The sequence below is a fragment of the Atractosteus spatula genome, chromosome 5, assembly GCF_055471065.1.
Source record: "Atractosteus spatula isolate fAtrSpa1 chromosome 5, fAtrSpa1.hap1, whole genome shotgun sequence".
NCBI lineage: Eukaryota > Metazoa > Chordata > Actinopteri > Semionotiformes > Lepisosteidae > Atractosteus > Atractosteus spatula.
In genome coordinates this window covers 61583699-61720145 of record NC_142710.1, presented here as the reverse complement: position 1 = coordinate 61720145, position 136447 = coordinate 61583699, and the positions used below count along the sequence as shown (strand labels likewise).

General features: G+C 35.6%; 1 protein-coding gene across 3 annotated transcripts; it reads right to left on the bottom strand.

The window, feature by feature from the left end:
• Positions 1 to 21537: 21537 nt before the first annotated feature.
• Positions 21538 to 105329, bottom strand: atp2b2 (ATPase plasma membrane Ca2+ transporting 2). 3 transcript variants are annotated; one of them, XM_088916544.1, is made up of 22 exons: positions 104519 to 105326; positions 79961 to 80158; positions 72728 to 72985; positions 71254 to 71379; positions 68681 to 68806; positions 67659 to 67691; positions 66046 to 66138; positions 62289 to 62330; positions 60329 to 60493; positions 58268 to 58482; positions 57627 to 57869; positions 42083 to 42324; positions 41549 to 41783; positions 36614 to 36793; positions 36176 to 36263; positions 35221 to 35327; positions 33278 to 33469; positions 30641 to 30854; positions 30193 to 30404; positions 29936 to 30043; positions 29519 to 29701; positions 21546 to 24455 (listed from the first exon to the last, which is right to left on the bottom strand). In XM_088916544.1, exons 1-22 carry the CDS (start codon positions 104715 to 104717, stop codon positions 24144 to 24146), a joined length of 3771 nt encoding a protein of 1256 aa, XP_088772670.1. In that variant the 5' UTR covers positions 104718 to 105326; the 3' UTR covers positions 21546 to 24143. The 3 variants fall into 3 exon arrangements, with proteins under 3 accessions (XP_088772669.1, XP_088772668.1, XP_088772670.1); XM_088916543.1 differs by lacking the exons at positions 62289 to 62330; positions 66046 to 66138; positions 67659 to 67691 and adding exons at positions 26712 to 26761; positions 28305 to 28476 and having other exon boundaries at positions 21538 to 24455; XM_088916542.1 differs by lacking the exons at positions 62289 to 62330; positions 66046 to 66138; positions 67659 to 67691 and having other exon boundaries at positions 21538 to 24455; positions 104519 to 105329.
• Positions 105330 to 136447: the final 31118 nt, after the last annotated feature.

Here is a 136447-nt window from a genome sequence, read left to right as displayed (position 1 = left end):
ACACTGTAATTTAGGGTTTCGCACAAGTGATGGACAGATGGATATGACTGCTGGCACCTACAGTACAGTACTATACTGTAACTTGTAGTTACTGTTTTCTGAAGTACATAATGTTCTTTCTCAGCTCTGCTATTGCAACTGCATCATCTCCACAGATTATGATTTTATACAATAAGGAAACTTTATAACACTCTAGCAAAGTGTAATAGAAAACTCTGCCAGAAAATTAGCTGAAAAATGTATTTTAGATGGTCATCCTTGGCTTCTCCTTAGAGATGCAACTGAAGGGGAAGAACGAATTCTGTTTCTTTAAGCTGAAAAATTGCAGACTGTTTATATCACTGTTAATTGTCATGCACAGATGTTTAGCTCCTGCAAAGCATGTAAAATTGTCTTTGAAAGCAAAAAATGAAAACAAAGTTAGGCAACACACTCAGTGTGAATCCTTATAAAAGTAGTGCCCAGAGAATAAAATAATTGCCTGCTTTCTCTACACAACCTTCATAGAAGTGTCTCTAAAAGAAATAGATGGTCCATTAATTAGAATCTGGAATCTGACTAGATTAACTCAATTCATCACAGAAGGCCATATTTTTTAAATTTAATATTGATCAAGTGTTAACCCTAGCTTTGTTTTACAAAAAAAAGATAAGGCCAACAATTTTGTTAAACAACAGTGAAATCCCAGTTGGTTTCAAAGGTTTTAAAATACAATATGTAAGAGATTGACTCCCCTTGCTATAATATAAGGTCAGACCTATTTTAATCTCAACAAAATGATATTGTTCATGTTCTAATATAATAAAACGAAAACTATTAATGGAACTTGTGTGGCCTTTTGTGAACGGCAATACCCTGTACATTTAGAATCCACGGATTGTTAAAAACTTAAATATTGGATAGAATGGATGCATACTGTAATGTGACCAGCATCCAATTTCTCCTTTAGTGTTTCTAGTATAAGGGATATATAAATGAAGCAACCTGAAAAGAATAATGGTTCATGACAATGAAGCATTGTTCTTTTACATAAAAATTGTAAATACAAAAGCAATCACAGCAGGCTATAGCAGAGCACATTTTAGAAGGATGTAATTGAATACCAGCAGTGTACATGAGGATTTGTTTACAAGGATGCTCAACAGCAGTTATATCATTAGAGATAATTGTGGTTCCCACCATTAGTGAAGTTCACAGCTAGCAAAGTCATTAGAGAATTAATGAGAAACAAAGTAAATTGGAGCACCAGCCCATACGCAAATCAATCAAACTGTAAATTATGTAACATGATATTATTTTAAATATGGCAAAGGAAGTTAATTGATCTAAGATAGATGCTGCTTGCCATAGTTTTGTTACTGATTAGGTGCCAGTGACTGAGTTAATAAGTACCATTAACCTTTGACTGATTGATCTTTCCTCTGGGTACACACCATTTTAAAAATGTCAACTCTTTTCTGTATACTGTAGCTGTGGAACTGTGGCACAAATTCTAGCTATTAGAATTGTCTTGTATGCTTTCCAAAATCATAGCACTATGCCCAAAATACTTTTTTTCTGGCACAGTAACAGACCTGGATGTGTCATGTAGATGACAAAGAGGAACTTTGGAAATAAAACCAAATAAAATTTGGAAATAAAAATCCAACGTTGAAAATAAAACACCTGATGTAGTAATGTGTGTAGTTTTATTTGACATCTCACTACAAAAGGATCGTTACATCAGTTCATCTATCTCAATTTAATTTTAACATTTTCTTTGGTAGGCTCTATCAATGAAAGTGAATCAGCACTGTATTTATATCTGTCTACTGTTAAAATTATATGGTGTAATTAAAAACTGAATTAGTGGGTGCTAACAGGGGACATAGCATCAGGAAATACATTACAATCATAGAAAACAGGTTGAAAGCAATAAAAAACTGTCAGCAAGCTGTCATAAGTACTAGTAACCACTAGTACTTTTCAAATGTGCGTGAATATGACATGATGTTTCCCTGATTCTCCTGTCTGTTTCAGTGTGTACATTTCCTTATGGGAGCTTGCGATGCCTGTATCAACTCTGTCTCATTACACTGGAGGACCAAATAGAATTAAAAAAAAACATTGCTGCCAGAAGTATACTGGGGGAAAAACACAATTACACAATGTGTAATTGTAACATTTTGTCAATGTTGTATTGCTAAGAAAAATGTTTTTTTTTCTTCCAAAGTTTGGTTGACTGGTAAGTTAATTGTCATTCTCAAGAAATGAATAAAGTTACACCCAGAGATGCATAAGAACTCTGGACATGCTGAGGAATATTATGAAAGCAATTCAGGTTTATTGGGGTAAATACTAATTCTTCTCATATCGTATTGTAATTCACTGCTGGTGTAAAGACATAATTAATGAGTAAATACCAGCAATTTCGTATTCTTTCACTGTAATTACTTTCAGAACGAACACATAAATTACACATAATATTCTGATGTTTCCTCCTACAGCTACATTGGGATTGTTTTAACTGATTAAATACAAATAATGTAAATGTCATAGTTTCATTGTAATACCTGCTGGAGAAAATGCATAATTACATAGCTACGATGTGATATTTCCTGTTATATATATATACACTATATTGTAGCCTGCTATTTGGAAAAAATGTGAATTTCAACATACTGATGTATTGAGCTTTATCAATAAGACTAGGTAAGGGTGCAGTTTTACATGGGGGATATATTGGAGATAACTGTGTACAGTATGTACTTTATGTGTAAGATAAAGTCTTTTATCAGTTTATTAGTATTTTGTTTAAAATAATGCATGCTGTCATTCAATGTTAAGTAAATTCAGTAAACACTGTCACTTCTTATTCTGTCATTAAACGTATGCTGCTACTGTAATTACAACAAAACAACATGAAAAAGATTGACTCATTAAAATTATGGAATTGCTATACATGTACCATACATTAACACTTAAAGTGCATGTTCATTGAATCAATAATAACTTAAAGCCTTGCTCAAAAATAGTGCAAGGCAGGTCAAACACCTCTTTCAATAGAACGCTTTGAGGGAAAGTGGCTGATTGTTGGCAAAACAGCACAAGTAACAGAAAAAGATGTTCCTAAACAGATCACAGCAAAGTGGTGAATAAAAACAGAACTGTGTGCACAGGGGGACCAACAGCATTTCGACAGCACCCTGAGGCAGACTGACCCCTCACAAAACACCACACATCCACACACAGCACGGATTCACAAAACAGCCCTGGTGCCAGCATGCTGAAAAAGGTGAAAGACTAGATCATTGAGTGCCTGGCTGAACAACACTGAATTCAGTGCTTGCTTGAATTACTAATCCTCCGCTTACCAACGAGGCCATTAAGATCATCGGCCACAAAAGTACTAGCAATCCCATGAGAAAACAAAATTTGCCAAGAGCTAGGAGTCTCTTTTTTTCTTAATGAACAGAACACAGTACTAAAATGGGGAGGGGGCTCTTGATATAAGAATTTCTTTCTTTACAGTGCAAGACCTGGAGTTTACATCCTACTTTTTGACATAAGGTTTAAATACTGTGTTAACAAGTCTGTCTTCAGTCAGTTCTTAACATCATCTGTGCTTGATGTACAGGCATTTCTGGTTGGTCTTGTGTTATAATTAACGTTCATCCAAATTACATTAAAGTGTACATATCAAGAAGTAAAAGTGCATAGTTTTAGAAGTTTTTTGAAGCCCTAAACTAATGCATTGCCTTCTTTGATGTGCTTTTCTGTTTTGTGTTGATGTGATATTTTCCTGGTAAGGACACAGGACTGAGAAGTTCAAATTCTGAATGCATGGGACTTGTACTTTATTAGGATTTTGATGCAGAGGGGTCATACAGTATGCTAATCCAGGAGAGAGACATCTCAGGAGCAGTGCAATCCATCGTGGTCTGTAGCTGCACTACACTGCTCTCCGTACCAGGGGAGATAATCTTTTGTGATCTCTTGGCTTCAAGGTGTGCCCATCTATTCTGTGCATTATCTCTACTTAAAGGACCACCTTTTGTTTTGTGTGTGATGCCAGTTGTCTAAAGAATGGCACCAAGTCTATCGGCTATGAACCTGCATTATCATTCAAGTGGGCCAACATTAGCCAGAAATACATGTCTCATTGTTAATTAGTTCCGTTTTGCACCTTTCATGTTAAAAACCTCCACTCAGATATTGAATTGAGTGAATATAATACTCACTCAAGTATTGCTCTCTATCATTATGCTTAAATAATATTTATGTAGTATTTTCCTTGTTTCAGTCACCAAACCAGAAAGATATTTTTCATACTCATTCACTGTGGCTGGTTGATTATGGCATTAAAAATGATTGCAGTCTACATTCACCTGTTTGAAAACCTTAAGCTTCTCAGTTGCTGAGTTACAGGAAGACTTTTTTGGGTAGCGTAATTACTCATCGCATCTTCAGAAAATCAAGTCTTTCTGTTAATGTATGCACAAGTGAAAACCACAACTCCAGACAAATTATTCACATGTATTTAAGTAATGCTTTAATGTAAGCAGAATACATTTGGAATTCCAGCTGTGGATAATGCATGAGCCTTATCATACATTTTCCAAAAAATTAAAGAAGAATTACACCGATAACAAACAATAAACTTGATATTGTTCATGCATCCAAGATTAAATGTTCAATCAAAGGTATATGGACTGGATTAATTCCAATATATAATGCAAAATATTGTACTATTCATGCCCCCGATCAGTGCAAGGGAGTGAGTGTCCACATTGCCCGTGGTTTGGACATTTTGGCATTCTGACATTTGACATTCGGGTAATGAGGTAACACGTTACCCCTTCAGACCTGCCTTTTCCCCAAGAGCACTACAACATGACGCTATTGTATTTTCTGTACATGAAGAAGGAATTTCAAGTTAATATTCAAAAGGAAACTTTTCAGGTCTCAAAGTGAATCAACTGTTGTAGTGCTTTTGGTGGATTTGTTTACCTGCAGTTCTGCTGGTTAACCCCTTATATCAGAGGTCAATGGTAATCATAATGATTCTCTATAAACAAACCTTCGCTAAGAATAGAGTCCATGCTCCTGCCTGTACAGTACCTTACTGTAATATAAATTTAGCAACAGCTGATGCCCTGTCCACCCACTGATATTGTGCTATAATGACAGCTGGCTCTACCACCTTACATAATTTCTATTGCTATAGAAGACAACCGCATGCCAAAGTCATGAGCATTTTAATCACCTTCCATTTCTGAAATTACATGCAATGAACTAAATAGCCTGTCCTGCTTATTAGTGTAAGAGTGATCTTGGTTTTTTTTTACTTCATGGCGGCAGTATTTTTAACGGATTAAGTAGTGCTGAGAATATACTGTAGATCAAATCCTTACAGAAGTAGGATTTCATTGGGTTAGCTTTTTCTCGAAAATGAAATTAAATAACTGAATAAAAAACAGTGAAGAGAATTTCTATAATTCTGGGCAGATTGAGTAAATGTTAGTTGAAATGCCAGAAACAAAAATATTGCTTTTGTAGTAGAACTATTTTCCTAGTCCACTCCTAAGAGACAATAATATCTAACATATATATTTTTTTTTACTGAAGAAGAGTATATATTAACAAAAATTGCCAATTAGTTTTTTTTTTAATTAACATCATTTGATAAAGTGTAAAAATACACAGTACATTTTATTAGGCTGTTTTTGTGCCTTTAAAATGTTCTTTTTAACCGGTATGTTCTCAAAGACCAAGGTTATGGTGGAATGGGATTAAAGAACTGTGACAGCCTAGCTAAAAGCAGCATGACTGGAACAATTAAATCGACTCTTGTGATAAAGGATTTATTGGCAAAACGTTAAATCTTTCAGTCCTTCGCCTGTGTAATAATCAGATCTTAATTTTATTTTTGATTGAACGACATGCATGGGCAATCCCAGGTTTATGTCTGCTCTGTAATTTGCATTAACTTTTTTAGGGAAATTTATGCTAAGGTTAATGTATTATCAACAGCCATAATTACACATGAATGTTGGCTCACATGTAAAACAATTTTCAAATGTAAAGATAATTCTTGCAGTTCTTTCTTTTGTTGGAAAATAAACATGTTTGACCATGTACTGTAGAAACCATTACTTAAATGCAGATGAAAGAATACAGTATGTCAAGCTGACTGTATGTGGCTCCTGCTACTGTATATAATGCATACATTAAAAGGCTTGATTTACTGCTGTTTTTAATTACGCCACCATATGCCTAATGCAACTTAAAAAGGTCAATACTGATAGGCCACTGGGTTGCTGTAACAGGTGAAACCAAGTCTTCTTGATGATGTAGACTGTAGTCTAAGCAACCAGAAACCAAACACAATTATATTTCAGATTCAGTCTCTGAAACAAGGACATACAATGCTTGAGTGAATTGCAGGCTTGTAACTATTAATTGCATGTTGAAGAATGTGTTTGGCAGAGTTAATTTCATTTCTTTTAAAACAATTTTGAATTCAAATAACTCCACTATTATATTAATATTATAATCACTTGCATAGGATTACAAAAACATGTCTGTAATTATTTATAGCAGTTGTATACCAAAGGTTCCCAGAGTATTTTACTGTACATATAGAGTAGCAGTGTATCCACTTTAAAATACATCAATACATAAAAATAATATTTCTTCTTTGAAAAAAACCCATCATTTTTTTTGCTTTTTTTGCATGTGAAAAAATGTCTGTTCTATTTGCATTGAACCATCTTATGCAGAAACCTTTATAAAGTTCCTATACAACAAACAAAATAAATTTCAATTTCCAGTAGGTAGGAAAAACAAGCATGCTTTACTTAGATGAATCATAGTATTAACTATATGACAAACTATTCTAGGGAAACATTGGGCAACACTGGGCTTTGTAGGAATGCTGCAAAGTTATTTAAAAAGGAAATAGTGCCAGAGTAGTAGTAATTTTGCTTCATAATTATTCAAAACTTTATACGTGAAGAGAAAAACATTTTTGTCATGAAGGTCATGGAAAGTACAGGTACAGTATGTGCTATTTAAGGCTGTTATTCAAGATCTCAAGATTGATGGGAAGATCTATTTTGTTATTCAGGATAGATTCTGTTCTGATTGTACAGGGAATCTGTTATAAAGAATTTGAGGTTATAGATTCACCAATAAGTTTTCTCATTAAGCTTTTGAAATTAGCATACATACAGTCAAGTTCCCTTCAACTAGGGATTATTGACTAGCTAGGTCATGACTGTTACATGATTTGAGATCTACACTGTATGTGATTTTAACATGTGGAGAAAAGGTTATTGCAAACTAACAAGCAAACTATGTAGTTATTTGTAAATAGATGTACATCGAATGAAAGATTGCATGTATACAGTATGTACCCTGTATAGACTGTAAATTGTCTATAAATTTTAAACTGTCATAGTGTATAAGGTTTTATACAAAACACAGCATGTAATATTTACAACATGCCTCTAAAAGTTGGAAATACAACTGAAGGTCAGACAGAGATTACAGTGAACAAAATAAACCACTTGTAATGAATTATAAGAAGATTAAAAGGAAGACAAAGATTTGCTTTTGTTTGTAATTAAAGATTTAATGTTCTTAAAGTAAACTGCCTAAAAAATGTTGCACATTGGAAGGTATTAAAAATACTTGGCTGGTATAATCATAAAGAACTATGTGAAAAATGCTTAAATTGGACAAATTTAATCCTTGCAAGAACAGTGGTGTGTTCTACTTTAATGTAACATTCCTAGCATACTGTATACTACAACTTGATTATACTTCTTTAATATAATAGTTTACGTGTAATTGTTATACAAAGTGTACTTTACATAAAAAAACTAAACGTAATAGAAAAGTGATATTTCATAGTGAAATCTTTACAGTCTGGGAAGCAGTCTGTGAACATGCTCTGCAGTCCTTATGCCTACTGTATCTGTAATGGACATATCATTTGTCACTACACAGTTGCACATCACACTCTGTGTGGAAAGAACATTTTGTCAGTTCTTAACCCCTATAAGATAAGATAAGATCACTTTATTAGCCATATACAATTCCTTGCATTAGGAATTCATCTTTTTACATACCCCAGCTTGCTCCTCATGAGACACAGACACACAGACAGGGAGAGCTTGAGGTCAGAGCACAGGGTCTTGCTCAGGGGCCCAACAGAGTAGGATTCCTCTGCCAGCCATGGGATTTGAACCAGCAATCTTCCAGCCACAGGCGCAGATCCTTAGCCACAGTGCCACTGCTCTGCCATTATAAGATTTTGGTCCAGACATTGTTTTTTTCCCCATAAAAATTGCTGGATAAAATTTTAACTTTAATCAGGTTCACACTCCACTAAAAACACATTAAATGTTTCTCAGGGTCATCTAAAGCTATGGCGTCAGCTCTGTGTCACTGTCTATTTTGTCTCCCCTTTGTATCCTGCCATGTAATGTTATGTGTGCTTGATATTATTCTTCTCAGAATTTGTTATATTTTAATAGTGATATAAATGAGGCCAGCAGCCATATCACCCTGCAACACACACCTGACAGCCCACTGAAGCTCAGCAGCCATGAGCCTGGTCAGTACCTGGATAGGAGACCTCCTGGGAAAGCTAAGGTTGCTGCTGGAAGAGATGTTAGAGGGGCAAGAAGAGGGTGCTCACCCTGCAGTCAGTGTGGGTCCTAATGCCCCAGTATAGTAAAGGAGACACTATACTATAAAAAAGATGCCGTCCTTCAGATGAGACATAAAACCAAGGTCTTGACTCTCTGGGACGTTTCTCAAAAAGAGTAGGGGTATTACCCCGGTGTCCTGGCCTAAATTCCTATAGCCCTTTACCAATCATGGCCTCCTAATAATCCTCCATCTATGAATTACCTTAATCACTCTGTTGTCCTCCCCACTGATAGCTGATGTGTGGTGAGCGTTCTGGTGCACTATGGCTGCTGTCCATCATCCAGGTGGTGCTGCACATTGGTGGTGGTGGAAGTGAGTCCCCATTACCTGTAAAGCGCTTTGAGTGGAGAAAAGCACTATATTAGTGTAAGGAATTATTTTTTAAAATTTAATTATTATTATAAATTGTGTGAATTCCTAGATGGAGACAAATATCTAAAAATAAGTCCTCCTTCTTCTCCTTTTGAGGTACAGTTTTCAATTAATCCAAGACTACTCAGTTATAATTCCATTGGCAATTCATTTTATATTAACCTGACTGATCTAATAGGACACCTCAATGAGCACCTGTTAACATGCCTCTTATGAAATGTGATTAAAAATAATTCAAGTAAGATATTAATCAAAACCATGCATTAATTTTAGAATGCAATAATATATCTAAATTCTTAATCTTAATTGTTAAAAGTCATATAGTGTTAAGTATTTTTGCTTTTATTTTTGGAACATATCACAAAATACTCAAAGTTGTTCAAATCTTTTAAATATTTCTATGTGGATATTTTAACATATTTGATGATTTGTGTTTTGGTTTTAGACTTAAAATTCAGGATGACAGGTAATTTTAACACAGACCTTTTAACAGCGTTTTTTTTTAAATGAAATTTAAAAACATGACGTTTCAGGTTAAGCGGCATCAACATCTCTAAAAGTACACAAACTTAAACTAAAAATATAAGATAGGAAAAATTGTGCTTGAAGAAAATACTGTACATTGAAACCACCTCAGATTAGTAAACTAAATATTGTAACATTGTGCTTGAAAATTGTTCTCAATAAAGTAGAAGGAATCTGAAAATTAAGTCAATTACTCAGAACAGAATTACATATTGCAATTGCTGACCCCTGCTGGTTAGATAGACACACAGCAAAGTAATTGATTCACAGTCACATGCAGTGATGCACAGGTAAATACATAGATAAATGTACAGTATAAGGATGTGGATGTGTGGGGTATTTTAAAATAAATTATGCAATTCATTCATGATCACGTACCAGGTCATTTAAAAACACGAGTCCATTGAATACATTTTAAAAAACAATAAATCCAGTAATAATCCAACTTCCACAAATAGCTTAAAGTCTACCTGAGAGTCACAGTGCCATTTTATTGAACAGGTTTGAGGGCAAAGCCAATATAAAATATTATAACAACTATTCAAGGTCGGGATTTACACAATTGTCTCATACAGTACCTTGGAAAGTTGTTAATTCAGTAAATCAAGGAGAATGAGTATTGTTGATACCGCATGTAACCTTCGCACTATAGAAATTTCAGTAACACAGGTGACCACTGTTTTCAGTTGATACAATGCAGTTACTGTATTTTCATCTTTGCAAACAGACACACAGAGGTTTTTTAAATCAAACACAACCTCACACTGGTAACTCCAATCTGATTGCAAGCTCATTTATAAACTTGTAAAAGGCATATGCTTTGAATGAACATACACTAAAGCCATTAGAAAGAGAAAAACAATACGAAAGCAAATTAAACCAAACAAGAGAAACTTTTCCTTAAATGAAACGTATTTCTTTTTGGGGGGACAGACTCTTAGTTTCCCATGTCATTCCCACAACCGAGCTTCCCTAACAGGAACTATAGGTACGGTGATCTCATTAGAACAATTATTAAAGGTTGCATTTTCCAAACTAGCCTTCAAAGACCCCAGGGCAATGTAATTTTAAAATCAATCCCTTCAAAAAAGCACCAGTGTTGGCTGTTTCTAAAGGACTGTCAATTACCACTACCTCAGTTCAGCAAAGGAAAACCAGCATGATTCAAGTCAGCTCCAATAGAGGTCTATTCTTTGGGGAAATCAGACTGTGCATGGACTTGAATTTATTTAGCATTAATCTCCACTGGGCTGTGGGAGCCCTCTAAATATTCATTTGGTGTGCCAAACACATCCCTGCATGCAAATGGCAAATTCCAGAGATAGAGTGTGGCTTTTCCCTCAGAACGTTTTGTGTCACTTCTGAAATTTGTACCTGCCACAAGCATATTCATGGTTTCCATTCCTTTTTCTGCTGCCTGCACTTCAATGGTTGTGATACGCAGCATCCCTGTGCATTACAGATGTATATTTAATTTCAAAACGCAAGCAGTCCAACCTAAGAGGCAGAAAAGGGATATCAGTGATGACAGACACAGGCATGCAGTTGTTATTTGTAGCTGGCTAATTTTTTTCCGCCCAAACTGAAGAAATCCCCTGAACAGGGTTTTCAAAGAAGTCCTCTTGCTGAGAGGCTGAACTTTCCCACAGAAACAAAGTGCAAATTGTTTCATTCTACATTAATCTAGGTTTTAGCAGTCACTTTGCACGACACTGCCAGTCTGCCACACCACGCTTTTAGATATGATGCAAATTAAGCATTCCTCGCAGCTGTGGCTGACAACAGGAAGTCTTAAAGAGCTTTCAAAACAAAGGAAGAAAAATGGGTCTTATTTATTTATTCATTGAGCATGCTCAGTGCCACTGTGCATCATGGGAAGATCCACATCCATGGCAACTGTTGTAGAATATAAACCTTAAAATGCAAACAGTGTGTGTGTGGTTTAGCTAGGTTAAAAGCCCTTCTTTAAACAAAGATCCATGGCCAGTCAGCATACTGTATTGATACGATCTTGAATGATCTGACTGAGGCTATTGTTTCAGTAGAAATGTAGATATGGCTTGCTTTTATTTTCTTAACAGGAAGATCTGAATAATTGTAAATATGATTTATATGGAAGACCTACCCCCTTGAGATGTTTGTAATTCTTAATTCTTAGTTAATTTTGACATAATAATTGCTTTTGTATATTTTATTTATATAGAATGCGCCTTCTAATCATAAAAAAAACAATCTAGAGGTGCTTTCCAGTAGTGTTATGAATATTTTGAGCAAACATCTTCACAATCATGCAATGAATGTAATAATAATGAATAATTTCTTACACTTATATAGCGCTTTTCTGGACACTCCAGTCAAAGCGCTTTACAGGTAATGGGGACTCCCCTCCACCACCACCAATTTCTTTGTGAGTTGATCATCAGTTTTATTTGTCGTTCTGTGGATGTTACTGAGAGGTCATGTCATTATTCCTAAGAACTATTGGAATTGTCATATTTCTTCTTTTCTAAAGCCTTTACTTGCTTTAGTCATAGCAACTGTCTGGTCATGTTATGAAATCAAATGAATTGCATTGGCAGTTACCTTGATTCTGTCAAGAAGGTCTTGTTTTGATCTGCAGTTTCCATAAGCCGAAAACAGGAAAATCTTCAAATTGCCTATGCAGATCTTTGCATATATATTTTAACAGCATTTGCTCTTAATGTATGTTTTGGCTCTTTCTAAAATTTTACTGCAATGTTTTACATTATGTTCATTAAATAATGCACAGAAAGCATTGTGAGCATATGAGTGATTCCGTATGAAATAACTACTGACTTAAAATATATGTCTTAAATATATGTATATTTTCCGTTACATATATTTAGCATTTGGAGGATGTGAACTTCAAAGAAAAGGAGAAAAACAACCACATAGCTATAGTTAAAAATGCCTAGCACCAAAGATTTTGCAGTAAAAAAAAAACAAAAAAGCAAATCAATTTTATTACTATATAATATTAGTACTGTAACACAAAAGATAGAGAATTATTCACATTTATTTGCAGATACAGTACTTTACTAAGGTAAAGCAACAGTAATATAATAATTGTAGTTTTTTAAGGCAGTCTATTAAACCACTGCTGGACAACTTTTAGCCCAAGGGCTGCTTGGGGGCAAAAACTATCCCTTCCCAGAATAAGATAGGTTTTCCATTTTACATTTACTGGAGAAATGTTCATGAGTTTACCCACATTAAGGATGCTTAAAAGTTGGACATTTCTTGGCACATTTCTCAAGGCTGTTGAGACAGCTTGAGGATCACAGGTGTGGTTTTCAACACAATGTAAGTTGTTCGCCACCTCTTAATATTATATTTGTGTGATTATGCTGTATGAGATTAGTTCTAGACTAATTATTTCATTATAATAATAAATAATGAACATCAACATTCTATGGTACAGTAAGTAGAATTTCCATAGAATTTCCTCTTACTATAGGTCCATTTGAACATAATGCTATTCACAACCCAATGCAAGATTTTAGGTAATGAATATACGGTAAATCTCTCAGAAGAAGATAATGGGACTAATTGGTTTCACAAACTGTGGGCAAATTAATCATTTAATTAATTTAGTGGGAAATAAGCCAACAGGGAAAAGAAGGATTAATATTGTGCCATGTTAAAAAAAACACATCTTAGTGTGAACCTGTGAATGAGTGTGCTTTTCACTGGAATCATTTTACTTCATTTGAAACAAAAAGAGAAAATTGTTCTCTCTGCAAATAACGTAGTGTAATATGCCCCTACAGAGAAAGCCCTTATAATGTTGGAGCTAAAATTCTTAGGCCATCTTAAACAGGGTCACCCTTTTTATGTGCTTAGAATGAAAAAACAACTCATTTTAGAGTAAGCCACTGTTGAATCATGTACTGTACAGTGTGTAAAAAGTCTCACCATCTTAAATTATAAAATGGTTGAGTTTCTGTTACCTATTACTGTGAAAATAATATATTTCCTCCAGTAAATAAGCACAATACAAATTATCACTCACAACACATGTTTTTGTTGCTACAGAGCCAATAAACAAAAATCCTTCAATGTGTGGTATTCATTAGTCTGTTTTACCTGTCATTAAGAGCATTTTTAAGATTTTCTTTCCCAATCAACAGCTTTCATTATCTGCATAGTCAAAGCCATAAATACCATAATATACACAGCAGGCACCATAACACCTAATTATTGTCAGAAGATGATGTACCAAATCAAAGTGACAAGATGAAATTGAAATGGACGGTGACTTTCCTGCTGTTAATAGGCCATTAGTAAAATAAAAGCGTTTTGTAATGGTAAAGACTAAAGAAGCTTAACAGATACAAATACATCAGGTTAGTCATTTACATTTGGCACCCAGTTTCTGGTAATGCTTTGACTTTTTTATGTTACAAGCTACTGTAAGCAATCTCATTAAGAGCTCTTTTTAGCATTTTCAATAAGAAATACTGTAGTAGATGTCTATTCAGACACTTTACATCAAATCCTGAATTCATCTACACAGTACATCCTGTACTGAAAGAAGCTGTTCAAGAACCTGATTGCTTATATAGTATCAGTAGCAGCCCTGACTCCACTGAATATAAGCTCTAATAATACTGTAATGTACTGTATAACAAGTGCTGTATGTTACAGGGGTCTGAGAGCCATAAGGATTATGTGGAGGTGGAGATAAATAATTTAATATTCTGGGTAATGGAATCATAGAGAGGACTAGCACTTTAAATTCTCAAACAAAACCTTAAAAATGAAAACTTTTACAACAGTAAACTTATAATAATAATAATTAATAATAATTGCATACACTTATATAGCGCTTTTCTGGACACTCCACTCAAAGCGCTTTACAGGTAATGGGGACTCCCCTCCACCAACATTTTTCTTTCCCAAAACCAGCTCTACTGTACCTTATAAAACGTCACCTAAGAAAGAATTTACAATTCAGCATGTCACTAATTCCATTCACACACAACAGCAATCCTAAGCTAGAAATGACAACAATAAGTGAGAAGAATTACAATAAAAGAAGCCAAATACGTTTTTGACAAAACCTTGAAGTTGTTGAAATATAGGTTAAGAACGTACAGTACGTGAGTTCCATGTAGAAATACTAAGTTCAGCCCACGAAATATCCAGCAAACACCAACAGAAAATACTCATGTAACTAAAAAATATCTTGACTGCTGTTGAAGACAATGATTATACTTAACAAAATAGTTCTGAAACTTTCAGACAAACCCTACAAGTTGGCTGATTTGGTGATAAGCAAATTCAAGGTTTAGCTTTGAGGTTATTCCACTTAACGGAGAGTGTGACCGTGAATGCCATGAGAATAAGGATATCAGCAATGTGCCCACATTTCAGTTCAGTTCAGTTTATTGTCAGATGCAATAAGTGCAATGAAGTGCGTATTTGCATGGATACTCCAATACAAAGAATACAAAGACATTAAGGAAACACCAAAAACATAAAGACAGAACAGCAGCAGCAACAACAAGTTAAATAACACACATCTTAGAAAAAAAAGCACATCAATGTGAGCCAGTGGTAGGGGTACAGTTCTGTAATCTGACAGCTTGTGGGAAGAAACTGTCTCTGAACCTGGACATACTGTACGTGTCTTTATGCTCCTATAACGCTTACCAGAGGGAAGGGGGGAGACAAAGAAGAAACCAGGATGACTGGTATCCTTAGCGATACTCCCAGCCTTCCTGAGACAGCGAGTTGTAAAAATGTCTGAAACAGAGGGGAGCTGTACTCCAGTGATGGACTGGGCTGACCTGATCACCCCCTGTAACGCCTTCTGGTCAGACGATGAGCTGCTGCCAAACCACACTATAATACCACATGTGAGCACACTCTCAATAGCACACCTGTAAAATGTGGTAAGGACAGTTGAAAATAGACCAAATGTTTTCAACTGTCTGAGGAAGTAAAGGCACTGTTTTGCTTTCTTTGTACAGTAGGTCCAGTTACATGCTGCGACCACATTAAATCATTAGTGATGAAGGTACCCAGGAACTTGATATGAATAGGGGTGTGGTCCCCTCCCTGCTTTCTAAAATCAATGACCAGCTACCTGGTTTTGCTGACATTGGGGAGAGATTGGGTAAACAAGGAGAACATTAAGCTTCCTGAGCTGACTAGCCTGGAAGGAACTATTGTGTTAAATATGGAGATGTAATCAATGAATAGCATTCTGATGTACTGTATGTATCTTTGTCTTCCAAATCAGTCATTGCAGTGTGAAGAGCCAGGGAAATAGCGTTGTCAGCGGACCTGTTACGCGGGTATAAAAAATGGAGGGGTCTAAGCACTCAGGTACAGTACCATTGTGTCAATGTGTATAATGACCTGCCTTTCAAAGCATTTCATTATGGTGGATGTGAGCACTACCGGTCTGTAATCATTAAAACGGGTCGCAGTATTTTTCTTTGGCACTGGAATAATGGTAGTTTTCTTAAAACACACGGGAACAGAAGATTGTAAAAGTGAAAGATTAAAAATATCCGTAAAAACCGTGGCCAACTGGTCTGCACAGGATTTTACGAGCCGCCCAAGAACACCGTCCAGGCCATTTACCTGCCGTATGTTCACCCGTGTGAAAGTTGCCCTGACTTCAGCCTCCGTGACAGGCACTGCTGGATCATCAGCGGCCAGGAGCACCGGCGCCGGCGGTTCCGTGATTTCCCTCTCAAAGCGAGCGTAATAGGCGTTCAGCTCATCCGGGAGAGAGAAATCACTTTCAGTGGAAGTAACTGTGCTCATTTTGGCTTTATGGTTTGTTATTGTCTGAATACCCTGCCTCATTTGGCGCACATCGGCAGAGGCAGCTTGTATTTCTCTCTTGTTACAGTATTGCCTTTTTTACGTCCCTGATAGCTCTCCGCAGATCATACCTTGCCTTTTTATAAAGGTCCAGGTTGCCAGATTGTCTGGTAAGGAGCAACTAACCAAGGAGCTACTATAAGAGAGCGGAGGAAGAGTGCAAAGAAATGCATGTTGGGAACGCCTGCCTGTGTTTATATGTTGTGAGGAAATGTCAGATCACTCCCAAACATTCGTTTCTAGACATCCAACAGGTTCGACATCAGCGCTCAACCTTTCAATCTCTTTGCCCATACAGTATGCGTGCTTGAAAATAAAATAAATAAATGATGAGTAGCAGATTATCAGGTAACACTCTAGATTATAGATTGCAAATTCCATTTTTGATTTAACATAAAGCAAAATTTATTACAGTGTAACTAAATTCTAGTAATCAGTACATGTTTGTAGAACAATAGTCAACAATTAATGACACAAAGTGTAATTTGCAAACCTTTAACTAAGGTGTTACAAATTATAAAAGATGGCACCATATTCAATCCAGTGCTGCACAGGAAACCTGTGTCTTTCAAAAATGCCATTACAATCAAATAAAATGTCATAGATCACCTTAAAGGCAAAAACAACAACTGATTTTCAATGATCTCGGGAATAGGTCATAGACACATTGATGCAGATACAGTACCTTCAACATTTGTTCTCCAATAGAGAAAAGCAAGGGCAAAAAATACATAAAAATATTTGCTAATGAAAAATATACTTCATGTATATCATCTAACATCTGTTTTACATCTAAGATTACAAGATAAGTGCTACAATATATAAAAGTATTCTATTTTTACTGAAACCTCATTCATCAACTCTTTGCTCTGAATATTAATGTTTTAGAAGTACAGTCTTTTCGGGAAGGGTTTTATATCAGTGTAATATCAGAGAAGAAACAATTTACACTATGTGAATGTTTAGTGTCCTCATTTTAAGGCTGTTTGCTTCATTGAGAGTGCTCATCTTGTCCAGCAGTGTAGGTCAGTCGGCTGCAACTTAAACCACAGAGTCATGGTTCATTTACATTGTCAAATTTACACAAGAGCAGCAATTAATCAAGCTGTCATGAGGCTGGTCACTAAAAAGCAATAACTTAGCTGAAAAATCAGCTTGGCCTTTTGAAATGTCTTTCCCTTTTAAAAACTTAGGGGGCAATTGCAGCTGGGGGAATTAGTCAAATACTATATCTGTGTAAACCTGATCATGGTTCGTGCTGGCTCTTAGTAACTTCCATATGCCTTGTACAGCATCTTCTTTTACTGCACAACTTTTGGGTTTTCTGTTAGGGGAGGAAGTCTTCATCCAGTACAAAAAAAATCTAACATATATATTTTTACTTTCTCACATATGTGTAGGATTCTAGATATGTAAATGGTTTGACCTTGGCTTGTCATGTCCTAGGATCGTGTGGTTACAGGGAGGAAAAAAAACACAAATTGCACTTTAATTAGAAGGATTTAGGTTGAATCAAATTTCATTTTGAGGTTCAGTTGTTTGCTTAGGTTTAATCGGGTACTTAGGGTGACCTTTGTAGGATTCTAAACCCTCATTCTAGTATGCTTACATGCGAGTGATAGTAGCAATAGGAAATGCAACAATTAGGTTGTCCAGTTCTTTTTATTTGATGGGATGAATGACTTTAGTTAGAAATGTACAATGCACTTTGTACTGTTATATAGTCTCTACTTAGTATTATAGTTTTCTGAGGAACAGCATTATCCTAAAACCTCAGGCAAGGTTTTAAGCTAATGCTGTTCACAGCTTTACTCCACCAGCGCAGAATTGGAATTTATCAGGCAAGACAGACTGGTAATTTGTCACAGTTAGAACATCTAGCCCAAAGCGAAGAGCAAGCTAGAAGTTCAGGTGTGCTACTGACAAACCTGCTTCTCCTTAACCAATAATTACCACACATTGTCTACCACGCTGTAGACAATAGGGTATCATGGTGAAAAACAGCTGTTTAATACACAGTTTTGAAACTGGGAAGGAGGATTTGAATATTCACATTCGAATATTAGTATTATAATAAATATCAGAATTAGGATATTTATTATATTATTAGGAAATTATCAGAATATAAAATATCAGAATAAGCCTGTCAGAATTGCAGTGGATATCCAGTAGACGGCAAAGAGGCCACTTAAAAGCAAACAGCCAAAATAAGCTCTCATAGCTAATTCTATACTACTATAAATTATTCTAAAACTAAATATGAATATAGAAATAAGCAATTTTAATAATAATAATAATAAGCAGGTTACAAATAAAGGTAAAGGCAATTCCGTAGAATAAATACACCAGAAACAAGTACAGTGGAGACATTGATTTTTTTTTTTACGTTTAGCTCTCCAATACTGTACCTCGTTTTCCTGCCTTTATATCCGTAACTAAATGTTGCCCTCTAGCGAAGCATGTGGCCAAAGTCGAAACAATCAGTTTAAAATCAAAATGGCTCCATTTACTCTTTTACTTTTATGTTTTTGTAGCGAAAGTTAATACGTAAATCCATCTTTTGAAAATCTGGTGGATATACTGGGTTATAATACTTGGTTATATCAAATTTATTTGCTATTCAACAACGTTACTTGAACATAAATTATGTGTACTTTTTTTTATTTAGAATTTTTTTTAACTAAAATGCCTTACTTCACCTAGTACACCGGTATTTGTACACCATGCTTTCTTTGCTTAGTGTAGCCGATTTTAAAGTGTATTCCATAATCTTTCTTATTGGTATTGGAATGCACAGTTTCATTTTCTGCCTTTTAATTCTTGTCCATTTCTAACTGAAGTGTGTTTGTGACTTGACCAAATATTAATACAGTATAATGTAATCCTCACAGTTATTGTAAATACCTTCTAAACTGGGAATGTACAATAATTGCGTTAGGACGTTCTTGAAGAGATTATTTCTTGCGCGTATTTGTAAGTGGTTTGGTGCTGCACATTGTAAATAACAGTAAGCAAAAATTTAAAAAAGCATAAGAAAAACATGCCTGTTCGACAGTGCTGTAGACTCTTGGGGTCTCCTTCGCGTCACCTAAAATATTATTAACAGCATTAATTGTGAAATGGCCAATTTAATCAAATTGTCAAAGCTTGCATTCAACAGCTCAGTGGTACAGTGGGGTAAGATTGAAAAAAAACTTTGCTCTTAAACGTTTATGTTCCGATAAGCCCTGGCACTAATTTAGAGAAAGAATATACTGGTATGAGGCTTTATTTTAAAAAAGCATCAAAAACAAAAATATTGCAAATAATTTTTAAAAATCTGAAAAACATAAAATGTATATAACATGATTGCCACAATGTGGCAGTGTCTCACGTCATTAAATGTGCCATCACATTTCCAAAAGGTTCGACACAATGACAAAATTTCTGTGCTACATGTAAAAGGTACCATGCTCAGATAAACTGCATTAGTTTTATGGCAGTATTAATATTTCAATTGACTATTTACAAATTCCAGTTTTCATTACTTAAGGATTGTTTTTCAATAAATATTTTTTTAGGAAAGCAATATATTGTACTTAATTGTATTACACAATATTGTCTCCTTCCAGTCTTGTGAAATATGATTCAGAAATGGTAATTGATTCAATTTCCCCTATGGTTTAGTAATGAAAAATCATATATTTGCCATTAAAAGAAGACTACTATATCCTTGTAAATGTTATTTTTCTAAATGATATTGGATTTGAATTAAATGATGACTGAAGATCTCAATGAACTAAGACAGAAAGCTGTTTTGAAATTTCAGAAAGGTAAATGCAGTTTACTGGTATCAAAACAACACTGAGTACCTCTTATTTCTCTTGACTTGCTCCATATAATAACAGATTGATAAACACAGACTGAATAGATGAATGATTTTAGCATTAGACCTTGATGTTGATTTACTCCTCACCCAAACCCAGTTCATTTTCTCTTTAACATCTCTAAAAACCCAAAGGGCTAAAAACACTTGTGGAAACTGAATTTTTCGTAAGGTCTTTTTTTTAAAGTACCATTTTCACCTTTTAGTTTTCCATTAAACCCACATATTACCCCTGTTTCATACAGTACAGTGGGTAAACTGGTAAACTGTTTTCTGTGTACAAACTGTGAGAAACAATACGCTACTAATGCTGTCTTTAAAACTTACTTGATTATTACTCACATACAGTATAATATTTAGTTTCCTCAGCCTCAGAATTTCTGGATGCATATTCATTTCCTTCATTAGCAAAACGCTTTTCAAATAAAAACATACATCAAAGGGTAGTCACCTTGCTTTAAGTAGTACAATCTTTTGGAAAAGAAGCAAAACTTTGGTCATTTCTGTACTGGAGATTACTGATTGTATTTGTTCATAAGGGCCACAGTCTACTTCAAAGTAAATCTGATTACAAATTCAGTCTGTCTAAATTTCCCTGTGCCCATCTTCCTAAATCTGCGCATTCCCCTCTCTCCTACTAGACTACGGTACTTCTGTCCATGTCTTTCAATAAATCAAACTGTAACACAACAGGTCCTGTTACTCTGAATGTTTAGAACCAAGCGAAGTACCTTGCACATCTCTTTTGAAAGACACGCAACATGCAATATTATACAGTACTAAACTCTGTAAACATCCCTGCACCATCTCTAGTGACCCCACAGAGGTATTGTATAGTTTAAACTGATTCATCAAGTGCGGACAGAATCCCAGTCAGTTATCTCTTCAGTGTTTGATTGTTGCTTTCTGAAAGGCACTTTTCAACACTTGGGATCTACATTAGCTCAATTAATGCACCAGAACACTGTTGACTAAACTTTTCATCCCCTGTATCAAGTAGCATGAGATTTTCATGGAGCATGACAAGCTCCTTAAAAAGTAATTGTTACATCTGTAGTACAGGATGATATAAACAAAGAGGCACAGATTGCACTGTTGTTAGGAACTTAATGGTCATTATTCAGGATAATAAGCAGTGCCTCATCAATGGAAGCCTACTTTACATTAAAGCAAATGTCACACAAATGGCACACTGGTAGAGAAAGACCATCATATTTCATGCTGCTCTGGAAATTTATTTAATGCTCTGCTTTTTCTTTTGTTCCACTTGTGCTTCTGCCAGGAATTGTGTTATAGACAGTAAGCAACAAGAGTCACAGTTCATAACTTTCTTCAAACTATAAAATAATGTACATCACATTGGTTACTGACTTTTGAAACCACAAACATTCCAGCAACACACTCTAGGGACAGGGGATCAGGGGCAAAGAGAAGATAACAATCAGAAAGCATGACCTTTTTGCATAGTATTAAATGAACAGAGACACAGAGTTCTTTATTTACAATTATTGTCTAGATAAAAAAATCATAAAAACAAGATTGATGAACACATATCATTTACCCATAAATGGCTTGACTGCCAAATATACCACTGGCTTTTTTTCTTGTTCCACAAAATTCATGCTGCTAAGGACAGTATGTAGAAGCATTTTAAGTATTGCAGTGTTTTGTTTCAATAAATTCATCATATATTGTACCATTTGCAAACAACAGCATCAGAAATTTAAAGCAACAAAGTTAAAAACTTTGTTCCAGTTCAGAATACTTGACCTGTACTTGTAACTTAATAGCTAATCAGACATGGAAACAAATGTTGTGTCACATAAAGTGTACATTGTACAGTCCTTGCTTACAGAATCCTACACTTACTGTAGGTGCATCTCAGATGAAGTAAGTTAGTTTGCTATTTACAAAGAATGTATGATTTAATACCCTTAATTGTTTTAAACCCCAATTTTGATTAATGTACAAATGTGTTTTTTAGGAGTTGTCTGATTTTTTTCTTTGAAAATGTAAAAAAAAAACAATTTAACAAGAAGTTACAGAAAAGACCATTGTTATGATTGTTTGAACATATTTTAAATCATGGTCCCTTCAATAAAGTCGTTCACAAATGCCTGAGCCAACAGTCACCCTTTAGTAGGGAAAGAAACTGCTTAGATTTACAGAAAAACAAATGCAGGCCAACTAATTCAAATCCATATAGAAAATAGGATTTAACCTGTATTTTTCCAATATGAGGACTGCTTCGTGCTTCCATGTAAGCCCCAATATATAATAATAATAATAATACAAGGGCTGTTAACATCTTGATGCATTTATTAATCTATCCTCCATGATATCTCTTCAAACTGCCTTACCTTTAGAAAGCACAATAAATAGTTAACAACTACTGAATACTGTTGAGATGCTATAGTATATTTAGTGACTGCAGGAAGACAAGCTTGGTTAGAATCACACAAAAGCACATCTACCAGAAATATACACCACAGAAAGTTTCATTCAGATCCAGATAGTGCAGAAAATGATCATTTTAAAAAAGTCAAAATCAACAATCCATAGTGTTTTTTAAGTTGTTCAAAATGCCAACAGCCCTAAAGCTGTGATTTTGTGTCTTTTTAAGAAAAACCCTAAACTACTAAATGAAAAAGAAAAAAATAAAATCAACACAATATATCACAAAATTTCAACACAACCTTTGATTTTTCATACAGATAATGCCAAATATAACTTATTTTGCAATTGTTTCTAATATTATAAACCCATCACAACCTTTGATGGTCACAAGTAATTTAAAACATTTCCGTTAAACAAGCAGTTGTTTATATAGCAGACAGTTCATTAAAATCAGTCCAGAATGGCCCTCTCAGTTTGGAGACTGACCAAAAATGAATTTCAAGCATTTTAATAAAAAAGCAAAGAAAAAATGAACCTATATCTTAAGATTTGTATTTGGAAACAGAGGAAGCCTTTCAGTTTTGTTCCCCACAATCATGTAATACTAAAATGCCACATTAAATAATATATTCCAATATATTTTGGCTTCTTTTGTTATCTTCTAAAAATATCTACAATATTTAACAAAATAGCAGGCAAATTCAGTACACAGTTTGTAATAAAACACCTAGAGTCCAATATTACAGAAGTATTCAACAACTTGAGCTGCTCATACTACATCTGCAGAATGGTTTGTAACCTACAAATAAACAAGGAAGTATCTACAGGTTTTGTAAACAAATTACATTCTCTTTAGGACATAAATAAGTTAAAGTATTAAGAGCCATTTAAGCAGAAACAAGGCAACATGCCATTAAACAAAGAAGAAAATTGTATATATATGTTTAATAAATGCTATTATTTATAAGTTTCTTTTTTCCAATTGGTGCAAATCTACTGTGCAAGTTGAGCCCTGCAACTTTAATACACTTTTTTTAATTAAATAAATCTATACAATTAAGTCCATGCCACACAATCACTTCAAAAAGTCACAGACCAGTGAACTGGGTAAGCTGTCTTAAATTGAAAGTCCACAGCAGTCCCCACAGAAAAAAAATGAAATAAAAAGAAAATTAATTTAAAAAAGGGTAATGTACATTCATGCAGGAGCGATTTATTTTGTTAACTGTCATTATTGGAAGGGTGAGTGGGTGGGATTATGCTCTCTCTCATTACTCCAGAGGGAGCTCCTTATTTTCTGCACGCAGCAAAAACTAGCACGTTTTTAAGCCAGCAGTTCATTCGTATTTCACTGTTCTTGTTTGCTTCTGTTGTTGCATTTCTTGACATGTTTTTCTGTGTTTTTTTGCAAAGATATGTTCAGCTAAAGGGAAGTCTCCAGGCTGTGTAATGGGCTTCCTGGACTTGACGAGGTAGCTGATTTACTTGTGTCAGTGGTAAGGTTAATGCCACTATCGATTGCATTGTTGTTCTTATTGGGTGATGAGGGCTGACTGGAATTTTGCTTGAGCGCTGCATCTTCTTCTATGTCAGTATCATCAATAAGAGGGATGTGGGGCTGAGAGTCTTCTATCCTAAACTCTGGGTGAGTCATGAAGTTGTGAATGGAGGTTCGTGATTCAGGTTTCTCCAGCCCTTCGTAGAGAGAGCTACGGAACGCCTTCACGACGCGTATCTGCAAAAGACGAACGACAAATCGCTAGGTCACAATTCCAAAACTAATCCAAAACAGCCCTTCATTTAGTATTTACTAAGATAGAGACAGCACATCGTTAAGGTGGCGCAGATAGCTGAAGTCCACAGTCACGAGACTTTAGAAGCATACACAACTGACTCAGTTTCGTGCATTGTGGTAGTTCGGTAGGGACTGCAATAAAAACTGTCAGTAAAAAAAGCCACTGAAGAAATTACAGGCAGCACTGGTTATATATGCAAAGATCCAATGGCGTATACCTAGAGACAAGCCATGTTAATAAAAATGGCAACGCAAAAATCCATGCATGTTGAAAAAGTCTTGCAGTGAGTTAAGAGTAAGTAGGAAGAAAAGTTCAGATTTCAAGATGTTTTGCAGATATTTGGAAGACAAAAACAAAAAAAGACGTCCACAAAGACTACAAAATAGACACAAGAAGCACAGAAAAGAAATGTACTGGTTTGAGGAGGCAGCTATAATTAGCTTAATGCTGCTTAAAGGCATGACTGCAAAACAAAATGGAGGCAGCCTAGAAGCTTCAAAGCCAAACAGACAACATATTGAAGAACACATGCAGTACAAGACATGTTGATCCACAGTAACAATGAACATTGGCACACAGACAAGCTCTATGCTGAAGCCTGGAGTTGGTGAATAGATCTAGTTTCTTTTACAAGCTCAGCTCCATGCACATCTGAAGTAAACACTCAAGTATAGGCCCCGACAGGTTCTCTCTCTTTAAATTTTGCAATGTAACATGCCAAACCAAACAATAAAAACCTTTAAAACATTCCTTATACGCATTTAATGTTTTTAAAAATGTTTCCTAACAAAGTTATCCAAGAATAATTAATAGACTGTAGCTGTATAAATGTCCCTTTATAAAATGATATCAGGACAAATATAACCTACACTAAAACAAAATGTTTCAAAGGTTATATTTAAATAACTTGTCAAATAAGTTTCCTGAATGCCCTTTTACGAGCTAACATCCAGTGAACATTTCCATTGTCTAGAGTAGAGTATGCTCACATTCCTTTATTAAAATATTCAGAATCTTCTGATATTTTTATTTTAAGATCAACTTATTTTGTGAGGTCTGGTAACATTCTGTGTCTAGAGAAAACAGTCTTGCTTGTCTAAATCATTGTTCTCTAGAATAATGAGTATCGTAGTTGTCCTCTTACAGTACTTGTCAACCCATAAAGTAAACATCTGCATTTAACTTATCGACTTTAAGTACTGTCTTTTCATTCCTCGATAACTGTTTTCTAATACATTTTCAAATGACATATTAATATTTAACAATATCTAATAATATTTCATATTATATATTTTTATCTTGGTAACAATTTTAATAAGCACAAATCTTCTGTTTATAAGTTACTGTATATTTATCATTTGAACTGCTTTAAATACTGAAGCATTTTTTAAAAATACATGCTTTCAGGAATAAATCATTAAAGAAACAATGGTTGCCTTTTAAATGTGATTCACGCATGGCAAAATTGATAATACCATTTTGGTGACATGCAGATGTCAAACTTAATTCCTTACTTAAATTCAGAAATACGCTGTGAATGTTAGATTGGCAGATTTTAGAAGACATGGAACAGCTACAATAAACATCAAACATGATTTGACCTGACATTTCATTAGTTAAAAACGCATTTACTTGTTCAGAAGTTATAAGTCAGCAAGCAGCTATGAAAATTTATTTTCTGAAAAAAATAATGTGAAATAATTTTCAAAATGGATGAAAATGAATGTCAGGGCAGATCACATTAAATGGTACTGCCCAGCATTAAACCGGGAACAGTTGGCACTGCAGAAGTTACAGTACATGACTGACATGACTGACAAAGCACAAGACATAATGATTTACTTCAACTTTTGAGATTTTGGTTTACAAATACAGACAACAACAATATGAAAGTTTTGACAGGACTATGATGGACAGACTTCAGGAATCCTTAATTCCACAGGCACATCTTCTGTCTTCTCAGCAGCTAGAAAGCAAGCCTCTTGCTTTAGTCCTGTAAAGTGAGACTTGGCATAAAACAAGGAAAGATAATTGTACTCCTTAGCCCAAAAGAGGTGAAATATCAGAGTCTTGCAATACTAGAATGCTATATAAAGTGATACAGACTTGGTTTATTGGTGGCTTATACTTGAATGTTTACCCAGCCTGGTGAGTTTGTTGTCAGGGAAATTTATTCACACTGTAGGACTCACAACCTGAAATTCACTCCGCCTGGTGCACCCTTTGGCCAGGGTTCTTTAGCACTCTGAAGAAAACAAACATATTTGACATTCAGACAAAACAGAAAACTCTCTGGAGAGATGTGTGTGCTAAATAGTGGGTTCTTAAACTTGTCTAGGAAAAGACCAGAATTAATACGTCCCTCAGCCTTCTTCTGGTCTGTCTGTCTTGGGGAAAGGGGGGAGGGGTCTTTGGATAAGGTTCCCCTGTGAACTGTGGTACAAGTCTTTCACACATTCTAGAGGCTGGAGCACATAACATTATAAAGTCCTTGAGCAAGAGATGCAGATCCATACCTGCCTCTGCCCCAGAGCCCCAGACATATGGGAATGGTACTCATTACCCAGGTTTGGTCTTGACCAGTAGTTTAAGAACCCATGTGCTAAATTTAATACCAATAAGAAAAGAATTAAAGGGAAAGAATTTCCAAAGATGGGGGGAAAAAGAAAAAAGCTTCATTCAGAGATGCCACCCTCTAGACACTCTTAAACAATTTGAATTTCTGCTTATTATTAGGTACTGTCAAACATATGAATAAACACCTTTATTATACTCTAGTGTTGGCCCAGTGTTTTAAATAATACTAGCAATCCATCCATTTTCTAACTGCATTAATCATTGCAGGGTTAAGGAGGAGCCGGAGCCTATCCCAGCAAGCAATGTGTGCAAGGCAGGATGCATCCTGGACAGGATGCCAGTCCATCACAGACACACAAACACACTCACACCAGGGCTAATTCTCCCAGAAGCCAATTAACCTACCAGTATGTCTTTGGACTGTGGGAGGAAAATGGAGCACTCAGAGGAATCCCATGCAAACACTTGGAGAATGTACAAACTCCGCAAAGAAATAACTCCAGGAAATGAGCCCAGTGCTCCAAGCACTGCAAGGTAGCAATGCTAACCAATGTGCCACCGAGTGGCCCATATACTAGAAATATCATAATAGAATTATGGAGGATGAACCCAAGTCTTTATTATAGCCTCTCTGCTTCAAATTTCCTTTGAAAATACGGGAGGCAAATAAATGGATGCAGACCCCAAATGTAATTTTAATCAACAGTGAAATTATTGTATTTCTGGGGTCCTGTTGACATAGTATACAGACACTGTATGCAAAGGCACGTGATTATTTTTAATCTCTCATGTGCAGAAATTATTCAGGTAAAAGCACTTCTCATAAAAACGAAAGCCAAAATGAACTTAGGATTCTACTGTAGTTAGAATTTGGCAAATGTCTGAAAGCCAGCACAATTTTAACTTAAAGAGTTACAGTATGAAAAAAAGTCAATGTAATTGTCATAAAATACTTTTAAGGTAGAAAATATAGGATAGAAACACATTCAAATACCACTATGCCATCAGATCTTTCCTTTAATGTCAAAAAAGTCTTCCAAAGAATTTAAGGTTGTTCTTATGTTACCCCTGAGAGTCACTGAATTGCTTTGTGGCGGAATCAATGGTACAGTATTCACAGTATTAGCGGTAAAGGCAGTTTTGGTGATGCAATACTCCCGAGTCCAGGCTAGGTGGCATCACTGAGGTGCACACTAAGAATTCACACTCACGCCCAGCTGTAGCAGCAGAAGCACTGGCAGGAGAAGAAAGAGCATTGGACAACGATACGTGACTAGGGCTAGAAATATTGGTTACATCCTGGTGTTGGCTGGTGGTGGAGGACTGCCGCCTCAGAGCTCCCTGAAAGGAAGTACCACTCTTGAATGTATTCACTACTTCAATCTGCAATGGAGGAGAGAATGAGACAGTCTGCTTAGATTGAACATAAGAACACAAGAATATGTACAAATGAGAGGAGGCCATTCCTCTCACCTAGCCCGGTCGGCAAAAGGTGCAGGAAGACCACTCCAGGAAGAGGAATCTGATATGACTAAGGCTGTGTTATAATTTCTGTGTATATGCTATTATATATACAGTATATGGGTGTTATTCATTGTGAGACTAGTACTGCTCTATACTGCCTTAAACCAGTTGTAGAGATGTGAAATAATAATAATGAAAAATGGAATACCTACAATGAATAACAAAAGAAAGCAAAAAAAATCTATCACTTTTATTCATTAGTGAGTAATACTTTATGAATGGTACTGCTACTATTATGTAGTTCAAGAATGACTATGGAATAGGAAAGACTAGTTGTAAATTAATTAATAAATAATAAGTAAGATTTGCTCTCACTTAAAATCATTCTAAATTAAACTTTTACACTCTACTAGGAAGACTGGACTAATTCCCTTGCCATTAGTTGCCAAGGACAGTGTGGTGGATTTATATTAATGATGTGGCCCAGGGGTCCTCATCTGTTTTAGCAGGGAGCCGTTTTCAAAGGGAATACAGATGTGCAAGTGGAAATCTGGAATGAGTATGTGTGTTAGGATGGGGGTGGGGGTAGAGAAATGGGAGTGAACCTTATTTTCTTTAGAATGGACAGAAATGTAATGACAGTTTAAGAAAAAGGGAGATGTTAGTTCTCCACCTCTGAGATCGCACATGTGCCTTCAGAGTGAACATGATCAAAGTGGGTGATGTCAACATAAGCCCAGCAGAATCAATTCCTCCAAAACAATCAAAAACAAGCTTTTGAATATTTGAATGAAGGTACAGTAGTCTGCACTAATTTGTCAAGCTCTTCATACAGCAAGGATAATAATAATAATTCTAAATCTAATGGTATTAGGATCAAAGGCATTAAACATAAAAACTTACTGTATGCAAACCAGAAATGTACAGCGATTTGAAAGTATCATTTTGCATTTCTTCTTACCTGAGTCTGGATCCTGTTGAGTCCACGGAACCACAGGATCTGCCCACGTCTCAGTTCTCTCTCCGCATGGTCAATTTCCTCAGTATCTTCATTCATTTCTTCTTCTGGCATCTCATCCTTCTGGGTAAGCTGGCCGGCCTCTTTCAGGAACTTCAGCCTGCTTGTTGGAATTGTTGAAATGACCTGGGGAAGAAGTCAAAAAGTCACGTATTATGAAGAAATACTGTACCTTCAGAGAAGGTTAGACAAAGCATTTTCTTATCAAATTAATGGAAAACTCCTTCTTTATTTAGTTGGTAATATTCTTTTTAACTCTCAGGAGTCGAGTCAATATTCTCTGCTAAATAACAAATTAAATGGAATGAACTGTTACATGCACAACATCTATACAGTACATTTTAAACTTTTATAAATTACCTGTCCCCATATCAGTTCGCCCATTCCAAGAAATACACACCACATCCACTTGTCAATGTCTAGAGGGGAACAGCTGAAAGGCTTACCCCCAAACTGCACGATGATTATCTGCAACAACGTGGAAGAAAGTTTTCATCATTGGCTATCTCAGCATCTAAACCTATTTAAGGTATTTTAGTCTCAACAGAAAAGAAGACTTTCACCCCTACGTAAAAATAATCACTTTTTGGCTCCTGAACTAAACTATAGTCTGTTACCTGAATAGCAAATGTCCCCACTACAATAGAGCAGAAGATTGGGTTCCTGAAGATACCATCAAAGACATTTCTTTCTCCGTGGATTTTACGGGCATTTATCTCATTGAAGAGCTGCATCATAACAAAAGTATTGAAGATAATCGTGTAGTGCTCTGATGGAGGGGAGTGGAGGGGTGCGTTCCTTCCGCTGTCGATGTTAAAAAGTCTTTCACCTGAAGGAAAACATGACCAATTTATTTGTCACCCGATGAACTTAACCTTAACTGCACTTTATATACCCCCACTACCCCATATTATAAATGACCATTTATGTCAAGAGAATTCATCTGCAGTATTACCACATACACTTTTCAATGGCACACATACTGTATGATATCCTGTATGATATCCTTTCAAGAACAGTGGGAGGAAATAACAATATTTAATTTTCACAGCTAAGATCACTCACCTACAAACAGAAGAGTAAAAATGATGGTTAGCTGGTAAACACCATGACCAAGAATGTTTTTCATCATTGTGCGTGAAATTAGTGGTTTGTTTCTTCCATAGGGTTTCCTCATCAGAAGGGACTCTGTTGGTGGTTCTGTAGCCAGAGCCAAAGAGGCAAAGGTGTCCATGATCAGGTTGACCCACAGCATCTGAACAGCCTTCAGTGGGGAATCCTAGAGGAAAATAAAGAACAACACTACAATACAGATCATGTTAGTTGGTGTAAAGCACACTTGTTCTTTTGCAACGAAGGTGCATTATCTGTGTCACAAATTCATTTTTTATAAAATCATAATCCTGTATTCTGATCTGGAATATTAATAAATGAAATCATGTCTGGCATGAGGCAAAAGTAGAGCAATGTCCTGCAGCACAGTTGCATCCTTCTTCAATATTCCAAAAACTCAAGGCTCCCTGTTTTGTGGTACTGTAAGTGAATATACTGTAATTAGTATGACATTTCCGCAAGTCAGGGCTGTAATATGGAACTAAGACTCCAAACCAAAGTTGTACTACCTAAAACACTGTCTCAAGAGGAAAAAAATATACAGACAGTGGTCTTCAGGGTTTTTTTACAAGTGACAATCGTATTTCTCAGGCATCAGATGGTGAACTTAAATAAGCTGAATTTGTTTTCTCCGAGTCCAAAGTAAGATCAATAAAAAAAAAAAACTCCAGACGGTACTTGTAGAGCATGGTGTCTGGCCAGGGTGGTTAATAGACTGGTTAGGAAGCTAGTGAGGAGCTGAGCTCTTGACATTCAACCAGGTGATCAGACAGTCCCAGAAGGACAACATTGAAAAACACTGATTCACTTCAAATTTACTGACAAAGAAGGTTCAGCTACTGTACATGCTGTACCTACAGTATAGCAGGTAAACATTTGTTAAGAAGGAAGAAACATTTCCATTATTTCAAAATGTCAATGCCCGGGAGCTCAGTCTGACAACAGCACATTATGTAATTCATTCTGCTGGTCATTCATGTGTGGAAAACAATTTGAAACTGAGGCTTACACATTAAATACGCATTACCTTGGTATGTTGGCTAAAGTTAAATTTATATTCATTTTGATAAGCCATTTTCTGCTCACCAAAATCTCTGACAAACATCACTTAAAGACTGGAGAGGCATTGCTTCCTGAAGCTTGGTTATGGCCTATAATTTTAAAGGTAAAGGATGTTTATAGATGAATCAAGCTACTTTTCTTTATAATTGTAACTCTACTTTCTCTGTATAAGTCTGCATTCCATCCATTACAGATAGCAACTAAGGAGCACAAGAGCATTTACTACTGTACATCAGACTAATGTTATTGTGGCCCAATTCATATAGATGAGTAAATGCTCTGTTTTTAACAAAGGCTGTTATGTTTTTACTCAATGAATCCGTGAATGTAAGTAGAAAAAATATGGGAATGAGATTCCAGTTTTATTTCATCAGCCTAAAGGCCAAATTAGCTTTAATGGCTTATACAACTGAATTAAAAGGGATGCAAATTGAAAGTAATGGAAACTATATTGCCAAGTACAGAGCTTTGTTCTGACTAAATTTTTACAAGTTTTAGTGTCTTTTTAGGCTATTGGCTTAATGGCATGGATCTAGGACTAATTTGTGGTGCTATTTCTGTTTCAAGCAAACTGCAAGAGAACAGTTCCAATCTAGAGCATTAGAGTCCCTTGATCTAAACAGTATTATTACAGGCAGAAATCCTCTGGGAAATCCTTATATTAATGCTTACAGATTTAATGTCTTCCCTTGTAAATTTAGAAAGACTTTATGGCAGTGATCTAAATTTCCCCAGTGCCCTACATATATTTCAATCCAATGGATTTATTATAACTTATATTTATATACTTATTTATATTTACTATTATAAGATTATGTCCAATGTAAATTATGTAATATACATCTCTTCTGAGATATGATGAAACAAATTTGAAATGTAATTTTTTTTTCTGTGACTAAGAGCCTTGCTGCGTACAAATCTTCTCAATCATATATGTCTTACTTCTTGATATTCTAAATTACGTTGTTCTTTTGCTAATTGACAATTTCATTGTAAAAAGATGAAAAGCAGAAACTCAGGCTGCTTCCGAGACTCTTGTATAATCAGCATAACAGAGATGTTCATTTCAGACTTAAAAAGACATTTATTTTATGCTCATAGCTTTCATTTCCTTTGAAAAATAATACATTTTAAGTGCACATTTTTTAATCTTTCACTTAATTTTGAATCACACTTCAGTTCCAGTTCAAATACAGTACATCATGCATGATAGATACATTTGTGTTGACCACAATTAAAGTCCAGTTTTGAAATGGAAATTACATTGACTTCTGCCTATCACAGAAAAATTGAATCATTTTTTAACTGTGTGATTTCCCTTTTCAAGCAAAATAGCCTCAAAACAGCTTCATATGAAAGCAGATTTTAATATTTAAATAAGCAAGCATTAAATAAAGCACTCCATCGACTGTCATGATCAATGCTGCCACTTTCAAGGCTGAGAAAGATTTTCAAATTGAAAATAATTTGGGATTATAATTTTACTATAATTTAAAAAGTTCTGTGCACCCCATTCCCACTTCTTACTTGGGTTATACAAGCTCCAGTGAAAGCAACAATCACTGCCACCACGTTCACAGTCAGCTGGAACTGCAGGAACTTTGAGATGCTGTCATACACATTGCGGCCCCACATCACAGCTTTCACGATGCTTGAAAAGTTATCATCGGTCAAAATGATGTCCGAGGCTTCTTTGGCCACATCTGTACCAGCAATTCCCTGCAAGTTAAAAAGAGAGAAGATAAACCCCAGTACTGTCTATCGGCCAAGATACTGTACTGTATGTCTCAGTTTGCTTTAGAATATTTAAAAGCTGGCAAATTCACTGCCTCACTAGCTTGAGCCATGTCATAAGCCAGCTGTGAACAGCGATTCCCCAAGTGCAGGAAACAAATGGCTAATTAGGTTAGGATCAGATGGCCAGGGCTCTCTCAGCCTTCCGGCAAACAGTCACCGTCTGCAACTTGCTGGCCATATCCAGATAAGCATTGATGTCAGAGAGAGACACCCTGCTCCTCCAGCTGGTGAGAAGGCTCCTATTAGGTTGAGCTCACAGACTGTCAGTTAATGAGTGCTGGGCAGGTAAGTGTGTCGGAGGAGCCTGGCTACATGTTTCATAATCTCTCCATTGCCAATGAACAGGGTCTATAAACAATTGGCAACGTTAAACCGGATGGAACAAAACTAACTAGCTGTTCCAAATGTGTTATTATGTAGAATAAAATGCCTTATTCTCGTGGTACTGGTATAGTAGTACTGTACATGCAGTAGTATTTGCTGGCAAAACTGCAGCAAAGTGAAAAATGAGTGGGAAAGGCAGTTTCACTATCTGAGTTGCAAACCTAAAGAATATACTGAGCACTGTTATTTTTTACTGTAAGCAAGCTTGTATCTTCTTGTAATGCTTCAGTCACTGTTTTTGCCCCTGCGTGGCATTAGGTATTGTTATCATATTTATGTTTTTTCCAAAGAATAACCTCAGGCAAAATAGAAGTATGCTGGTATTTATCGTCAGAAAAGAGGGGAAGAAATGACAGCCAAAGGGCATTTCTGGGTTTCTTTGAGCTCCAGTACAGTAGTCACAACACTACAAAGCAAGACATCAAAAAAGCCAGTTGAATGCTGTAACTCCTTCATGTAGATATACTGTAAGCATACAGTATAACTCTATAGTGCCTCAGCAGACAACATACATTTTTAAAACTGTGTCACAACAGGATAATGATAAAGGATACATTAAAAAAAACCTAACCAGTTAATCAGATAACCCCTACAACAGAAAGAAGTTTTAAGAAATATGAGAAATAGGATTGTATTTCCATTGCTTATTGAGCTTACTGTACATTTTTAAGAGTGTACACTAGAGGGCACCCAGGCTCCAATATTCCTAATGTCATTAACAGGATTTCGTGGATAAAAACTAAACCTGAAAAGCGGATGATTCTGACGCACCCCGCAGACACAACATCAAGGGCTAGTGTGCTCTTTGCTACACCTGAGACACATATTCAATTTCTAGTCACCTGTAATGCAGCAGAAGCAGGTGGCTTCAGGAGCGTTCTAAAGGAGACAACCCTTTTGGTTTCTGATCATTTTTACAAATAGTAAATGTACAGGTACAAAGTTCCAGATTGTCATAAAGGACAACCACCAGCACAAGACATTAGACAACTAATGTCTATGGATGTGTTGATTTCAATCTTTCAAGTTTTGTGATACAGTGCTCAGTAGCGCTTTAAATAAAATACAGTATTAACAACAGACCAGCTCAGTGGCAATTAGATGCAAACGTTTTTACTGGAAATGTTATATGTGCTTACTGTTTACTGTGCACGTAAAGAGTAGAAGCCTGGTAGGAAATTGTGCACATAATCACCCAAACCATGCACATCTGATTCTGTCCCACACCTACTGTAGGAGAGGTAACATAGCTAAAACACAATGCAATTTTAGTAAGTTAATCTTCCTACCATAGCAAAGCCAACATCTGCTTTCTTTAAGGCAGGTCCATCGTTAGTCCCATCACCGGTTACAGCAACAACTTGCCTCTGGTCAACCTGTGTGCTGTCAATGATACCTGCCAAAACCAACAACACCATCAAAACATTTATCTATACAGTCTCTGGTAGCCCTCTATCCGTTCATGCATCTTTGTAATGTTTTTTTTTTAATTTTCATTATTTTAAAAAAGCACAATTTTTGTCTCTGTCCTGATTCTAACTTCTCAGACTTTAACATTTGACTTAACGCAATACTTTACAACCTAAATAATGATGGTATTGATGAATATTTGGTTTTAACTTAAGTGAAGTCAAGTGGACTCTAAGGCAGAATCTTATAACTGGGCAGATATTAAGAAAAACTGGCAATGAAAAGAAACCTCCCTATAAACCTTGCACAAAATCCTGCTGCAGAGTTTTGAAAAATCAACTGTTTCTTAGATCGGAAACATCAAAAACTATTTTAACCATAAGGAGTATTGAAGCAATCATAATTTCAGTTCATGCAGTACTTAAAATCCAAAAGTCTATTATCAAACTGGACTTAGAATCCATCCATCCATTTTCTAACCGTTTTATCCAATACAAGGTCACAGGAGAGCTGGAGCTTATCCCGGCAAGCAAGGGGTACAAGGCAGAGTACAACCCTGGACATGACACCAGTTGCTCACAGGGCACACTTAGACACAAAAACTTACATACTCAGGAGCATTTTTTCAAGAAACAAATTAAGCTACTGTATCAGTATAACTTTGGACTGATAGGAGAGGAAACCAGGAAAACCTAGAGGAAACCCATGCGTATGGGGAGAACATACTGTACAAACTCAGGCAGCATTACTAATGAGTGTGCCACTGTGCCGCCTGGGTTAAACCAAAAAGAATGTAATTATTCATCAAAACTCCTAAGAATGATCAGTTCGTACCTTTAACTAAGGTGTGTTTGTCAGTTGGGGAGGATCTTGCAAGCACTCGCAGTTTAGGCCAGATCTTATCAATTCGTTCTTGTTCAATCTAAGAGAATAGAAAATAAAAGTTCCAAATCATGTTTAAATTTATCTTCATTATTTCAAGTGAAGAGACAATCAAACTATAAGAAGGTTTAAGCAGGAGCATAAGAACGGTACTACTGTAAATGATGATGTGCAAACTGTATTCTCTGCAGCAACTGGTTAACAAAAAGCCGACAAACCAAAGTGAAAAATGCACAAATATTATTATTTTGTGATGTTATGGAATGTTACACTGGATTATTTAAAGATAAAAGTGAAAACGAATAATTAATGTAAGTCATTAAAATTGCATATACTGTACATGACACCAATAACAACTAGGCTGATGAACTTTTTCTACACGTTTCTTACCTCCCCCTTTTCATTTCGAATCCTTCTGTTGAACTCCTTCCCTTCTATGCATAAAAAGTCTTCCCCTGGATGAATAATTCCACATTTAATGGCAATGGCCCGGGCAGTGTTGATATTATCGCCAGTGACCATACGGACAGTGATGCCTGCCCGCTGACACTTTCTGATGGCTTCAGGGACCTATCATTAGAGATACATCAATCAAAAACATGATTAATTATCTTGGTCAAAAGGTCAGTATAGGCACACCTGCTCTTCAAACCTATATACTGCTAGGAGATCAAAAGAGCACAGCTTTAAATTGGAACACTACAGTGCAACGCATAAATTTCACACAGCAAATCTGAAGGATAGCCTTTTCATTTCTTGAATGCAACTGAAGTTCCTCAGTATAAAATTAGGGATTAAGAATCTCCTTACTCATGTTGTACTTTTGCCGCATGAATGAAATTATATTTTTGTTATTGGAAGTAAGATGATACAGTAAGATAATAACACAATATTATTACTGATAGGAATAAAATGTTTGAGTTACAAAGTTTAAATGATCAGAGCAGAAATACAACACAGTAACTGTAAATTCAGCAAGATCAAAACAATAATAGTATTTACCCATTACTGCCTTGGTTGTGATTGCTGTGGGGATAACAGACTTTTGCTAACATTAAATTTCATTAACTTTAAAAAATGGATCAACATTTTTTTCTAAATCCTTAAACAATGCCCTTAATTTAAAGAACACATCACCAGGATAATTAATTTTGACTTCGAAATTCTCATTGTTAAAAAGCATTTTTTTCAAGTCTGTTACCTACTGTAGCAATTATCTCGTAAAAAACATTTTGTAACTATGTTATACTAGCCATTTCTTATGATAGATTGTTTAGCGACTGTATATTTCTATGGATCTACAATCTACACTAAACCTGGGGTTGAAACCTTAGCCATTGTAAATTTTGACGAGCATAATGGAATGACTTACGATTTTGTTTTACTTCTGAGGCTATTGTTTTATTTTTACATTTATTTACAGTACATAATCAATAATTCATCACAGTAAATGGATTGTTTTCATACAGTAAGCACCGTGGAACATAAACCTATCGTGTATGATTACACCTGTAAAATAGGCTCCACACGCTCAGAACAGAAATTAAGAACCAGTGCTTTGAGAATCAATGATAGTATCTGCTAGGGCGCAGAGCAAAACATTTACTGAGTTCCATATATCACATAAAAAGTCTTTTAAGGTTTCTGTCAAGCTCCACTTAACTCATTTGAGAAACACAGTGGAAGAAGAGAGTTACATTAATAATGTAAACCAGCAGAGGTAGCAGTTAACTTTGTAACATTAGATATGTAGTTCACTCTGCCTAATGTAATACTATTTACGTGTCTTTTAAAGGTAAGAAACAATAGCTAAGCATTTTTTCAGTGTTCAAATAACAAGGGTATGTATACCTTTAGGACAGAAAAACAGCCATCTCTATTCAATATACAGAACAACTTACAGGAGGCTTAAAGTTCAAGCAAGATAATTTACGAAAAAATAGCTGTGCACTCTAACTGGAATTAAGTTTATTTCTTCGTATAATTGGTAGTATATACAGTACCCTTATTGTGACTTGTATTAATAATAAAGCACACTGATATCAACTTATATGAGTATTCAAGTAGTATATTCACCACTCCTTATTTTAAAAGTAAATAGGGTTCAATGCATTCCCCAATTAATAATCTATTACTTTCCAACAAATACTGAAGACTGTAGATATTAACTTGCTGAAAAAGAAAAAAATAGTGCAAATGCTCTTTACAGTAACTCTCAGGACATAATTTGCACCAAAGCTCTCCATCTGGACTGTCAATTTGTTCTGTCCAATTTTTAGGTTTTTTTGTAGATGAAAAATATTGCAAATACAAAATCTAAAAGGTTCTTCAAATTTCTTCTTGTACAGAGACATTGATGTGGATAACTCAGAAATGACAAAATTACGTCCTTCTTTCTCATCATTGTTACTACATGAATCTAGATGTAAACTAGACACCTGCAGCAGAGGTGTACCAAAGACAAATGAGGTTGGTTTGCATTGAGACTGCACTACTCTTTGACTGCGGCCAGCACTTGTGGGACTTTAGATACCTTGAAAAATTAGCTTGGCCCAGCTGGCTAGAGGATACTCAGTTAGCCCTTCCGAAATGACTCACTGGACGTGTTCTTACTGATCTTACTGCAGCACTATCAGTGGATGCTATGTATCCTGAAGTAGACACTAACATTTTGATTTTGGAAATCAAAAGATACATGTAAGCGGATATGCCCTAATTCTTTCCTCTTGATCCAGGCTCTTTTCTCTTTGGACCGTTTTACCTTAACTCTCATCCTAAAGAGCATCCTGGTATCACCGGCCTTCTCCAACTCTACCACAACCTCCCTACCTCCCTTCTCCTATGGTCTTCTCCCAATTTTTTCCAACTCTCAATGAAATACCTACATCTGTCCACTAAAGATCTTTGCCTTACTTACTGTTCACTTCACCACTCTGTTCCTCCTATCTTAAGTCCCTCATTTGTCCTCATACCCCGATTCTTTCTCTGGTCTCCTTCCACTGATAAATTAGTTGCTCCTTCTGTTCGCTCTCCTGTCACTTGTGCAGCACATTCTTCTTCCTTGCACCCCTGTAGTAAAACCAGATACCTAGAAGCAGCTGACACACAGTGTCTCGTCACCTCTTCCTGATCCACCTCTTCAGTCTGTGCCCTTGAGACTGTACAATTCATCTCTATGTTGGTTGTAACTGATGTATTCAGTATTGTTTCACTTGTTTTATTCTGTCAAATTCTTATTGTTTTGCACCACTCTTAGCACTTTCTGGACAAGATGAACTGCTTACTGTCTGACATGTCGACAAAGTAAAATTAATAGCAAACATCTGTTCAGTTGTCCTGGGTTAGTAAAAGGGTATGGTGATGTTCTGAGTTAAACAGAATTGTTGATTCCAATTATAAAGTTGGGAGGATAATACATATTTTTTAAAAATCCAAACAGCGATACAGAATTAACAATTGAAGGGCATGGACTGGATTCTGTTTCAAGTTAATATCGAAAGACACTTATTAAGTCTCTTTGGTTTTTCTGGCATTTTATTACTAAGCCATTTGAAGCAATTTATTAAAAGGGAGAACAAAAAAAATCTCAAAAGTCTCTGCTGCTTGTGTTTCCTTTATGGGGATTCACAAATGGAATCTGTGCAATTTATTTTTTCTTTTTCCTCAATTTTATTTTCTTACACAGAAATCATCTGCTTCTTGCAGGAGCCCTCAACATGCTGACAGTTATAATACTGCATAGCCCCCGAGACAAGGGGAAGGAGAAAGAAAGAAATGCAGAAAAAAGATAAAAGACAGTATCTGAATTATGCAGGAGAAGAGCTGGATTCTAATTCCTTTGTGGGCTCAGAGGTACTGCTAGCTAAGGACATGGTTTTAATGCGTCTTGTCTTTTTGTCTGAGACTGACTGAAGCCAAGAACAGCTGATCAGTATTAAGTCTCAGTTTCTTTAGTAATCTTTCTTACTGATTTAAATATATATATGGGGAAACCACAGAAGCTTATTTCAAAAGTTGCCAAGTGTTCTAGTACGCACCTACACACAAAGAGCCATGAAATAAAACCAGGCCTACCATATTTCTCTCAGATCGATTTGATGAATTATCCAAAAGTATTCCAAATGACTTGTACAGTATGCTCTGTTGTTGCATTTTAAAAATATTGTGTTGGCAATTCAAAAGACATCTAAGGGGATTCAAAAAATAATGTTTCTAATTCCATCTTTCAGATGAGATGTTGAACTGAGGTCCTGACTGTCAGTGATCATGAAAGATCCCCAGGCATTTCTCGAGAAGAGCAGGGAGTTATACCAGAGTCTGGGCCAAATTTCCCCTCTAGGCCCTTACTGTGGCCTCCAAATTGTCCCCGTGTATGATTGGCTTGCACTGGCCCTGCGATGAACTGGCACCCCATCCAGGGTATACCCTGCCTTGCGCTCGTTGCTTACCGGGTAACTCCAGCTTCCCCATGACCCTCACCAGGAAAAGTAGAAGTGAAAATGGACGGATGGATGGATGTTTTTAATTTAGGAAAATTAATTTACAGAATGGACAGATTAACTTAGTTCTAAATACTCTTTTTAACATCAATAATGTGCACCAGGGTTGTCAGAATCCAATCCGCCCACAAAAGGAAAGGTGTTTCAACTCATAATGAATTAATAATGAAGGCATAATGACCTCAATAAGTTTATTACTGTGTTAAGTGGATGATTTTAATAATTTAATCCTTCAGATGCTGCTGCTTTAGATAAACCTGTAGATACTGTAGACAACTTGCAGATACTGTACACTAGCCATCCCGAACACACGTTGGACCATATTATTGTATGGCATAAATGTTTTTGGTAAAGACCTCTAACATCAAAACTAACTGTATATGAGTTTATAACTTAAAGTACAATACATTTTTTTTTCCTCTGTATCTCTACTGTTATCCACAAAGACTAAAATATGATTAAAATACAAATCCAGGTTATAAAGAAGCATTAGATATGCTTCCCATGATACAGTATTGGTCTCCATCTAAAGTGACATTTTTCAGCAAATGGAATCCTATGTTTATTCTAGTCATACTTTTTTCAATGACAGAGCCTCAAGCTGCCTGTATTACATGGAATAAATAAATGAAAATCATTTCAAACATCAGCCTAACACATCCGAAACCTTTATACCCAAGTTCCCCAAAGACAGGAACAAATTACAGCGTCAGGCACATTTTCCATTCCGTCACAAAGTCAGAAAAAGATTGTAAATGGGAACAAAAGGTGGTCAAAACTGTGAAAAAATATATATTTTTCCTTCAGTTTAAGAACTCTCTCTCACCTCAGGCCTTACTGGATCTTCTATGCCAACAACACAAATTCCAGTCAGATCTGCCACAATCTCATTTTCATTATCCCACTCAGGTTCGGGGTTTCCCGGAAAGTCACGATAAGCAATGCAGATCGTTCTTAGTCCGTCGCAAGCCATGGGTTCAATCACCTTCTTGACCATTTCATCTCGATCCCGTGGCTTGAAGATACGTGGCTCTCCAGCTGCATTTAGGATGCGGGAGCACCTGCATTTGTCATACAGAGCAGACGTTTGTCATACAGTACACACATACTGTACACCTGCATCGTCGACATACTGTCTATGACTAAACGTTCTGGTTAGCTGAAATAAATTAACAATATTATCTGAAAGTAAAGGCAGAATCTTCTTGCTAAAAGAGGGTAGCCATCAAAAAGCGCCCCAACACAGTGAGATTTTGACATTTTTAGTAAGAGTTTGAATCATTGACCTCAAATCACAAGTTGTGAAAGCAATTGTGAGAATTTCTTCAGAATTAAACATATAGACTGGTGCAGCACTCACTTCTTAAGAACTATCTCAGAAGCTCCTTTGCTGTACATTCTGAAGCTCCCATCTGGAAGTTTAGTTACTGTGCTCATGGACTTCCTTACAGAGTTGAAGGTGTAGACCTTGTAAAGTTTCTCTTCAGGGATCTGATTGCGAATGGGTTGATAATCCCGCTTCAGGTCCAAAACAAACCCAAGTAACCCACATTCTGTCTTGTTTCCTACTTGCTTGGGAAGACCACCCTCTTTGTCAGGAGGCTGCAGACACACAAAAAGAAGTAAAAACTGCATCACATGCACACAGTATACATTTCCTTTATTGTGATCACCACAAGTGGGCTCGCTATTCAATCTATGATCGAACAGACATGTTGAAAAGGAGAGCATAATACCAAGGAAACTTTATCTTTGTTTGGATGGAAAATACCACATATACGGTAATATTGTAAAATACCCCCAAAATCCTGTACAAAATAAGGCATATTTCTAAAAAGTATTGTTAAAGAAATCATTAATGAAGACACTACCTTAAATCAGGTGAATTCATCAAGAGTTAAATTACACATTGTAATTTATGTTTCATGTGTACCTGCTAGTTAATGAGTGGACGTATCAGAATAAAGTTTTTCTAGCAAGTAGCTCTTTTTAAATATGTCTAATTTGTTACTGTATGTACTACTGCAGAGTTTTACTTGCTTTCTTGCTTGCAATATGGAATCTCAGAGCCATCAGCTTGTCACAAAGACAATGCAGTTTAAAGAACAATAAGACACCAAATTAGTATTCTGTCTCTACTGCTCAGCGACTGGCAGCTGTGCATTGTTATATGGTGTACTTAACAAAAGCATCTGCAGAGCTTTATGGTGGGATTCTTAGTCTATTGGACAAAAGTGTCATCCTCTAAAACCATAGCTGTTACAACAAAAAAATAAGAATCTCTATACATTGTATTGTACTGTATGATGAGAATCCAAAGGGCAAAATAAAAAGTAGAAAATGAAAAGGAAGAACAATCAAGATGTCTAAATTTCTCTCGAGTCTCCCACCCTAATTTTTACGTTATTCCAGCTCATGATTTCTTGACATATTAACTTTAAAATATATTTATTCATTTTCAAATATTTATACCATATGGAATTCCTTTACTAGCTTTATTCCTTTTATAGAAACGCAACTAACTTCTCACATATTTATACTCCTTATGAACTAATGTATTCCAAATATAGTGAGCATTAAACTAGTTTAAGAAACAGCAAAACAATGAAATGTTTATAATACTGTACTTATCACGACCACCAATTTACAAAAAGTTTTGTAAACAAATTTTCAAATATTTAAAATGCATTTCTGTACAGTGGCTAGTTCTAGTCCTTGAGTCCTCTGCATTTTCTAGAGACATACTGTATTTCTATTGAGAGCAAAAAATTAATGAAACAGTCGTTTTCTATAGGAAAATTAGCGCATAGAAGAGATTAGAATCCTAGAAAGCCTTCTGATTTCTTTGAAGAGAGGTGACTCGTCTTGTACAGTGCCAGTATAGTAAAAAATTCTCTTTGAAATTTTTTGTGGACTCTGTTAATAGTGATTAATTGACTAACCAATCAGGAATCAACATTTGCAGCATCACCACACTGATCGGTGGCGGTTGACCAGAAACAATATCTTCAGAACCAGAGGAATTTCTCATTTTGATCATATCTGCAAGCTCACCCATTTTAAATAGCGTATTGACTAAATGTCTGCATCCACCAAAATGACAACTAAAAAGTTACAAAGAACTTTAAGGGAACTTAACTTAAAAGCGACAGGACAATGCATCACAAGGTAATAAGTGGTTCACCCAGGTCTCAAATTCAGAATATTGCTTGCTTTTGTATTTAAAGGAGAAAATCTAATTCCATGAGTGAAAAAAGAACTCAGGGTTTCTTTAAACAATAGCAACAAGTATAAATTATTAAACTTTAATTAAACTATATCAGAAAAAAACCCTAATAGGTAAAGTTTTATGCTATATTTGTATGATTGAAATACATCTCACCCAATCTGAATTTCAGATGTACAGTAAGCTTGTGGCGCACCCAAACTAATATTTTGTGCATCATCTTCTGTAAGTTTTTTTGTTCGAAAGAGCTTTGATCTTTTTCACCTTTGTATTGCACATTGAATATTTGCTATATATAAACAGTCAGTTCTAATTCCTGTTACTATAGAAACACTAGGCAATCTGCAGTTCAGCGCTGAACTAAAGAAACTGGGACCTCCACCAAAAGAGAAATAAAGAAGACGCTGAACAAAAAGAACAGGGATGGAGAACATTTGCTCAAAGCCCCAACCTAACAGATGTAACAGCCACTGGCCACATATATGGTTTGTAGAGTATATACAGACTTCTGTTTGTCATGTAACTGTCACGCCCTCTGCAGCCAGAGGGCGCTCCTTCTCTGTCCTGTCCCTAGTTTCTGGTCTGCTGTCCTTCCTGTCTCTCTCTCTCCCTTGGGCTATATATTTCCGGGTCTTGCACTCTGTCCTCGCTCAGCATTGACGTTCGGATGTCCTGAGACCCGCCTAGCACCAGGGCGCCCCACGTCCGCTCCCTGAGGGCATAGGTTTCTATACGGCATTCCTGAACTCTTTGCACTAACGAGCCCGGGCCTTTTTCCCGTCTCGCCGCTACGCATATGGGTCTTTTTCCGCTCTCCTGCTCCCCACAGTTAGTCCCTTTGGACGTCCGTGACAGTAACTCACTGTTACACTGCACTGTTTGGCTGCTCATAGCACAATTAAGAACAGATGAATACAGGTAAATTGTAAATGAGGTCAAAAGCCCACTGCACAGTTGTAAAAGAAGCAAGCACATTTGAAAGGAAGTTGGAGCAGCCAAATTTACAGGGTTGTGTTCCAGACACCTACAGTATGACAATAGTTTAGAGTGAACAAGTGCCTACTAAGACACAAGTTAAGCTTTAACCTCTCCTTTCTCTTTAAATGCTTTATTTATTCTCCTTCATGAGAAAGTTAAAAATCTTACAGCTTTTTACCTGTACAATCAATACGGTAGCTATGGCTCCTGTGTTGCTGGTGTGAATGAAATGTGTTTATTCTGGAAGAAACAGTTTACTTTTATGTTCCTCAATGTACCTGTATTTGTACATGTCTTTTACAAAATTCTCCATATTAGAAATCGATCCAAATGTGTTAATGGACACAAATGCGTTAAGAGTTTTTTGTTACTGATCACGTTCATCCTTAAAAATAAGTTTTTTTTCCCAGAGTTTTCCCAAAGACAGAAATTGTTATGTAATAAAGAACAAGTAATAGGTTTATTCCCTGCTGAAAAGAGAAGAAAGAAAACACAATGCTTTGGCCGTGAGGCCTTCTTCAGGTGTGAGCTTGTTAATTAGACCTCTTTATTTTTCCAATGCTACAGCTTCAATAAATCTAATTTCTTCTCTACTTTTCTAAATTCGGTTTCTAATAAGTAATATCCCATGTCATAATACAGTTTACATTACAATAAACTCCTCATACAAGGACCAGTATAACCCTTAATTACATGTAAGAAGGCTGCCTTGGGCATACAGATAATATGGTAAATACATACCTATGCTATCGGACATACATGTCTTGTGGTATAATGTTCGACTTAGCAAATTAAACAAGCGTAAGGCTCATGTAGTTTTCAAGATCAGCAGGGAGTTAAAGGATGACCTTTGCAGCTGTTGTAAAGTATCCTGTGGCTTCTGATGTTTAGATTTATCCACTAGTATTTCAAACGGTTGACAAGAGAACATCTGTCTCGACTGCACAAAGACACAAGTGTAACAAAACAGAGAAAGCCCCAAAAATCTTAGAGGGTGTATCAATTTATTGAAGGGTACAATGACAGTCAAGGTCATTGAGACTAACCGTTCACTGCATCATTTGTAATCATACAGTAAGTGACCAGATCATAACAGGCAGTAGTGTGTTGTTCTAATTTTAGATTCTATAGAGAATTCTATATCTGTGTTATAGGATTCTGAAACTGTATTTTCTCCTACTACCTTCAGTTTTAAATTTGATGTTTATGTATTCAGTGCCATCAAACAATTTCCATAATAATAATGCATATACTATGTTTTTGGATAGTCAAAAACTAATCAAGACATTCATAAAGGATCATTTGCAGCGTTCAGCATCCCATCGTCTGATATTTGAAATGTATTACGCAATTTAAATGTAAAATAGAAATCAAAAGTGAACTTACTGCTATTTAAGGCTTATGTTAAGCTGCAGTTTTACAAACCTTGTCACAGAACATTCCGATGGCCTGAAACATGTGTCAGTAAGATACTTGCTCATAGAACAGAACATTCTACAAGAAGCGAGAAGCTCTTCATAAATATGTGACCAATGTGTTCACAGAGCGATTGTTTTTTTTTTTCAACAGCAGCAGACTAATTTAGAAACAATGCTCAATTCTGAAAATACTAAAACCACAGTACACTGCAGTGAGGAACAGTCCAATCCCAGCCACACAAGAAGGGGGCAATGCATCTCAAATCTAGACATTTACAGTGTGAGGAAAGTGGATGGTGCCTAATGCTATGTGATTTTCTTTTCCTCTCTCAAAAACGCCCACGCATGCCCACACATATACAGTATATTTAGCTTAAAATGCCTAAGGTCTCCAGAAGTGATATAAAAGAAGACAGTTCCCCAGCTTATATAAACAGTCGTTATAACACGTATGCAGCTGACACAAATTTGCCACAATACAACACCAGGCAAATCATGTGAAAAAAAATTAACCCTGGTAGGAGGTCAGTTGGTGGCGTCACTATTTTTCAGATTTATCAGCTTGAAAATTAACTGCTGAAGTTCAGTACATCTGAATTATTCATACATTACAGTTTCTTGAATACAATATTTTAGAAAAGTGATAAAATATGACACATTTACATTGGTTCCAACGTCAGAATGCTAAAATCTATGGTAACCTTTACCAGGGTAATTAAATCAAACACGTTTTTCTTCTCCGACTTCTCTTTGCTAACTTGTAAAGACATTCAAATGGAGCAGAATGATCTATAAGATCATTATCATTTCAAACCAAGTTACTTGCTTTTCTAGAGAAAACACATCAACCATAATTGCCTTTTTATTGAGCCTTTGATATGCAAGTTGTCACACAGAAAAAAAACAGATTCCAACCCTTCTACAGTGAAACATCCTGGGGTAGTCCAAATCACCATTGCACATCTTCTAGCAATTAATAATTGTATTTTTTTTTTACTTTTCAGGTATCTAATGAGCCCAAAGAATACAAACATCTGGATGCAAAAAAAAATAAAAAAGACTTTTCTTATGGTCTTTAAAAAAGACTTACTGGTTCTGAAATAAACACACGCATGGCTCCCTGAAGACTGCTTAATTAATCTAGAAATGCAGCATATGGATCTTCTCTCTTCCAAGAAAGCAGTGAACCACAGAAATTATAAAGAGCTTTTTTGTAAAATGTTGATCAGAATGTGTTTTTTTATTCAAAAGCTCTCTTTTTCTCCAGTTATTTAGGACTACTGTTGTACACTGGACATAGTGGGTATAAGAGAATCCTAATTAATTTTTACGGCAGCTTGTAACTTTATATTTTCACTCTTTGGCAATAATGGACATGGCTTTTGCTGTAAAAACAGCTTCATCTTCCCAGCCAGGAGAAGCTTTTGTAAATGAAGCCCTTCAAAATTAAGCCATACGTTTTCAGCTTTATAAATGCAACACAGTATTTTGGACTTTTTAGAGATCAAACTGATAATTGACTCTGCAATGGATGGGCGCGTAGAGATTCAATTCCGAAAACAGAACAGAAACTATCATCCTTAGAGGATGCTCAGTCATCTTTGAAGTCATTTTTTAAAAACTACTGCCAATATCAAGCAACGGTGCAGTCGAAGAACACCTGCCATCTCCCCAGTCTTCAAGCTCTACAGTGAGCATCAGCATATGGCAATGAGTGAGCTGACAACTGCATTTCCTTTTTCAGTGTGGCACCATTGCAATGAAATCTGTTTCTTCCATGCCTTCCCTACCTAGGGCTCTTCATTTTACATTCCGGGAACAACAGGCTCTTCCAACGCCCTGCTGTGTCCCCCAAAAGGTCATTTCCGCATTAACTCTTTCATTTTTTCAATAGAGTGAATGCTACTAAAAGTCACCCACTGTGAAAAGCTCTGAATTATTGACCACCGTACAATATATAAATGATAAAAGAGAAAATGACTTTCAAACAGAAAGACACCAAGGGCCCTTGTTCAGTCACTTCAGAGAGGTTTCACACCATGTGGAGGAAGGCAGCCTATTTTTACCTGAATGACACAATCTCCTTTTTTAACTATGGCATCAAACTAAAATGGATTTCCTGCAGCAGTGTGTGATAAGGGTCCTTTGGCTTCACTGTCTGACAGAAGAAAGTTTGGCCGTATGAATATTGCTTTTGCGTAGTGACTAAACCGCAAAGCCAACATCTGAGAGTACATCACACTTTCAAAGTACTCAAGAAAGAAATTGAACACCCCTAAAACAATAAAGAATTAAATGTATCAGACTGGATCCTTTATCACATTGTGCGACAGAAAAAAGATTTTGTTTGCGTTCGATTTTTTTTTCCCGTCTGATCTGTCCGGCTTGTTCAGTTGCTGTTGATTGCTCACCCCAGTGTTGACGCTTCTCTCTCTGCAGGTGATTCTTGTATCACCTGTGGCAAGTGCTGTGAAGTACTACTGTACATAATTGCAAGACCTTGTTTTTAATCTTATTATCAATCAATATAATAACTCCATATAAAACTTTATAAAACTGGTTTATTTTAGGAGTGGTACAAATGCATTGTCCATTTATCTTTTCAAGACATTTGCAATTAAGCTTAATTGACTAATTACTTTAACAGAAGAGGTGCAATTGACCACTTACCAAAATATCTTTAGATAGCATTCTCATAGTGTTGCCTCACATCTGGAATACTATATTGCATGTACTTGGAAACATTTTTTTGTTTTTTGGTATGGATTGTGATTCTAAGAAATGCTCATCAATTTAAGATTCCAATCTTACCAACCAGAATTACTGTAGAATGTTAGAATGAAGAAGCTTAAGAAGTGATGGGCTGGATGCTTAACCAGAAGAAAGGATAAACAGGCAGGACAAAGGAAGAAAAAAGGCAAGAAAAAAATCTGCAGGGAGGTTTCGTGGAAGAAACAAATTAAGAAATGAAGAAATTTGCAGTAGCAACATGGATAGTCAAAGTTAAGCTTCTTATGGTGAGCATCTATTCAGCTGTTCACTGAGAAGTGGTGATGATAAATTATAATATCTGCTTATAGAAAACACACATTACACAGGTGTTTTATACACAGGGTATAAGAATAAACTTAACACACACATGCTTTCAAAAACACTTCATATTGAAATGACTGTACAAAGCATATTTCTTATTGTGTCTTATTCAGGTACAGTGGCTTAAATTCTGCCTTGATAAAAAAAACAATGATACAGAAGAACACATTAAAAAATCTCCAGTAATAATCTGCAAATTCATTACTGAAGTTTCGCCTGTGCATGCTTTAATTGATGTTCTCTAAGGGATGTAGGGGCACTAACAAAAGCTACAGTATACAGTATAATTTCCTTTGATTAAATGAAAAATGAAAACAGTTTTTTGTCTGCTGCTGCTGCTGTTAGTCCATCAGTACTCATCTGGGTCAGAAAAAAAAAGAGTAGATGATTATCCAGAAATTTCCAAATTCTTTCTTAGGAGTGCTTAAAATTGGTCTTTTGTGCAGAGTGCACACAGTATGTGCTTCTGGCCATTGCTGTTCAAGTCACATTTCTTTTTCTTTACTACTGGTGTGCAAAGAGGCATGTATGATCCAGTAGACAGAAATACACTAAGCCTAAGGACTTACCAGTTATGTAAAGGGGGAAAAAACAACATTTTCACAGACAAAGTCTCAGCCTGAGTCTACAAGTCTGTATCATGTGTTTCTGAGCACAAGACCCTAAATAAGCCATAAAATCAGGCGACATTACCATGATTTTGGTGCAAGATTTGGTAACGTATTGAAGATATACTGTAGTTATTCTAATTAATGCAACTGATTCTGATTCCCTGCTCTGAATGCTAACAGTGTTTGGGCATTCCATTCTTTATCACTGTTGTCACAAATTACCAAGCCATAATTTCAGAGGCGAGAATCCGAAGCATTGCAACACTCATTTATGTCAAAATCAATAATAAAAAAAGAATATGTTTACCGTATGTCACTCATTACGCAACAACATACAATGAAATAACCATTAAAGACATTAAACCAATTCATTACTTCTTTTGCTAGCATTGAATCAAACCCTGCAAATTAGAAATCATATTGATTTGCTAATTGAATGCCTTTATTACAGAAAAAGGTAATTGCTGCAGGGTAAACAGTAACCAGCTGTCTAAGCAAACCACTACACACTTGGCAGTATGTGTCTTTTATTTTGGTTGGCAAGGTGACAATGAATTCTTCATGCAATTTTTTTTTCTTCTTAGCTTGGAGAATTCAGGGTCACTCTGCTAACTAATACAGTGTACTGTAAATAGAAAATCTGAAATAAATTACAATATTCAGATTATATTGTGGTAATTTACTCTGAAGTAAAAATTTACTTTAACATTAACGAATACCCTTGAAAAACAACTGTGGGGTACAGTATATTCTTCTAAAATTATGTGTACTATAAATATATTAAATAATTATTACAGCTTTCTGTTCAGTTCATTTCATTGTATTCCTAAAACTTACACAATATGTACAAAATGAGACATTTTTTGTAGAATACAATTTTAGTTTAGAGTCAAGTAAATAAAAAATCTATGTTAGGCAATCAAAACTACAGGTAGATCATTTTTTTAGGATTACATGAAAGATTATTTTTTAATACATTTTGGGAACTGAACACCAATGTATCCTAATGCAATAATTACATAGATATTGATTTTAATGGAAGATATAAATCTGAAGTTTATTCCATGTGCAAATACATGGAAGTCAAAAAAACAAAGTTTCAAATTCTTTCATAGGTTAAGCATTAAATACAGTATGTGCAATTGTTACAGGAGGCACCAATTGCATCCCTGTCTTCAGATAATTGTGGGTTCAAGTGTGCTGTCTTTTCTCTTTATCACTGATCAGCATAATGTAGTGGACAGACACTCAGCATTCCTCTGAAACTGTCTCAGAATGCCCATCAATGATTTAGACAGTGAGCATGACATCAGCATTTGAACTGCCCTCTTTGGCCTGTGACTCAAAGGTTTCAGAGACCAGATGACAGCAGGAACCTGAGATCAAAAGAATCCAATTCTGATCTTAGAAAACAAGTTAGATACCTGACAAGTATATACCTGACATTCAATAGAAACTATCCTTACCTGATTGGATGTTCTGATAGTGTCTTAAACATATTACGAATTTCAGCTATATCCACAAGAAATAATATTTTCTGTTTTCTATTTTATTTGAAAAAAGCATTATATTTTATATAAAATCATATTAACAAAACCCAGGTGAGAAAAATGAAGTGAGCTATTTTTATCCAAACTTAAACCACAATAGAACCAATATAATCTGTTCAAAACTGGAAAAAAATGTAAGCACTAAAAATATAAAACAGGTGAATATTGATTCAAAGGTTTTGTAAAAATCAGTGTACACTATGGCTAGTTTTTATAGATTTACTGCCATTAGGCTAACGTGGAGAAGATCCTGGTACAGTTTATGTTCTGAAAAATACAAAAAGATAAGCCCTTGCATCAGACTATTGTGATAGACAATATGTATTAAGAACATATACTCAAACAATGAAATTACGAAGCAGGCATCTATCTTGTTTATGGAAAAATGCAGAATAGTTTTTATAATTGGAAAGCATGTGCAAAGGTAAGCTTGAATATCGTAGACAATATGCAATAAAATGTGCTACAGCTGCTTGTGCTAATTTATCTGATTACACTTAAAAGTGTTAAGGAAAGAACAGTACAATTATATTAAAATTGTTGAGGAAGGACACTATTAATTCCATCAATAAAGATCTTTGGATCCTAGTATTTCCCTTGAAGTGTTGCTCAGGCCAGTGCAGACAGCCTATGTGTTACCAATAATTAAGTTACAAAATAGTATGTGAAATCAGCATGAAAAAAGAATAATACTTCATTTTAATCTAAAGATTGCTTGGAGTATAGTAGATCTGCATTTCGATACAATGTCCTCACAATGGAATCTTAACTAAAGATTACAGGAACAGTAAAAAATGAAAATATAAATGTAAAAAAATATATAAATCAAATTAAAAATACAGAATACAAACCATAATACATTTTCATCATATATTTAGACTATTATATTTATTTCTTGATATTTAGTTTTGTTCTCAAAGCATCATAGTAATTGCTTCAGTAACACATGAAGTTTGCTTGCAAGAAGCACAGAGTGAAAAAGACTATTCTAGTTTTTAATAAGTTATCAGTTAGACTCATTTAGTCCATACAAATGTTTTTTTCTATTTAAATGAAATTATCTCTAATGTCTACCTGCAAATACACATGCATCCACATGCCAAAACTTTAACTCTGCACCTAGAAAAGGTTTAGAGCATTGTTTTCTTTCAGAAAAACAATCATTTTAAGGCAGACAAAAAAGAGTAAAAGATGATTGTTTTCTGTCCGAAATATTTGGTTTAAAAGCTTCAAAATGAAGTCATAATTCCATTTCAATTTTCTTAGTTTTTTCTAGTTTCTTTTTTTTTTAGCTAATCAGGGAGCCATGATTACCAGATGAATAGCCAGTTGTAATTATGTAATGAGGTTGTGTGACATTCTCTGTCAGGACTGGGGAGCGACAGAAGCCGGAATGGTGTGGCTCAGTGAACACAAGCTCATGCTGACTTCAGCCCACATAAAAGAAAAGAAAATGAAAATGATATGGATATCAGAGCTATCCTCTGCCTTCCCAGGAGACAGATTATGACAACACAGGAAGCTGAGCATGAAGAGTGAGCTGAGGGCCTGCTTAGTCTTTTTTTTTTCAGGGAAACAGAATTTTCCTCAGTTCTTGGTATTAACAGATGGCTGGAGGATGGCTTGCTTCAAAACATAGAGGCAAAGTCTTGTAATACCCTTAATTCCGAATTTGAAAATGTAAAGTTCTCCTGCCAAGTACATTTTAACAGAAATGGGATACATTTTGTTGAATTAATTAACAGACTGCACTTTAGGAAATCTAAGGTATATCAAGGTTCCTACATTTAACTACAATATACCTGTATGTACTATACTGTACCTTGAAAAAATTGTTGGTTATTAAAATCTTTACCGACAGTGTCTGAAACATTCATGCATTATGTCATACAGTATGTTAGAAATCTGACACAATCTAGTGTAAATATTAATTATGACAATTAAATTGATTGTACTAACATACTGTAATGGAGTGTTCAGAGTGACAATAAGATCAAAATCCCCAGCCAAACTAGCTATATATATATTATATATACAGCATAATTAGCTATATTAATAAACATGTGGTTTTCCAATATTCTTGCAGGCTAGTGGAGAGTAACTTCCTGTTATCTGGTAGACTGATATTTTAATGGAATTCCTATAAACCAAACAAAAAAGTTTGAACTCTTCAATAACCAATGACAGGTTGATGCGCATTACATTATTATTTTTGGTGTCCCTTGCAAACTACACAGTTACTTTGGTTATTTTACGTTTCTTCATGCATTTCAACTTTAAGAAGCTTCACTGACTGTAATTAAGACCATGAGAGAAAAAAATGCAATTAAAATCATAGCATAAAACTAATCTTATCTTTTCTGCTATATTTTAAATGAAATAATTATACATTTGCCTAAAACATCAGGGGACTTGGGATGTATTCATTGTCCTCGCAATGAGTACTGTATATCCCCAGTCCCCTCATGTTTTACTTTTTGTTTTAGTTACTGTAAGGAAAACACTGCCTCAAAACAAGGATTTTCAAGGCTGATCTGCTATGATGCAATTTTATAAATAAGGAGATTAACATTGTAAATCCTTTCATTAAGCACACTTACATTTTTTTTCAAGGTCCAAGCTGGTTTTCTTTTTTGATTTCTGGTCTGTCTCCAGTAAAACTTCATACAGTATTTGCTCTAGCTAATATAAATAAGAATTTTTATATTTTTTACATTAGCTCATTAGTTTTATACTTTATGTACTCTACTATTGGTAGGCACAGTTTATTTACATTTTATCGCTTTAAGTCTTAAAAAGTGTGTATCTGTAGGGTAGGTTAGGACTCTCAAACTCAAACAGTGGCTTCATCACACTGACATGTCAGATAAACTCAAACCCTCACATATCAACCAATCAGGCAACCTAAGACCTCCATCAGAGAAAAGTTGCTAACTGAGCTCATAGGTTGATCTCTTGATACAGGTATTTTCCCCCGAGAGTCGCTCTGCATGCCTTAAATTTTATATACTTATTTCTTGCAGTCACAATATATAATGTTGTATCAAAATGAATAACTGAATGGCATACAATGCTAGTACTTTGTATGCCATGATCTGGTGTTGTTGCTCCACTTTACAGTTTGCTTGAGGTGCTTCCCATGAGGGACTTCTGCGTATTGTCCCAGAACTCAGAACTCCCCAGGCAGCAACTGCACTTTATGGAGAGTAAACTAAACTGTTTACCAGCGTTTATTTGTCTTTACTTCTTGAAACACTTTTGTATTAGAACCTCAATCCTACTTTTAGAAACATGACCCAGTAAAAAGCAACTATGATTTAAATCACAATTACTCACATAACCTTAATGCAAGTAACTTATCTCTGCATCAGGTGTGTAAAATAGTGAAGAAAGTCACCATATAGAGTGGGCAGAGTAAATGAAGCATCTGTCTTGAATCCGTACTAGTCTTAAGCAGCCATTTTCAAGGTCACAGGAACTGTTTCTTAGACCTTCAGGGCGGCTATTTTTTCCAGTGATCTAAATATGAGCATGATGAGCTTGGCAGTATAATTAATTGCAATAATTACACACAAGGTAACTGGGGAAAAGACCACCATTTAGGCAGAAGTCCATAATTAATGCCATCAAGGAATACTACCAAAAAAGGGGCTCTATTCAATTTTGTGGATTTTCTGCTGAGCTAATAATATTAACCTACTAAGTGTGGTTTCAGGATTACATTTGACTAGTTGTGAGGGATGATATATATTTCTTCTTCACATAATACATTGTCATGGATACTTATTGACTTTGAGTTTTACAATTAATTAATTTAACTAATTTATAGCAATTACACTAAAAACACCTTGCCTCTCATCCTTTGCCCTTTTTCATGTTCATTCCTTTATGTAATTCTTTTTTAAAAGTGACAAAATGTGAAAATCCAGAAAAAACATGAGTACATACAGTATTTTTGTGTCAAAGTAGACTGCAATATGACAAGCAGTTAGAAATGTTCTATTTTGATGGCAACTGTCGCTCAATCTGTAGTAAAATCCTGACAAGAGCCTCCCAATCAGTTCAGAGAAGAGCAATCAGGTATATTCTTGTGCTCAAGAAATGGCCCACACTGTCGGCATACAGTAAACTCAAGTGAATCATTTTAGTTTTGAACAGAGAATCCCGAATATGGGAATCATGTGGACGTGATCAAAGTATCCAAAATCATCAAGGGCATGTTCAAACATAACCCTGTGGAAGTCTTAAGAGCTAACAGTGAGAAACAAACTAAAGAACACAAAAGGAAAGCCATATTTAATATTACATATATATATTAAATTCATACTTCACAATAACACATAAAATGCATACCAAAGCTATTGCTGGATACTCTTTACTAAAGTAATACTTACCTACTGCACTCATTTCTAAATCCGCTATCCATGACAAAAATGTCTGAATGAGAAAAATAGTCAGCAGAATTCATACTGTACAGTACATACGTAAAACTGAATCAGCCGCAGAGAGTTCATTTAGTGTCAACAAGACAGATGGCATAATGAATCTCGAGACCCAGGGGAGAAGATTATCCTGACATTTACCAGTGATAGTTTTGATAGTGACACAGGTGGCGCACAAAACCGCCCAAAGAACTTGTCTGGAACCAGCTGGAACAGAAGTGGCCAGCAGATCACACAGCCCTAAAACCGGAAAATCCTTGGCCCAGCAGAAAGCCTGCAATGCCACACATCTCCACAAAGACACTACTGTACGTCGGTACAACATTTGCCCATGTTCTCCAAGGCCAGCTCTGTTTTTTCTATTGGACGTTTTAAGATTAAGACAGCTTCTTTAAGATTCCTAAACCAGTCGTATACAGTACAGCAGTTTAAGGGGTTTGCAAAATACACTAGTTAATGCATATTTCTCAGACGCGCTATAACCCTTCAAACTGTTATTGTGATTTGTGTGTTTTTCTCTGTAGAGATGTTTTCCTATGGACAAGGAAATGTTGTCTAAAGCCCCCACATAAACCACAAAAGCCTCGGTAACTCCAAAGGTCTCCCTTTGGGAAAAGTGAATTGTCAGAGCATCCTCTTATGAGTATTCAAGAGCATTAAAGAAAAGGAAGGCCTTGTCCAACTATATAGCACAAACATCAGTATCGGTATTTATAACGTGCCTATATTCTTTTAATGTACTTTACAAAAATAATTGAGCAATTTCTAACACAAATTTAACAGATTATTTTACTCTTTTGTGCTAACACTACATTTTACTACAGGCTGTAGCATCTAAGCACCTAACAGGCACATTCCAAAAACTGCCCTTGAACTATATCACATAGAAATATTTCTGCTTTGATGACTTTTGGGCAATCATGAGAAGACTTGCTTTTGTCGTTTTTGAAACAGATGGCAAAATGGGTGATTCCAATTACTGCTATATGGGACCTTCTCTTCCACAGAACAGGGTGGAATATAGGACACATCCCATGTTGACTATGTTTTAAGTGCATTTTGATTAACTTCTAAGACCTTTGGTTGCTTCTATTTTAAAGCATTATGCTTTAGGGGCTATGCTAATTTGGAATATATACATATTGACTTGATAATATGATTCTTTCATAGAGTAGTCTAATGCACAACTTCATTTATAATATATCAAGGGATACTAGTTAAAATTAGCTATTAAATTTTTTTCTCTCACTCATGCCTTTAGGTGTTTAAAATCACAATTCTTCATTGAGAGAAATAATTAAATACTCCTCAGTGGATCAATTAATATCAGGTTAATAGGTCACGTTTGAGGGTGTGTATTGAACCATTACAGTCTAGTAAAACTCTGAAGCGTTCCCAGGTCTTTTGAGAAAAATATGAAAATAAAATCGACATCAGTTTCCTTCAAAGCACTACTGCTGCTATGCTGTATTAGCAGAGTGGGTTGAACTAAATCAAGCAAACGACAGAATGAAATGATTTTTTTCTGAAACCTAGCATCATGGGCAACAGCAGCCGATAAAGAAAAAGAAACGTTTTCCACCTACCAGGATCTTAGTGGTGTAAGCACTGTTGATAGCAATGGCATTGACTAGAATATCCAATGTTTTAGCAGGTAGGGAATCAGGGTCTGGGATTTCTTTGTAGTGGACATCCCCGATGTAGGCCTGGACAACGGTCATCCTGTTCGTCGTGAGAGTCCCCGTCTTGTCAGAGCAGATTGCTGTCGCGTTACCCATCGTCTCACACGCGTCCAAGTGTCGCACCAAGTTGTTATCCTTCATCATTTTCTGTTAAAAAATTAAATTAATATTGCAGTACAGATGTAAAATTTTAGTGCTAGTGTTTAGTGTCTGACTGCATGTAGTATTTTCACATCCATTTGACATCACAAAGAGAAACTTTATCATATCATTTCTACACGAAGTTCTTGTTGGTAAAGTAAAAAGATGCATTGTGTTCATTTCCTACATCATTTTGAATCTGTTACTCTGTTTTGTTAAATAGTAAAGAAGAGCAAATCTTATTTTTAAAGAGATTCATAGATTGCTTGAAGTGATTAAACCACTCTTCTTTGATTTCTGTGGCACGGTAAAGGCAGCGATGGGTCTGTGGCATTTTTTATACAGGGTGAGCTGTTGACGTTTCCTTTAATTGTGTATACAACAGAAAACACAAGGCATAATACCTTCACAGAGTAGGCCAGTGAGATGGTGACAGCCAAAGGAAGACCTTCAGGGACAGCAACTACCAGGACTGTGACCCCAATGATGAAAAACTTGACAAAGTACTGGATGTACACTGGAGTACATTCAGGCAGCCACTGTCTCTTCTGCATTACAAAGTTCTCGATGGCAAAGTACAGCACTAGAATGATGACTGTGATAGCTGACATCACCAGACCTGAAATCCACCAAAACATTTTGTTAAATGACTATACTGTATAACAGTATAATACTGTAGTCTAATTCCCTTAGGTGTAGTTCACACAAACACAGGATAGTACCAGGGCTATAGATTCTTAATGTAATCTTTTAGGTGAACATTTTAAGACCACAGTTATTAAAATGCAGGAACATTCTTAGAAAGAGAGACTTTATAACAATCTACCTTAAGCTACTTTGAGTTCAGTATACTGTAGATTTACAGTGCCTTTTAATTTCTGTTTTCCAGTGTCTGGCTTTTCTGGCTCTGTCTAAAATACTGTTGCACATATGAGGTGGCTCTGAAAGATGTTCATGGAAGAAGGTCTTAGAGTCAACTATTCTGGAGAAGAACAAAAATCCTTTCTCTTATAAATGTGTAAGTATGGCCATTCTGCAATGGGTTGAGGAATTGGTCACTGTTATTTACTGTGACCTGATACAGTACCCATACCAGAAGCAAGTCAATAATAGATGCATGCAGATCCATTTTCACAGCTTATTTTCTAACCCTGGAGTTTTATGATAGATGGATTTTTTACAAGAAACATTATATCGATTAATGTCTTTCGTCACGTTTTTGTAGAATCAGTTAACTCTTGGTTACAGTCTGTTGCTGGAATGCTAAATGGAAATACTGTAAATGTATTGGTCTAAAAATAATGAAAAACAAAACAGAAAAGCAAAAAGAAGAAAAAAACAGCACAACAGAGAAAAAAAGGGATGGGGGAGTACAGTATATACAGTATGGTTTGATTTTCCACATTTTGCTTTTTTAAAATTTCCTTTTAATTGTATTGTCAGGCTTTTTTCAGTCTTCATGCATAATACATTGTCAAGATTAATTAATACAATTGAGGTGCTTTTCCCACGTTAGGATGGATTTATAAACGTTATCAATTAATCAGTATGACAACTTCTCATAAGGAGCCATTTACCAAAAGAAGAATTTCGTGCACATAGGTATTTCCCTTTCAGAGCTAGGTTTATTTAATTTGCTTGCTTGCTTATGTTTGTACTTCTCCATGGATGTTTCCCTTCATTCTGTTACACTATGTGTCTATATAGTAACCCAAATTTTCCAAATTTGTCCTAACCCTACCTAGGAGAGGAAAGAAGTACAGAAATAATTTAATAAGTCAACCAATTCCATTGACACACTTTCAAAAACTTACTAAAATATTAAATGTGTTTATTAAAATAGTCCAAAACATGTCTACAGTCAATATTTGTAGAGTGTCAAACAATTAATCATTTGTCATCATCTCATACAGAACTTAAAACACATCCAAACTCTAGCCTCCATGAAAAATTTGCGGTCATTACACTAGGTAAACCGCACATCCAAAATGATGAATGTGAATTGTTCAAAGAACATAATAAATGTCTCACTGATTTTTATGAAGCTTGAAAAATTCTGGGATCCATAAAAAGCCTGTTGTACAAACCTAGCTAATTAAAAAATGGTGTACCATCAAGAAGAAAGCTACTGTACCATTTTGTAAGAAACACTGGGGGTAGGCCATTCAAATTTGTATACTCTAGGGGACACATCTTTAACAATGTGTAGAAAACACCTCCAAATAGCAAGTTCTAAGTTCATCTCTCACAGTATAAATGTATTATGTAATGAGCCTGCAATATTAAGTCTGAACATCTCACATAACCAAATGGCACCCCTCCAGGAACTTTGTAAAAGCCTCACTGAAACCATTTTGTCTAACATAACCAAACCACATCCTTCAAACAACATTCAGAAATTTTGTTACAACATTTTATTTCTTTTGAGAACCCTGTGCTTTTGGAAGCAATTAATTAGAATTTACCTGCTTTCCCAATCTGTACTGCTAACTTAGTCAATTTGCCCTGAAGGACAGATTTCTCTTTCTTGGGCATGCTGGCTTTTTTCTTTTCCTTGTCATCAGCATCTCCACCTTCGGCACTCTTTAAAGGTTGCATTTCCATAGCTGCTGCGCCGTCCTGCTTCTTAGCTAAAACAAAATGCACAGCATTGAATGTACTATATGAATTTTGCTATAAAGGAAAGGGTGAGGAACAGGATCTGGATTATACAAAAGCTGGATTCCCAAAACCTAAGAAAAGATAGCATTATTGACATTTTTTGTTTGTTGTTGAACTCAGTTTGTAGTTAGCCTGCCACCCTTTGTGAATCCAGTGTTCCACATGTCCATAAACACATGTATGCAATCTTTGTGTGGACATTTTCTCACTTAAACTCCTTTTAAATAGCTTTTCATGGGGGCATTTGAACACAGGAGGTAAGCAAGTGTGCAGTCACTGCAACACATGCCGTTCAAACATCACTGGTCCCACAGCTCAAGTGCATTTTATCAAGCTTTAAATACTAAAGAATATTAAACGAGGTAGAGAATGTGTCTGAAACCCCTAAACTTTTCACTTTCAATGATATGATGTTTATTTTCGTACAGGAGACATATCAAAAAGAGTACAGTACCCAGCAGCCATATCACCTTGCAACTCACAACTGGCAACCCACTTAAACTTAGCAGGTGTGAGCCTGGTCAGTATCTGGAGGGGAGACCTCCTGGGAAAAACTAAGGTTGCTGCTGGAAGAGGTGTTAGTGAGGCCAGCAGGGGGTGCTCACCCTGCGGTCTATGTGGGTCCTAATGCCGCAGTATAGTAACGGGGACACTATACTGTAAAATGGTGCCGTCCTTTGGATGAGACGTAAAACCGAGGTCCTGACTCCCAGTGGTCATTAAAAATCCCAGGGCGTTTCTCGAAAGGAGTAGGGGTGTAACCCCGGCGTCCTGGCCAAATTTCCCATTGGTCCTTACCAATCATGGCCTCCCAATAATCCCCATCTATGAATTGGCTTCATTACTCTGATCTCCTCCCCACCGATAGCTGATGTGTGGTGAGTATTCTGGTGCGCTATGGCTGCCGTCGCATCATCCATGTGGGGCTGCACTTTGGTGGTGGTGCAGGGGAGTCCCCATTACCTGTAAAGCGCTTTGAGTGGAGTGTCCAGAAAAGCGCTATATAAGTGTAAGAAATTATTATTATCACATGGACGTATTGTAGAAGTATTGACACTTCAGTGAGGAAAACCTGAACCTGTGATGCACAGAAATTTCATTAACAACACTAATTACAGCAGTAACCTCAAGGTTTTCCACTCTCCTGTGTTGGAAAGACAATTTACATTCCAGAACTTAATGCATTGTAGGCCAAGCAAGAACATACAGTAACACAGATGAGTTTGCAAATAGGGTAAAAAGGAAGTTTGAAACTAAGTGTAAAATGCAGTGAAAAGAAAGAGATGCCACAAATGAACTTGTGTTTGTATATCTCACAACACCTCTGAAAACTTAAAGCCATATATTTATTTTTATAATGATACCATTTCCAATACAAGAACACAATACCAAGTTCAAAGAAATAAATTGAGACATTCACCAGTCACCTGTGGTGCACATAATATTACAATAATATTACCGGCAACTTTCTAAGATACCAGAAATATTCATCATTAATTAATTTGTTTCCAGATACTAAAACTGAAAACCACATGCACATAAATAGTTCATACTAACATCATAAAACACAAAATACTTATTTTGAATGAAAGAGTAAAAAATATCAGAAAAAAGCAATATTGCACATCTGGAAAATCACATGGAAAGCAATTGGAAGGTTACTTGAAACCACTGTAAACGAGGGCGGTCAAGATCAAGCAGTGGGCTCATGCTTTAACTGTGGAGAAAGCAAGTTAAAACAAACGGAAATAGAAAGCAGGTTACCTTTGCTCTGGTTGTTCTCCATATTTCCATCCTGTATTTTACCTATGATGAAGACATACAACATACAACAAAAAATAACAAAAGCAGACAATAAAACATTTATCACAAAGACATTACAGTGAAATTAAATAAAGAAGGAAGACACAGAAAATGAGTATTTATTTTACATCTCCATGACAGCAACATACACAAGATGCTCCATCATAAATGAGATTTATGCTAAGCTTTTGCTTGTCCTGCGGTTAATCACTAGATTTGTCCAGTGAGTCACTATTTCCACTCCTGTGCTAACAGAGTCCTGCATATTTAATGGATGACCAAGGAAAAAAATACTCCTAATGCGGTGTATATCAGCTTAGAAGTAACATGAATAGGAAAACTGCTGTGTTACTGGATATTGTGCTGTAAAATTAGATAAGTCGCTTGTTTCAAGCAAATTCACTTTTGTTCTATTATTAATGCTTGGTGTCTGGATTTAAATATTTTTCTGCAGTCATCATCTTTTAAAAACTCTGGGAACAGATGTTTTTTGGCAAAGAAAAATAAAAACTTGAAGAAAATTACTCTCTATAAAATACTAAACAGTTTTTGTGATACACAGCACACACAAATACAGTAATTACTGTATGTGTTTATGAATATGTATATACAAATGTTTTGAAACGGTTTGTAGAACAAAATATGAAGTAAAGGTAAGTCTACTAGTTCTATATTTATCACATGCTAGCAAAGACAACATGAAAAATGAATACTTTACATTCAACTGAAACCTAAGAAAAACCTCTGTGGTTTGGCACGATAAATAGTTTGGTGGCTTCCTTTACTGAAATAATAACCAACTCCATAGTATACTGTATGTATTTGGGTTTCAGCAACTATAACAACATTTTTTCCTAATTTGGCATCTGGAGTTATTAACCTAAAAGAATACTGAAAATCATTCAATATTTTTATACCAAAAGTGGTAAAGAAGATCTAATTGTTTTTTTAATATTTTAATGTTAGATGGAGTTTCCTATTTTTGTCTCTATTCTTTGGCTCAGATTTACAGTGTATTAAATGAGTGTATGAATGGTTTTAGATGCTACTGTAAAGTGTAGTAATTTATCCATCAAATGTGGATAAAGATTTTGACATATTTCATTTATTGTGTGAGTAGTATTGTATTAAATAAAATATACCCTCTAACCAGAAATAAATTTCAGTTTTTGAACACACAAATTTTTAAATAACAATCAATTACTCAATTACTGAATTGCAATGAATTACTCTGCATTTAGGATATGGCATGAGCCTTTCTGAAACACTTCCTTGTAACAGGTATTATGTAGACCTTATTTGGTGATGAAAGACTGGTTTCAGCAACAGACAGTACTCACGTCAACAATTAGATGAAATCCCAAATATTAATTATGCAAAGGAATTCATTAAGACCTAGTACAGGGCATTAAAACACAGTGTTCACATATTAAACACACACACATGAGTGGGAAGGCAACACAGGCACAACACAATACACAGCATGCATTACAGATGTGTGAAAAGGAAGAGCACATGCTTCAGCACAAAAGAAACAAGGAAAAACTAACAAACATGGGACATTTTTTAGAAGAAAAGCAAGGGGTCGTAAATGACAAACAGTCCTGACCATCCCCCTAAACATTTAGCACCTCTCCTTAATGTTATGTATTTTGTTTTTGCCTAATCCCTTGTATGGACTGCTGTGTTCACTGTACAAGTTGTAAAATCACAGCTAAGACCTTGTGCTTAGGAAATAACACTCATTTCCATTGCTACTTAGATTAAGAACTGATCCTGCTACAGAACCATGCTGTCATCCCAAGGAGACAAAGCTCAATTCCAGTCTGATTAGTTGTTTTAAGATAGAAATGCAAGATGTCACAAAGCAGAGGAACCAACTGCTAATGTAATCTTTTCTTATTACCTTACCAGTAATCATAATGTTTGATTGTACACCAGCTACTTGTTTCTTAACACAGTTCAATAGTAAATAATGATCAGTCTGTGTGTCTAAGAGTGTGTATTGCATTTAAAAAAGAGGAAGAAAGCAGAACTTAAACATCAATTTTCCTTACTACATTTTCACATCTTACTCTCAATGAAATAAAAAATGCTTGGATTTTAGAAATTTACATTCTTAAATATTGTATACAAAATAATTCTCTGCTTACTGTAGTTTTCAAATACTGTAAGTACAAGTAAGAGTTGCATATGCATATGCTATTTTACTAGCTTAAAGAATTAATTTCCCACATGATTCTGTGCAACATGTAAATTACGTTTATCAGTTATTAAAGTTTTAAATATCAAGTTTAAATTTAATTACACATTAATGTCTTTGTCTTTATTTGTGAATTTATCTTTGTACCTTATACTTCTTAAACACCCTGAAGAATTGACAGTCACACATCAAAGCTGAGCCTCACAACCTCCAGATTACCTGGAGTTACCCGCAATTCTAGTGGAGATTTAAGGATGATAATTCAGAGTCTGTAAGAAACATGCTGGAATTTAAAATTATTTGAAAATGGCAAAATGAACACAATTTGGACAAAAATAAATCCTGGGGGGAAATGATAATGGTTTTAAAATTGGGGGATATGTTATCCCTTTGAGATTATACTAATTAAAGGCTAATAAATTCAATTTAATGTATTTTGCATTCTCTCAGTTCCAGTAACAATTATATTAATCCCATTATAGCTTTTATTGAAAGTTCCCTGCGATAACATGTGGCAGTTCTGACTCTGTATACTGTAATCAAGCCTTTTCAAGGGGAAAAACTGGGAGATGGGGGTGTGAGTGAGAAAGGTAGGAAGAGAGAATGCATAGTATGCCAACATGCTAGTAACATGTTCTACTTGATAATAAAGTACACATGCTGAAGGAATTGCCACAATATTTAAAATTTGAAGTGTACAGTAAAGCAAAAGGATCCATTTGACTTCGGTTAACTACTTGAAAAAATGCTGGGTTTTGTAGATTAGTCAGATACAGTTCTACAGTAAGTGGTTTAGAGCTTTTCATACTATCAAACCACCATCCATATGCTAATACAATAGCTCCATTCTGGATAAATCTCTTAACTGTATCCAAACTGACTTGTGTTTAACATATTGTATATAGTGTTCTGTGTTTGTGGGCTCAGCTACAACACATTTGTCTGGTCCATCAGGCTGGCCATAATTAAAGTACAGTGAGCCAGATGAAAAAGTTTTAACTTGTTTCTACCACACAGAGCACCTTATTCACTAAAAACAACATAACAGAAAGGGAAGTATAACCCCTAGGGAAACAGAATCATAAAGGGAATAAGGGCTGCAACAACAATATAGGGTCCCTAAAGCAATTATAAAAAAGGCTACTCCCCTGGCTACAATGCACTCTAGAAGATTAATATTCTTTGAAGATCAGTTACAAAATGCAATCACAGACTGTGTGACCCAGAGTTTAATACCAACCCTGTATGCAATTATTCACCTGTAACATACTGGAAACCGGTGCTGTATTCCTAAACTCCTCATAGGATCCTTTTGTTAAATATTGCTTGTACTACTTATTGTGGCATTCCTATTTGGAATTATGCACTTCATTGTAATGGAAAATAAAGGATTGTTTTTACACGTTGGTGACATGCATTTAGCACAGCACTACAGTCAGCAGAAGAGAAGGCTCAAAACAGCTGGAGAAAAAGGATATCCATCAGACAGAAGCAGGTTCTGTGTTCTCCACATACCATTGACTAAGTTGGTATTACCAGAGGCATTTGCACCAGCGGCACCATCTGTAGCTATTGTTGAGATGGGGTGGGAAGAGGGATGGGAGCAATCTAGCAATAATAATGGATAAAAAAGGATAACAGTGAACAAAAATAACATGATTTAGAAAATTAATACCTTATTTACCGAGATTGGTACTGCACTTTTTTAAACTATATGGAACTAAGGTAACAAAATGTGTCAAGCATCACATTCACGGTACAACATACAGTAATACACATCACATATAGTATGGAATGACAAAAAACACACATGTTACTAAACAACCACCAACGACACAATACACAAGGACAGACCAATTTCACTTGCATACAGTATGTTATCTCTGGTTTTCCTGTTGCTAAGTAAACAGTTGTTTGATTTCTCTTCTTTTCTGGGAATAGGAATTCAAGAAGCACAAAGCATTTGCAGTTTTGTACATGCAAAACATTAATCTGTGTTGCACTTTTCATGGAATGCCAAAAAGTACTAGAAGAAAACAAGGAGAAATGACTAATCATTGATTTCAGATTAGGCAGCATGAATCAACACTCCATAGCACATACTTAAAGTGTGAATATTACCTTCAACACACATTGCTAGAGAACAAACACATCAACAATAACAATAACATTCTTCCAGAAAGATTTCAAGGAAAACACAAAGCATTCTACCACTATTTGTAATTCCTGATTATGTAATGCATTGTATGTGTTAAACATTTTCCATAATTTAGGAACTGTAAAACAGATTTCTTGTAGTTCATCTTGTCTCCACATGTGCACAGATCAACCATCATCATTTCCATCACTTCCAGAAGAGGCCAGTATCCCTACAAACTTTTGAGGTGATAGAGTAGAACCTACTCTAGGTAAGGTCTCCCTCACCTAGTGAGATTCATACAGATTCCTAACTTACAGTAGATTGCATGTGATGCAAGCTCATGAGTGTGACATTTTTATCTTTAGTATAAGGAAACATTACTTGCATTGTTTAATGAAACTGCAACTGGCCAAAAAGAGAAAAAGATGTGTTGTGGTAATGAGAATCTACTGTACAAATCAGTCTCATACATAAAAATGCAATGCAAACCCTGTATAACAGTGCAACTAGCCTTTGAACCATGGAAGGCCAGAAAAATCTTTCTATGAAGGAAATAATATATCTTAAATTAAATTTCCAATGAATTATTCTATAAGTTATTCAATAAGTATATATTGATATATATTTACTGGGAACACTAGCCTCTTAGATTATAGTAGTGTTTGATGGACAAGTACCATGCATAGAAATTGATTGAACAAAAGGATTAGATCAACCTCAGAATCAGCACAGTCAATGCAGAAACATGGATGAAATGTTTTATTTTTTTCACACTTAAAAAGATGTTTTTTGCACAGCTCTTCTTTTTAAGTCAAGAATCACCATGGCCTAATCCTGAATTGAACAGGAAGGGTGGGAAGGTGTTGGGGGTGTTGGTTTAGTGGGGTGCTGTGGGTTGGGGAAAAGCAGTTCAAGCCACCTGCAACTTTAGTGTTAGGTCTATAGCTGGGGTGGATGATACAGTACATGGAAATTGGAAATACTGTACCTGGTAGCTGCTCTCCATCTTCCACTCTCTCACCTGTGTTATAATTTTCAGAATGATAAGACAGTAAGGTTTGCACACGCAGATGTCATGTGAGATTTAACACGTTTTACCCAGAGTACCACATTTGGATAGATACTGTAGGTGGGAGTATAAATTGTATTTCTATATGTCAGGAATTAGAAATCTGACTATAAAAATGTCACTGATAAAATTCAATTTGCAAATTATACTTTTGGAGCAATAGTAATATTAAAATAGATGCTGGATATAAGCTACAGAAAAGTTTCACATCACAATGAGAAGCAGCTTAACAGTAAGATTGCAAATGTAATTATGCTGGTGGAACATTAGACGAGACTCCTGTTGGTTCAAAGAAACAATTATGAAACATACAAATGCCTTAAAACACTTCCATTTCAAGCACAACTTGGGCTGTGCTACCTTATGGATACAGAAGCTGTCTTTCATTTGTCCATAATCCCACAGAAAAAGAATGACAACTGCATTACTATCATAAAGATGCAATGATTGAAACCAATATTTGGTGCATTTAATTTAAAGTGGTTATATGTACGTCTTATAGACAGAAACATGTTGGATCACCTGACCAATATTGTAAAGTTCACAAGTTTCAGTTTCTGTGATATTCTTTTAAAATTGTGCCTTTTCAATTCTCATTTATTTCACTTCTAGTTGCTTTTTTTACTGCTATGCCTTTGCCTTTGCAAGCAAAAAAAAAATACCATACAGTACTACTGATATCAAACCTAGAAAGAACATTATACACTGTATTGTAAGTACTGATATACTGTTTAAATATTTGGTTTACATATTTTTCAGTATTTATTTCTATGGGTACCCCAGAAATGGTCCACAGTACACACAAAGGTAAAGTCTTTGCTATTATTCCACTTTTGTCTTAACTGACACATTTCTGATGTACTGTACAGTAGTCAGTGAAGGAAACCCCAAAGCCCCAGACGCTGGCTTTAAATTAAGATGACAATCTGTTGAGACTGTACCTTTCTTCTCCTTTTTCTCTTCCTCCTCACCACCAGCCCCAAGCAGGGTGAAGATGATCCCGGTCTGAGAATTAACTCCCACAGCAGTGACCAGCATTCTCCCTGATCCTTCCATGACATGGGTACCTGGGACAAATACCACATGTTTTGGGTCATTAGGAGCTGAAATAGCACACACTTCTATTTGCCATGCAGCTAAACTACTTTTCCAAAGCTCTAATCATGTGTTGTTTTAACCCTTCCAGATCTCCCCAACATAACAGTTATGTCCTGGCAGTGATGCGGCATCCATTTTGTGTTTCACTGTCAACCAGTCTCCCTTCGTCGGTTACCGGTGGAAATGAATCGTCTTTGGACTTGGAGCACCTGAAGTTGGATTACATCCACTTCCATTCCAGGTGTTTTTTAACATAAATACTCGGACCTGACAGAGGTCGGGGCTCTGTCATTGAGTTTCTTCTCTGAGCCCTCCAGGTATTGTTTTCTTTGTTTTCTCTGGCCTTGTTATTGTCTTCCAAGTGATGCCATTCTAGGATTCCTCACCTCATCTTAGGATTCCTGGCCTTGTCTACAGTGTCTTTTTCACCCCTGGCTACCGTGTGTTTCTCAGCTCTGACCCTAGCTCCTGTCCACAGCGTGTCTCTTGGATTCCATATGGCTTGTTACCTCAAAGTGTCGGCTCGGCTTAGGATTTGGACTTTAACTTGGATTTTGACCTTTGGAATCGCCCTTCGCTATAGATTGAGCTTTTCTGTGACTCCAGAGTGTGCTCTCCTCCCCGCTCAGCCCGGTTCACTTCAGTTCTGTGCAGTTCCATGCGGGATGCTTGTAGGTTCCCAAACACAGTTCTTGTCCAGCACTTGCACTAGGATCACGCTACTAGTCCCATCGCAATAGCACAACATTACAGATATAATATTGAACAGTACAATGATGGTGGATTGATGTTTTTTTCTGACTAATAATACAGTATCTCCACTGTGAGCAGAGAAGAAAAATATAAACTCATTATGGCATTTTTGTATAAACCAGTCTCGAGCATCATGAAATTAACATATGAACATTTCAATGTTCCAAATGAACTTAAACTTGTATATAACTTTTCTATTACTCATTTCCTATTTAATCCACTAGGAATGTCTGGGTGAAGTGAAAGGTAATTTAATTGGAAGGCAAAGTCTGCCATCCGAGACGTTTTTCAGCAACACTGTTAAACATTGAGCCTCTGTAGTTGGCAGACTGACTCTCGCTCTTCTTGACCTCCTTAGTTCTCCACTAGCTTCTTTGATTAAATCAGATGGTATAATATCCCATCTATCTCAAGTTAATTAATTCCTATGGCATTTCTGCCTTTATTTTGATAACATCTGCAGTACAAAGGTTCTTTCTAAATGTGATGATTTTCATCTTCTTTGCCCTTTTTTAAAGAAAAGCACTGTACAGCAAAACATACAAGATTTTTTACAACCTCAGGAATGATTTAAAACACCCAGCTAAGGTACAACATATATCAATATAATTCCAATGGCTTAAGTGTAAATAATGTCAATAATCATCACAATTTTAATATAAATTAAAGTTGGAATCACTATTTATTTTCCTATCTTCTATCGCTCGATTTCGAATGAGCAATTGTTTAAAGATTAGGCTCTCTTGTAGTGACTCCTGTACCCAATTGGGAAAGACAGGGACTTGTGGATATGCTCTTGATGAATGCTCAATTTTAGAGCTATGCATCACTCGACAACCTGCAAGTACCATACTTACAGGAGGCTCAGTGCTGATTGGAGGACTGTTGCATCTATCACTGACATCACTGCAAGCACTCAACAAGTTACGGGAGTGGCCATTTGCCAGCTGAGTGAAACTTGCTACTTTTCTAAACTGAGTGAGCTAAAATAATACCAGGACCATTCCAGCAATGCTGTGCTAATTTGGCCATGATGTTTGAGAATTCAGTTTTTGAACATGCAAAAGACTTTGAATATTTATTAGAATACTGTGTAAAACTATGAAGAACAATAGGTGAGTTACTAAAAGAATCTAACTGAAATCACTTACTTTTCTCAAAGATGCATCTATATATAATTAATGGATACACATATAATTTTCACTCACAAATTAAGTCTGAAGGGGGCTCAATCCAAATCACACAGCTAAGAAAACTCTTTTCATTAATATTCAATTCATAATTAAGAGCCCTTTTCATCATGACTCAGTGACTCAACAACCAACAGATTTCAAATTAATTCAAGACACAGGGTTACTCAATCGGGTTCTTTTCGCTAACACATAGCAACAACCATCTAGGGAGCAGCTGTGGACTGTTGCTGAAGATATTCATATTTGAATTTTCAAGAAGTTGATGCAATAATCATCAACAACATCTGAGAATTCAACAAATGCCCTAACCTATACACTATCATTGAAAGTTGTGGCTTGTGGTTTAACATATTCTGTTGGAACTTACTGAAGCACTTTTAGAAATATGAAAGGCCTCTCCTTAATCATCGAGGCTACCTAATAAATACTGTATACTGTGGTACATAATGAATCATGTGATACACACTAACCTGAAAGAAGCATGGGATCTTTGTCGGCTGATTTTCGTACATGGTCTGATTCTCCAGTTAAAGAACTTTCATCTATCTTCAGATCATTCCCCTGTATCAAAATTCCATCAGCTGGAAGCAGGTCACCTTAAACATAAACCAAAAAAGCAGCTGTCTTGCACTTGTAATACATTTGGCATCTATTTCAGCAGAACTGTAGTTAAAAGCTTTATAAATATTATTAATTATTATATCCTTCCATCCATTTTCTACCTGCTTCATCACATTCAGGGCTGTAGAGGAGCTGGAGCCTATCCCAGCATGCAAAAGGTGTAAGGCAAGATACACCCAAGGCAGGACACCAGTCTATAATGGCACAAACAGTCACGCATGCACTCACACCAGGTTCAATTTTCCCAGAAGTCAATTAATCTACAGTACCAGCATGCCTTTGGACTGTGGGAGGAAACCAGAGCACACTAACACAGGGAGCATATACAGACTCCACACACATAGCACCCCAGGATCAGAACTGAATCCAGGGACCCAGAACTGTGAAGCAGCAATGCTAACCACTGTGCCACCCTGATCACAAACATATTCTTCATAACCTCATTGGCTTATCATTGGTTGCTTTCAGTGTGCAGTTATTCCTAACACAAATGGTGTAAAATGGTCAACTGGTGACTAAAAAAACATCTGCTCCATTACTTATTCACACCTGAAACTTAGTCTAGACATTAAAGCATTTTTTCTGTTTCTTAAACAGGATCTTTAAAAACAAATCCAATATACTGTACCTAACCAAATAAAATTCATAAAACTATTATACAGCAAATAAAATGTCAATGTTAACATCTTCGCTGTCCCACAATTTTAAATTAATATTGAGATTTTCTATTGTTTCACAGTGTGAAATCTATAAAAAACAAAGTTCATGTCACTGCAGCACAAGGATCAAAAGCTGGATTGAGTTCCTGTTCATGAAACTGAATGTTCTGGGACATCCAGACCAAGCCAAATCCTTAACACCTGTTTCCATATGGATTATAGTGGGTAACATTGGAATGGTTATAAAAACCCAAACATCTATTTGGATAGTCAGCTGAATCTTTAATTTTGTGATGTGTATTTTTTACATATATTCTGACATATTGTAAAGCATAAGAAGGGCAGAGATCACAGGAAAGAATAGTTTTATTTTTTTTCAATTTTTCCTTTCAAGGAATCATAAGAGCCAAACAACCCAGACAATATAGACAGCTTGTAGATGTTGTACTACTATGATTCAGGGTTCTGCTTAACAGTAATACTATTTTACTCAGTTGTATTTAAAAGAAAGCATTACATGTATTAAAAGAAAATAGTCAAATTTGGGAAAGCCATCTTAGGACCAGAATATTAAAAAGTATTTTTGGCGTTCAAATGTGAGAAAACAGATTTTCAGTTTTGATCATTTTCGGTTTTTTTTTAGAAGAATTCAGAAAGTGCCTACCGTATTTGATCTGTGCAATGTCACCAACAACAATTTCCGCTACAGGAATCTGGACAACTTGTCCACCTCGAACAATAGTGAATTTTTGTTCCTGCTCAATGCGGCTTTGTAAACCTCTAAACTGCTTCTCCTTGCTCCAGTCATTAAAGGCAGTAACAAGTACAACACAGACAACAGAGAGTAAAATCGCAGCGCCTTCGATCCAGCCAGCTTCTGACTCTCCTTCGTCCTCGGCTCCAGCTGAAACTGCCCCACATGCTATAGAAAGACACAACATACAGCGTCAGAAATTGTCATGGAAAACCCTTTTATAAGCATCATTCACTAAGTGAGGATGAACTGGCAAATCTACACCAACCCAGTATCAGGCTGTTGTTGTTTCATTCATGAAGAGTTTATGTTGTGCCAGTCAACAAAAAGAAATGTATTTCTGTACCATTTTCAGTGGAGCCAGTCACTTTAGAGAGTGGAATGAAAGTAACTATCCACAAAATGTTTCTACTTTGCACATGCTTTAAAATGTATGGGAAAATTGAGAATTTTTTAACTCCCGGGACTTTTAACTTACAGATCTTGAAAGTTGTGCCATGTAAACAAATCTGTTGCTTGCCAATTTAAATGTTTCTAATTAAAAGAGAAGGTTCCTTTTGCCACAGTCATTCCATAATGAAATTGTCTGTATTCTCCTTAGTATTCCATTGGCATATACAGTACGATATGCCATTTCTTCACATCATGAAAAAGAAAGATGAATGATAAAGCGATAACTTCTTAATAAAATACTCTACTTCAATAATGAAATTCTCATTACAGCTTTCTGTTTCAAATTGCTGGCTAGACACTTTTCCAACCAAACAAACGATTTGGAAAGCAATGTGAAAACATGCAATTATTTGAAACAGGTAGGGGCACTCAGATATACAGTATATTAATTTATCTCTGACACTGTGTGTTTCTTTCAAATAGAACATTCACTTTTAGTTCCATGATGCTCATTTCTTCCACCCTGTTAACAAAAGTGTTTCACAAGCATATATTTATTAAATTAATTTAATAATCACAACTCAAATGAAGTGTAGTGATATGGTCAATTTTATTTTTTAAAAAGACGGGATTTCAGAATCAGGAGAGATATTCAATTGCAGCAACCAATTGCTTGAAAAAAAAGATTAAAAAAGGATATCATCACGAATGAGACTAAATTTCATCATAGTTAAAAAAGTATAGAGATTTTAAGTGTTGCCTCTCTTGAAAATAACTATAACAATACTATATCTGTGCTATAATGATACATTTATTAAATTAAGTTAAGCTTCATAAAACAATAAAAATAATTCATTTTTGGGGTTTAAAAGAATTATCTTTTAAGTTAAAAAATGCTGGTCTGAATTGAAATACATTTTGCCTCTACAGGTAACAATGTATGCTATGTCTACATCTTAGGATGCCTTAGTGAAATCTCAGTCGAGTCATTTTGTTCTATATTTAGAAGTCCGTGACTCTGTACTTGACCTACATTATTAATTTTTATCTCAGTGAATAAAAATGGTCTGATTGCATTTTAATGATTTCCTTGGCTCTTCAGTCACCTTTTTAATTTTACAATCACCTTCAATGATAATGTTGTGCCAGCCATAATGAAAAAATATTAAATGCATCATGATTTATCATGACAGTTGAGATAGGTTCTTATATTTTAATATAATTCTAGTACAATATTCATTATAACAGATAGCACTGGAATTTATTTATACACTTTGCCAAACCGTGTTCTAATAACCAAAACAATGGTTTAGCTTCTGATAAGCTTAAATAAATTTGTAACTAAATCATTTTCTTTTAGAAAGGAATACATTCAATCAGTTCATAGAAGAATCTATTTTGCCAATAACTAACACAGTTCTGCCGTCAGTATAGCTCCCCAAGGAAGTACTGTATTGTTTTAGAGAGCACTTACACTCTGGTTCCTTTAGAAACGTTTCCTGGAAACAAATGCACAGATGTATGATGCCACAATTACTCTCCTAACACTGCAGGGGTGGAAAACAACCCCAGTTAAATATAAATTCATTGATGAGTGAGCAATTTGAATTAATATTTGGTTATGGATGTTTCCCTGCTGCCTTGTTAGCTAAAACATAATAAACAATCATGGGGAACACATTTGGTTCTGCAGTCTGTGCTGTATTTATTCATATGAAAGTGTGCATTCGGTTTCTGAAATATTTTGACATGTTTTTAGCTTTAATTTCTGTTTTTCCTTTTAAAACTATTTATTCATTTTACCTGCTTTAAAATGAAATAATATCTGTATCTCAAATAAAGAAAGATATAGTTAGTGTGTCGTTGCAATCTGCAATATATAACAATCTGCATTGTTATATATATATATAGTTATTTTTTTATTATATCCCTTTATTTAATTTTTATTGATGTTTTGGGAAAAGAGACATGTCATTTAACTCAAAATGGTCATAAAACAAAGCTTTGATTGGATCCACATTAACAATGAAAGTAAAAAAGGATTTTTTTCTTAAATTCAGTGTCATGCTAACCAGAACTTTGATGTCAGATGATTCATTTAAAGTAAATTTGTTCCTGCTGTGGTTGTTTTATTTACAACCAGCCACCTTTTCGACACCCATCTCTCATCTCTGCAGAGAAATAGATGGAAGATGAGACCTGAAGCATTTTCTTTTACACATTTTACATAGCTCCATCAAATGAGTCATATTAGTCAAATAAAAACATTATTTTAAAAAAGAGAAGTATATTTAAAACATTAATGAACAAATTGGTCTATTACATATCTGTTTGCAATTTTGAATGCTGGATGAAATGTTTTTTGCTTGGTTGCTATCCATGGTGCTGAACTGTCAAAAGGAATAGTTAGATAATAGTGACATTTAACATCACTTAGAAACAATCCCAGAAGAATAGGGAAAAATATTTGCATGGCATTTGTTGTTCTTTGCTGTAAATACATCATGATCTTCTGCAAGGATGTTCAATAATTGAAGCTACAGAATACATTAATTTCCTTACATCAATGTGCTCAATTCAAAATTACACATAAAAGAAGAAGGATACTGTACACATTCTTGTTGATTGTTTAGTTTTGTTGTCACAAGAGAGGCACTTAATGGGCATTCCTCTGTTATATAAACAATTTAATCTGAAATAATACTTTAAAAAAACGTGAACTTTACATATTAGAATTAGAAGGTCTTTTAAAAATAAAAAAAGCGTGCAATAAAAACCTACTTTTAGATATGTATCAGAATTACATCCACTGGTGAGTTTGAGTATAAACATAAATCATTCCAAAAACAACCTTTTTGGTACTATAATTTTCTGCATTATATATCTTTATGTATCATTTTTCTGTTTTTGTAAAATATTATTATAGCCTATAGAATGTTTCTGTAGCGATGCTTTTTTTCCAATGTCCACTATGAAATAATATGTATTTTATAGTACTAGAAGTTTTAGAAACATCATACCATTTGAGGAAATGGAAGATATTTTTTCTCTGCATAGATCTAGAATTATCTTCAACATATTTGTCTGTTTTTTCCTAAATTTGCATCAGGAGAGTAGGGGTATACTGGGGGTCAGTGTGCCACGTTCACATACTGTATGAACAGTAAAACAAAGAAGATGCATTCAATTCATCTGCCTCATTTGGTTGCAGGTAGCTTTATGATTTGAAGATCTCATGGAAACACAGAATACTGGATACTGGTTTCATACTGTTGTGTACAGTAGCTTGTTCCAGATTCGTAGGACCCTCATGTCCCAAGTGTTAAACACAGTCTTAAATCTTCTTCTTGGTTTCAACTTCTGATCATTACTGATCCTGAAAAAGTATTTTGGGTTGACTTTGTCAGGAGATCTGAGTAACACTTAAAGACTGATTCAAGTCCCCTCACAGTCTCCTCTGTTCAAGACCGTTGGTCATGTTGTTGTTTAACATGTACTGTATGTACAGTATACGGCATTCCTTTAAGTGTGGGGATTTCGTTGGGTCTAATTTCAGAGCAGCCACACTCTTTTAATAATGTGGAAAAGAAAACTGTACAATAGTATTGTTATAGCTATTGGAAGAGGCAGTTGACAATGGTCATCATCTAGCTAGTGTCAACATTTGCACGTCTGTGAAACAAGTAGGAACTGAGATATTTATTGAGTTGTATGTGATGCGAAACACATAGATCAAAGGAATCATCTAGTTTAGCTTGGCAAGTTAAGTTCTGCGTAAATGATTAAGAATCATTAACAGTCGGGGAACAGAGGTAAAAAAAGACAGGTAGGCAGAGAGACTGAGAGAGGAGGCAGGAGAGGGGACAGACAGAAAGACACAAGGAGAGGGAAGAGACAGTCCCAGGCAAGAGGTCCAGATTCAAAGTTTGTTTGTACTTTGTTAAGAGAACTCGTCATTCTGTTGTTTTTTTAGGAATTTTCTGTATAAAGTTTAAAAACTGCCGCTCCTGGTTAGTTGATTCCTTTTTTAGAAGCGGGAGATAGGTTCACTAATCACATCATAGCATCCAGATTTATAGAGATATATTTAACTGTTTTCCTGGTTGGTCAGGATGTAGGTGTGTATGTTCCATTTTGTGTTGGTTAGTGTGTTATTGTCATTGTTAATAAACATTTGTTAAACCCCATGTGCTTTCACCAAAGCTGTGCCAGAGAACACAGAACCCAGGCACCTCTAGTTATACCAAATGATAGGGTATGTTCTTGGCATAATCTTTATGATTTGGGGATTATGATTATTTATTTTTAATTATTGATTATCCAGCTTGGCTTATTTCTGTCATTTTAATTTTAACCCCCCATTTGTAACAGTATGCAGTGTTACTAATGTATTGCAAAATTCAATCTTAACTTGAACAAATAGTAAAATGTTCCTTTTTATTTTTAAATAGGCCATTAAACTTATAATTCACAAATGTGTCATGATTTTATATTATACAGTACATTGTTCTATGAGAGGTGCTTAACATCCAGTCATATGTAATGATATAACATATCTGTTATAGATACCACTCCTACGGAGTCAGTGAAAAGTTTTTAAAAAATAGAATCTTCTACAAATGCAACAGGTGTTTTGAGCTTAGGTTTTACCATGTTATTTATTGCACTTACAAGTATGTTTTTTTATTTTAAATGAAAAATAACTTCTTATCCATTTAATATCTATTTTTGTAGCACCACAGGAAAACAGTAATAGAACACACAACCCTCTAGGAAAATGTTGCACAACACACAGTATCTTCCTGGCAAGTTACCAGCAGTCGGAGGAGTAATACAGTCCTCATTGACAACAGGTGCCTGATAAGTTCCTGGGGCAACTGCTGTAAACACTAGCTGACCTGAAGTCCAGAGTAAACACATCTCATTGAGTGCCACTCTCTGGGGAATCTGTTACAGTTTGCCAATTTGATAGTGTAGCTTGAATCCATCAATATCTGGACTAGACAGCTTAGTTTATGCTCCAGTAAAATGCCTCTACTGACCGAGTCCTGGTCCTGGAATGCTGATGCGACTACATCTCTTAACAATCTGAACCGGCTCATTATTAACGTAGTTTAACAGCTTCTTCCTGTTCTTCAGTAAAGTGTAACACTTTGGGAGTTGTCAGGTCAAACCCAACCAGGATCTTGGTTTAACCAGAGAAAAAACTCTGGTTAACTTCACCTAACAAAACCTACATTACAACCTTACATTGCAATATCCAGTGGGCTGTGAGCCAAATAAATTGTTGCATTCCAATTCAGGGTCCCTAGGATATATAAAACATCTGATCCAGTATATCGATTTTTTATTTAGCAGGCACATTAAGTGTGTCCGTGCAGCTCTTTATGTAAACTGAACCCAAGAGCCCGCACTCTGCTGCAAATTAAATAAATTCCACTTGTTGTTTTTCCTCCACATGCGTTAATATTACAGAGCATCTGTAATTTTTTCATTATGTCTTTTACTCACTTAATTGTTCCAAAAATTAAAAGATTAATAAGCATTTGCAGCATGCTATGTCATTGAATTTATAGTTGTTATAACGATGGATATAACTTACTCAGCATTTCCAGCACTCAGGCTTAATGGCTATCTCTTTATTGCATATTTTACAGCAGAAGGGTTTGATGTATGGTCTGGACCTAAAGGTTATTTATTTAATGACATCTCTGGTGCACAGTTCATTAACCCAAACTTCAGAAATGCCTTTTTTCAATGGATGTTGGTGTGATGCTTTAAATAGGTTTAAATGCATTGCCATTCTTATGAAAGACTCCTCAGGAAATAACACTTTGTATTTTCTAATACATACTGAGTACCGAAGGACCATAGGGAAATGGACATTCTGTGATGCATCCTCGAGTGCCATTGTGTCTCAGAATAAATATACATAAATAATGCTTCTACCATTAAATTTCTTACTAATATTGCAGTAAAGGTATATGACATGGTCGCCTTCTGGTAACAGGACTTTTTTTCTTCTAATGAATGAGTTGGATTAGCAACAATTTATACATTTTAATTAGAAGTCTTTTAAACAGTCATCACTTCTGGTTGCATGGGCATTATAATTGATTCTGCACTCTTCTCCACGATGAGTTCTTATTGCTTAGGCCCCCAGAGACAGTTCATTTTTCATTTGGTACACCTCTTCACATCTGTTAGCACATCATTCTTTCATTTCAACTCCCAGTTACGTCCGTATAGCCGTCTGAAACATTTGTGTCGTTACCTTCCTAACATTTTCTTGTACTCAGATTGCTTTTATTTCTAATATGCAGTATGAATGTTGCAAACAGTCACTTAAATAACATAAAGCATTTCAGAAAAATTCAATTGAATTCTTTAAGAATTAAAGAGAAGTGAACCTTACTGATATTGCAGCGTAAGTGCCTGTTCCTATTGAAAAATAGACTGCGAGATTAGAATACAGTTCAAATTGCTAGTGTATATTAAGAGCATGCAGCTGTTAAGAATAAAAAGAGATCCACAATTATCAACTGCAAAATGAATACAATGAGCTGGTGAAGGCTGCTGACTTTACATACTTTACATACAGTACACATATGGTGTTACTCACACCTGAGGCTCACTGAACATAATTTCAGTAGCATGTCAATCTAGGATTAAGACTGCAGAATGCAGTTCATCATTTAAAATAAAAACAAAAGAATACAACTTTACTTTAAAAACTGGAATGGTTCTTACCTTCACTCCCCTCCCCAGGAGGCTGATAAAATGAGAGTCCCAAGGAAATAATGGCTGCGATTTCTAAGATAATAAGAGTCACATCTTGTAGTGCTTCCCAGACTAACTGTAAGAAAGTTTTTGGCTTCTTTGGAGGTATAAAGTTTTGCCCATAGATTACTTTTCTTTTGTCTAGGTCTGTTTCAATTCCTGGCAAGCCTGTAAAGTGAGAACAAGACATTAAATGATATAGCACATAATACATTTTAATGTCAAGGTTTATGACACATTTAAATAGCTTTAAACAGTATTTTAAAACATTTTAACTTAGGACTAGTATAAATTATCCAGGCCTATGAGCAAACATTGACTAATGTTGTGCAGTAGAAAGTGAAAGAAAGAATCTGCAATCTGGTTTAAATTCTTAAAACTTCATCTGATATCAGATGAACAAAGAGAACAAACAATGTAAGATCTAGAAATAGGAGATTTCAAAACCAAAACTAAAACCTTTACTGCTCTGTGTATAAAGTATATACATAAATATTGTAAGTTTACAATATTAATTACTAGAAAAAATAATGATGAATGTTTTATTTAACCTGAGCTGGTTAAAAGCTTTATTTAAGTAAATAAAAATTCATACATTTTAAGAAATTAGGACACTATTACAGCTTCACCAATAAGTTGCATTTACATTCGACTATACAGTAGCTATTACAGGAAAAAGATGCACAGTATAACAGAGAACACCTCATAAAACAAATCAATTATGTACAAGACTACTCTCTAGAATATGAAACAAAATAATACAGGAGTGTTTGTGTTACATATAAACATAAATTCATAAATTAATGAAAGCCTTACGTACAGTATAAAATCAGCATTCTTCATACAGCATTACAAAACCCATTACTTTTTCACTCCAATGCATTATTCCTTGTGATAAAATATGCACTGAGAAGTATTTGAGGGATGTGTGATGGTGTCAATTATTCCAAAAACATTTCAGAGACAAAGGTCTTAATATTCTGTAACGTTCTGTATTTGTTAAACTTTGATATAAAAGAGGTACTGTAGTTGGCTTACAGGCGGTATTGGATTCTAGGTGTGTGCAATGGAGACAGGGACCTAACTGCAGAGATATGGGAAGGGCAACCCCTAGAGCCCTCCACAAAAGCATAAAGTGTGTAATGGGAACTCTATGTCCCCCCTCACATTCCAATATAGACAAATGAACTGAGAGAGGCCCTGCATACCATCCTGCACCAGGGCCCGTTCTCGCCTTACAGAGAAGTCAGAACCCAAAATAATTCTTGTATATTGTATTCTTACTTGTTATTTGGGCACCTCAAAATATATATTCCCCTGGTATTTTTGGAAGATTGCTTAAGCTGCGATCTCATTATCATTATTGAAAAACTCTCCAGTGTATCATCATAGAGACTTATTCTCATAGTGCCAAGGAAGAGTGAACAATACATTTTCTAAGGCAGATCTTGTGAAATTCAAAGTTAAAATCTATCAACAGTCAAAGTTACACATTAAGAAAGGACAACCAAAAGCACCTGTTGTCAGAATGCAATGGAAACCACAGCACATACTGTACTGCATGTACTGTAACTTTAAGAAATAGTGTTAGTTTTTTTTTTATTTCGGTGAGATGAATATCTCATCAGTTACCTACAGTAACCGTGTAAGTACAAGCATATAAACCTATCTTTCAGTGAGAGGAATCATTTCATTATGAATGCCCGCATATAAAAATGTAACAGGCTGCTTACATGATTAAGGCTTCCTGCCCTCCATAGTATTCAATTATACCTCAGACTCATTAGCAATTCTCTTATTTTCATGCACTGTATGTAAGGAAGTTTGAAATAAAAGACTCTGAAACTCTGCCCTACACTCCTCTGCACAAACTATATGCCATGCAAATTACTCTGACACTATAACAGGTCACATAAGCTTCAGGCATACTTAGCAGTATGCTATGGATGTACAGTAGCTCAGCTACTTCATTTTTCTGTTGATGTGTCATCATTTAACAGTAAATCTCTTTAAACAATAATAATATACTATGCTGGATTTTACTTTTCAAGTACATTTACGTGTAAAAACTCTGGATCTCATGTCAGAATGGAAGGAAAGGAAAAAATCAGATACAGATTTAATTTTAATATAATTTTTAGAAATAAGGAAGTCAATTTCCCTTTGCTCAATAAACACAATGAACCCCAAATGTTTCATGAACTACAATTACTTTCTAATAAACACTCACAAGAAAATATATCTTAGATAGCCTTTTGTCTGTGCACATATTGTAAAACTGGTTTCTCACTTTCATTACTGTTAAAGGTAATTTCACAAAATATTTAATACTGTATGTCACCTATTCCTAGTAATGATTATCTGATATTGTAAATATAATCCCAATCTAGTAAAACATGATTTTTCTCCAGAGGGATCTTTTAAGATAATGCAGCATTTTTCTGACATCTTGCCAAAGCCTTTGGTATACAATGAAACATATAGCGAACATAAATCCAAAGGTTCCTTTGGAAGAAGAGTTTAATGGTGTGTTTCATTGGACAAAATGAACATTATCACCAACCAGCCCACAGTAAGTGTCCAGCAAAAGCAATTCTCATTTGAGTGTCCTTAAAAATAGAGGGAGTACTGTAAATTGGGTTTTCAGATTGTGAAGGCATTCTATAATTGTTAAGAGATTAAACACAAAATGAGAATTAGTAGCTAGACGTACAACACAGGCCTCACGGTGGCTGGTACTTCCATCGTCGTTTTCATCGGCAGTTCTGAAAGTTCCCAATCCACACTACCTCTCTGTTGCTTTTACTAGTGTATGTTTTTTTAATGACTAAATTTTTTTACCAATTAATTTGGATATTAAATGCCTGCCTCCAGTAAAACATACATGGACACCAGGTTGGCCCTCATCCGCATTCAGATGTAAGACAAATATTAAAGTTTTCTTTGTGAAGTGGGGCAAGTCCATACAAAAATGTAAAGGTATTGTGTAACCACCAAGTTTGCAGCCAACAGATGGCACTTGCCTCACACACAAGCCCTTCCTATACAGGATGGGGATACAGCACTACTTTAATACTTAGGTAGTCCTTATACAAATTATATACAGCCTTAGAGCTATAATGTCCTTACTGTTACTGTATGTCACAATACAATCCATGTCAGTGAATTACTGCACTTCAATGAGGTAGTGCAGTACCTACCTACAGTGCTTAGCTTTCTTTCAATTAATATTGTGATGGGATGTTTCTTGTACTGTAGCTAGGATTTCTATTTAAAGGAAAATCCCACTAAAATAAGGAGACAAAAACACATAACATAAAATTTTGAATGCCAGGTAATGTCACTATTAAAAATGACTTGCTTTTCAATCGTAAAGAATCAAATGGACTGGTCTTACAATGAATGATGCATGTAATACTGTACAATATACTGCTCTCTCATCAACTAGGTTTTATTTTTGTAAGGTCCACATTTTGAAAGCAATGAGATTGCTAGCTTAAGGAAGATAAATGATCTCAGGTCATTATAGAGAAGACCCTTTGAGCATGATAAAATATATGGCGTTTTCATAAAACAAAAAACATTGGGTCTATGTCTTAAGCTTTCCAGTTCATTTAAAATAAAAATAATTTCTGAAACTTTCTGAAATTTCTGACATTTTTATTTATATACACTAAACCTACTGTATATCTATTTCCTCAGAGAACATTACAAAATACTAGATGGTAAAAGCCATTTTTGCTTTGTAAGATTTTGTTTGTTTGATAGAAATGCTTTTATGGATCCTTTAACAACATATATCACTAAAGCCATTCAACAGCCTTGGCTATTTTAAAATTCAGTATTTTGAGAAAGCAGCTACCCTGGTAACTGGCAGTTTTCACAGTCCATTAGCACTGATGCCAAAAAGATGAATGAAACCCAGACAAAAAACCAATAGCAAAAATGTGCACTCCTTAGAGAATATGCATTTCATTTTGGGAATGTACAGCTGGCATATTAAACAAGATTTATAATGTTCTTTGGGGTTCGACTGAGGTTATACATCTCTGGATATAAATGATAAGTACACTGCAAAATCTTTCCTCATGTCAACAATATTACTTTCCTGGCCTTCCACCAATCCATTGCACTGAAAAAGTTCTTGTTGCCTTATTATGTGAACAGCAACCCTATAATTGAATTCTAAGTTTGCTGGATAAATGTTTCCATTTCAGTGGGGAAATGTATCTACTGACAGACAAAAACCACATCTCAAGAGTGCTTTTTTAGTTTTCCTTTCTCTTCTTCCAGAATACCACTCAGACATGGCTTAGACTTAGCCTTTCAGGGCTGAGAAAAAAAATGAAAGGTGTATAGGTTTCAAGATATTTTTTGGCTTTCTCCAAAGAAAAGGACAACACCACGTGGTTTTCAAATTTGTCACTCAAGATTAAAAAAAGTGACCTGGGATACTGTACTGTACATCTGTATAAAATGAAGTTGAAAGAAACAGCACTAACAAACCAGGCCTGAATCTGGACTGAAAAGAAGTCTCAACATTAATCAAATGGGAAGGAACAGCCTACTTAAATCCCTTCAGGAGACAGAAAAGTTGTACTGTATGCAGTGATGGAGTTTTTCACACAGAACGTAGTTAACACTGACTAAAAAGAGAAATGCCTCCTGTTCTGTTTTTAAGTACTTAAAGAGGATAGCGGCAGGTCTCTGCAAATACTCCCAAGGTCTAAATACTCAAAATAACCCCTCAGGCAGCTGGCAATGAACTTTTAGACAGATGTTGCCAGGACTGGAATCCCATTGTTTGGACATTTGCTTTTACACTCTTCCTGCCTGAAAATACCCAAACTCTTGGAGCTGCAAGATAAATCCCTGAATAATCAGCTAGAATCCTTGCGGAAAAAAGGTCTCCACAGTATGCTGGGATAATCCCTTCAGTATACAATACAGCACATTGGAAAGAGCCCCAGTGCCTCAGTAACAAAATCCTGTATTCTATACCTCTGCAAGGGAACACAAATTGTTTCATTTTAACAATATATATATACAGGCAAATTCAGTCATATTAGTGGGATGGGTCATCCAATCCTAACAAGGACTAATCTTTGGCACCTGTCTACTAAATGCAAATAAATAATATATATTTCAATAACATAATAATTTGATTCTTAGAAAATGAATGCTTATCTTACTTTGACATGTGTCTGTTTTTTTTCTAATAAATTCACGGTTTCACTATGCCATTCCTAATTCTCATTCCTTTTACAGCACAATAGTGAAGTATGCAGCTAAAATGTTTAAATCTTTAAAAATGTTACTATTTTGTATAAGTAAATAATTGTTTAGAATATTAAAGATCTAGAGATTCATATATTTATATTATATATTATACATAGTTATATCATGTATTAAATATGTGATATATATATATTTCATTTGTTTTTTAAGACAAACTGATATGGAGCACTACAGTATGTACCTCACTGCCATATCCAACATAGGAAACCATACAGGGAGCAGAAAATATTAGAGCTGATAACTGTCAACTGCAGCTGGGTAAATAAGATTCCACATTTTATTTTGTTGGGTACCTGATAAATAGGATTGGATCCTCTTATTATTTTAGCTGCTAAACAATTACAGCTGTGTACCTATAGATCTCTAGATTACAGTAGAACTGGTCCACGGTAACAACCAGCATTCGCTTGTTTGTGACCCTCAGTATTGAATCACTATTAAAATATAAATAGAGATTATGGTAAAGCATGCAAGCATAAAAGGAATGTTAAATGGGGGGATTTAAAAGTACAGTATTTTAGCACACATTTTCAATGTTATTATTTAAAGAATATACTTTAATTCAGTTCTCGCTGTTAAGCGGAAATGTTCCTTTCATCTCATGCACTTTGCATTACTTTGACAACAAAAGAGATGCACTAATCCAATCTGCAGTCTGGCCGTATTTTTTTTTGTAACACTTTAAATGTAAATATCTCCAGCGCTATAAGATGAAGCAGTTTATAAGTAGCCACCTGAAGTTCCTCCACTAGGGATTGAAAACCATGTACAAAGGAAAGGGATTGAAAATGCGGCTGAGAACAAAAAAAGAACTACCAGAAGCTCCAGGTTCTGAATAGAACAGAAGACTAAATATAGTCTCATTTCATATTCCTTTTAATTTACGCATTGCAAGGAGGGAGTTCATTGATCTCTTCTGCATACCATCAGGTTACAAAGTCCACTGCTAACATCTCCCTCATCAAAGCCTAAGGGAATAATCACACCACATCTTTAGTGGAAGCAACCCCTTGGAGTACAGAGTATGCTTACCAACTAACTTGTAATAAGAAAACATCAGAGCATTAGAGGGTTGCTTGTCATGAAAGGCCTTTTGCATGCCTATTCAAATGTATTTTTCCCCAGTTAAAGCTGTATTACAGACTAATGAGCACCAAGACAATGCAATGGAGAATACAGCTTTGTTTTGGAACTTTTCAAATGAAGGCTCCTGGTTAATTCTTGTTTTTTTTTTAACCTTTACTACTGTTAGGATTACATCTTCCTCAGTCTTTATGTCTCCTAGGCTTTTCATACTATACCAATTTATGCACTTATCTGGGTCATATTTCTGAAGAAAACTAATTTAAAAACCATCAATGTTCTTTTAACAACCTTTATCTAACAACTAAACAGGTTGGATAGACCAAACAGCCTCCTCTCATTTGTATTACTGTATGTGCTCCCAGTTCTCTCAGCAGCACCTTGATAACTATACTAGTAGCTACAGAAGAGAACGTAATAATTGTGCTATTTTTTCTACCAAAAATGTTTTTCTAACTCATATTGCTAAGACATTTTATGACTACGATTTTTAAGTGCTGTACTGTTCAAGGCAGCATCCTTACATTGGTGTTACAATTGACTGTTCAGTTTAACAAGACAGAACAAAAAGAAAATATCGATATTATATTATTGATATGTACAGTATACTGTATATAGTAACTGTCAGGGTGACAGAGTGCCACATGCAACCCTGTATTAGATAAAGTGGGTAGAAAATGGATGGTTGTATGAAACTATCAAGAAACTAGAGATTGAGTAATTCACAACTAACCTTTAGAAGCCAACAGTGGAAAGAGGCAGTTTCAAATCGTTTGTAGTGTGAGTATTCTTAAGTATTGCTGACTAATTGTTCTCATTTCTGGGATATGAGATGGATTTAAGTTTTTTCCCTTTGAACTGCTGTTCCATACTTTCACACTAAATCAATGGAACTTCTGTTAGGACCTAAAATCCAGCATGCATCCAAATAAATAAATAAGCAAGAAGTAAAGATGTTCACAATCAAAGCCTTGGCATTCTCTGATGAAGTTATTCTTGTGGTTGCATTATTTTACCTCCTGAAGCATGTTTGTTGCTGAGGTCTGTCACTTCTCAGTTAGAACTGCCATTTTAAGAAAGAGTGCACAAAACTGCATAACTTTGTGCTACACAAAATCAATTTCATACAGAAAGCAAAATTAGAACAAAAAAAGAATCAAATAGCTTTCCATACATCTTTTACTTTGATTTAGAAAAAAACACTGGCATTTTTATTTCAGACAATTTCTGACAATCTAGTCACATCTTATTCAATAATTCAGCCAGCTATTAAATTTTGTTTTATACTGTATTTATATAAACTGGCTACTCTTGAATGGTAAGCAAATTTTCTTTCAAACTTCATCCCAGCTGAACTATATTAATACTCAAAAATAAATGCAGTAAAGAAATTCCAAGAGCATCTGTCACACATAGAGAGATATCATCAGGTTTAGCATCAGTTTTAAAAAATCTTGAACAGAATCATTGTGAAATTTTATTTTTAATTAAGTATGGGACTGATGCCAAGCCATGACAGATTTTGCTACATATGAAAGCCACATATTTTGGAAGGGGAAAATACTCTTCTTTTTAACTATATTCAGAATCAAGAGCAATATGATTGAAAAGAATCCTTAATCAGCTGTCGGGTTCCCAGGGATTAGAATGAGATGACATATAGGACATCCTGAAATATTTTTTGGACATAGTACTCTATGTCACAATGAAAAGAGCTGCTAAAAAAACTTCAAAGGATGTCTTAATAATGAGGAAGCAAACTAGGGATACTGACTTGCTGACAGATGTAACAACCTGTAAGAAGAGTATTGCAGTACTATTTTAACAAAAGCCCTTTAGAGCCTTTTATACTGTAGTAATAGAATAAACTACACATTACTACATTTTCCAACACAGCAAGATTAAATAAAAACCAAGTCATCGCTAACCTTCAACAGAGGTCAAAACAATTCTAGGAAACTGACAACCTCATAAAACATACCAGTGGGTTCCAGAGGAACCCAGAACAGAGTAACTTTCTGCAGTCACTCGGCAACACCCACGTGATAGTAATTACATTACTGTACATATCACTCCAAAAAAAAATGTCTCCTCACAAGGTAGATCTGACATACTGTTCTGACCTGACATGTATTTCTTTTAGCATCTCATTAAATTGCATACAAAAAGGATAGACAATTGACTGTCCAGAGTTTAACAAGACAGAACAAAAAGAAAATATGAATATCATGTAACTGTCAATAACTGATATTATTGATAATATCAATATTATGCAACTGTCATTTACAAAACATACTGTACAGTCATGATGTATTCTCTACATTATAAAAACAACACTTACTCTAAAAAATGTTATACACATTATAAGGTAAGATAAGATAAGATCACTTTATTAGCCATATACAATTTCTTGCATTAGGGATTCGTCTTTTTGCATACCCCAGCTTGCTTTCCATGAGACAGACGCACAGACAGGGAGAGAAGCTTGGGGTCAGAGCACAGGGTCAGCTACTGTATAGCGCCCCTGGAGCAGTTGAGGTTAAGGGCCTTGCTCAGGGGCCCAACGGAGTAGGATTCCTCTGCCGGCCGCAGGATTTGAACTGGCAACCTTCCAGCCACAGGCACAGATCCTTAGCCACAGTGCCACCACTCTGTGAAATACACCATTTGTATTTCACTGGAACAAAACAGTGGAGACTAACAATGACTGTTTTTATTTATTAGCAGTAAATTGTTTTTGACACTATAAGAGGGTACTGTAAGACCCCTTTCTGAGGATGACTCCCAACTTGGGAGTAGGAACTGTGAAGTGGTGAAACAGCCTATATCCAAGATCCTGTGTAAGATACAGAAAATCTGAAGTCGACCTCTTTTCCCACTGCCTCATTAATCACTGTGATTGTGCGATCTGAGGACTCTAGGGACACACACTGAAGTGTAGAATGCCCTCATTAATTTGGGTGTAAAACCAGGACACACATACACTAATAATGAGATGTCAAATATAGGGTGGGTAGCATTAAGACTGAAAAGTTGAAAATTTTAAAAAAAGATCAAAGATTAATTTAGAATCTATTCTGATCTGACTATAACAGAGCTCAATGTCTTGTGCTACTCATATGCACTAATGTATGTCATTGTCATTACTGTACAGTATACATTACAAATACAGTAATTGTCATTACTGTATTTGGATATTCTGAAACAAATAATTTGGTAAATCACAAACTGTTTTGAGTGTTTGAGAATGGAGCAAAAAATCGATTACATTGTCATAATAAAAGGTGTTGCATATTTTAACAGTTGCTTTTTTTTCTACTGCAGCTAAAAATAAATTTCCATGGAAACCAGAAGCACCACACAGGCTGAAATTTAAATACTTCTGAGAGACCACAGTCTTGCATGGCTCAGAAGGCATGCAGGCAGCTATTTTCAGATGGACAAACACAAGGTTTGAAGGCAAAGAGAAGTATCTGCATACAATTGTGTTTAAATTGCCTCTTTAAAGGGAGTAGTTTAGGTGCCATATCTCTGGAACATACTGTACAGATTTTCTGGGTTGCCATGGAAACAGGTGGTGTGTCAGTTCAGCCACAGCAAAATGTATATAGTTCACATAGATGTAATTACACATGATTATATCAGGGGTCCAGTACCACTCTTTAAATAAGCCTATTTACAAATCTCAAAATCTACAATTTTAGGATACCTAACACATAATAAACATGATTAATTATTAAGTATACTCACATGAAGTAGTTCACATAGCAAAAATACATGCATGTAAGAACATACCTGTCTTTTTGCCAATGGTTTTGCAAATGTGCCCAAATTAAATCTCCTTACCAAATTATCTTATCTTTTAAGAGCACCTGGAATACTTTTTAGTCATTATAGAAATGTAAAATGCAATTACATATAGTTTACAATACTGTACTGTAGGTCACCAATGTACAGTAAGTCACTCACCTGTACACCTACTTTGTAATAAGTATGAACTGCATACAGTACAGTATTTTTAGAAGGCTGCCTGAGGCATTTCAATATACTGACATTTGTAAGAACACATTATTAAGACAAATTTTGAAAATGGCCAGTTTTTTTTTTCCGAAATGAGCTCTGTAATATATTTTGCTCCCAAAACGGAATGCCTTTTGATAGAGTGGTTTTCCAGGACGCAGAACTATGTCCAAAAACACTAGTTTCCATAGCAACAGAGAGTGTGATGATACAAAATATTGATTCTCTTCTGCAGAATCAATACCTCTCCATATATTGTTAGTTTGTGTGGTTGCACTGCAAAGACAGATTTAAATTAAATGCTAAATATTTTGTCTCTAAATAAAGCTTGAGACTGGCAGTAAAAATGTAAAGAACACATGCATTTTATTTTAGCACACTTACAGTGTCAATAGTGTTGTGTACTGTAGCTGTTATGGATAACAGTAAAAGCATCAAAAACTACACAGTAATTGAAATAAAATATGGTCTTCTCAGAATACCTTTCCTTTATCACACAGTAGCTTTCATTTATATCAGAGACCTGCCAAACACCAAGACTATTAATAATACTGCTAACTGTATTTGGACAGAATCATTTTGTAAGTGATTGCAGGCTGGTGATACACAAAACAAGCTGGAAGCATATCCTTCTCTCCAGTTCACAAATACCCCCTAGGGAGGAGGTAACATTAACTAGATCTGAAATCATTTGAATTCTCAATTCACTCATAAATCACATTCACAAATACTTTCATTTATAGCATCTAAACAATGTTAACTATTTTTATCATGCTTTATGTTTAACAATTGGTCATTTTACAAACATGAGGCCCTGGCTTCCCCCTGAATTAGATGAAGAAATATTAGAAAATGGCTGGATGGACAGACAAACATAAGGCAAAAAGGAATACACGCAAATGAAAATAAATACACTGATGTAATAAAAAAGGCAGGGAGTTAGAGAAAAATATGTTTAACTCTTCAAATTTACTTAAAATAGCTACAGTAGGTACCACTTATAATTCCTCCTTACAGTATATCTAAAATTCTGACAATATCTGGTTTAGTTCTACAAGGGGTTCAACTACACACTCAGAGCAGTGAAATGTACATTGGAACCTGGAGATCATATGAGCCTTTTTGACAGGCAAAATGAAGAGACCAGGATGGTCTCCAAACACTGATGTGTGCTTTTCCTCTGCCTACGTGCATTAGATAATGACTATTATTCTGAGCATGTGGATGTCTCCTCTGTAAAAGAATACTGCGACTGGAATGTGATGTTGCATTGCAGTCTGCAAAGATTTTTTTAGTGTCCTATAGACCTAGAACACCTCGATGATAACATGAAAAGGGTCTCTTTTTTAACTGAAAAGATCCCAGACATCAACAGTTTCAAAGTGGGATCATACAGTAGTACAGTGTCACCTAGATCTTCAAGCTTGTCTTGGAGATTTACAAGGAGAAGGCCAGACTTGTTTTCCCTCCTTGTCTCTCTTCGCCACCACATTCATTCTCTTGTCATAAAATTAGGTTGATAGATGCTTTGTTAATCCAGAAGAGGAGGGGGCGGGTGTGTATAGAGTAATGTGAGAAATCCCTAGGCAGGAGTGACAGAACAAATTAAACTGGAGAAAGTTGATGCTGAATGTTTTTGCCTCTGATCCACTTAAGTCAGAAGAGCAGGTTCACCCTTTACCCTTTGTGACAATACATATTTACGCAATGGCAGAAAGATTAATGCAATGACATGCAAAATTTCACTTTGGCATTGCTTTCTAAACAAGAAAAGAGAACAGGAGATAGACCTAACAAGCCTGGATCGGCATTGCCAATATTTTACTGCTGCTGTTTGGTAGGGTTTTCTTACAACACACCAGTGCTATAAAGAAGCAGCGATGCAGTAATGGAATAGGTATGCATTCCATCGAAAGTTCAGAAGCCTTAGGAATTAGCTTTCAGGAGAGTCATAGAAAAAACAAGGGGCTCTAAAAGATTTATCAAACATCTGCCACATTTGCTTCATTCATTATTGAGGCTAGAAATGGTATGCTAATGTTAAATGGCAACTTAATTAGATAACAGCTGCTGCAGACACTAAAATTCTCAATTTCGAAACGACTGATGGCCTGGACAAGAAGCAACCCAAGGGTTTAATATCAAACCAGTGCAACACAGATCATTGGATAAGTTTATATACACTCATAATGGTATTCACTTTGTAAATGTAGTTCAGAACTTTAATTTATTACAGTATGAACTTAAATTCACCTTTATCTTTAATTACAGAATATTTATACAAGTGATATATATATTTATATAGTGGTATAGTCCAGATTCCAAATACACCATAATATAAGCTCCAATTTTGCTCCTTAATTACAAAAAAAAAACATTTTTAGTTATAAAACTATTTAAGTGCTTGCTTTTTCCATTAAACAGAACAGGAAAAAAGAAGCACTGACAGCGTATGTCATGTGTCGAGCAACTGTAGTGTCAGTGTCAGATTTCTGTTTGAGGGGTCAGATGTATCCCCATCACAATGACGCACATTAAAATGCAGATCAGTTGAGAAAGTAGGCCATGAAAAAGTCACTAGCAGAAAGATCCTTCTCTGACAAACCTACACAGCTGTATATACCATATACGGCATTTCATGCCAATGTGTGCCAAAAGTCAAATCTTCTTCTTGTGGGATGCAAACAAGAAAGCTTATTTTTTATAGCATTTTCCAGAGTTAGCTGTAACAGATCAGAGTGTGTGTTGAGCTATGTCTGTCTTCGTGCTGTGGTGTTAAAGTTCTTTGGGGAAATGTAATCTGTGGGCATGCCAATACTGGAACTCAATTATCTCAGTGCAACTTAAATCCTTTAATATTAATAAAAATAAGCAGTAATACTCTTACAGGATCTAGCATGAGAGGAAAACACATTCCACAGTCTAGCAGCAACTAAGTAGAAATTATGATCTCCCAGTTTCTCACCTTATATTGGACATAGAAAGAAGACCGGAGTATGGAGAGCACAGACAACTTGGAAATACAGTATATGGGGTGATAACAAATCGCTCATGTAATCTGGAACACTTCCATTCTAAGCCTTAAAAGTAAGCATTTTACTTTTTAATTTTAAATTTTATTTTATAGTAATAATTTTGGATTTAATTTGACCTTTTATTCTGATTTTCCACAGACAGCTAATGCAAGAAAGCTAGAACAGCAATAAAATGCTTATAGGTTTTAGTTGGAACCTGGGCCATTTGGCTTTGAACATATTGCAACTCGTTGAGAATATATTTAGTTTAGAACCATCAATTAAGATATTTATCGATTTGAAAATGGAAAGAAAAAATGCACATTATCTTTTTAGCATCGGAATGAAAAAGGCAAGAGTGAATATGAGCAATGTTCTGAAGGAGCAAGAAAAAACAAACCTGCGTCTCAAATGCCAAAAAAAGATAAAAAGGCAAGGAATGACTTGAATACCATCAATAATCCTGCATTCATGGGGTTTATAAGGGAAACAGATCATCATAACTAGTCTTACCGCTATTGGATGGAAGAAGATTTGTTGCTCTATCATCTAAACAACGTAATAAAGCAGAATCAGTTAATTTAAGATTAGGCTGAATACTAATGTTAATATGTGTATTATTGGCAAAAATTAAATTGAATGCTTTGTGCTGTTGTACAATGTCTGTTTGTATATGTCATACCAAATTCTTAAGGAAAAAAGGCCAAGTGCACATTGAAAAATATGTAACTATAAAATTTATTTTTAATAACAAGGCACTAATCTAAATACTGCAGTTTTCCATAATTCTGCTTGCCATATTCAGTGCACCCTTACATCAGAATAATTCGAAAAACTGAATAAATTGAAATTGAGCCCCCTTTTGTTTCTGTAATTGTGTTTGCCCATTTGCAGAGATATTCAGATCAAATGCTGAAGTGGGATTAGTGATAATATAAGAAGAGTTGCAAATGAGAGGATGCTATTTGGTCCAACTAGCCCATGTACTGTAGTTACTCCCACCACCCTTGCTCTGATCAGCAGCTCTTGTCATTTCTTACTTGAGGAACTAATGAGGTAAACACAAGGAAGCTGCGATGATGATGATGATGATGAGTGACAAGCAGCTCACCTTGTTTTGTAGTAAGTGTTCTTAACTGTGAACACCAAAAGCAAACAACTATGTACGTACATATCTGAGCTAAAGAAGTACCATGCTCTCCCAAATTACAGTACCTACAGTAGCATTCTCCAAAGCCACAAACTTGAAACAGATTATGGTAGAATTGATAGTGAAAACGAATTATATCACGGTAAATGTACGATTACACTATATGTACTGTAAATAGACACCACTCAGTGACTCTTCATTTACTGTGACATCTTAGAAAGTAAACCAGTAAAGGGAGACTTGTTTAAAGTTTGTGATAGATTTACATTGCGTCAAGAAACGTATACTGTACCTTCATTCTGTGACCTACATTAACTTTAGGGCTAATCTAATGCATTTTATCATTTAACAGTATTTTGAATAGTAGATTAGTCAGTAAACCTGAAGCTATCAAATTAGAAAGTTATCCATTATTAATCTTATTTCTAAGAACAGCGACATGAGTACACATTCCTAAACTTAACTTTAATCTTTTAAGGCAAGAGTATTACCTTACATGAACCCAGCATTCCCGTTTACCATTAACTTTTAAGTGCTTTGCTGTATATTTTGTCTTTTTTTTGTAAAGCAAAAGAACAGAAATTTAAATCACATAAATCACTCGAGACACACACAGAGCACCATTACAGGTCTGGTGGGCTTGGTTTTTCATTTAAGGAGTTGAAATTCTTCCTCAGCATGATTGGTTAAAAAATGAACTGCCATTTCATATTCATAGGTAATATAGAATCCTTGTTTTTTTGTTATTCTTAAGAAAACATCATTACAATTGTTAGACATTTATCTTTAAACTACCTACAGTTTTTATACAGTATATCTGCACCAATTATTTTCATTCTTGAAAGCTCTTATGACCTTCTTTCTACCTTTGTAGCATAGAGCACAGAATTTGATACAAGCTCCTAACACAGAACTCCAGCCTTTAATATACAATACTGAAGAGTTGAACTGCATGCAGTTAAATCTCAGATGATAGGGAAGTAAGAAAATGACAAGGGAAAATGTACAAAAAAACAGATACTTCAATATGGTCCTCTTTAATTCATAAAAAAGGATTTGGTAAGATTGTTTTGGGAGGCTAAAGCAGAATTTCTATGATTTTGTACAGACAAATACCAAGCACCCAATTTACTAAGGAAAAAAGCAGTTGTAAAATTTTCCATCAATTCACAAGATTTTTTCTTTTCACTTCTTTGTTTTTTTATAACTTTATACAAATTATTGGGCCAAACTTGGCTAACATAGTACAAAAACTGCGAAAAACACCTTACTATTCTAAATCAAATTTAAAAAATGTAATGTACTATACAAGTAGGCCTGTAATCCCATTTCCTTTCAGCAGGAAAGGTATATTGTATTCTTTAAAATCCTTGAAATTATTTTATAATAATTAAAACACCTTCAATATACACAGTATAGTAAAAAAAATATAGCCTAAACACTCCTGTGATGGCACATCCTTTTCTCAAAGTCTTTATATGTTCATATTATATGGCTTACACAAATCATCCCAAGAGAAGGTGCATCTTAAATTATCATTCTTACTTTAGCTGGTATTGAATATATGATAAACAGTAAGTCAGCAAACCCGATGAGTGTACAAAGGAAACAGGGACATTGGTCTTTTGAAATAGTAGAACGTATGCTTCATGTAGGTAGGTAGTCTACACTCCTACACAGACATTAAATAATTAAACAGTTCCCTTACACTCACCATGCCTTTCAAAAGCCAAAGTTAGTACAGATCTAATGGCAGCCCCTCTGCACAGAACACCAGGTGATCCATCTATCATTTATCATTTAGGAATCCACCAGACAACACACATTCTCACACACAGAAACATAACTACCATACTTGCCACCTAAACCCTGACTGGCATCTCCCTGCTATAGCATTCTGAATAAAAATGATAAAATGAATGTTAATTTGAGAAAATGAAAAGACAAATCATGCTAAATGTTCTTTAACATAATATTTGCTGGTGACCTTGAGTTCTCCTTGTGTTGATAATGTGCTATTTTATGTGCAGAACATGAAGTAATTTATTCTTGGAATAAACTATGATGTGAACTTGAAAGGAGAGGATATTATTATGCTATATAGTATACAAGTTAACAAAAGACTTGATCATGTTTTTGGGTCAGAATCTCTATCTGAAGTGTGCTGCGTTTCAGAATTATCAGTCCAAAATATTTCAGGACAAAACTGAGCATAACTCATGTTTTAATATTTGATTTGTGCAAGATGCATGTGCCTTTCTGATGTACACATTTTTTAAATTAATTTTTTAAAGGAGGCAGCTTCTTATTCTGATTACCAGATAACAAGGGTCCCAAACATTGTACACTGCTAACATATTTGGGGTATCACATTTATTCTTTTCAACAATGTACAGCAAACCAAAGATTCATAAGATGTCGTACTGTACTGTACACCTCATGAAATATAATAATAGGTTTTCTTACTGACTACGTATATGAACAATTTTCTAGGAAATTAGTTAATCAAGAAATGTACATTCCATTTAAACAAGAAATACATCACAACAACTTACTCCTGCTCTTAAAAAATTCTGGTTACCTAAACTGAACAGTTTGGGTCCATTTTACCCTCAGAGTTCATTCAAAATTGCCAATACCAAGTCCTATATGAACAAGGTTTAAATGAGGTGGAGAAGGCTGACATAACAATATTATAAGCAGTTCAAGTAGGTAGCTGCGTCAGCATGCGTAGGCTGCAAAGGAACAGGTAACAGGTTTATTCCATGCTAAAAAGAAAAGAAAGGAAACACAACGTTTTGACTGTGGAGCCTGCTTCTGGTGCAGGACCATCTTCAGAGATAAACCTGTAGCACATAATCTGAGTTTCAAAATTCCTCTATTACAAAATCTAGATTAACTCCAGAAACAAGACTCCATTAAGTGTTAGCATGCCAATCATAGTCCTTATACCAGAAAACCATAATAGTTTTCCACTTTTACTGTAATTTTATCATACAGTAGTATTACCATAGTTTTAGCATGCCTACACTGAGGTTTAGTACACTATGGAAATGCCACAGTTTTATTATAGCAAACATTCTGCATGAACGCTTACATTTGTATATCATGACATTCCCATGGTCCATTATAGTAAACCACGGTAAAAGTAAGTTAGCACCACAGAATGTCATTGCAAAACCATAGTGCAAGTATACTATAGCAAATTTACCAAGGTTAACATCCAGAAGGGCTGTGAATGTGAAGATTTACCAACAGAAAAGGAGGGATCTTAAATAATGCTATACAACTGGAAACCACCTATTGAATAGAACTCTAAGTATGGGCAGCTTATTCAAATTGTATATTAGGTGAACAACAATAAAAATGCAACCAATCCTAGTCAGCAACCAGCTCTCCTCAGCCGTCACCAAGTTAATTCAGCAAGGCAGCTGTCAGGATCCCCCTGTGTCCAGAACTGACAGATCAGAAGACTAAGGTGTAGAACACTCCAAATGATTCACCATCCAAGGGCATCAGGCCATTTTGTATTACAAGTCATAGTTCACTCATTCAAAGTGATGTCTATGCATTTCCATCTTGAGAGGACCTTTTACTTCTTCCCCGATCACGGTGCTTTGAAAATGCCATCAGAACATCTGTGATTTCCTGTGAAAAGGTCTGACAACCAATAAAGAAGGAAATGCACGAGCACCTTTCTGGTGTGAGCAAGTGTCAGATGTCGGAATGAATCTGTGAAAGGGACTGTGCTGTCGAAGCAGCTACTTGGACTCAAAGGAAATATCTGACTCGTAATACTTCTTACTCGTTGCTGGATCTATTTTTTCAAAGGCAGAGTAGATCATTCAAGAATATGTAACTGAGACAGTAAGATATTTAAATCTAAAATACCACCCAGAGTGTAAAACATGGTAATTGCACAAAATAGGAAAAGCTTTCTCTGTAACATTCACATTAACATTGGGACAAGCAAGTAAAACCAGAATAAACCAAACAGGCTTAAAGCACAGAATGCAATATGCAAGGCTCTTGTACCACTATACAAAGCAGGAAAATCAAAGAAACTTTGAGAGGAAAAAATCTCTTTTATGACTTTTCAAGGCCAAGTCTATCTTTGCCAAATCAATTGAAACAGATTTCCTCCAGATATTACTGTTTTTTCAAAGACAACTGGGGATTGATATTACTGCAAACTTCCTTACCAATCACTACTGTATGGGAGCTGAATCTGCGCAGAACAAGACTTACAGTATGAACAACAACAGTTCAGTACTAGCACAATACAGTTTCTAACAATACAGTTAGAAAGATATCTGTTGTAAAAGGATATCCTTTCTATTTGATTTGTGTTGAACATTCACCAGAGCAAATATACCAGGAAGTTCTTTACCTAACAGAATAATTTTACTCTTTAATACTGCATGTTATTTAATATAATCTTTATATTTATTTATAATATCATTGTATTTAAAAAGCAACATTTAGAAAGCAAGAACTATATGGTTACATGTAGTCCTGAAAAACCTAACTTAATATAGAATGACTTATAACCATATTAAACAGAACATATGGATGGCAAAAGTGTCTTGTTTATACAAACACTGTGCTATACATGTGTCTAGACTACATGTTTATTCTTAAGCAGGGAAATTTGAGCCAAATGCCAAATAATAACAACTAATGTTAAATTTGATGCATACAGTAAGTACGGTGACTGAAAAGTTACAAGTAGTAAGACATTACTTGTAATCCTGAAAATAACATGACATCATGCGACTAAATGGACAAAGCAGTTTAGACTTCTGAATAACAATGATTTACCAGACTGAAAAATTAAACAGATCTAAAGGGTTCCAGGGAAATAATGTTCAAATAAATGTAACATACCACTGTTCACTCCTTTCCACATTTTTCTTACATACTGTACAGCAGCACATTTTTCTAAGAGCCAATTTCCCAAAGAAGCTATATGAGTCATTTATAGGAACTGCATACTGTACATAAAACTTACATATGACACTCCTTCAAATAGAGACTCCTAATAGCCTTTCACTGGAGTAGTCTTATCTCAAGGTCACCTATCTGAAAGGCTCTGTTACTGCCTAGCAAGTGGTTACATGTAATTTATAATCTGTCCGTTGAGATTCAAGATTCTCTTTTTAAGAATTTCCAGTGGAATGAAGGACCTGCAAGTTGGGAGCAGGAAAAAACAGTTCTTATTAAAAGAGATTGTGTTCCATCTTGGCAATTCCTGGTGGTGTGAAGATTAAATAGGATAACTCAGAGGGGAATGACAATCGGAGCTGGAAGAGTAGATTAGCAATGATCATTAGGGAAGCTCAAGCTGTTCAGGTGGAATGCAAAATTTAACAACAAATGCATATCATTACAAAACGAGGCTCCCCTTCTAGGAATTACAATCAGTGCCACAACTTCACAGAGCTTTTCATTTTCTTTTCAAGCTTGTGTCCCTGTCCAGAAAAGTCAAAAGGTATCATACTCCAGACAACGACATGAAAATGGAGAATTGAATCCTACTTATGGGTTCCATGTAACTGTAACCTCAAGCTGTGCAGAAACATTCTCAAGATATCGATGATATTACTATATCTTTCCAGCTAGACTGCTACCAGATAGACATGGCATCAAATTGTTCCTTTCCAAAAAGGACTTGGAATTCCAAATATCGGGTTTTAAATTTTGTATCACAGTGAGGACACTACAAGGGGCTACATTTAGTCCTAAAACATCTTACTAAAAAGGACAGGCAGCACTTGAAGTTGGACTAGCAGCAGTTTTCCTGTTTTTTTTTTATTGAATTATCTTTTTGACAAATGACTTACACTTACTAGAGCATATCATTGAGTAATAACAATATACAGACCGCTGACAAAATACTGTAGTAATGACAGTTAAAAAGATTTTTTCTAAAGCTGTTGTTTCATTAATTTAGTGATCTTACAAACTTCAGAGATCTAACCTAAAATGTGGTGTAGTTTTGTGTTCCTTTAGAAACATTTTTGGTTACAAAAAATACTACACACTTCACTTTACAGTAATGACAGGTTGAATTTGTACAGTATCTTAACTACTGAATTGCTGATAAATTTGTCATATACACATACCTGAAGAATGCTCCACGGCCGAAACGTTGTGTTTTCTTTCTTCTCTTTTCAACATGGAATAAACCTATTACTTGTTCCTTTGCAGCCTACGCATGCTGACGCAGCTACCCACCTGAACTACAATATAATTATACCTATAAAAGATACTATTATATACTGTATAATGTAATATACAGTACTATAGTCTATATAGCAATGCTAGTACTATATAAACTTTTAATACAGTAACAAACGCACATTTATTGTAATGTTTTTGATAGCGAGGTATGATACACAGATAAAGTACACAACATGGGTGTCCCTGCTGTGTTGAAATGTTTCTATTGAATTATGCACATAATTCTGTTTGCATATATTTGCAATAAATCCAATTTAAAATGACATACAGTACTATAGTATACAGATAATTGATTTAAAGACATTTGCTTTATTGATTAGTTAGTAGAGGACTTTAAACGCTTGATAAAAAATTTAATTCACCGTTTTAAACTTTGAAAGGATAAGGTATCAAAATAAGATTGTTATATAACTAAATAAACTTTGACAAAGCTAGCATAATACAATGCTTACTTGTCTCATGTAACATGACAAACAGACATTAGGGTAACCTAGTGATCTGGTTTCATTAAGTATAAGTGCACCTCAGTTGGGTGAAAGTGTTGCTCTTAAAACATTAATTAGACGGGAAGCTGGGTTTTCACATTTTTAGATTAAAATAAGCAAGCTCTATCTTCTTTAAATATTTTTGGTACGTGAGTTAATTTGTAGGTGTCTTCAAATAAATGAGTTTCCATTTCATTTATTTCAAACATTTGTTCTGGTACCGCAAATAGGTTTCAGCAACTATTATTTATGCCCATTTTTATGTTTTATTAAATTTGAAAATAAATTATCCACCCACATAATAAACTGTTTTTAAATCTGTTAAACCACTTGCCGCCTCCTGTTAATTGTAGTAAATTATCCCCTCCCCATGCAAATGAGAAGAACATTTTGTTTAAGCTCCACTGGGAAATAAAGAATGAAAATTTAGAAAGATCATTTATTTTTAGGGCACCACTCCAGAGTCTGGACTACCAGAAAGAAAATAGAACATCTTAAATCACATGGGACTTCTCTAAAGCATCAGATACTGATTATAAGATTATAACTTCTGACAGTGGAGCCCAGAAAAGACCACCCCAAAACTTGTTCGTGAAGAATATGGACTATATGTTAAGAATATGGATATACAGTATGTTAAGTTGATAGAATAGGAAAAAATGTAATATATAATAAATATAAAAATGTTTAACAACAGCAATCCTATAGTGCCTGTTAAAGTGAATATTTTAGCAGAATATTCAGAAAACTATTTAAAAAAATACAAATATAGGGCCAGATGAAGCCAACAGAGCCAAAAGAAATCCAGACAACAGGTTAATATATTTTCTAACCCATTTAATTATATTAGTTAATGCAATACGTTAGGAGTCCAGAATACAAAAAAAAAGAAATACTGAATGAGAACTGGGCTTTTAGATTTTGTTTTTATGTTCAACGTTATTGTAATACAAATAATTGAATGTGTAGTTGGGTTTGCAGGAGTTGCACCTGTTCCAAAAGGAAGGTGCATTAACTGTAACATAAACCCTTGTTTTCTACTGTAGTATTTTAACCACATTCATTTTCTGATCTCCTTCTTACTCACTTATACTTAGCTGTCATGAAAGTACGTCACTAGTGGAGACAACTGGTAGGATACTGTTCTCAAACATAGTCTTCTAGAACCATAAACCTACCCTTTACAGTTTTATTGGTTTAACGACAGCCATGACAACTGAGTTCACCAGGAGTGCTCTGGGAGGTCTCCAACCTGGTCACACCACAGGCAACAAACCACATTAGACTACTTGTTGCTAAGTACATTAAGATATCAACTTCTCTAAAGACTGAGTCCCTGAATACTTCTATCTCCCTTTCCTAGAAAGAAGACAACACCACAGTACCCATCTACCCTTATTTTTTTCCGAAACTGGCAGCACTGAATTCATTATCCATGAAGCATGTGAACAGGACGGAAACTTGAAGCTCAGGGGATGTAGGCTGTATATCGTAGAGGGATCCAATCTAATAGTTTGGAGCTTCGCGTGAAACTGCTTGGTTTAAGATCCTCCCCAGCTTTTCAAAGTAAAGAGCTGCGAACAGCAAATAACCTTTCACATAACTAATAATGCTATAAGACAAAGATAAAATAGCACATGAAGGCAACTGAGCTGTGAAAGTGAATGCCTGCCCAGCACATGAACATGATGTGATATGATCATTTGTCCTCATTACCAGGCACCACTTTCACCATCAATCTGACTTGCATGAACAGAACAATACAAGTTTTACATCATACTAACTAGAGGACACTCATGTAAGCAGATTCTTGCAACGTCAATTAAATGTGGGGTGTCAGAATTATTTAGTATTGCATCTGGCTGGAAGACACAGATTTCCAGTTTAAATGTTAAAGACTTTCATTGTTGAACAAGCCCCCCTCTCTCATTGCTTATGCATAAATGTGGTCGTTCATTATACCCGAAGACTAAAATTTCTGTTGCCAAAAGGCAAAACTACAAATATTAAACAAAATGTGGTGTACAGTATTTTGTAGATTTTGCTGTTCATTCCAGTAGAATTAGGTTTTATCATAGTGCCTGTAGAAAACCACTTTGCTGTTTTGGCTACCTGGTAAGATAATGTTTGTTTTTTAGACATAAGAGTTAGAGGTTCACAGACATCATTACCTACAAGCCCCTTTGGGGCTTTTCTTTAAACCATGGCATTTCTTCTGCAGAGCATAATAAAACTGCTACACTTATCCATTCTCAAAACTATATTATACTATCACATAATCTTGGCAAAACGTCTTTTGTACCCAAAGAATTAAACGTCTTCACCACTGTTCGGTTTTCTAATACTATGAAAAATGTCACTGATAAATTAATTTTCTCTTGAGGCTGTCAAGTGGGTTCTTGCGCCTTATTTTCAGCCTAATTGTATTTTGTATAATTGTATATTTTCAGAAAGTAGACACAGATTCAGAATACTGAAATGACATACAGTAAAGCCCAATAGATTTAATCTGTGGTTACAGTGTTGTAGCTTGTGACACTACCAAAGCACGTTCAAAATTAACTGGGCCATGAACAACGAATGCAGAAATGTATAAAAGGTCCTTTTCTGCTGTCACAGATTATTAAAACAGACTACACAATAATGCAAGCACTTTGCTAAGGAATAAAAAGCTCTTTTTCTTTAGTTATTTATGGTTTTCAAGAACTTTAAGATGGAAAACTACAATAGGAATATGAGGATCTATGGAATAGATCTATTTCATAAAGTTTCAATTAAAGCTGAAGCTTAAAGATTTTAACATAACATTGACAATTTAGGATCATTTGTATCTCATTTTTTCCTTTTGCCCTGTATCAGGCTTTCAGCATACTTCTTGGTGTTGCTTTAGATCTACAGTATAAAGATGTGCGTTTTGTTTAACCATTGATCTGCTGTCAATGAGCAATTCTTTGCGCATTAACCCCACTGTGTGAATGCTTGACAAAATGGAAACTTAGATGTGTTCTTGTGGCCAGCGCTGATGCCATTTAGTTACGATCAAACAGGGTTGTAGGCACGAAGACATCTGTAATTTGTAATAATTGCTTTAATGGCAACTTAAGTCTAACAGTAATTGCTTGGACTGAACAGTTGCACAGTCAGGAAAAAAAGGGCAGTGTGCCATCCTCTGCTTCAGTGAGAAGAGTTTCTAAGAAGAAGCCACAGTTGCAACCCATATCAGCAAACAGCCTACCTTCTGTTGGCGATGTTTTCAAGCGCTTGCAGAGCCCCTCAGTGTCTCCATAGTCCTCTTGGATTTTGACTACAGCCTCCGTGCCTCGCAGCTCCATAAGGGAGCGCAGATCTTGCAGAGAGCAGCCAAACTCTCCCGCATGGTTGGCCTCATTTCTTTGGTTCTTTATGTAAAAATCGCTATTTGTCATGTCCCCCATCGTGGCTAGTATTGCTTGTCGCTTTAGGTGAATTTGTTAAAAAACAAAACAAAACGCTTCTTAAGTGATCAGTGGTATATTACAAATCAAGGGCTCTGTTTGAAAAAGGGAAGGAGAAATCCAGTTGATTGTCTGTAAAGGAAATATAATGAAGAATTCCTCTGGTTACAAAAAATAATAATAATAATACCATCCAGGAGTACCAAACGCCCAGTTAAAGTCCAGAGGGTTCCCACTTTCAAGGCTGCAGACCAGCTCCGCTCCATATATAGTTTCCCATTCTGGATGTCTCAGGTTGTGACTTTCTACATGGTCATCTTGTTCATTAATCCTTCAAAGGCAAGCAAGAGAAGAAAAAAAAAAGAATCAGGCTTCAACGCACTAACACAAAGGGCAGATGGTTCATCAAGGAAAAGACAAAGCCAATCCAAGAAGCAACATTGTGCCTAACGGGAGGCTGTGAGAGTGCAAGACTCTGGTGCAGCAAGAGGTTCTGCTGTGAGATGCTGCTCTGTCATTGCCAGAGCTGCCTTCACAGAACTGTGTTAGTGCTGTCTGTGTCACATGCACTGCACTCTCCTCTCAGCAGCAGCGGCAGCAGTGTGCCATACTTCGATCAGTCCCGAGAGCAATAGCTCTGTGAGATGGCTCATGAATATTAATAGCTCAACCATTATGCCTTTCAGCCTAAGATGTGACTCTGGTTTTTGTATAGTGAATTCAGGCTGCCGTATAAACTTTATCTTCTGGTAAAGAGAACAATTCTCGCACAAAGGAATTCCACAGAGGCAAAATTAATAAACAGCATTGTAAATGAGCAAAAAAAAAAGCAGGAAGAGACATCATTCTTTTTCAGCAAACAACATACAATTTTAAAAGTGACATATTTTGTTACATATTTAATATTATAAGTTTTAAACAAGACACACAGATTTTATTTAGCAGCCTTGTTCTAATATTTAACATTTCCTAAATTCATTTCTAAATGTGGAACTGGATGGAAATTGTACTTCAGGTGTACAAAATAGTCAAGTCTAACTTTAGATAGACTTCTTCTCTTCAGAGCAAACCAGTGCACTTAAAGTTAGAAACCAAGCAACACACTATAGCCATAATTATGCCATCACATTTTTATGACAATGGTAATGAATCAAAATGGGAAATACTGAAGCTTTCAATACTTAACTTTCTCAGAAGGTGAATACAGTATAATACGACTTTGACACTAGCCTTTTTTCTTCAAATGAATAAGGTTTTCTATTTTTACATTACTTTAAAACATCCAGAGTTATAATATCTGCCTCTATTTATATACAGTAAGTGCTACTCAATAATACATTATTTGTGGAATCTATAATTATTATTATTTTAAATATAATTGCAGCCAACAACAATTTTGAAGCGTACCGTCTGTATTCACCACCCACCACAATTTATATAGTGTTGATTCCCAAAGGCATTGTAACACTCATCACAGCACAGAGCTCTTCAAACCAATCTAGAGTCATCATCTGTAGCTGTAGGTGTTGTGAATTTTCTCTGACCTATACCTGGAGTAAATAACTGCCCCCAGACTTCCACGAAAACACCATGAAATGACCAACTTCACCCTAACATAACTGCTTTGATTCTAGAGACACACAGCAGAATTCTGCTTTCTCTGTTTTAGATTACATTACTACTGTATGTACAGTATACTGTTTTCACTTTAAAAAATGTATTATCCATGAACTATACGTTTCACCCCATCATCTTCTATTTAAGCCTCAAGTTTGCAAGTGACTATGTCCTTAGATAGGAAGGAAGTAGTTAGTTCTTTAAAGAACCTTATCTCTGGAGAGGATATCCAGTGAAATATTAATCCTTCATAAACCATATCTAAGCACAGCTCTCAACCTTGAGATGGCAGACCAAGTTGTAGTTAATGGCACGCCTAGTGACCAGATTTTTTTGCCCCTATCAGAGAATAGTGGTATGTAAATTCAGGCACTCTGGGACCTGTAAACTGATAATCAAAATCAATCTGTCTTAAGTACCATCAACTGTAATTGTAGTCAGCTACATATACTGTAGATGTGTCACTGGGACATGCAGGGAGAAAGGAATTGCTAACCTTATAAAAAGAGATTTCTCCAATACAGTATAAAAATATAAGAAGCCTGCAATTGGTCAGAATTACATAACCCAAATGTTGTTGGTTTATGTCTTCTTGAAAAGGTTATATAACCTTTAACAAGTGTCAGAGTATGCAGTGAGACAGCAAGGCCCTCCTGCCAGTGTCACTAATGGCAACATGTTTTTGCACTGAACGAAAGCAAAGGTCCTATTTTCTTTTCATTGTCAGACCTTTCTCTTCTTTGTTACTTTGTTAAACCCAAAGTATTGTTGGCTTAATGCAGTCTAGTTTTTGATAGTAGTGAAGCCATTTGCTTAAAGCTGTCTAGTGTTTAATAGTAGTGAAGCCTGTAGGAGGCAGGAGCTAAGGCTGTAGCTGACACCACCTAAGCCTCTTCAAACCAATTACACCACGAAGTACTGTATTGTGAATGTGCTCTTTTTTTCCCAAGATAGTTTGAAACCAGCAATATGTGGCTAAAAAACAATTAAGCACAAAGTACATTACCTGCTATTTTTTTAAATAGCTACTTCACAAGTGTAAAAGCAGAAGAGATGTTTAAAGATGTGAATGCAGCACATCTGAAAAGAACACAGTATACTGGTGATGGTTACCATTGTGTGTAATTACAGTATGATGTTTCAGTATAGGCACTAGAAATATTCCCTGACTGGTAATGTAGGATATTTCTGCCTTATATAAAGAGCTAAAAACAATTAGAGCCAACATTACTGATACTTATTGTGTAATTGTTTATTTTAATGCGATTGATATTACTTATTAATGCAATGCTCTTGACTATTTGCTAATTTAGCTATATAAGTGAATAAATTACAACAAAGAAAAGTTCCCCCAATGCCATCTTAGTACAATATTTACATCCCAAATTAAGCACTGGCACCCTTGGCATTTATGTATTTAGATTATGTGTGTATTATATAGGCAGATGTATATACAGTATGAAAATCCCATTTTTGGCACCACAGCTAAAAAGGTTTGCTACTGTATCTCTGTCTAATCTGTTTTCAATATTTTTTGCCACACCTTTCACATCTGCCAGGGTTTCTCTTAAACCAAAGTTTCTAATAAATTTACAAATGCACCAGAGACAAAAATAACATTATGGGCATTAGTTGTCAAAGGTTGTTCTACACGCAATGTTTTCCGTCAGGCTACCAACTTAAGACTCGCTGCCAGGCAGAAGAATCTCCTGAAGTCCCCAGCCCTATCAAAATGGATTAATGTTTGCACTACCACTCTAAGAAATGCCAGTCTACCAGCTGTGCCAGTTCTGTCAAATTAAAGAAAACTAATGGCTCTTGGGGAGTTTTAATCAACTGTGGACTTGGGAGACAGAAACTATATTATACAGGTAATTGTATTAAAAATGCAATCACAGATGGCCTAGCCTTGTACACTTTTGAGCAACAGGGTTAGACAAAGTGATTTGAATATGTGCACTAGCTGCAAACTTTTAAATAACTGCAGTCTTCCACAGTGTCTTATCTATTCTTTTAGCAATCACCTACCAAAATTTCAGTTTCACACACTGTACAGTACATACTATATACAGTACATTACTCCTACGTATAGGACTTATGAAAAATACTACACCAGTCTTTTTTAGCTCCACGCAATCCTCTATAAAATGTCATTAAAAACTACCATTAGTCAGATTAAAAAAGAAATAAATTATTTGTTCATCTTACTAGAGAATCAGTGTAAAATGTCATTTTCATCAGATTTCTGTTCGGTGTTTATTTGCAGGAATATGTTACCATTACTTGATGTAGCATACTTAAAATTCAAACCCAGTTGCTATACAGTATATCATATCTGGGTCAAAGGCTTGTTGGATGCTGCTTCCTGTTTCTATAATTAGATTGATTTGCCATGATAAACACCTGTGTATTGTGTTATCAGTGAATTATACATCTGACCACGCTATGCAATTACTAAATTAATAAAAACACAGTAAAAGTCTTAATTTATGGAAAATGCAGATTAATTGCATGGAATAAACTTACATTCTAAAGGGACAAAGTACTGTACGTGAAAATAACTCAAAGTTAAAGATTGCATTAAAAACCACAAATGACTATGGAATTGCTGCTCCCACATCTCAAAAAGCAATTCAAGGTAAACAATAAGAAAATGAAATGAATTGGTAGATTCTAAATTCAGATAAAACCCCCAGTGCTCTTTCTTTCTTTCTTCTTGTGTGCAGTCAAGAGGAAGACTCGGGCAGACACAGCTGGCCAGCTGCTGCAGTCATAAACAGCAAACGAGCAATTGTACTCTTAAGATGAAAGAGTGATCCTCTCTTTCATACACATTCAAGAGAAGGTGGTTTGCATTCGGATACATTCATCACAAAGCACACCTGAAGCGCTCAAGCCACATTTATCGTCTTTACCTTTTAAAATTAAAATTAATTACCTAAAAAAAATTAAAACACAAATGGCAGCTGCTCTGTTTTTACAACACTCTCATACACAAGATGTCCTGTAGAAGATCAGGCCCCTTACTGTATCTGATACTCTGGAAACATGCAGACGTTCAAGTCATCAACACCTATCTAAAGCAAAGTGCATATTTAATATCGCGATTTCTGATTTCCCAAAAACAGTTTTTATTCATCAAACTGAAGATATGATTTTAAATTCCACTGTATAAAAAACTGGAAAAAAAGGAGAATGCAGAACTGTACAATCTGGACAAAACGTGAATGCAGTCTGCCTCTTTTAACCTGTATATAACTTTATAGAATCAGGTGGGGCAGATAAATACTGTATACGTTTCAGAAAGAAATGTTTGCTTCCAGTTAGCTAACATTATATAATAGTCCAGAACTAATCCACTACAACATGACATGGGGGCAGGATCAGTAGATTGCTTAACTATGATGGGATTTCCCCATTCCACTAATCCAGCACAGTGATGTCATTTGGTACTGAAGCACACAGACTAATCTTTTTCTTCTCTAGTGGCAAAACAAAAACAAAGCCTCGCAAATGAGACTGACAACTAAAAATACTCCTTTTTACTTGACAGAATTCTCCTTGGCTGCTTATATGCTTTGTGTAAAATGCTAAATCTGAAAACAAAAAAGTCCCATAATAAGGGTCTTCTATAACAAAGAACATAAAATTCAATTTGTAATGTTGCTTAAAATATACAGTACAGTACATTTCTCATCTTTTCATTATGTCTAGAAGATTTCCATTTGTAACAGGTTATTAATTGAAACCAAGCCAAAAATAAAAAAATGAAAAGCACAGATGTACAGTATGTGAAAATGTAAAGGCTTTGTACTCATTGTTTCCAGAACTGGCACTAAATGGGTAAATAATGACTCTCACATAAAATTAAACATATATTGACCGTAGCCTGGTATTAGCTGTTATGTCAAGTGCTTTACAGGAATTTATTTTTTTCCTAAATAATTCACTACACCAGATTCATTCATCTTGAACTGTACAAACAGGGAAATTATATTCTGATGACTACATTACCATATTCATCCATAAAAGCTCCCCGAGAAGAACTGTGGTTACATCTAATTCTATTAATTTTTTGTATCAAGTCATGTCTTTAATGGCACTGTCCTAAGCATCACTGATATCTGTTTCTGTGGTAATTACTACAGCATAGGCATGCATTTTTATGTACAGTGCTTTTCATTTCCTGGAATGCGTCAGCTAAGAAGTTTCCTTCTTTAAGGCAATTACAAAATGTTACAGCTGATTAGCAATATAATTTGCGGTTACATGCTTTGGCTTATATGTTGATGCGTAGGAGGACTTCAATATATTCAGATTCTAAATTTCTGAGACTTTTCCTATTAGCCAAGATACTATTCGGTCTGCCTCTGAGGATTTTTCATTATTGTTATTAAAAATGACACAAACCACAGTCTTATTAACTCTAAGTAAGTGTCAGAATATCACAAAAAAGAATCTGAAATAAGATGACAGAAATACCCCTCAAAGCAGACATGGCTACATGCTGCACCCTGCCTCTATTTTCTGAAATGTGACTAAAAAAAATGAGATCAGGATTTTGCTTCTCCATAATTAGTGTGATGCAGACATCACTATGTTTTTTTTTCACTCTATCAGGAACTATCTCAAAAACCATTTAACCTTTCTATTTTTGCTCCACATTTAAATTAGCAGTACAGCACAAGGCACTAAAGCAAAAACCTTAATGTAGGGTATAATTTTCCCTCATGCACATTATCTTCACTGGTGGCTCAGAAAAGTAAACACATGGAGCCATTACATTAAATCCAATTTACATTACTCTTAACATTTTTTCAGATACCACATTGAAAACGTGCAATTACACTCATTATTATGAAAAAGCAATATAAGAGTCTAAATAGGGTAGCTATAAATAGCCAGGTTAAAAATATACGAGCACAAGGAGTACTTAATATGTTGTCGTGTGTAATTTATAGAATATTTCAATACAACAGCAGGAGTCCTGAAGAATCCTCCGGTAACAATTAAGTTTAAATGTTCACATCTATGTTTGTTATACGTGTTTTACGTACAAATTGTATAAGTACAGTTTATATTCTCCTGAATCGATAGTTTCAGTCATGTATCTCTGGTTGGCTTAACACGTTTCCAAAAAAATCAGAATTGGTTGTTGTTGTTGTTGTTGTTGTTGTTAATGAGGTAGAATAACGAGAAACAAATATTAATCCAACAGATTATTTCATCATAATAATCAAGGATTGAGAAGAGAATTTAGGGCTCAACTTACACTAATTATATACCTGTGGTTGCCACTCACCCTCCCAAATCACCAATGTACTGTAACAATAAACCAGTACTTCACTGGATTCCGCCTGTTTCCACTACAGGCATGAAACTTATTGAAATTTAGCTACAATATATGTCATCTAAAAATTCACTTTAAGAAATTATATGAAAAGCAATTGAAACACTTACCATTTTTATTAGTGGAACTTTAATTGAAAAGTGGTAACAACATTTTTACAAGCAGATCTGATAGACATGAAGGCAAGGGGCAAATTTAATGGCATTCGAGATTCCAGAAGCCGCTGAGATTTCCTTTGAAGCACAACTGTTGTCTCCTGTACATGTGAAAGCAGTTGCATGCAAAAGTAGTTATGTAATTGTACAGGGTCATCAAACACTCAGCTTGCCTCCTATGCCTACAGTCACCTGCTTTTATCTTTCTTACAATGCAACACAAGAATATAAATTGCTGATTGGTCTCCACTAGAGCTGATTTAATGGAGTTAGAGAGCACTAGACAGGGTGCTTTGAAAAACAAAAAATAAAGACCATTGTGCTGTCTGAATCGCAGAGTGCAAAACATTCTAAAACACTGATTTCAAACCCATCCATCAGTCATACTGGGTGGGGGGAATCATACATTTATCAAACTATATTAAAAAAAAATGGAGGAACGATTTAGGGGCTGTTATAGAAAAGCACATCAAGCAGATTTATTTGACAAGACAATTCTGAACAACCCGTGCAAAACAGGTTTTGATATTTCTTGTGAACACCTCGATCTAAGGCAAGGCTTTATCCAAAAATAAATCAGAGTAAGGGTCAAAGCTTCCAGTATTCTACATTCTTCAGAAAAAGTAAGTTGCTTTTGCTTTTTAAATGCCTAATTTCACAACTGCATTTAATGAGAGAGATATCCCATAAGTACATTAACACCGTCTTTTAAAAAGGCAGCACATAATCAGAAATCAACGTTTTTGCCTTTTCTACACGTATCCTGTCGAGACACTAATTTTGGAATTCTTAAGTTAACAAGGCATGTAGCTATGGCAACTGCATACATTATTACTATTTCCTGGAAGCTGACATGAGAATTAAAAATAAATAGGTGATGTACTGTTGATGGAACAAAACTCTAACGGTATCTCTAAGAGCTCTGTCTCCTGATACGATTTTAAAGTGTAAATGACGTATTGATGCTGTCTGATACTCCGCAACCAAGTTTACAAATGTACCCAAAATAACCCAACAACAGGCATTCGTTGCTCTGGAGATTCAGTTTTTTTTACCATTTGTACAGTGCTCTATAGGCAAATGAATATAATCACCTGCATCACTTATTGGTTTTGAAACCACAGTTTGCATAGATTTGCATACACAGTAATCCAAGGAAGTAAAACCTTAATAACACTTCCAGTGAACATACATCAGACATGATATTGGTTTGGCCTCCACTTGTTTCACCACTGTTCTCAGGAACGTGGCTTTGCGCAGCCGCAAAAAAAAAAAAAAAAGAAGTTTGAAAATTAACTCCAGTGGATCAAAGTGTGTTCAGCTGTAAAGCTGTAAAGCTGTATTTTTTTATCTAATTCCTGCTTTTCTGTCTTTATGGGACAAGCTTCTTCTATGAAACCTCGGATCCACATTGACAGCGTGATTTTAAATCCTTAATCTGCTGCACCATTGAATTCCAGACAGGTTTTTACAGACCGTACTGATTAAACGCTGCAGGAAATCCCCAGGCTTTATGTGCACAAGGGAAGCATTCATTATTTGATTATAAAATAATAGCTACTTGTGCAGAAATGAAGCCAACTTCAATTCCAAAGCGAATTGCCATCAGCTGGGAAGCTGTGAGCCCTTTTATCAATCCACCGCATCAGGTTGGCGCAGAGAGAAGCCTAGAAACAGAACTCTGGCACCAGTAGGAGTGAACTTTAGTAATATAACAAGGCCTCTGCAACATCAGGAGGGCATTTTGTTTAAATTATTTCTTAAGCAGTATTGCAATGTTATGTTGAATTTCGATTAGGGTCAAGGTCATTGTGAATAACATTTTTCTTTCTTAAATAAAATTTTTCGTACCGATATGGCACATCGATCATTTGCGGAGATGGATGAGACTGCTGCAGCATTGTAAAATAACTTGAGACTGTCAATATTTGTTTAATGAAAAGGTACAGCAAAAGATGATACTTTTTAAGGCTCTTAAAACTTAAGTTTCGCCCCATTCAAGACGATATTTTCTCAAATAAACTCAACGAGTTAACACACAAGTTAAGTACCAGTTTTCAATATTCCAGGATCATAGCACTAGAGTATGTTTTCATTACCATAACTGAAGGCACTGTATGGTAAAGAGATAACAAAGAAATATGGCAATATGGCACTATAAAATTCAGCTTCAGGTGTCACTATGAGTAGTTTTGTGACAAATCCTTCAAGCTCAAAATCTTTTATGTCTGTGATCCAGTTAATTCTTTAAGGAAACAGGATCTGACAAACTGTATTTGTATTTTAGCTTTTCTAATACAGCCCACTTACAAAATAATAAAGAAGATGAGCACAGAAATTTAGTCTCACCTTCAACATCAGAAAAACTCTTGGAAACAGCGAAAAATGCATTTTGAACTATAGCCTCCAAGGGGTAGCTGATGAAAAATGGTTGTACAGTTCCATTCAAATAACACAGAAGTTAATCCATGAGAACAAATGGATAACAATAAATACATGTGCACACTGTATAAGTCAGATTTCAAGTTAGATTTTATTGGAAATCGATGTCCTTGCTCAGCCACTAATTAAAACTAATTGACATGATTTCTTTACATGCAATATAATCTTACAAATCAGCAAAGGCCTCCAACTCAAATTGTGTAAAATGAACAGAATTTATCCTGTATTTAAGTAATTTATCCTGCTTTATAATTCTTTATAGAGATGGTAAAGAATGAAGTGTTTGTGTGGCCTTGCCAGAGTCCTCAACAGCAATCAACACCTTTCAGAACTATGCTAAATAAAGACAAAGTGATTAAGACAATGAAGCAAGTATACAGCATTTTAAAGCGAAGATCTTAAAGAAAAAACGAAAATTTCAAGGCAATTCAACTTTAATGAATTATGTAAAAGAAAGCCACTGGTAACCAATTGTTGAAAACTGGTAACCAATAAAGACAACATACGGCAAATGTCTAAAAAGAGTTTAAATGGTCTTGCTTATTCATCCATCTTTCAGTGTGCAGTTTCAGGTTTATTTGATGATCCTTTGTGTTTAGATCATCAAAACATCTGTCAACATACAGTATAACATATCCGTTTTTCGCCATCAGCTGACATTCTTGGCGGTGAATCATATGTATCATTCACAGGAATAATATTTCTACCTTTCACTCGTCTGCCATTGAAGCTTTCCAATTTTGAGAAAAGCCAAACTTGATGCGATGACTGCGTTAGGATAGCAGCATTTTTTTTACTTCTTTTTCTTAGTGGTAATGTGGTGTTAAAGACCTGTGCACATGAACCAGCTGTTACAGTATGTGGTATCTGCAATCTATTTGCTGTAGCCTGAATAATATTTGGGGAATTATAAAAAAGAGGCTGAGTCTGGACCAGCCCTGGTGTAAAAACTTTCAAATGTGCATGATGTGGTCCAGAACACAATTAACCCAATATGTTTTGGGGAGGAAATCTATCTAGAAGGAACCCACCAGAACACAGGAAGAACATACACACTCCTCACAATTATAATTTATAGAATCGAGTATTTCTGTGGAAAAAATATGCACCCTTAAGTTACAGATTTTGTGTTACACTCTGTTACAAGTCATTTATCAGTCTCAGAAATATTATAATCCACCTGTGATTAAGACAGGGCTCACTCATCAGCCACATAATTGATGATTTTCTATATGGCAAATGATGAGCAATTTTGAATGAATCTCTCGTGATTATTTTAAGATTTATGATTTAGTACATCAAGAGTTTGTGCCATTTCACTCTTGTGAATAAAAAGAGGGCAAAAAATCACTTATACCTGCAACAGAATCACAGAGTTATAATCAGGAAAGCTAATTGTGAACTGACAGTTATTGAAAACCTATGACATAGATGAACTTATTATGCTGATTCACATTTTCTTTCCACTACAATGGATTGGCATCCCAAGCAGGATGTACTGTATCTCACCTTGGCTAGAAAAGGCTCCAGATCACTGTGACCCTGAATTGGATAAGTTAACCAATTCATACATGCATTCTGTTCCTTTTGTAGACAAACACAGTAGATTTTTTTAATTGTACAAAAGTGTCTTTAACAAAGGTCTACATGTACACACACACACACACACACACACACACACACACAGGCTGTGAATATGTGTTTTTGCAACTCAGCAGATATCAAGAGAGTTGTAGAAATACATGTTACTGGGGATGGAGGTTCTAGAGATTTGGGGCAAATTTAGGTTCCAGACATTAGAGGAGGAAGATGAGGCACATCTTTACCCAAATGGTTGTGGGAGTCTGTAACAGGCTTCCCAGCAATATTGCTCCAAAGATATTGTCCAGACAGTTTGTTCTAGACACCCACAGCCCCTTATGTACAAGCAGGATTCCTAATTTTATTCTGAAATGCACTCCTTCTTAGTTGTCATTTGTGTCCTCGTGCCAAGAATTAGTTTCATTGCCCTTTCCTTGAACTGATTTTAGAGCTGCAATGTTCTTTTTGTAATTTAGCCATTAAAATTGTGCACCGTATCATAAATTAGATTTAATCAATGTACTGTATTGCATATTTCACTGTTTTTAAAATATGCTTTAACCTTCACTTGAACATTTACAATAGGTTGGTTCACTGCATTGTCTGGGCAAGGACAATGAGGAAACTACATACAGTAAACTCCAAATTCTTTTTGATAACTGTTTTCTCAAGCCCAATGCCACCAACATGTGACTTACAGTAACATGTATCTTCTTACTACAAACGATCAACTTATTTGCTTTCTCGATAGTGTTTTATAAAACAACTCTAAGATCTAGTCATAAGCTAGCGAAACTCATACTGTACCAAACAAATCATGAACCACAGCATTCTGATGTAATGCAGTCCTAGAGATCTCTTTAATCTTGCATTTACATCTTCCCACTGTAGCATTTTCATTTTCTGATGAAAAGTCTGTGGTTTTGAAAGGTAGCTAGCGAGAGCACATAAAGAATAAGCAAAGAATTAATTCAAAGCCTAATCTATTTTTCTTGGAACCTGAAGGGTCAGCATTTACTTATATCTAAATAATTATTGCAATCTCTTTACACAGAGATTGTGTGCAGCAAAGATTCTGAAGGCCTCTCACGCACTAATGAAAAAACAAATGATAAAAATGTAATATTCTACCTCCATCTGGTCTTTCCAAGTCTGTTTTCCTATCTTCTACACATGACCATTACACTTCTGTAAAAGATTCAAACAGGTTAAGGAAATCTTAAAGCAGGAATTCTAGGAATGTATGCTGCTTCTAATCAGGCTTAGACTGTATTTAGCTTCAATTAATGTCAGTGTAAAGGATATAATTTAAATCCAAATTAGAAAGTCTTATATGCTAAAGATTTGTTAGCTTTAATAACTAAAATGAAAAATAAATGAATGAACATGCATTGTAGACTGCTCTGCAGAACTGATAACTAGTGCTCTCAAGGCTTTATCAAGTTGGGGCCCTATACAGATACAGATTCATCAATAAAATATTTGTCCATTTTGATCCAATCACCTTTCAACTTCAATGTAACAAAGGTTTATAAAAGAGGAACAAAAATGCTGAATTATAGAATAGAATCAGAATTTCCTGATTTCATGTCTGCTTTTTAGACCTACTGTACCCCTCCCTCTAGGTAACTTAATCGAATCCAACATTCCTAATGAGTCATAGTACTGTACATTCCTTTTATTCTCAGAAGCAAGATTCACAAATTCTGACTTATAGGATGCTTTTCTAATTGAGGCTACAATTACAACATAATTTGGAAACCTTGTTATTTTTTAAATAAAAATAATAAAAGAATATAAAAGAAAATAATTACATTCATTATTGACCTTCAGCAATGGACCAATTCACTTTTACTTCCACATACAGTAAATGTAACATAAATATGCAGGACCCTTGGCAATTAAAGCCTAGTGCATTTAGAAATTAGTCTTGCACCTATTGGGCCAGTTGTAACATTTGAAATGTGTCCTTGATTGAAACACCAGAGAGAATCTTGTGTACAGGAAGCAATGTTCTCATTAATAAACCAATATAGGATATATAGCAGGGAACATAATTTTGCTTTAAGTCATACAGTATATGTGTGCAAGACGATTGCAGTCTGAAAAGCACAGAACCAGTCACCTTTGACATAGTGAGTTTTTCATGAATCACATCACAGATTGCTCTGGGGATGTCAGCCTTTATAGTAAGTGCATAAAAAGTACATGCTATGTTTTTCACATCGCTGAACACAAACTGTTACTCGACTGATTTATTTTTTATAAAGGCAGCCTTAATGCATCTGCCTTTCATATAAGCTGTAATATATTTTTTAAATGGAATGTATATTTAAAAAATATGTATTAGCAGCTACCGGCATTAAACATTCTCTATAGCATTTCTAATACATCATGGAGTTCCTGTTTGCTTATTATCTTTAGTGTAGCCACAACTGAAAATTCCCCATAATGCACTTACTTTGTGATTGCATTCGGTTAACAAATTAAAAACTCGATTTCACAGATATAGAAAACACTATCTCTCTTTCCTAGCGTTAATCCCCCAGCAGCAGGGTCCGCTTGTGGGCACACCAGTCTCCATTTGGTGGTTTGAACCAAATCTTTGAGCTGACGTTGCCATTAACTGCGACCGAAAAATACTCCAACCGGCGCATCGCTCCGCCTGCCGTCAGAGTGGGAGGGGGGGGGGAGGAGAACAAAGTAATGTAGCCAATTCATAGAGGGGGATTGTTTGGAGGCATGGGAAATTTGTCCAGGACGTCGGGGTTACACCCCTACTCTTTTCGAGAAACACCCTGGGATTTTTAATGACCACAGAGAGTCAGGACCTCGGTTTTACGTCTCATCCGAAGGACGGCACTTATTTACAGTATAGTGTCCCCGTCACTATACTGGGGCATTAGGGCCCACCTGGACCGCAGGGTGAGCGCCCCCTGCTGGCCTCACTAACACCTCTTCCAGCAGCAACCTTAGTTTTTCCCAGGAGGTACTGACCAGGCTCACACCTGCTTAGCTTCAGTGGGTTGCCAGTTGTGAGTTGCAGGGTGATATGGCTGCTGGCTAGATACAGAAAACACTATATTTTCTGCTATTTTTACTCCATGACTGTTGCGATGTTCAAAAGAACAGAAGCATTGCTTGTTCTTCGTCACATACCATCGATGGTTTCGGTAATGTTTTCCTTCGATAAGGCATGTGTCAAAACTGTGGATCTGTTCTATTACAAAATCGGCAAAAGACTGAGAACTGGGCTGAATTGATGAAGCAACAAATGGGATAATTTAAGCAAATGTTTTAACGAGTGCTCCTGAAAAACACACCACAGAAATCCTTCAAAAGTAAGTTACAAATGAAACAGGTAAAGTCCTGGTTCAACAGACAAACTACCAGGAGCACATCTGAACCCGCTGATCTGTAACTGCAGTGCAACTTTCATTACTGGAAAGAAACACATTCTAAAGTATAATTGCAAAATAATAAACTTACAGTTTTGCTCCCACATTTTTTTCCTTTTGTTTGTGCACTTGGCATTGGGTATCCACCCCACTGCTGCCTGCCGATTCACCACATTTCATAACTGCTTCGCAATTTTGTCAACTCTTTTGGTTGCTTGCCCGAGGAGAATCCATTTCTGAATGATAAAAGGCACACGTTTAATCTTCTGATGGAGCACCCAATCACACCGCATCCCAAATCCCTTCAGCTATGGAGCTGTTGACAATCACTCAAGTGAAATACAGTGGTGTGGGAGTGAAGATCACAGATTTGATGTTGCAGAGAGCACTTCAGTAACCTTAGACCTGTCTACAGTAATTCATCATATTCTAATAGATTTGACCTGAAATTCCCAGCAGAAAAGAGGGAAAAGGATTCAATTCATTCAATTCTCCAAGCTTATAATGCTCACTGATAATACATATTGATCTCGTATGATCTCTGTATACTCAGGCGCAATTAAATAATGTACCATTGCTCTTACTTCATTGACATAACTCAAAAAGTAAACCTGAGTTTAACCCTTGGTGCAGATGTATATTTGAATAATGCTTCTTGAAGTATACAGGGTATTAGTATTTGAAGTTTTCTTTTTAAGATTACATTCTATTTTTTATTGTATAACTTATTGTAAGATGTAATACAATAATGAATATGAGAAAAAAGAACTATTAAACTACTCTGTATACTACACACACAGCTTCTAATTAGGTTAGAATACATTGTCAGTGGTAAGCAGTAATTATATCTTCTCATTAGTATATGATAGAGCACATGTCTCAAATTAAGCTTGTTGTATTTTAAGAACAACAGGTGAATTCAATTAAATTCCATAATTTAACCTTCAACAGGAACTGAGAGGGACAGCAAATTTAATTAAATGATACTGAAATTTATCATCTATAAATCCAAAACAGTCCAGTACCTTAACATTATTTCTGGTGTGTTGTCACACAGCAGAAAAAGCTGGATTTGCAAAATGTGTGTTTAGCTGCGTGCCTGCATTAAGTTGTCATTTCCAGTCAAGGAAAACTAATCATTCTATATACATTCAACTTTAAATGATGTTAAAATTGTGATGACTCAATGTATCACATACTGTATAAATGACTGTATACTATAAACATGTGCAGTACCATAAATGTCATGCACAACACCCAATAATATATGTGCAATCTCTGTAGATCTACCTCCTGTATTAATGAAATGATTTTCATCCCAATCTGTTAGATCTCTTGAAATGAGAATTGCAGCAAGGCTTTTGATTAAAAAAACATTATTTTGTTAAAGTGTATTAAATATGTAGATTGCATTACAGAAACTGGTGTGTATTACTCTAGTGAAAAATGCATTTCACTAACTTAACTTAATTAATCCAGATGGCCTAAATAAAAAAAAAAGATTCCCTGTAGAAACTGCCAAGGAACTCACACAATGAAAAAAAGCAGAATGTGTTTAATTTTCCTTTTTCTTAAAAATGGCTGACTCAAGATTTCCATCTGCTGCTTGTCACTTGACAGCTGAGTCAAAAATATGCCATAATGTCTCAGCCCTTTAATATCATGGGCATGCAACACTGCATACAGATGTTATACTAAGACATGTATCTGGAAGAATTCTATTCATACTGCCGACTCACGATACCTAAAAAATGTCACACATTTTTTTAGTGTCAATTTAGTGTCAAAACACTTAGATATAATACTTACTCATTACAACTGTTAAAAAAGTCAGGACTGGCCCCCAGATATTTTTCTTAATACATTACTTCAGAAATTTAAATCTCCCAAACAGAAAAAATGGAGAGTATGCTAAGCAAGACTAATCACCAGAGGAATGTAACTCCTCCAAGAGAATACTGTACAGTATATACAGCAGTATAGGTTAGCAGTCATGCAAACAGCCTCAATACCACCTCAACGCCAGTTACCAGCTAGCATAGTGAGCATTTTCAGATCAGCTGTACTGCCCATTAGGCTCCTGCATAAATCACTATTTGTAGCACAGGCAACAACCTTACAGTCATTTCACATTGCAGGAGCAATGCTCCAACCTCCCCTCCTGGAGAGTGAGGTTGCTGGAAAAGGTCATTCAGAAGAGGCAATAATGCACACCATGCTCTATCTCACAAGAGTGTCAGGCTGTTGCTGCACCTACAATAGGAGGTTAGTCAAAAGAGCACCGACCCAGAGAGCAGGCATGACACCCAGATAAAATCAGAACGAGACAGAAGCAGGAAAGGTCATGCAAAAAACAAAGGCAAGAGCAGGCATCAGCTGCCTCCAAAGAACATGATTCAGCTTCAGCACATTCGTAGACCTTACCCGTACACTGCTGCACCAACATATTAGTTATGAAGAACTGGACAAAGGTACTAGTTCCTCATAAGCCTCATAAGGAAAGGAAGCAGCCAAGCAGCAAACCAATTTTATTACATTGATTTTTTTAATTGATTTGCAGTCATTCTCTTGAGGCTGAAAGGAATAAAAACACCAGTGGCTCAACCATCATTAACTCTCAGGGTGGCATAGTTTGGGGTTTCAAGTACTGGAAAAGCCAATATTCCATCACAGTTTAAGTTAAATGGACCATGTCAGCACTACTAGACTAAAGAGATATCTATCGGTGTCTACATTTCTAATGCTATTACATACGAAGCAATACATAATTCCCTATTGAATTAATATGAGATTTGCTTTAAGGGCTTTTCTTAGGGCTCCCCCTGTTCCTCAAAAAAGAATCAGGAAGAATTTCATGGTAAACTGGTATTAAGATATTCTGTATAACAATACATGCATACTTATACATACCTTATGTGTTTTGAAGCCACTACATGTATCTTACACCAAAAAAAATCATTCCGTCTTCCTGGCAGAAACAATCTTTTTCTTTCAAAATATTTTAAAGAAAGGAATCAATTATATTTTAAGAGCATAGAGTGTTCTCTTCATGTTTGTATGAGTTTCCTTGCACACTCTAAAGGCATGCTGGCTAAGTTAACAGACATATCTAAATTGTACTGTATGGGAGGTCCTGATGTTAAGACCTGAGGCAAGCAGTCAGGACAGCCTCAAAGATGAATCAGACCAGAGACAAGTGTCAGGTGAGTCTTCTTCCTTTATTCTGAAGGTACATAATGGGAGATCCACAAACCACAGGCATCTCAAAAAACAGGAGTAAGCTCGTGGAAATAAATACACTTTCATGTGGGGATGCCTGACTAACAGGCAATTTTCTAACCCTAACTGGTTAATAAATTGCACACTGCAGTAATTGATTATCATTTAGCTATTCCACCTACCCTCCCATTTTACAACACCCCATAATACAGTATCTCCCCTCTAGTCTTTCTTCATCTTCATCACAGAAACTTTTGGCCAAATAAGGAAGGTGCTATGGCAACTCTAAGACTCAGGGATAATGACCTATGTGTCCCTTACTTGACCCTGTATGGGTAGTAACACCCCTCCTAGAGGTTTCAATGAGGCCAGTTTCTACCAGCCCTTATCGGTATGTTTTAATACTGCCTCCCACCAAGTTCTAAACCTTCTCACGGGAATCGGTGCAATATGGTGGGAGTTTACCAGCTTTCATGTAACTTTTTTAGATAGTTTGAAGCTTATGCAGGAGGAACACAAAAGATCGACAGACATATATTGCAGAATATAAAAGCGATATAATGACAGCAAAAATAATCACCAGTAATCAATCAACAAACAAATCAATATTAGTATCAATCAATCCTACTGTTTCATTAAAATACACCTGTGGTAATTAGAAACTGTGGTGTTCTCATTTGGACTGGTGTTCCATACAGAGTGAAGGCTCGCGTTGCCCTCTATGGGTCTGAGATCCTTACCAAACCCTCAGCAGGATGGAGCAGCTTTCTGATAATGGAGGAAGTTTATCTTGGTCTGCTTCCTAATTCACTAAACAAACTGTGAAAGTAGGACATTAAACGGGACCATTCGTGGATTGACCTTCTCATAAACCAGAAATGCTGCCAGGTATCAAGACGGGTACTGTATGTGCAGTGCTCTGAAACACACAGGTTGTGTGTAAAAACAGTAGTAATAATATCTTTTAGTCACTGTCAAATAACCCTTTCATAATACATCTACTTGTATGTTCATCATTCTGAAGAAGAAAATCCACAAGGGGAAAAAACAGGAGTTATTTTCTTGGGATTAAAACACATAAAGTCACCATCTTTCTCACCACCTTTGCTAAAGAAGACAAGAAATGTAATACAGTATGCCCATCAACTTGCTTTGAAATCCATTGACCCCCTACTGACTATCTTAAGGAAAACACATGGTACCAATTATACGAGTATTTTTTGTTAAATTGTTGGATTCTAAATATTGTCACAACTTGATATCATAATAACAAATGCAAGAAGTAATAGGGTTTCTTTTTAGCTCTCTTGTAATGTTATTTTGTACTAATATAGGTAAAATCATTAGGATTATACTTATCACCATCTAACTATAATTATATAGTGTAATAAATTAAAGCTTAAAATACATGTTCGCTTTTATATTCAGGTTAATATTCAGATTCTAAAAATAAAGTTATGAATCATGTATCTTCATATTATACAGTATTGACAAAAAACGTGCACACTCTTATTTCACATTATTTAACATTGGGTGTTTTGTCATATTTGTCATAACCTTTCATCGTTTTGTTCAGTAGTATAACATCTGTCCGAATCTGCCTCTAATAATACAGTAATACTCTGCCAGTGTTTATGTTGAAAATTAAGATTGGGCACACACTCTTTAGCAGTCAACCATATACAAAGTAAGATGGCTTGAATATGACTTCAAAGATGAGACCTTTGAAAAAATAATTCTAAACAAGCTGAAGGCTATTCTCTTGCACAAGGGATTAATTAATCAAGGAGCAGAGCTAGAAAATGCAAAAGAAGTATTCAAGTTAACTACTGTATCCACTCATCAAAGGGTACAAATTGTAATACCATATTTGGCCCATTATCTTAAAATCCTTCCTGTGTGAAACAAATACATATACTGTATATAAAGTGCTGCTGATCTTTAATTATCACTTTTTTAGCTGCATAACATGCTCAGCTGCAGTGTCTCAACACTGTTTATTGCACAGGAAAACCTTTAAGGCACTACAGGAACTGTTGACAGTATATTAAGGGAAAAAAGCAAAAGAAAGCACATTAAAGGCTAAGATTTTGCAATGAATGATTTCCCTTAAAATCAGCCTCAGAACTTGCCATTATGAGTTTTATTGATTACAGCGTGGATGAAAACCTTTAATTAAAAAAGTTTTGCCATGCATTATAAACCAACTTCTTATTGAATCAAACTAATGCGGTGCGATATACAGTACAGAATGATTGTGCATGTTCAATTCTTCATGGGAAGAAAGCAGCATTACCTAAAATGCACATGGCTTTCAAGGTCAATCAGCAAAAATAAAATGTGCTGCCCCTTTTATGAGCACCAGATCACAGTGTAAAAATCATTGGGGAGCTATTGCTCTAAATATATTCCAGCACTCTACTCCATAGTGTAGAGAAAGTGAAAAGGACAAAGTGAGATATGGTGGTGCACTCACTTGTGCCTCTGAATAAAGAGAATGGGGAAAACAGAGAAAAGTCTGCCACACAGAGCAGATTAATAAATGTCATAGCTTAAGCAAAACCTTCCACATAGCCATTCGTGAATAGTATTGATATCATCTGGAAGATTTTTTTTTTATCCAGCAAATCAATGAAAGCAGAATTTAAAATCAAGCTATGACTGACAGGTGGAATTCTAAGGAATGCTAACAGATCTATCAACATATAAATAAGGCTTCAAAAAAGCATATTCTCCTAAAGCAGGCAACATTCACTGATCACAGATCACTAAAGCAAAAAAAACTGAACGAAGCAGTAGGATACAGAAATCCCTAATGAATTCCATGGCGAAACGGAGTATCGGGTCGTATAACTAGATGAATAACATTCCAGAAGCTAATGTGAACCCAGTGGGCATAATGTGTACATAATACAATGTTGTTGAAACAACAAATTAAAAGTTAATACTACGCTTTCAAGTATATACTCTACAAAATAAGGAATCCACCCAAAAGGCAAGGTTGCATTAATAAAACAGCTAAAAATGCCTTTTATTTCAACTTAAATCTCAGTGAAACAGGCTTGTGTCTTGGAGAATTTATAGAAAGACATCACATTCCAACATTAACAATTTCCTTTAGAGAGCATCGTAAAGCTTCAGGAAATGTCAAGGACATTCTGACAGATTTTCTGCATCATAAAGTTTTGGCCCTTCAGAAGAAGAGGTCTAGTAAATTAGGAAAATGCGTGGAGCTCGCAATCTTCCAATTTAATATTCTAGTTAAAACTAACTGTAATTGCGTTAAAACAAATACATTGATTTAAAAATTGTTTATCTCACTTATTTGTACATACAGTATGGTACCATAATACCCAAGAACAAAAGGTCCCATATGAATAACTCTTAAAATAAAGAGCACACTTTATTTATGAATAGGAAATTATGTCAACAAAAACCAGAATATCCCACCTTCAGTTTTTATATTTAATTAAAAGATTTTTTCAAGAGACGTTTTAGATGATCAGGAGCGGACTTAGCACAATCAAACACACAAGAAGCAGAATGAGGACTGTCCCTTGAGGTCACAATGTCCATCATCTGCAGACAAAGTGACAGCTACAGTTTGTTGACAGTGACAATGTGGAAATAGCCTTTAACTACTTCCATCTTCCATCTCTCTCAACATCAATCATGATATTTTTAACACCCTTTTATGAAGATAAGGATTTTAGCAGAGGCAAATGTCACTGTGACTAATTTTTGAAGCTGGTGCATGATGGATTTTTTCCTTTTTACTCCAGGCAAAAAAAGTTTAAAAAGCTGCTAAATTCTGTCAATCACTAGTGGCTGAGTTGTCTGAATCATACAAAATGCACTCTAAGCCTTTGCTTGTAAAAAAATATACAATGCTACAATGCACAGATTTGTTTTGTGACATTCTACTTTCAGGTATCTCAAGTTCCTGTGAACGTGCTTAATCTTTCTGGTTGCAAGCCCTTGAGGGACAGATCTTCTGCACTCAGTTATAATACTGAGACAGCTTGTAAGTACAATGGAATAGCTAATCAACAAAGTCATGAATCAAGCTGAAACACGTTAATTATGCTCTCAGGAAAAGTTAATTGTACTGAGAATTGTAAACAGTGAACAAAGTAAGACTGGATCAAATACTTACCAACACTTAACACTTTCTGATTACATGGTTCTTCTCAAGTATGACACTTCTCTTTTTAAAGGATTTGCTTGCAACACTTTCATATCAACAAGAAATGCAGAATTTATTTTTTTATTTCACATGACAGACGAAAACTTTGTACGCAGTTTTGTGATTTTCTTCTTTCCGGTAATGTTAACGCCAAATAAATAAGAATAGCTGGGACTGAGTTCCGCAACAGAAGTTGTGCAAACCACTCTTTGAGAGCATTAACAGGTTAATTTGATTTCTTGTCTCAGCTGAATGTTGATGCGAATAAGAAATTAATAACGGTGTTATTAATAATAATGAATAATTATAATAAATGTGTTTTGGCCTATCCAAGAAATGCATTTCTATAGTGACTGGATTAATAGATGCAGATTATATCAGTCTGTAGGCCCAACTCAAATGAAATTTTTTAAAAAGAAATGTGTCCATTATCTAGATAAAATCATAAAAATAAATAAATTGGATGGAATTGTATCATATTTAACAAGCAAATCAAATCCCTTTAACCTAGGAGCATAAACACAATAAAGATTCTACTTCTGTAATCAGACGTACTGTATATATACAAGCTCTTGCCAAGTGGTTGGCATGCCCAGTCACTCTCAATGTGCTGCATGACAATTGAATGCAAAAGTATAAGAATACTAATTGAGAACTACTTGTCACGACCGTTATCCCTCCTCTTAAGGGCGCTCCAGCCCTTTCATATTTTAGATTGATTATGTGCAGCTGCCTCCAGTTTAGTCTGCCAATGTTTAAGCCTGGCACTCTTGCTATTCCTGCCTCAGGATTGGGAGATGGACGCCCGGAAGCCCGCCTACCAGTGGGTCCAGGAGAGACCCGACGGCACAGGCTTCACTCCGGCGTCCTGACCGTCTGAGTCTGGGGCTCAGTTTCTGCCACAAGGTAAGTTTTATTCCCTGTCCCTGTCCTGGACCCCGTTCCGGATTTTATCCTAGTTTTGAACTTTGGACTGCACCCCGGATTTTCCACTTGGACTATCTGATCTTGTTCGCCTGCGCCACGCCCCCCCCCGAGCATTGGATCACCATCGTCATGCCCCCCTGTCTGTCAACCCGTACTATCCTGCAGTACCCTCCCCTGATGTCCTTCTCCACTTACTTCCGGATTATACCGTCTGCATAGGGTCCTGAACTAAGCGTTACACTACTGGATTTGTGTCTTCATCTTCATTACACTATGAGCATCACCTGTTCTGACTTTAGTTCTCATGGCAAACCCCTAGTTCTCTTCAGAAACAAAATTCCAACAGGGTTTCCCCATGTGAGACCCAAAGGCTGGTTGAAAGAGGATTTTCTTAGGTACTACTAGACATCATTCAGGTTGCTCAAACTAAGACATTTCACTAAGAAATGTGTTTTCCTTACAGCACGAACAGTGTATTGGTAATCAAACACAAGAACCATTTATTTTGTTTGAACCAAGGAACTCAGACACTTGGCATATGCCTTCACACATTTTAATATTTTAACTAAGTAAAAATTGTTAACACTTTAACAGCTAAGTTGAAAAACACTAGTGAAATTGTAGGTAAAAAGATTACTTTAAAATAAGTACAAAACTACTGCAAGTTTCTAATAGAATTGGCCACAGTATACGATACTTCCTTATTAAGTGAATGTACTTGAGATAGCAGTACAATGACACCTCACTTAACAAATGACAATCACCTGTTATCCAGATGATTGGAGACTGGCTGTCTGTCGAAGATGTTGCCAAGAAGTAACATGCTGATTCAACAATCAGCAAACTGGTGCAGAGAAATAAAAAAAACAGGCTCTGTAAGAGACAGACCATGATCTAGAAAGATTAGGGACACCACACCAGCCCAAAAACAATAACCTGTAACCAATATCCATCTGCATAATAATATTCAGGCTACATTAGCTACCATGTGAAATTACAGGAAGAAACAAAACTCAGCAGAATGGCTTTAGCTTGGCATTTGCACAAAAATGACCTGCATGCTTGGTGGCTGTTCAAAAGTTAAAATTTCATAGCTGAGAGACAAATTTATCTGTCTCTTGTATTAAATTAAAAATGAATGTTGAATGTTTTTGCTTATATTTTTTTTATTTTGAATAAAATCAATATTTGTTTACATTTTCTTTTGTTTGATATCAATGTTATGTGTCTAAAATATTGAACTAAATCAATTTCAGCTGAATGTTCTGTATACAGTATGTTATGTATCAGTATATACAAAAATCAGAAACAGTACAAAATAAAATCACATTAATAAAAAATGAAATAATGAGATAAAACAAGGAAGCCTGGAATAGCAAAACGTTTATTTCGAAATATCTACTTGTCTATAGTTAGATCTTACTGAAATAATAAATAAACCAAAACAAACATACAGTAAATCCTTTGGTTTACAGGTTGTATACATTGTATAGGACTACATGGGCAATTCCTTAGCTATTAGTTCAGTGTCTTGTAGACTAAAAGTTTCTGATGATTTTTCATAATTATCAATCAGGTTTAAAAACTTATCAAATCAACAGTAGAGGTACAGTAGATCATATAAATCATCTCCTTAATAGTTAGTACAGACACTGAGGACATGCATTAATGAGACATTCAGTGTCAGGTACTCAGATATGTACACAGTGAACAATACAGAAAATTAAAATGGTATGCAATTAAAATCTCAGAATTTTCTTTTTTCCAGTCTTTTCAGCAGGTTTCAAATTACATAAGTTCATAGGATTGAAAACTACGCTGCCTATGATTCACTGAAGAAATTACCGCAATGACAAATAGTGAAAAATGTGTCTTCAGATCTTCATGCAGGGATTCCTAAAAGTTTTCCTGTCTTGTAAGGCATCTCAAGCCTTTAGACTGGAGTAGTAGGTAAGCCAGACTAACAACTTCCAAAGCTCTGGTTTCATAACCATCATTCAATTGAAAATAAATCCCTAAAAAATTCCTGCTTGAATTCTTATTAAATATTGATTGTTGATGGTCCTTATAGTGCTGTTCCTTTCTTTCTCAAGGAATGGCTCTGTTCATGTTGGCTGTAAAGACCTGTTATGCGCTAATTACAGCTATACTTATACGTTCATGCAAATAAGATAAATAAACAGAAGGTACAGTCCACATTTGCTGAAACATTGTATTTGACAGTCCAAATGCCTTTTGCCTTTATTTACTGTAGGTGTTCTTATTAGGATGATAGAAACAGACATCAGTTTAAGACTATCAATTAGCTTTAATAATAAATAAAAAATACCATCATACAGTACGTCTTACTGTACATGTACTATATCCATGTTTCAATTCAGGATATTGATCAATACATTTATGGCACAAACAGGGTGATCTATTCATGTTCTTAATATGAATAATGCTTCGGATATGACAATTAAAGCTTCACTCAGTTTGTCTGTCAGTGCAGTATGTTTTCAATGAAATTCACCCAGTGATTGATACTTGAATGGTCAAGTATGGTATATAACAATAGAGTTTCCTTTTTTGTAGTCCCAGAGAAGCTAGCCCTTTTTTGTAATGTAAAAAATTTGACTTTATTTAGGAACAAGACAGATATGGGGGAAAAAATAGTATGGATGTTGGTTTCTCCAAACAGTTGACATTCTTTTAGCTTAAAAGAAATGGGTATAGTGAAGTCTGTCAAATTAAGTCAGAGAAACTGTGTTTATCCATAAAAGACTTGGATTGTTTTCAGAGGCATGTATTAACATTATCTGTGGTCATATATAGATTTGCATTTACTAATCACATATAATTCAGAAATACCATACTTTAAGCAGCCAAATTCAGTATCCTACAGTTCTTAATAAATAATTAAAATGAAGAACTCCACTGGGTTCAATCAGAAATAGGCCAGTGCTCTCTCCTGTACCCTTTGAAAGCCAACAAAAGAGAAAAAGTTTTTCCTTCGCAGGAAAAAAAAATCCTTACCTGTAAAAAAGAAAATCTACACAGAGCAAATAAATATTTCAGGATCAGAGCCTGTTGGTTTAAATAATATAAAAGTCAAAGAAAATAAATGCTGTAAAGCTTTTGTTGAAAAAAATACTTAACAGTTTATGTTCTTTTTAAAAGCAATACAATGATAACTGTCTAGGAATTACATTTTTTGTTCTTTTTTTTTAAACAAAGAGCTATTTCATTTAATGCCAGTGGATATACACGGGATTATAATGCTGCATTGTAATTTATGACATCCATAGAGTGCTCAGCTTTCTGCAGTCTTTGATAGCACTGTGGGTCTGACAAAAGCACAAAGCATACTTATAGCTTCTCTTTTTTCACCTGCTTCTGATGATTCATATTCTCTATTAAAAACTAAACAATGAAAAAGAAGCTGAGCAATAAGGCAGGAAAGTGTTTGTTAAATATTCCTTGAGGAAAGGGCAATGCATATGAAGCAATGACAAACTTTCAGATGTAGTTTGTGTCATTTTTACCTGTTACTGTACGTACAGTATACTGTAGCTGCATGGGAGCTTGGGAACTTTTTTTGTAAATGCATTTCTGATTGCTCATTTTATGCAGAACATATACTGTGCCGTGTTTTTAATTCTTTAAAAACTGAGTATAAAATCAACAATAAACTAAAATAAATAAAGGTCCATTGGAAATGTGAAGCAAATAATCTTCAAGGGATCATAGTTAAACACCAAAAAGAAATAACCTCTTCTTAGGTGAGGGCATGACAATAGTAAATTCAGTCAACTAGGTTAGTACCAGTCTTCTACTAGCCACAAGAGCAACACAAAAAAATAAAAAAAACCTTTAATATTCAGTGTGGTGAAAAAGAAAGTACACCACTTAAGATTGTATGGTTTTGGGTTCACCTGATTCTACATACTGTACCTCCTAATCAAGATGAAAGAGCTACAGTAAGTGTGCACTTTCATGTTTACACAAAGATATTGAATGCTGCCTTTTTTTAATCAACAATGACAAAGTAGAATTTTGGAATGTTTTGTCAAATTAGATTAGTTTTATCTACTAGGAGAACCAGGTGAAGGTCAAATATGTAGAAACAGGTTAAACCATAAAATCTAACTTTTGTCTCACACTGTAGCAGTGAAACGAGGAAAAAAAACATAAAATGGGGTTGTAACAGTACATTTTGAATGTTATAACATGTGCTCAATTTAATTACTGTATCTTTAATATGTATAGAAAATCGACAGGTAGACTTTTAAATCTAGCTTTTACACATCATAATCAGTTTTTCGGATTAATGGGTAGTGCATAGATCTGTGTGTTGGAGGAGGAGGAATCCATCAGAGGTACTGTACCTTAAAATTTGCTTTTCTGTGAATATATTACACTGCAAGTTTTTAAATTATAAATTACAAATGCGCTATATGCTAGATGCACAAAACATATTCAAATAGCTCTTAACACATTATATACGGTATTTACTCCTGTCCAGACATCCTTCCTTATAATCAACCAGTAATGATTTCACTCTTTTGAAAAGGATCACGTTGTACTCTTTTTGGAGAGTTACTGTAGACTCGCACCATTTTTTTTTCTTACCCTCAGAGTCTCAGGTGATCTCCCACAGCCTGCTTTACGCAATGAAACTACTACCAATCCGGAAGCCATGTCCATCCCTGTGGAGAAAGAATCAATTGCTTCTTCTTCACAAACAAAAACAAAACAAAACCCAAAGGTGTCCTGAGAAAGAGAACTTTCTATATCGCCGCACGCCCCTGGAACAGTCTCAACAATAAGAGATTGCACAGAGCCCTCTGCCACTTGCAAGCAAATTACATTCTAGCAGAGGTATGTCCAAGGGGACTACCAAAGAAGAAGAAACTGAGGTGATGCCTGGCATAATCCCATCAATCTCAGCATCCAAAAATGGAAAGAAAACATTTCTTTTTGCATTCTCCGTCAGACAGAATAAAAGGCAAAACCATCCCGCTAGCTGCTCACAACCTGATTGCTTCTCTATACAATATTGTGTAAGACAATTATCTTCGCAGAAGCGCGTATGACATGGTCTGAAACCAAATGAACTCCCCCCTCCCCAGCCACCTCCTGCCCAGGCAACAACCTCCACCACGAACACACACTACTGACACTACTCTCTCCCCTCCGTAAGGAGAGAAGCATGTTTCTATCAGCAAACAAGCAAATCAAGGCTTACACATCATGCTTTTCATTTTGTTTCTCTCTTACTATTTAAGAAAAAAGGAAATGGGGGATAAAATACATTTGTTTGTTTTTTTTTTATTTAATTTCATGCAGGGAGCATCATTACTTACTTGGCTAAGATATCATCTCAAATCCAAAATGATTTCAATTACACAGCAGAGTAATCACTGTTCAGCATCTGTAAGGGTCTGATAAGCGGAGCTACATTACAGGAGTCCCTCTGCAGCCTGTACCATGTCAGGAAAGCAACAGGGGGGAGGCAGAGGGAGATAGTGGTGGTGGGGGGGGGGGTATCGGGGGGGCACTGCAGAACACTGGATTGCTGTTGTTTGGTATGACTTTTACTGGTACATTGTAAAACACAAAGATGACTAGATACAGTATATATGCTGCAATAAGCCAGTCAATACAGCAAATCCAGCACACAAGCCTGAAACATAGGTGGTAAGAGCAACACACACACAATAAATGTAAGGTACTGCCCCCTTTTTTCAGTTGAACTGCATCCCTGGAGGAAAATGACAGAAAGGGGAACATGGCAAGCCACCAGGAAGACGCCACTTCATCAGAAAAAGTAAGAGACCTTCAAGGACAGGCACCATCAAGAGCCGTCTGTGAAAATTCCAAGGAGGAGGACTGATCAAAGCCACATTGCCCACCCAAACGAATAAAAATATTGTAGAACGAGGATGATTTTCTGAAAAAATCTTCACTTTATCATAGAAAAATATAAGAAATCTGCTTTTTAATTATATTGATATTGAGGATACACAAGTGAAATGCAGATGGACTACAGTCCTGTAATAGACAGTACTGTATGCTTTTTGTTACTCTGAAAAACTTGCTTTACATTAACATTAATATTGCTTTGTCAAATCTGTTATTGGTGCATTACTATTTCTTCCATTTATTTTCTTTTACTGTAATCCTTCAGTAGTATTACTGGAATATAAGGAATACAAACTCCATAATTCACAGGACCCTGGGACAGGAATGCACTACTGGAGGATCAGTTAAAATTGTCCTACAGATGTCCTACAAGTGCAGGGGCACAGTAAAGTAGTGGCTCCTCCATGACTCACAACAGTATGTCATGGGTTTGAGTGGCTGCTGTAGGCCATGCTGTTGCACACCTGAGCAAGATACTTCACCTCAATTGCTGCAATACAAACAACTGTAACAAGGGATTCCAGCATTACTTCGAGTATCTGGGAGATGAACAAAGATCCTTCAATCCTGTTAATACTTCAGAAACCAGAATAATCTCCACCCAATGAGTGATCTGGCTCAGATATAGACTTTACTCATATCAATAAACTGTACAGAAATACAACCTAAAAGCAGTTCGTTTTAAAAGTAAACAAAATTTACAAATAATGTTAGTCTGATTTTTATGTACAGAAAAGCTTTCACATCAAAAACTTAAAAATATACTAAAGAAACTCCAAACACTGTGAAAGACTGTTCCAATTTCTTTATTGTAAACCCCTAGTATTTCTATGCAGGGAACTACTTTTAGAATTGGTAGTCAAATACTAATTTGGTCCCTGAAGGTCAATGGTTCTGCACCAGATTCAAAGGATGCAATGCACCAAATACTAGTGCAGATTATGAAAAAATCTGTAGAGTTTCAATACGTATAAACTTTCCTCTGACACATTAATAAGTATAGAATTCAATACGACACTAATTGCAGATGCTTATTACTTTGTCATTTGATTCAAACTTTACAAAGATGTAAGGCTCTTTTTAATACACGCCATATCTATCTGCATTCTGGCAGTTTTCCACTTTGTAAAACCCAGGGTGAAAAGTCTTCCAACTGTATGTATGATTTTTTTCTGACATAACAGCCTAACAGTTTCATAACATAGTCTAACCACCGTCTCATTTAACATACCGACAATATACAAATTTTACCATTAGAAATCTTAGATAAGAGCAGTTTTCAATCGATCCAGCGCTACCTTCCAAGTGTAATGCAATTTTTACATCCTAGTAGAATAGGACAGCAGAATTTCAGCTTCATAGACCTGCAATATTAATACATTGGTATTCCTTGCATACTATCTTTGTAAGCACTTAAAGAGCATTGCAGAATATTGCAGGATGCTATCAAGCTATTAACCCCTGAGTCAGACCTATCAGCCCAGAAGTCCATCTTCCCTTGCCTTTGTGCTTGTTATCTGCAGTGCTGCTTTTACCTCATCCTAATGCTGTGAGTCATCCTATTGTCACCTGGGCGACAGAGGCCAGCTGTCGAGCAATGCTTTATAGAATAACAATTAAGAAGCCATAATGGAAACAAAATAAGAAAAAAACAGTGGAGGTTCCAAAAGTGGACAGTAATATAAGGGTACATTAGTAGGACAAAAAACAACTACCTGTACATCCAATATGACAGGGTGAAAAAGATTACTTTATATTTCAATGGTACAGCTCAGAAGCCTTGCAGTGGAATACAAAATAAAAGGTGCCAAGGAACTGCTTTTCACATTGTCACAGTTTATTACTTTTTTTTTTGGAGTGTGGGTATGTGTTTAGATTAAAAAGAATGAAAACATGGTCAGTGCTGACTTTGTTTTTGCTGGTGACGAGACAACAGATATACTGTACTTTAATAATGTTGTTAGCTTTACTCCAGAAACACTCAGTCGAATTAACGCAAGATTTGTAATGTCCAATAAGTGGGAAAAAAAATCATACTTCAAAACAGGACAGATGCTTAATCAGCCCAGTAATTTTGGTTTCAAAAAAGGATTAGCTGTGCAGCAGAAAAAAGAGACTCTACAGACAGAGAGCCTCCGCATGATGCTCCTGTGGCTCCTGATTTCTTTTCCATGATTACTTTATTTTCAATAATTCTGTTAGACAGTTAGCATCTGCATACACATGTTTTGGAAATGTACATTAAATGGTTTCGGAAATTTGCGGTTAGTGTTCTGCTACTAAACCTGGCAGTCTTGCTTTTTTCCTGATTGATCATCATCATCAATGATGATTCTCAAATTGTCCTTAACAATCAGTTCAGACTGGCATGCTGAAGCAGCTAAAAGAACACATTATACCCTATATATGCCCATTACACCCATTATACCCTACCTAGACTCCTAAACTCTCCATCTTAATTCAATAGAAGGAATTTCTCACTCTTCCACCTGATCTCCTGTGCAGTGGGGCTGCTGATGCATAATGACTCCTGTGTGACATCCAGGTGAGTGCTACACTTCACTGATGAATGGAATGGGTCCCCTCCTCTATGTAAAAGTGCTTTACAAATACGAGTACATTTTTATTGTTATCATTAATAGTTATTTTTATTATTAAGTCACTTATCATTTTGAAAGCCAGAAGGAGGGTTACTGGCTGTCCTATTCTAAAGGACAAACAAGAGTGGACAAAATGGTACATTATCACCATCAACATTTGTATAGTCCTATTTCTTTTGCTGTGTATAGAAATCCTTGATTTACAGTTTCAAATGTAATTAGAGGAAATCCATCACATGATCCATTAGGCATTGCTATAGTATTCAAAGTGAAAAAGTAATTACTCTGAAAGTACTTTACTTATTTAAATATTTACATTACTTAAAATAACATATGTGTGCATTTGGG

Bases quoted from the DNA above. Each gene is read 5' to 3' on its own strand.
- atp2b2 (XM_088916544.1), bottom strand. From the start codon at position 104,717: ATGGGGGACATGACAAATAGCGATTTTTACATAAAGAACCAAAGAAAT. The intron at 66,139-67,658 runs GTACAGTATTTC...TATTATTGCTAG, and splicing joins AGATGGAGAGCAGCTACCAG to ATTGCTCCCATCCCTCTTCC. The intron at 30,855-33,277 runs GTAAGAAGTGGG...ATTTTCCTCTAG, and splicing joins CTGGAGCTTGTATAACCCAA to GATTCCCCACTGAAGGCTGT.